The sequence below is a fragment of the Muntiacus reevesi genome, chromosome 9 (genome assembly GCF_963930625.1).
Source record: "Muntiacus reevesi chromosome 9, mMunRee1.1, whole genome shotgun sequence".
NCBI classification, from domain to species: domain Eukaryota; kingdom Metazoa; phylum Chordata; class Mammalia; order Artiodactyla; family Cervidae; genus Muntiacus; species Muntiacus reevesi.
The window spans coordinates 46,690,163-46,806,535 of NC_089257.1; the positions used below are offsets into that span (position 1 = coordinate 46,690,163).

The following is a 116,373-nucleotide window of genomic DNA, read 5'->3' on the forward strand; positions in this document are numbered from 1 at the left end:
TTATTGATATTTCTCCTGGCAATCTTGGTTCCAGCTTGTGCTTCTTCCAGCCCAGCGTTTCTCATGATGTACTCTGCATATAAGTGAAATAAGCAGGGTGACAATATACAGCCTTGAAATTCTCCTTTTGCTATTTGGAACCAGTCTGTTGTTCCATGTCCAGTTCTAACTGTTGCTTCCTGACCTGCATACAGGTTTCTCAAGAGGCAGGTCAGGTGGTCTGGTATTCCCATCTCTTTCAGAATTTTCCACAGTTTATTGTGATCCACACAGTCAAAGGCTTTGGCATAGTCAATAAAGCAGAAACAGATGTTTTTCTGGAACTCTGTTGCTTTTAATGATCCAGCGGATGTTAGCAATTTGATCTCTGGTTCCTCTGCCTTTTCTAAAACCAGCTTGAAGTGTATCCTAATTGGTCTCCCAGCCTCCAGTCATACTGAAGACTTCTATATACACCTCCTTCTAATTCATCCTTCTCACCATCTCCATAGTTCTTTATAAATACACATGTGATGATCCGTCATTATTATGCTTAAAATCCTTAAAATTCACCAACATTTTTATAATGAAACGAATTGTTCCTAGGATGGCCAATTTCAGTTCTTCTCATACCCTAACCATACTAAACTATTTTGTTTCCCCCTACACTATACACTTCTAGTTTCTCTAAGCATAGTCTTTTTTATTCCCCTTAACAATTTAAAATCTAAAAAAACCAGGGTTCAAATCCTGGGTCTGCAATTTACCAACTATGTAAGTTCATGCAAGTTTCTATTTCTCAGCTTCCTCCTCTGTGATGAAGGGACTTGATGTAAAGATAAAAGTGATATTAAGTAAACTTACTGTGGAAGCTTTAAAGCTGGGTATCCTGTGGCAACAACTGAGGCCTCATGTAGGCAAACATTTCCACTTGTAGAACTTTGCAGTTCATTATACTCTTTAGTATTCTTGCAGTTTAAAGTAGGGTATGAGTTATGCAGAATTCTCAGTTAGTTTCCTTTTAATTATCACTTAGGTAAATTATTAGGTTTCCTCCTTTTGCCAGAGAGCAGGGTAAAGAAAGGAATGAACATGTGGTTACTGTCTATTATCTCTTTGTATACAAAGCATCATTTACACCTCAGAGATATCATCAGGATGTATAGAATAGGACAAAGGAACAACCAGTAAGTGTCAGAGCTTAGGTATGAATCCAGGTCCCTATGCTCTAAAATTCCATGTTCTTTTCAATATAGTATAAATTCTCTAAAATATAAAGGTACAAATTATAAATAAGTTAGAAGGAAAAGGAAAAAATGACATATAACATAGAAGGGCAAGAGACTTCAAAAGGATCATAGGAGAAAAATAGTTTAAGACATATATAATCTATGATGAGTTATTAATATTTCTTTGGAATCATTGAAAGGACTAATAAAGTTTTTTTCTCTAAAAAAGCTACATGTGGTACATTGTCTTCAACAATAGGTAGACATTATTATTATTACTAAATTGTTACATCTTTACTCATCTCTCTACAATTCCTACCTCTTATTCCATACCCTGCATATCAAGTTAAAATCTCCATATCACTTAAGAATAAACTAGTGTTTTCTTCTCTCTCTAAGCAAATCTAAGTTCACTTTCCTTTGAAGACATGTGGCATCTTGCATAAATCACTATTAAGCATTAAATACTTTTGTATTTTTCACATGTGTGGAGGACACAGTAAGAACAGTTAACAGTTTATGTCTGTATTTCTGAGGCCTAGTTCTGTGTCTGGACTATAATAGGTATGGGCTGACTGAATAAATGAATGTTTAATTCCAAAATTGTTTCCCTAGCCCTGATCTCTCACTGAAATGTGAGTTCTGTATTTACAGCTGCCTCCAGAACATGTCTGCATAGCTATCAAAGCATATGTCTGGCACCACACTCCCAGACAATCTCCAAATTCTGAAAAGAATTTTCTTGTTACTTATCCTTTTTCTGTGACCTCATCATCTGTTGACACTTTTTTCATTTAATCAGTGAATATTCACAGACTGAATCTTGGTGTAACAATGAACTAGGTGTTGCCCTCTCGGAGCTGTGAGACAGACAAATACACAAATAGCTACAGACTAAAAAGACTGCGCCATGTAGAGGGCTCTGTGTGTGTGTACATGTGCAAGCTCAGTTGTGTCTGACTCTGCGACACTATGGACTATAGCCCACCAGGCTCCTCTGGCCATAGGGTTTCCCAGGCAAGAATACTTGAGGGGGTTGCCATTTCCTCCTGCAGGGGATCTCCCTGACCCAGGGATCAAACCCGCGTCTCCTGTGTCTTCTGCATCGACAGGCGGATTCTTTACCACTGAGCCCCTGGGAAGCCCAGAGTGCTGTACCATGTTTCAGTTCCGCATTTCAATGAAGGCTCTCATAGAGGTGTTCACCCAGTCTCCTAATGCTGCTCATTCTTCCTTGGCAGAATTCTTCTTGTTCAAACCATGGCTTAACTCTCATTTTCATTGCCATTGTCTTTACACACCATTATATAACACTTGGCGGGCTTTCAGGTCTAAAGTAATATTGTGAGAGTCTCCTCAGTGTTCTCATTGCTTCTGGTTCTGCAAATCTGTATGTTCATTGATAAGTACTCAATTTACAGGGGTGTGCAGAACAGAGCCCCTGCCTCAGGGACATTACAGTCTGAAGGAGAGGAGAGATAGTGAGGAAAGAACTACACTAATAAATGTATAATTACAGCTTGATATCCCTACTATGAAGGAAAAGAACATACTGCAAAGAGTCAACTCTTTGCATGAGGTGGCCAAAGTATTGGAGTTTCAGCTTCAACATCAGTCCTTCCAATGAACACCCAGGACTGATCTCCTTTAGGATGGACTGGTTGGATCTCCTTGCAGTTCAAGGGACTCTCAAGAGTCTTCTCCAACACCACAGTTCAAAAGCGTCAATTTTTCAGCGCTCGGCTTTCTTCACTGTCCAACTCTCACACCCATATATGACCACTGGAAAAACCATAGCCTTGACTAGATGGACCTTTGTTGGCAAAGTGATATCTGCTTTTAAATATGCTATCTAGGTTGGTTGTAACTTTCCTACCAAGTAAGCATCTTTTAATTTCATGGCCACAATGGTATTTCCTGTACTTTGTTTCACTTCCTTCTCACGACAGGTACTGGGCATTTTATAGAAGAGAAACTAAGACATGGAATAATTTTCTCCAGGTATTGATATTAGGAATCAATGGAATAAACTAAAGTGGTAGTTTCCTTTTTTTAAAATTGAAGTATAATTGATTTACAATGTTGTGTTAATTTCAGATGTACTGCAAAGTGAATCAGATATTGACAAGATAGATAGATAATGTGTGTATATGGATACATATATGTGTATATATTTATGGGCTTTCCTGGTGACTCAGTGGTAAAGAATCTGCCTGCCAATGCACAAGATGCACGTTTGATCCCTGGGTCGGGAAGATTCCCTGGAGGAGGAAATGGCATCCCACTCTGGTATTCTTGCCTGGGAAATCCCATGGACAGGGGAGCCTGGCAAGCTACAGTCCACGGGGTCACAAAAGTGTTGGACATGACTTAGTGACTAAACAACAACATACATATATATATTCTTTTTCATTACATAGGTTATTACAAGATATTGAATATAGCTCCCTGTGCTATACAGTAGGTTCTTGTTTATTTTATATACAGTAGCATGTATTTGTTAATCTCATACTCCTAATTAATCCCTCCCCCCATATTACTTTTGGTAACCATGTACTGATTTTCTAGATCAGTGAGTCTGTTCCTGTTTTGTAAATGAGTTCATTTGGATCACTTTTATAGATTCCACATATAGGTGATGTCATATGATATTTGTCTTTCTCTGTCTGACTTAACTTCACTTAGCATGATAATCTCTAGATGCATTCATGTTGCTGCAAGTGGCAGTATTTCATTCTTTTTTATAGCTGAGTAATATTCCATTTTGTATATATACCATATCTTCTTTACCCATTCATCTATCAGTGGACACTTAGATTACTTCTATTTCTTGGCTATTATAATTAGTGCTGCTACAAATATTTGGATGCATGTATTTTTTTAAACAGTTTTTGTGTTTTTCAGATATATGCCCAAGAGTGAGATTGCTGGACCATATGGTAGCTCTATATTTAGTTCTTTAAGGAACCTCAATACAGTTCTCCCTAGTGACTGCACTAGCTTACATCCCCAACAGTGCAGGCGGGTTCCTTTCAGGATGGTAGCTTTCTTTTAGTTTAGATATCTTTCCATTTCACTAAAACCACAAAATTTGCTTATGACAAAAATTCACCAGACTTCTTCCTTCTGGAGGTGGAAATTAATTCCCCTTCCTTGCATGTGGGTTAGACTCAGTGACTTGCTTCTGTGCAACAGACCATGAATAGGAAATAGTAATAAGTCATGTTCATATGTCATACACACCCTGGTTTGATGTGATGAGAAGAATGCTTTACTCCTGTCATATAGTCCCCACTGCATTCCCCCAAAAAAGCCTAATCATGAAAAAAACAGCAAACAAACAGTAATTGAGGGTCATTCTGCAAAATACCTTACCAGTTGCTATTCAAAAATGAAAAATAAGGGAATACTGGGAAAACGTCACAGATTGGAAAAAAGTAAGAATATATGATGACTAAATACAACATAGTATTTTGGAATGAATCTTGGTACAGAAGCCTGTGAGTAAAGTAAATTCAGCTAAGGCCTGCAGTTTAGTTAATAGTATTGTACCAATGTTAATTTTTTAGTTCTGACAAATGAACCATGTTCATATAAGATGTTTTACAATTGGATGGGAAAAAATGGATGGAGTATAGAAATAATTATGATTTCTGACTCTAAGTCTAAAATTATTTTAAAACTTAAAGTGTTTTACATAAAAATTCAATCAACATAAAATTATATACAACCAAAAGTAGAATTCCCTCTGTTACCCAAATTCATTGCCTAGAGGCAACTCTTATCAATTTTTTATACTTACAGAAATTTTCTAATAAATAATTTCATTTATATATTTTATATATTTCATTATGTATAATTTCATTTTATATACTGAAGTTTTCTTTATATGAAATACATGCAGTTTACATGGTATAATGTATCATGTTCTCTATCTTGATTTTTTAGATTCAAAAGCATAGTTTCTGCTTTGTCCATTGGTCTTACACGTATGAAGAATTTAGGATATTAGAACCAACTCCAAACACTGTCCATAAAACAGAATCTGTTATTTTAAGTGGTCATTTCAATAAATTGACAAGCAAAGTCCTGAAGATTTTGTAATGGATATTATTGATCTTGTATACCTTGATTTTTTAAGTAAACTTTTTAAACTGCTAAGCATCACAAAACAGAAAGGTCTAGTGCTGGGATTAAACTTAGGTCACTCAGAATCTAAAACTTTTGTGCTTTTCTCTACACAATACCACATTCCTAGAGTATGGTTTTCCTTTCTTGAATTTCATCCTATTGATATCTGACATTCCTTAGTGACCCAAAGGACAGTGGATTCAAAAAGATCAGGTACCCTTGAGGAAGGGCAGGAAGAGAAGCTAAGTTGAGCCCAGAAACACCTGGGGGAAAATACATGTGCCAGCCCTTCATGTGGCCCTGAGGACCAAAGAGGCACCGCTGGGAACAGATCGCCTAAATCAGGGCTAGGAGCACGGCCAACGCATCTAGACTGCTCACTCACACCTGACACAGAAGGCTGCAGTGACCTGCCTTCAGGTCCAGTCACTAATGGCTCATCCAAGAAAGGGAGTAGGACCTCCCTAATTCTTTTTCTGGTTCTTCTGACAGCAGAGCCAGAGGTCACCGAACTCTCAGGAGCCTGCATGAAGCACATGTATCAGGTAGAGCTGAACAAGGCAGACCTTCCTATTGGGCACAGGTAAGGTTCCTGTCCGGTGTCGAGTCAACCCAGGCCCCTCTCGAGGTTCAGGTGCTCAGCTAGACAAGGTTTGGCAGGATTTGGTGAGCATCTAATTCTATTCCTATTCCATACCTAGAAGACATCATCAATCTCTCTGGGCCATAGCTTCTCCTTTCTATGGCATGAATGAGATGTGATACTGCAAGAAGATTGAGATTACCCAGAGATTTGTATGTGTGTGTCTCTGTGGTTTTTTTTTTTTTTAACTTCCAATTCTGTCCTCTAAAGTTTTCTGGGTCAGAAAAATCTCCCTCTCTGCAGGTTTTGACAAAACGTATACCTCCTCCAAGTCTTAACTGTCCTCTATTGTTGCAGAAGTTCTGGAGTGACTGGCAAGGAGACTGCAGCCCGGCCATGGGCCAAGTTCTGCTGTGTCCCCCACCTCAAGTCAGGCTGTATCTCTTCTTCCCAGTAGTTTACAGAAGTTCTGGTGCCAAAGGCTGACACTTAAATGTTTAGGTTGGGTTCATTTTACACACTTTGTCAAAAACCTGTGTTGTTTTTGTTGTCAATTTTTCTGATTATGGTTTTAAGTGCAGGTTCAGTCATTTCCATGTAATTTCCATATATTTACAAAGTCTCTCAACCTCAAAATTATGTATCTGCATTAAAATTCTGCATTCATCTCTAGTATGGAGAGCATAATGATGGCATTTAAATCACAGTTGTGAGAAGAAAATGAGAGAATGAATGTAAAGCATAAAGCATAAATCTATTACATTTTTAGTAAATATTGCAGCGTCATCATGATCATCATCATTTTCATTTTTAATGTTATTACTATCATATAATAAATGTAGCTCATTGTAGAAAATTTAGTAATCCATAAAAATAGAAACAAGAAATCACCTTTTTACAGCACTTGGAAATAGATCACTTTAAAATTCTGATTACAACCTTTCAGCCTTTTTGTACAAGAAATGTATTTACAAAATTAGAAATTTAGCATATATGGGCACTTTTGGCATCTTATTTTTCCATTAATATTATACTGTGATTGCTGCATTACACTATTAAACATTCTTCAAAATTATTTAAATCATTGCCTGATTTTCCTTAAATTCATGCTTTATAAGTGAACCTTTCTTTCGTCTATCTATTAATGATCATTTTCAAAGTATCACTATACTGGTCAGCACTGAACAGACACATAAAATCATTGCCTCCAATTCTTCTACCAGAGGAGTTCTTGAATCAAAATGTATGAACATTATAGGATCCTCACACAGCTTGTGACAAACTGAGGCTAACTTGCATAGCCTCAAGCAGAATAAGATATTGCTTACTAACCAGCCCTTACTAGCCCTGAGTATTATACTTTTCAGTATTTCAAATTGATGAAGAAATTAAGTTTCTATCTTAATTTTTAACTTTATTACTACAAAAATAGAGTAATTTTCACATGCTTACAGGCCATTGGAACTTTTTGGTGAAATAAATCTTTGTGTCTTGTATTTTTCTTTTGAGGAGATTATGTCATTTTAAAAGGGATTTCTGTAGCTTACTATAAATTAGGTAGCCAAACACTTTTATTATTTGTTGCCATTATTACAAATATTTTCCCAGCTTGTCATTAAGTTTTCCCTTTTGTTTATGGGTTGTTTTGTGTTATAAGTGTCTCGTCTTAATATTATTCAAGTATTTGTTCTTCAAATTAAAAAAATACCTTTTCACTGTGGATAATGTAAAAAATATAAAATGTGAAGAAGAAATTTAAAACTCTTGGAATTGTACCACTAAATTGTTAATGAAGAAACAGAACTGAAAGCTTTCTATATGTATTATGTAATACATATATAAATTTTCTATTTAAAATAAATGTTTTATATTAAATATACTATCTTGTAGCACACTTTATCAACTTAGCAAAAACTTATTGAATATTTTCTCATGTCATTTGTTATTCTTATAACATACATTTTAATTACATCATAGTATTCATAATATAGATGTGCAGATGTAACAATTTATTTCCCAAGCTATTTTTATATCATTAGATTGTCCTTTATCATTTATTTGTTCTAATTACACTATTATAATTAAAGCTGAGAGGAGCATCCTGGTATATAAAATTTGCAGATAATCTTAATCTAAAATTGTAGATATGAAGTTGCTAGTTCAAAGAATCTCTGATACGTAGTGTAAAATCAACTTATTGTTTGGACCTATAGTGTCTGAATGTTTATATTTCACATTTACCCAAAATAAATACCATGTTTAAAATTTTTTAAGAAAAAATGATCTCCTTTAAAAAATTGTACTTAATTTTTGTTGCCTTTGAACTGTTTTTCTTTTCTGGCATTTGATTTCTGATGATGTGAACTGAGTGATTATTGATTTCCCTAGTTTTCCCTTGGGTAATTTGTAGCAATATGTTGACATTTATCTTGTACACATTGTCTCCTTAAAATTTATTTTTCAATTTCTGTGTTCAGCTATTAGTGTTTAAAATTATTTTATTTTTATCTGTTAAAATCAATGAATATTTTCTGTTTTGGATTCTGCTTTAGAATACATGCTGAGAAAGAACTTCAGAAAGCTAAAGTAAATAGTTACCTATATTTTCTTCAATTCAGCTAAAGCTTCATATTTACATTTAAATCAATTTTCATGTTGGGTATATTTTATTGTGTTATTTAATGTAAGAAAGTAACATTTATTTTCCCCTCAAGTTGCCCCAGAGATGTTTATATATGCATTGGTCCAGGGATTCATTCTATTTCAGTTATGTGCCTAGAGTGATAGTCTTCAGAGCATGCACAAATAACCATAATAAAATATTGTAATACCATGAGGAAATATAATATTATATGGTAATATTATAACATGTTTAAACACCTGTCGATGCATATGAGTCCCACCTTTAAGAATTTTTTGTTTCTTTGATGTGTACTATCTAGGGTTTTTAGTTATAATTAGTGGGGAGGAAAAGAAAAAGCCTGCCTACTCAATCTTATAGACACAGAACTTCCTGATTTATCTTTTTCCTTTGCAATTGGGCCAGAGTTTTTGTTTGGTTGCAGTTTACAGAATTTGTTTTAATTTGTTGTTCTGTTTTAACATTTGCTAGGTTGGTTAGTGAATAAAATTATTCCCCATCCTCAAAAATTAAAAAAAATTCATATAAAGACATATGGCTGTGTGAATCTTTTAAAACTTGTTTGCATTTAGGGATGCTTTCAGTTCAAAAAGTCATGTCTCCTTTTAGTTCAGAGATGTTTATTTTTCTCTGGTACTTCTTCGAATATTCTATTTTTTTCTCCTTTGTTACATATTCTGGAATGCCTATTAAATTGATTTTATTTACTGTATTTTACTTCATTATTCTTCTTATTATTTTTGTCTCTTTATTATATTTTCTCAGTAATTTAGATATAAATTCTCTTGTGTTCTAATTCAGTAATTCAGTTTTCTTAAGTTTCTCACCCTGGACTCTATGATCTTTTAATTTTATTATCATGATTTCCCTCCAGGTAGTCTTTTCTAACTATATCCTTGTATCTCTTTTACTTTGTGTCAACTTTGGTTTTTACTACTCCTAATAATGTTTTATTTCTGTTAGTAGATGTGTGTTGTTCTTACTATAGTTCTCCATCCACATCTAATTCCCTTTCATTTATCCCAGTCTCTTGGCCCACATCATTTTCCAACTTTATCTCATAATGTCTCCATTAGAATTTAGTACTTTAGATTACCTTGATAGCAAGAAGAGAACCTCTTGATAACCAGATGCAAATTAGAAGCAAATAATGTAAAATGAGGATCCAGTTGAGTCTGGACACCTTGATGTTAGTGGTATTGATTCTCTTCTATCTTCAGTATGATTTGGCAAAAATTCCAATTGTAATTCTCATAACCATTAATGAAATAATCCCCAGATCAAGTCAAAACTGTTCAATGCAGCATGGTTTAATAGAAATCAGAGTACTTCAGAATCCAACAGATGTGGTTTAGACTCCAGATTTGCCACTTTAATTGCTATTTATTAACTTCTCTGAGGTCAGTTTCCTCACCTGTAAAATGCACATGTATAAGGATAAAGCACATGCTTATGTTAATACATACTAGCTCCTCATTCACCTCCCAAATTCTAACCAGGCAAAAAAGATTTATGAAGAGGAGAAAATTAATTAGATGCATTATCTGCATCATAATCATAAAGATATTTCTAAACTTATGGTAAATTCACATGTATGTGTTTTTTAATGAAATCATGAACATTTTGCTTGTTTCTCAAAAGTTTATGTGTTTTTAGGACTATCACACCTCCCAAAATGGACCCTTTGGTGGTTCCTTCAGGGTTGCATTGTTCTGATTAGGCATAAACTTTCCCTATATGTCAACGTGCAAATAGAAAGATATCAACTCTTCTGAAACCTGACCCAGGGCCATTTCAGAGCTGATGCTGTGGCCCTTCTGCCTTGTGCTTTTATTCTCAGATAACACAAGATAATTTCCCTTGCAACTGAGATCCTGATCTTGCTTCTTTCCCTGACACTAAGAAGGATTCTGAAAAACAAATCCAGAATCTGACTCTTCCAATAAAGAATCTCTGTGACTGCAGCTGGGGGTTCATTCTTATCTTTGTGGCTAAAGGAAACTGGACAAGAGTAAGTGAGTTTATCCTCATGAGTTTCTCTTCCTTACCTACTGAAATACAGTCATTACTCTTCCTGACATTTCTGTTCATCTACCTGGTCACTCTGCTGGGAAACAGCCTCATCATTCTGGTTACCTTGGCTGACCCCATGCTGCACAGCCCCATGTACTTCTTCCTCAGGAACTTGTCCTTCTTAGAGATTGGCTTAAACCTGGTCATTGTGCCCAAGATGCTGAGGACCCTGATTGCCCAGGACACAACCAGCTCCTTTCTTGGCTGTGCCACTCAGATGTATTTCTCCTTCTTCTTTGGGGTTTCTGAATGCTCCCTCCTGGCCACCATGGCCTATGACCGCTATGTAGCCATCTGCAGTCCCTTGCACTACCCAGTCATCATGAATCCAAGGACACGTGCCAAACTGGCAGCTGTCTCCTGGTTTCCAGGCATTCCCATGGCTACTGTGCAGACCACGTGGCTCTTCAGCTTTCCATTCTGTGGCATCAACAAGGTGAACCACTTCTGTGACAGCCCGCCTGTGCTGAGGCTGGTCTGTGCAGACACAGCACTGTTTGAGATCTATGCCATCCTTGGAACCATTCTGGTTGTCATGATACCCGGTTTGCTGATCCTGTGTTCCTACACTCGTATCGCTGTTGCCATCCTAAAGATTCCATTGGCAAAGGGAAAGCATAAAGCCTTCTCTACCTGCTCCTCTCTCCTGCTCGTCGTCTCCCTTTTCTATGTATCTTTAAGCCTCGTCTACTTCCGCGCTAAGTCCAATAATTCTCCTGAGAGCAAGAAAGTGCTATCACTGTCCTACACTGTTGTAACTCCCATGTTGAACCCCATCATCTACAGCCTGAGAAATAATGAGGTGAAGAATGCCCTTGGTCGGACCTTCCACAAGGCCCTAGGCCTTAGAAACTGCATCCCATAAGCATTAACAAAGAATACTAAAGTTTATCAAATAAGGAACAGTTTGATATTTAGAATAGCTCTGCCTATCTCTATAGTGATGAAACCCACCTCTGAAGTGACTATTGGAAAACTCAGTGAAGAGAAACCATCACAGAGGTGGTTTAGACCTATCACCACCACCTGGAAAATTCCTCTGCTTGTCCAGCATAGACTACGTTCTTTTCTTATTGTCAATTTAACACTTCTGTGGCCAAATAATCCCAGATATTCACATTCCTCTTTCCATACTGTTAACAGTATGAAACTGCTTATAATCCTAGCATGGGAACACACATAATAAAAAAGGGCAAAACCCATTGAAAATCACCATGTCAGTCTGTCTTCCTTGGGGTGAATCTGACTCCATTCATCAGATAGGAAACTCTACTAGTCCTCCCCAGGTGCATAACTCTCCTTACCGATTTATGTTTGTTTTCATGTCCCTGAGGGAGTGTTAGTTCTTTTCGGCTCACTGGTTGAAGTCTGGACCTGGGAAAGTGGATCAATAATTTCCATACCTACACCTTTATAATGCTAGTAACCTCTTTATTCCTCATTCTATTTATCCCAGGAAGAATGACCTGAGCTTCTATTGGCTCTCTAGATGGGGTGTCAGTGGTTATTTCTTTAAAGGTCGTTTTTAATCATTAATTTTGTTTAGGTTCTTAACCTTGTTGAAGTAATATTATAAATTTCAATCATGATGCTAGTTTCATCAAAGGTCCAGCTAACTCCAGCATAGCTCTTCTGTAACAAAAGAGTCCCCATTATTTTTATAACTTCATAGTATTTTATTTTGTAGATATGCCATAATTTATTAGATGAGTCTTCTACAATTACAAAGAATAGTTTTATGTGTAAACCTTTTAATATTTTTGCCAGTGTACTTGACATGTGGAAATCTGGAAGTTGGATTTATTGGCCAATGTGTAAGTATATAGTGTTTCTATATTGGCAAATGTCTCTCCAAACTTACTGTAACATTTTGCACTCCCAACAGAAATTTATGAGGGTTCTTTTCTCCCCAGAGTCACAACAATACTTGTCACCAATCATTTAGAATTTAGCTTATGTAATAGGTGAAAAAAATCATAATTAAATATTAACTTGAGTGAATAAATTTTGAAGAATACAGAGGGAATACATGAGTAAGTCAGAGGAAAGATATCCATTTCATTTAGACTTCCAAATTCATGGTTTAGATGATTTGCAGTTGGTGATGTCTTGGTACTCTATTTTCTCCACTTGAAAGCTTCTTTGACCTTCATTTTAACCAGATCCATTTTATATTTCAAGGTCTACTACAACTCCTCAAGCAGCTAAATTACTCTTTCCTCAGTCAGTTCAGTTGCTTAGTCATGTCCAACTCCTTGCGACCTCATGGACTGCAGCACATCAGTCCTCCCTGTCCATCACTAACTCCTGGAGCTTGCTCAAACTCATGCCCATCGAGTTGGTGATGCCATCCAACCATCTCATCCTCTGTCATCCCCTTCCCCTCCTGCCTTCAATCTTTCCCATCATCAGGGTCTTTTCCAATGAGTCAGTTCTTTGCATTAAGTGACCAAAGTATTAGAGCTTTGGCTTCAACATCAGTCCTTCCAATGAATATTCAGTACAGATTTCCTTTACAGTTGATTAGCTTGATCTCCTTGCAGTCCAAAGGATGCTCAAGAGTCTTCTCCAACACTGTAGTTCAAAAGCATCAATTTTTCAATGCTCAGCTTTCTTTATGGTCCAACTCTCACAGCCATACATGACTACTGTAAAATCCATAGCTTTGACTAGACGGACTGTGTTGACAAAGTAATGTCTCTGCTTTTTAATATGCTGTCTCGGTCGGTCATAACTTTTTTCCCAAGGAGCAAGTGTCTTATAATTTCATGGCTGTAGTCACCATCTGCAGTGATTTTGGAGCCCAAGAAAATAAAGTTTGTCACTGTTTCCATTGTTTTCCCATCTATATGCCATGAAGGGATGGGACCAGTTCATGAAACCATGATCTTCATTTTTTGAATGTTGAGTGTTAAGCCAGCTTTTTCACTCTCCTCTTCACTTTCATCAAGAGGCTCTTTAGTTCCTCTTTGCTTTCTGCCATAAGGATGGTGTCATCTGCATATCTGAGGTTATTGATATTTCTCCCAGCAATCTTGATTCCAGCTTGTGCTTGCATCTATTTTAAGTTTGTCAATGGACAAATTAAATTCTGTGTATACTATACTATATTTATTTTTATGTTTGCCTTCCCCCAATGTTCCTATAACTCTTTGAAAATGAATTCTGCACAAGTGTTTCTGTTTTAGTACAACAAAGGCATTCCTGAAAACTTTTTGTTCTGCAAAACTCACATTAAAATACCATGGAGAAATAGGGTTAAGGCAGGCTTCTCAACTCAATGGACACGAGTTTGAATAAGCTCCGGAAGCTGGTGACAGACAGGGAAGCCTGGCATACTGCAGTCCATGGTGTCACAAAGAGTCAGACATGACTGAGCGACTCAACTGAACTGAACTGAGGCTTCTCCAAATGTATGCAACTTTGAAGCTAGAGGTGGAAAATGAGGGAGAAGATTGGTATTTTAAATATGCCTTGTGGAAAAAGTCAAACATGTACATGCACGCATTGTGCCAGATGTGAAACAAACAATAATAAACAAGTCAGATGTGGCTACCTCTTTCATTAAGAAACATGAAGTCAAAAGTCTATTCCAGAAGCACTGTAAGGAATGCCTAGATATGCATTAGTCTGTTTGGGTTAAGCCATAATCAGTTGGAGGAACTTTTATCTCAAACATGGACATCATCTTATCCCTTCAATTTCAATTCCTATTCCAGAAGGGTTAAAGATTTTGAGATGGTAGCCTTTTCATCTTAACCAGTAGTTAATAGCCTCCCCTACTGAGAGCATCCTAAACAAACTGCTTATGGTTTTCATTAATATTCTCCAGTTTGCTTAGACAATGACTATGGAATTATCCTCTTCATGCCTCTTCTGAACTCTCCTGAGCCCAGGTCAGAAAAAAGTGCTAAAAACCAAGCCCAATAAGAATCAAAGTGAAAGGAAATGTAACAGAATACTAGTATGGAGGAAATTAAATCACGACCTTGAAGATACCTGCACTCCCATGTTCATTGCAACACTTTTCACAATAGCCAATACATGGAAACCAGCTAAGTGTCCATCAACACATGAATGGATAAAGAAAACTGGTATATGTATACATATATGCAATGCAATATTAATCAGCTGTTGAAAAAAAAAGGAAATCTTGTTACTTGTGACATCATGAATGGAACTTGACAGCATTATGCTAAGTGAGATAATTCAGACTGAAAAAGACAAATATTGTATGATTTCACTTATATGTGGAATCTGAAAATACCGAACTCAAAGAAACAGAGATAAGAATGATGGTTGCCAGGACCTGGGTATGTTGAGGTTGGTCAAGCTGTACAAACTCAGTTTTAAATAATTACGTTCTGGGGGTCAAATGTACTGCATAGTTACTCTAGTTAACAATACTGTGTTATATACTTGAAAGTTGCTAAGAGAGAAGATCTTAAATGTTTTCACCATACACACATAAACATACAGCTAATTATGTGAAGTAATGGGCCTCTTAACTAACTCTATTATACTCATTTCACAATATACACATGCATCAAATCATCACATTATACACCTTAAACTTACACAATGTTCTATGTCAATTATGTCTCAATGAATCTGGAAAAAAAATAAAGAATACTGGTATGCTCCTCTAGTCTCTGTCTGGTGGAAACCTTGGAGAATAGACAGAGCACTTAGTTTTGTTCCTTTTCTCTTGTAGCCTCACAAGTGCAGGAGAAGGTGAAGCTGCAGCAAAAACCTTCCTCCAAAGAAGGTTTCATGCAGAATCTTCATGAGATTTTGTACTCTTGGGAACCCCTCAAATCTCATACCTGTCAGAAAGTGATTTCTCCTGAAGAAGAGGAAGTATTGGGGGAAGTCACTTCCTTATGGTAAACAGCAGGAACCAGGGAGCCCTGAGACCCAGGCTGGAATCCTCTAGAGTGAACGGCACAGGCCCAGCCCAGAGCTTCTCTGGAGTGACTAACGCTGCCCAGCTCAGACTGATTTACAGCTGCTGGCCTGTCGTAGCTACCCGCAGTGTCCGAGACACCGGGACAAAGCTTCTTTGAGAATGTGACAAGCCAAACCCGACTTCACCAGCAGTGTGGACCAGGACAAGCGCAAGCAGAGTGTCTTTGGAATGACTGGTACAGATGCAGTACAGGACTTTTCTGAAGTGGCTTGCACAGACATCACCACAATTTAGAACTCCCCTGATGTCACCCATTCAGACATAATCCAAAGCTGTTCTAGAGCGACTGGCACAAACCAGGGCTTCTCTTCAATGTGCAACAGGCAAAACTCACTCACAGGAGGTAAGTGAAGGATGAGAAGGCAGGGCACAAACTTGAAATCTCCTGTAAAGAGGATGATGGCTCACCATCAAGAAAGGTGTCCTTTTTGGCACATATCTTAGATAAGAAAGGTGATCAGAAATCTCAAGTAAAACACATGGGTTTTTATAGAATTTGACAAAGAAGTAGGACAAAGGGAATCTGCTAAAGAATAGGTAACAGTGATAAAATGTGTATTGTGCTTTAGATTGTTCAAAGTGTTTGCATATGAATTATCTCATTTCATACCCACAACCACCCTGTCAGGTGGGTAGGGTATTTATAATAACTGACATTTTATGATTGGAAAGAAACATAACTCAAAAAATGTCAGGTCAGTAGCTTTGTGTCTCATATCTAAAACAAATAATAACTGGAACTTTAGCTCTCCCCAGATCCTTGCCATGATAACTTTGTGGTCTCAAACTACCACTTATGTGGTAGTTTTGCAAAGTTCTCTTAGGTGTGTTAACTAGTTCTTCCTTGTTGAAGCAAAACATAGACTCTCCAAGATGGCATCCCTAAAAGGAGACAATCTGGATAGAGACATAGCTGGTCACACAGCCTCAACTGACAGGAACAGGATTTCAAGTTTCCCCATAATGTCCCCTTCCCCTAGGAAAGGGCCTCTCTTCCCCTCTATCACCCCTTTTTACTTACAGGGAGAAAACAATATTAAAAACAGAAGAGAAAGGTGAAAGAGAAAGAGAATGAAGTCTAGGTCAAAAGAAAGAAAGTTATGACCAACCTAGACAGCATATTAAAAAGCAGAGATGTTACTTTGTCAACAAAAGTACGTCTAGTCAAGGCTATGGTTTTTCCAGTGGTCATGTATGGATGTGAGATTTGGACTATAAAGAAAGCTGAGCATTGAAGAATTGATGCTCTTGAACTGTGGTGTTGGGAAAGACTCTTGAGAATTTCTTGGACTGCAAGGAGATCCAACCAGTCGATCCTAAAGGACATCATTCCTGGGTGTTCATTGGTAGGGCTGATTTTGAAGCTGAAACTCCAATACTTTGGCTACCTGATGTGAAGGGCTGACTCATGTGAAAAGACCCTGATGCTGGGAAAGATTGAGGGCAGGAGGAGAAGTGGACAACCAGGATAAGATGGCTGGATGGCATCACTGACTCCATGGACATGGGTTTGGGTGAACTCCGGGAGTTGGTGATGGACAGGGAGGCCTGACATGCTGTAGTTCATAAGGTCGCAACGAGTTGGACACGACTGAGTGACTGAACTGAACTGAACTGATAAAGAAAGATCAAGGAAATGACGGACTACATGACTGAAAACTGTGGGAGGGAGGCAGACACAAAGCCAGGACTCCTGCTTTCATATTGTGCTTCGTGCAGCCCCAGGGTCCTAAGAAGAGGCATGAGGGCGCCATTTCAGTGGCCAGGAGAAAAGTGAAAGCCAAGCAAATGGGTCTTTTAGCCCTGGTCCCTGCCCTAGTTCATCCTCATTCAACTCAAGTCTAGAGAGTTCTGAAAGACTTGGTTTGATAGAAAAGGGACGGAACTCCTCTGCTTTAAAAGTCAGAAAAACTACTGTTATGCATATGTAAGTTCCCTCAGCTTCATTAACTAACTGTTCAGAAATTCTTTTCGATAGCTTCTGAATTTGCAGCCCGAGAACATTTTCTTTTCTGGACTCTTGTCACATACTATCTAGTGTCTAAGTAGTGTCATCAGGAAATTCTCAAACTGTTTGCAGCAGTATTCGTCTGGTTTCGACTGTCATACAACTTGGGCAAACCTCATTGAATTGCTTTCTATATGCCTAACACTGCTTTACCAAAAGTTTGGATTTAGAGGCTTCTTGTAACTATAGAAACTGTAGTGTATATTTTTATATATGTATATATATATTATATATATTTTTATACATGTATATATAAATTATTTAATGGGCTTCTCTGGTAGCTCAGCTGGTAAAGAATCCACCTGCAATGCAGGAGACCCTTGTTCAAATCCTGGGACAGGAAGATCCGCTGGAGAAGGGATAGGCTACCCACTCCAGTATTCTTGGGCTTCTCTGGTGGCTCAGCTGGTAAAGAGTCTGCCTGCAGAGTGGAAGACCTGGGTTCAATCTCTGGGTTGGAAAGATCCCCTGGAGAAGGGAATGGTTACCCACTCCAATATTCTTGCCTGGAGAATTCCACGGAGAGAGGAGCCTGGAGGACTACAGTCCATGGAGTTACAAAGAGTCAGACACGACTAACACACATATTATATATAATATCAATAATAATAATGACTAATAATTCAAATGTTTTATAATTTTACATTTATTTCCATATCTCTTCAGTTCAGTTCAGTTGCTCAGTTGTGTCACTCTTCACGACCCCATGGACTGCAGCACACCAAGTTTCCTTGTCCATCACCAACTCCCAGAGCTTGCTCAAACTCATGTCCATTGAGTCGGTGACACCATCCAACCATCTCACCTGCTGTCGTCCCCTTCTCTTCCCGCCTTCAATCCTTCCCAGCATTAGGGTCTTTTCCAGTGAGTCAGTTCTTCTCACCACGTGACTAACGTACAGCGCTTCAGCTTCAGCATCAGTCCTTCCAATGAATATTCAGGACTGATTACCTTTACACTTGACTGGTTTGATCTCCTTGCAGTCAAAGAAACTCTCGAGTCGCCTCCAACACCACAGTTCAAAAGCATCTTTCTTTATGGTCCAAACTCACATCCTTACATGACTACTGGAAAAACCATAGCTTTGACTAGACAGACCTTTGTTGGCAAAGTAATGTCTCTGCTTTTTAATATACTGTCTAGGTTGGTCATAGATTTTCTTCCAAGGAGCAAGCCTCTTATACAATTTCATGACTGCAGTCACCATCTGCAGTGATTTTGGAGTCCAAGAAAATAAAGTCTATCATTGTTTCCATTCTTTTCCCATCTATGTGCCAGGAAGTGATGGGGCTGGATGCCATGATCTTCATTTTTTGAATGTTGAGTTTTAAGCCAGTTTTTTCACTCTCTTCTTTCATTTCCATCAAGAGGCTCTTTAGTTTCTCTTTGCCTTCTGTCATAAGGGTGGTGTCATCTGTATATCTGAGGCTATTGATATTTCTCCTGGCAGTGTCGATTCTATCATATGCTTCATCCAGCCTGGCATTTCGTATGATGTACTATCCATGTAAGTTAAATAAGCAGAGTGACAATATACAGCCTTTATGTACTCCTTTCCCAATTTGGAACCAGTCCGTTGTTCCATGTCTGGTTCTAACTGTTGCTTCTTGACCTGTATATAGATTTCTCAGGAGGCAGGTAAGGTGGCCTGTATTCCTGTCTCTTTAAGAATTTTCCACAGTTTTCTGTGATCCACACAGTCAAACACTTTTGTGTAGTCAGTATGGCAAAAGGAGACGTTTCTCTGGAACTCTCTTGCTTTTTCTATCCAATGGATGTTGGAAATTTCATCTCTGATTCCTCTGCCTTTTCTAAATCCAGCTTGAACACCTGGAAGTTCTTGGTCCACATACTATTGAAGACTGACTTGGAGAATTTTGAGCATTACTTTGCTAGTGTGTGAGATGAGTGCAATTGTTCAGTGGTTTGAACTTTCTTTGGCATTGCCTTTCTTTGGGATTGGAATGAAAACTGACCTTTTCCAGTCCTGTGGCCACTGCTGAGTTTTCCAAATTTGCTGGCATATTGAGTGCAGCACCTTAACAACATCATCTTTCAGAATTTGAAATAGCTCAACTCAAATTCCATCACCTCCACTGGCTTTGTTTGTAGTAATGCTTTCTAAGGTCCATTTGACTTCACTTTCCAGGATGTCTGGCTCTAGGTGAGTGATCACACCCGCACACCATATCTCTTACCAGCTAATAATTTAAAACATTGTTAAAAGGATTCTTACAAATACCAAAAAAGATAGTGATGAGTTTAATCCATCATTGAATCCCTGAGAATTTCATGACAGAGGGCTCCATTAACTTTTTAAGTTATTAGTGCACATGGACATGTTCAGTTGCTCAGTCTTTGGACTCTTTGCAAACTTATGGACTGTAGACTGCCAGGCTCCTCTGTTCACGGGATTCTCCAGGCAAGAACACTGGAGTGGGTTGCCATTCCCTTATCCAGGGGATCTTCCCAACCTAGGAGTTAAACCCAGGTCTCCCCATTGCAGGCAGATTCTTTACCATCTTAGCCACCAGGTGACCCCAAGATATTAAGCCAATTAATTGATGGCACTAAGATAAATGCTAACTACTCATTCAGCAAACATTTAATGTTACTTTGTGGGTACTAGATAATGAAATGTGGATATAGTGATGGATACATTTTGGTTTGTGGCTTAAAGAAGTGTACAATTTGCAGGCAAGGACACATATAATTGTGACCAAAGCCATTAATATACTAAGAGTATTTTAAAATCCTGGAGGAACACAGGGAAAGAGTAATTAGTTACATCCAGTTAGGTGTGGGAATGATCAGAAAAGGTTTTATTAGGAACTTGGCATTCAACTTCGGGTTAAAAAAAAAGTATTTATACGGTTTACCTGTGTTTCACCCTAGGCATTTGATGAACTTTTTATGAGACCTTTGTTACTATTTTAAAGAGATGCATTCCATTTGAGAGTACATATAACTATGTTTATTTATACCCAACCATGCCCAAAATGATTTAAAGTCGCTGATAAAAATATAAAGTAGCTTTGCTATTTGTTTAAAGAGTAGAGATTAAAAATTAGTTTCCAACCATTTGGAAATAAGCCTTAAATTACGTGCCCCAGAGTCTTGGCTCTGTCTTAAGAAATATTTTGATTAAATATGTGAGTGAATCAGACTTTTATAGCACACTAAGTAATGCAATGCTGTTATAATGGAGTAAAACTTTAAAAGTGTCTTCTCAGTACACAGCAAAAATAAAAGTAAACAAAACAAATATTACTTGGAAGATAAAATCTAATCTATCAGCTAGGAAACATACACACACACACAGGCCTTATATAACTATTGGTTCACCTAGAGATCCAATAGTATCATCAACCTGCTTTGAAAAAAGTTAAACTTTAGGCTACATTAATTAAGCACTTAGAGTTAAGAACTCTGCTATTGGCAAAAGATACAATGGCGAATGAATGCATTTGTCCTCATGATGTTAATAATTATATAACATAAATAGATGCACATATACACAATTTTAAAGATGCTCTAATAGCAGCTTACATCAAGTGTTAAAAGAGTAAAAGAATAATCCCTTGATCTGTCCAAGGGAGGACAGGGAAACTTCACACAGAAAATGATGTTTCCACTGAGACTTGAAAAATTAGCAGAAAGTTATACATAGTGGCAGGAAGAGTTTCCCAGAGTAGAGAGCCACAGGCAGAAAGGCAAGGAGAGGTGAGAGAAAACCATGTGTGCACAGAACAGAAAGTATTTTGGTGTGATTAGAGCATCAGCTCTGTAGGGGTTTCAAACTGGAAAAATAAGCAGAAATCAGAGAAAAAGACCTTTTAAGAATTTTACTTATTCCAAGAACAGTAAGGAGTGACTGAAAGATAGTTAGCAGGTAAATAACTTTGTTCGAGCTGCTGTCAGATCACATACAAGCCAAGAATGGATCGAAGAGAATGAGATAGAGTCGGGTTCCTTTAAGAGTCTAGGCCGGGGAAATAAGAGCCAGAACCTAAAGCCATGGTGATAGAGATGGAGAAGGTGATGTTGAATCAGTGTTTAGGAAGAAAAATAATCAAGTTTGGGGGATGAATGAAGAATTTTTAACCCAGTTCCTGGGGACACAGCCAGGTGGCATCATTTCCTGAAATGAGGTAGATGAAAGTGGGGAGGAGAGGGTGGTGAGGTTGGGCAGGAGGAAGATATGACTCACTAGTCTTTACATCTAAGGCTGTACTGTTGCTGTATGCAGTCTTTTGTGTCTAAATTCCTTATGAATGTGGCTCACTGTGCCTACACACTGCCATATAAGTATTTCCCTAATTATTTTCATATTTTCTTCATTCTTCAATTAATAACAAATTACTGGGTATCTGCCTTGCAAGGTGATGGGATAAAAAGTTGAATAACACAATTTCTGCTCTCAAGGAATCTACCCCATAGACTATGAGATGGAGACATATATTCAGGATTATTCTAAGATAAGGACAGTGAAAGAGGTATTTCAGGTCTGCAGTGATGCTAACGCCTTAAAATATTCTGCCCTTCTAGAAGTAATCTTGCTTCTTTTCTCCTTTGCTACCATCCTATGCCAAATGCTCCAGCTTAGTATCACCTGTGAGTTCAAATTCATTTCCATTCTCAGAGAGGGGGTGAAAGTGCCACCTAACAGGCAAGCCCATGGTTTGGAGTCAGATGCCAACACTTGCTGGCTGCCTAACTTTAGGAAAATTACTCCCTTCTCTGGGCCTCAGATTCCTCGGACGTAAAGTGAAACTAGTAATAGTTCATACATCTTCTGGTAGTTGTGAAAAAACCATAACACTTGCAAAACACTCATAGTACTGTCTAGTATTGACTTGGTGCCCAATAAATGTTCATTTTTACTATGAAAATAAATAATATTTCAAAAAAGTTTCTATAAAGTAAGTGATGCCCAGCTTGAGAGTTTTTAAATGAATAGGAATCAGGAAAAAAGTTTTTAAAAGTTTAAAAAAGTTTTAAAACTCTTTCTCCCTATTTTTGCTCTTTACCTCCCTCTTTGTTTCACCACCTTGACTTCATGTCTTGCACCAGTACCTTACGCAAAAATCATCTTCTCAGTGAGACCTTCTGTGGCACACCCCACAGCCTAAATCCTGTCTTCTCCACTGCTTTATTCTTCTCATCATCTAACATAATAAACATTCTATTCACATAACTTAATATAACACACATTTCCTGTTAGAAAGCGAGTTATATGAGCGTGGAGATTTTTGTTTGCTTTCTTTTATTAGTATATTATTTTTCAATATCTAGAGCAATCTCTGGCACACTAAAGATAATCAATATTTATTTAATAAATTATTTTTTTCTCTTAGCGATTGAAAATAAAAGGCTAGTAATTTGGGGCAATAGATTATATAAGAAGTAGATTTAAGAGGTAGATCTAGCTTGAAATCATTATAATTATAATGAATAGCATTCACTGAGTGTGTGTTATAGGCCAGTCACCATGCTACGTGCTTTAGATTTATTCCTTCATTTAAATTTGTAGCCATCAAAAAAACTTTCAGTGTTCCAATTTTGAAGTTTAATTATTGATACAACGGTGAAACCGTCTGATTCTTTTTCACAGGATTTAACACTATTAGTCACACTTGCACACTTGATTTGGTCTTTATTAATGTGTAAAATTTGTTTCATGTTTCCTGAGAGTCAAGACACAAGATGACCAGTAGAAGCTAATGAAAGGGTTCCTACATAACATACCTGGATGCTCCCTACGGTCTGACAGTATTTTAAGTCTATGTTCTCTTTGTCTGATCACATATAGCCACATGCAGGGTATTTAGTCCTGTGATTAAGATAAGCCACAGGTCCTATATTATTCATCTTGTTTAAACTACAATTGTCTGAGTTTAGAAATGATTACTCCAGTATACTGAACTCTTCCCAAGTATGAGCTGCTCCAAATTGAGACACATTCAGGTTTCCTCCTGAGGGATCATTGGTAATGGTAACTCACTTTCCTTGACATTCTCCTTCCCTCTTTCATTTTGCAGAAAACATGCCCTCACCACCTTTCTGTACATTAAGACCCTTCTCTTCAGAAATGGTTGGCCTGGCTTCTATTTTGGCACTACTGACTGTTGAAGAGAGATAGGATAGAAGCACAAAAATGAAGCTGTGACTTTGGCCATCCTTTATTGAGTAAAGAAAAGTCAGGACATGTATAGATATACATGATATGCCTCAGTTCAGTCTGAAAAAAAAATTGTTGATATTCTTAGAAAAAAAAAAGTGAATCCCATAGTCAGACTTGTTTTTAGCATTGGAAAGTATAGCTGTTTAGGCTTCAACAATAATAACAAGAGGATGAAGAAAGAGGCCATGAGAATTTCCCTTTCTAAGGGTGTAATAGAGTCTAAATAGCATATGGAGACTGCCACCTTCCTGGAGTGTGACTGTCCAATGAAATCCTGAGCAGAGGAATGATGTGGGGAAACTGGACAGTTGTCAGTGAGTTTGTTCTTGTGAGCTTCTCATCCCTGTCCTCTCAGCTACAAGCTCTGTTGTTTCTCCTTTTTTTGACCATTTACCTTGTTTCCCTGATGGGAAATGTCCTCATAATCCTGGTTACTACAGCTGACTCTGCCCTCCAAAGTCCTATGAACTTCTTCCTCAGGAACTTGTCTTTCCTGGAGATAGGTTTCAACTTGGTTATTGTGCCCAAGATGCTGGGGACCCTGATCATCCAGGACACAACCATCTCCTTCCTTGGCTGTGCTACCCAGATGTACTTCTTCTTCTTCGGAGCTGCTGAGTGCTGCCTCCTGGCCACCATGGCGTATGACCGCTACGTGGCCATCTGTGACCCTTTGCGCTATCCAGTCATCATGGGTCGCAGGGCCTGTGGCCAGCTGGCAGCTGCCTCCTGGTTCTCAGGATTCCCAGTGGCTACTGTGCAAACCACGTGGATTTTCAGCTTCCCTTTTTGTGGCCCCAACAGGGTGAACCACTTCTTCTGTGACAGCCCCCCTGTCATCGCACTGGTCTGTGCTGATACCTCTCTGTTTGAACTTGAAGCTCTAACAGCTACTGTCCTATTCATCCTCTTCCCGTTCTTGTTGATCCTGGGATCCTATGTCCGCATCCTCTCCACTATCTTCAGGATGCCCTCAGCCGAGGGGAAGCGCAAGGCCTTCTCCACCTGCTCCTCCCTCCTGCTGGTTGTCTCGCTCTTCTACAGCACTGCCATCCTCACATACTTTCGACCCCAGTCCAGCAACTCTCCTGAGAGCAAGAAGCTGTTGTCACTCTCCTATACCGTGCTGACTCCCATGTTGAACCCCATCATCTACAGCTTGAGGAAGAGTGAAGTAAAGGCCGCACTAAGGCGGGCCCTCCGCAGGACCCTGGGCTTTCAGAAACTATGATTGACTTAGATGGAAACTGAGGGGATGGAACACATAGACAAAGGAAAGAAAAGCAAGTTCCTCAAATACATCTTTGGTCTCTATTCTTTCCAAGAGCCACAGTATACACACTGGGACTTTGGACTTTCCACTGGGATCCATTAATGAATGAAAGAACATGAGTGATGCAATAAAGAACTTCAGTAGGCCCAGTATTCTCTGGGTCTGGGGTACCGATGTCTCTGAGGATGCTATATTAGTTTACACAGATTAGCAGTCTGATGGTTGACAACTTCATTACTTTTTGTCATTTCTTTTTTGCTTTAATTTTCTTGAACTTCTTCATGTCATTTTATAATTTTATGCTTTGTTTTCTTCTGTATGTCCAAAAACTCCACCAGTAACTTTCAAAGATCTTTCTGTTTAGGAGATAAATTAATGATAATTGTGATAATAAATAGTAGAGTTTGCTTAATTCTTTCATTCACTTTTTTTTCAAAACCTTTGGGTTTAGAATCTAACTTTCAAAAATTTAAGAACTCAAAATGTCAACAAATTTTTATTCAGCATATGTCAGACCTTATTTAGACCCTGAAGACACATGGGTGAATAAAACAAATTTCTTGCCTCATGGAATTTTTATTTTAGTGAGAAAGAGAGAAAATAAAATGGTGCTTTAAATCCTCCATTTGCTTGTAAAGTACCCATGTTTAGAAGGGTATGATTTGAGGACTTCCTCTGCTACCATAATTTGTCTGTGCCTCATTTGGGGAAAACTGATTCACTACATGGAAAACTGCCTTAATCTCAAACTATCCACCTTGGATATGGGAGTTACTTGACAGAAAGGGTGTAAAAGAATCTGAAGTTAAGTAGATGTTGACAGATTATGGAAACTACTCTGAATAATCCAAAGAATTTTTGTTTCTAGATTTTTGGGGGGGTAACATCATTATGATTGGATGGCATCAACTGTTCTTCATAAGCTTGCAGATCCCTCAACAAATTTTGCTGCCCCTTTATGACTTTGTCAGTGACATATTTCAATTCTAGACTCTTGGCAAAGAGGAGACTTGGGACATGGGCACCGTAGCTTTGTGGAAAGTATTGATAAGAATTTATTGATAATTCATTGATATATTTATTGATATAAAATGGAAGTGTTTCTTGGGTGATTTTTTAAATAAAGACCAACCAGAAGGAAGCAGAGCATCCTTCCTAATACTCCATGAATTATTGTCCTTCTTCTTCTACAGAGGAAGTGCTGGGTAAAGGATGGCACGTGGGTCCACAGACAAGTACCAAGGATGAAAGTTACCATATTCCAATCTTGCAGAGGCACCTACTCAGCCAGTCTTAGAAGTAGACAACCAGGAGGTTCTTGGTGTCAGTGGAAAACTCCAAACCTGCATGGGAAATTCCTTGTGGCTACTTTCCTCAGAGCACCCTTCACATCCTTGTTCCTCAGACTGTAGATGAGGGGATTAAGCATGGGGGTCACCATTGCATAGAACACAGATACCAGCTTTTCCTGTTCTTTGTAAGACTTTGGTGTCATGTAGGTGACAATTGCTGACCCATAAAAAAGGATGACCACCATGAGATGGGAGCCACAGGTTGAGAATGCCTTGAGCTTGCCCTCAGCTGACCTCATCCTGACCACAGTCACTATGATGCGGCCATAGGATACCAGGATTAGAGAAACCGGTATGAGGAGAATCACAATCCCCATGAGGAAAATGACCATCTCTGAAGTGTGGGTGTCTGTGGATGCCAGGATCAACATTGCAGGGGCCTCACAAAAGAAATGAGCAATATTATTGCTGCCTTGATAGGGCAGTCTTAGTGTGAAGGTGGTGTCCACCACAGACACCAGAATGCCACTGGCCCATGATCCTGCAGCCAGCTGGATGCACACCGTACAAGTCATGGTGCTAGGGTAATGCAGAGGCTTGCAGATAGCCACCTGTCGATCACAGGCCATCACCGCCAACAGGGCACACTGTGTACCCCCGAAAACGAGGAATAGTAGAAGCTGAGCTGCACAGCGTGTGAATGAAATCACTTTCCTTCTGGAGAGCAGGTGGGCTAGGGCTTGAGGAACGATATTGGTAGAGAAACAGAGGTCAGCCAGAGATAGATTGCAGAGAAAAAAATACATGGGTGTGTGAAGCCGAGAGTCAGCCTGAATAAGGAACATGAGAAGCAGATTTCCAAGCACGGTGGCCAGGTAGACACCCAGGAATAAGGTGAAAAGCAGCTTTTGGGTGCGTTGGTCACCAGAGAGTCCCAGAAGGAGGAATTCTGTCACCTGCGTCTGATTTGTCTGTCTCATGGTTTTATCAGTGTGAAGTCACTGTACAGTATATGTAGGTGGGTATAGCCTATAAGATTATACAATTCAGAGCTGGAAGGCTTAGAAATTGCCCCCAATCATACCAACCATTTTAAGAATCCCCTTTATTAGGCTGTTAGTAGATGACTATGCTGCTCTTTTGGAATGTTTTCAATGTTGCAAAACTTAATACTTCAGAAGATGGTGCATTCAATTCTAGTGTCATCTGACAAGCATATGGTAGATCAAAAGAATCATCTTCATCATCTTCTCTATCTGAACATCATACTTCTAATGATAAAAACAATAGATTGAATTCACCTGTAAAGTCATGGAATTTAATTTCTCTTTATTATCAGCAAAAACATTTGAGTCATATTTTGCTGTTGTGATACCTCCCTCATCTCATGATGGTGTAGATATTTTTTTTTAGTTTTTCAAACATACAAATCTTCCTATTGTTTCTTCCCTGGAAAAAAAAAAAGTCACTCACCAAGGTATAAGAAAAAGAACCAAAATACCTTGTAGAATTGATATTTTTCCCTCGGACAAAATAATCTATTTTGAAAGAGCTAGGAAACCAAGGGATAACTCTGCATGTGCTATAGTATTTCTGACAATCCTGTCCCCCACTTCAACTGGAGCTCCTGAATAAAAATCTTAGCCATCAGTGAACTTCCAAACACCATTATAACGTAATATCCATTTTAAGTCAGCACCCTGTCTGGTTTTGTTCAGACTAAACAGCACTCATCCACCACTTCCAGCCCATCATCTCTCGCCTATTATTGCATTATCATGTCTTGCATTGTATTTCTACATTCTCAGAGACTAAAAACTCCTTTGATAACTGTGTCTATGTGTTTTTCATTTATGTGTTCTTTAAAAGACATAGCATAGAACTCTATTCAATAAATTATGTTTCATAAAATAAATAAAAATGGTTTGACCACATAGTTTTTAGTCGACTTGTTTAGAAAGCCTAGAGAGACTTGCAATAATGTGGGAACAATAATAAATTTTTTTGTGGAGCTGTTGCAAAATAGAAAGGAAAGAAATTTACTTAAGACTAAAGTTTAGAACCCTATGCAAGTTTTGGGCTACCAGTTCTTTTTGTGTTTGGTAAAGGTGATTCAAAGTATTTTAAAAAATATATCACATTAAAAATAAATTGAAAAATACGTACATCAAATAGAATACATAAGATTACCAATGAAACAGTTACCAATATAGTTTTGGGGAAAAAAACTATGTGACATAATAATACGTGTGGCTCTTTAATACATTAAAACTTAGGCAGATCTAATAATCACCTAAGTTTCAAAATGATGAGTTTAAATATGATTTTGAGGTAACTTCAACAACTTGAATATTTTAAAATACTTCTAATTTCTGTTGGTGATAAAGTCATGGATACTGCTACATCCAAACAGGAAAGAAATTTCAGTTAAACACAAAAAGTAGCATTTATATCTAAATTGAAGAACCCTCATGGAATTGAAGAATTGCAAGTTAGGAAGTTGTGGGCTAAAGGAATTCCCAGGAGTTTTCTCAAAAAGTCACAATTACTTTCTATGTTTTCAGATAATGGAATCTTAGGTTCCTGGATGGTTCTCGATGGGTCAATATGATGAAAGATTTCAATTCAACATTGAAATAATAAATGAACAAATAAAACATTAATAAGAACAATCTCATCTCTGCTTGATGGTCGTTTATGGCTTCCTTATCGGCCCCAAGTCACTTTTCTAGCTATTTTTCCTGCCGCATACCCAGGACACACTGCATTTTTAAACCTCATTGGTTTTTGCTCAACCTAGTCCCTCTATTAACAGGTAAGCCTGCTACACAGAGACAGCATTGTTTTCCTTGAGCATTCAACACTGTTGCAATATTCAATTACCTGATTTGTGAGCAAATATTATTGGCCAAGCACATGCTTATTAAAGGCAATACAGATAGAAAACCAAAACCCAGAGGCCCTCAGATAGGAGGGACCAAACTATAGTCGCGTTTCATCCCTAGGGCTGTTCAGTTCAGTTCAGTTCAGTCGCTCAGTCGTGTCCGACTCTTTGCAACCCCATGAATCGCAGAACGCAAGGCCTCCCTCTCCATCACCAACTCCCGGAATTTACTCAAACTCATGTCCATCGAGTCGGTGATGCCATCCAGCCATCTCATCCTCTGTCGTCCCCTTCTGCTCCTGCCCCCAATCCCTCCCAACATCAGGGTCTTTTCCATAGTCGTCCCTAGAACATCATAGATTCACAGCATATCGTGGTTTAATGAATGAAAGTACTGGGCCAAGTGATTCTGTATCACCTAACAATTACTTACATCAAACTGATATAGAATTGCTTCTAAAGGGATATAGAGTCTGTTGTCAAAATAGCTGACATAAAAATAAATTTTGAGAACACAAGCTATGTTAAGATAGATACTTTTAGAATTGTTTCCCATTTAGTGTAAGTTATTACTTCATAGGTTCTTAGTCTCCAGGATATAGTTCAGTTTGGGTCCTTTAGACTAATTTCTCTGCCACACATCATTCCCAGAATAGAAACTAGTGCAACTGTATCAATCATGTGACTAGATCTCAGGGAAAATTAAATGGTAAGCAAATATCTATCTGTTTTGATGCAAAGAGGTAGATAGCATAGAATTAAACACTTGTTGCAAAGTTCAAAGTGATGCCTACAATCAGTGGTTAACTTATTGAATGGGCAGTCACAGGATATTGGTAATTTCTATGACTTCTTCACCTGCTATAGATTTTTCAAGATCCCATTGGGAAAAAATATCTTGGATCATTTTCTTTACTGACCCACACCTTTTCCCCACTCCCCACCCCCAGCCACTCCCAACAAAACACACACACACACACACACACACACACACACACACAGATACACACATTCTCAAACTAGTCTATCCTAGATACATAAGTGTACTTATAACATCATAACTCTTAATGAATTATATTGAAATTATTTTCTTTCTCTGAAACTGTAAGATGTTCAAGGGCAGGGACCTCAACTGAATCATCCTTATTTAGAGTAAATAAGATAAATCCTGGTATAGAAATAATTACCGCACCCTTTTGGAATTGATTTGACCTGAGCCAAAGAAGCAGGAGTCAGAGATGAGTGTGAACTGTCAAATGGTAGCAGCTCTCATGGACCCTGGGAGTGCAGCATTAGAGGGCTACACTCTGACCTTTCTTGATTTGTTTTTAAAAGCATATTATTCTCCCATGCAAGCATGGAGAAGAAAATGTTCCCCCAGGTGACTGCAAATCTGCCCCTAGGGTCAGGAAGCCTTTGTAAGAAAGTGATGTTTATTGTCAATCTTTCTCTTGTGTTATTTTGCCTTTTCCTCAGATTCGACATAAGATGGTAGGTTCAATTCTCTAAAAATGACATGTGTTACTGGATGTGGAACAGGATGATAGGGTCACAGAGCCAGCCATTGTCTAATCTGACATTTCTTTTAGGAAGAGGATACTGAGGAAATCCATAGGAACCAACAACAACAACAAAAAAAAAAAAATACTAATTTTCTGAGCCCAAGATCTTTTGGGCTCAAAATCACCTAGTCCCTACTTCCCATACCTGTTTACTCTCTTCCAAGCCCAGCTCCACAGAAGCATGAGAAGTGTAAGAATCCCCATGGAAGTTCTGCTTATGTTTCCATCAGGTGAGAACCACAATTTCTCGTCACAAAGAATTTGACATTGTAATTGTGGTTTGATAAGGTAAATTCACTGTGGAAAAAACCTTGCCTAGATCTATGCCAGAAGATTTAGCAGTAAGAATCAGACTGTTGGGACAAAATTATTAATAGTTGAGTTTTAAAAATCAAATCTATGCAGAGATTTAAACCAGTTCACTCCCAATATATGCCAAGTTATCCCGTTTGTTCAACTCATACCTTCTCTTTTCCTCCCTCTAACAATCATATCAGCATTTTTTCATACAGTGGAGAAAAAAAAGATCAAATTAGCATATTAAAGCCAGTAAAAACATCTCACTGTTGAGGGGGAAATTGCTACAGGTGTATTGATTGCAGAACTAGAAGAGCAGAGACTGGGATATTGTGTTATCAAGTTAAATTGCTCAGTAAAATCTCTGAAGTCAAGATCAAGGACAAAGCAGAAAAGGGAATCCCCACATCTCCTGTGTCTTCCTGCTCTATCCAAAGTTCTTATTGATCAGGGGGCACGCTGTGCAACAATAGTTCCTTTTAAATGAGCTAAACACCAGGATACCAGGAGCAGCCTCTGGAGCCGCTGAAATGCTCAGGAGAATTTGAACCATTAGGGTGGTACCAGTTCTTCTAACATGTCTTCTCTTTGGAGAAGTGTTTTATTTTGCAATTAAGTATTGTTTTCTGGAGAAAAAATTATCAGGTTGCAACCCCAGGTCTATCACATAGTCTGTGTATGATTTTGAGGAATTTTATAATTTGCAGAATGCAAATGTAGTATGCCTCAGAAAATAACTAGATCCTCTAATTATTAACATTTAACAACACTTTCTTCATTTACACACAAAGTATTTTAATAATTTAATGGTAAGCTATAGACGTGATGCCCAGAATATGTAAAGAACTTCTACAAATTGATTAGAAAAGTCAGGAAATTCCAGTTTTTAAAAAGGGTAAAAGACTTGAATATGTGCTTGCAATATAGAAAATAGTTGATAAGCACAGGAACAGCATAATTGGCCACCAGAGTGTATAAATTTAAACCATAGTGAAATAGCACTAACCCCTCATCAAAATCCATAAAATGACTGAAGATGTGGAAAAATTTTTATTGCTGATGGGAGCATAAATTGGTACAATGAATTTAAAAAGTCCATCAGGAAGTATCTTTGAAAACTAGCCTAAGCATGTGTCTTCTCTCCAACAACCTAGTAAATTTTTTCCTGAATATATACCATGTAGAGATGCATGTTTATATTTATTGCAAGATATGCACAAGGATGTCATAAGTCTATTCATAATAGCCACAGATGGAAGCAATATTAATTTCTACAGACAACAGAAAAGATATACTGTGGTACAATCAAGCACTGGAATATTATTAAATACTTTTAAAAGAAAGAACTACTGCTATATACAACCACACAGATGAAACTCACAGCATGATGTTCAGTAAAAGAAGCCAGACATACAAAGAAGCATGTACTGCATGGTTCCATTTATTTGAAGCACAAGAACAGGAAAACCTAACTTTTGCTTTTAGAATCTCAAATAATGGTTACTGTTGAAGGAGCGTTGACTAGGCACATTTTGATATCTGTGAATGTTCTGCATTCTGACCTACATAATTGTTATGCAGGTGTACACATACGTAAAAACTTCTTGAACTGTACTTAAGATTGGTTCACATTACTGTGTGTAAGTAACACCTCATTAAAAGAAAGAGAGGTGAGAGAGAGGAGAGAGACAGGAGAGGAGAAATGAAGTGATGGATTTAATTAAAGCTGCTGGGGGCAGAGGTGTGAAGTAGCAGAGGACATCCAAATCCAAAAGAGGAGATCTATGAAATAGACAACAAAATGTAAACATGATAAGATTATCAAAATCCCAAACTGGTTCTTTGTAAAGATGACTAAGATAGTCAAATTTCTGTCCAAAATTATTTTTAAGAGTGAAACAGTAAAATAGAGGATCCCAAAGGGCCATTCCGCCAAAGAAATATAAAAGAAAAAATGGCAAATACTGTCTGAAAGAAAACCCTTATCTAGACTCTGGAAAATACCAAAAGCTTACAATAAACAGTTGCAGGTTTAATCAAGAAAAAGACAACTGGAATCCAATTAGGACACCTTTGTGCTGTTTTAATCAAGAAACTGAAAAGGACAACCTGTAGAATAAGAGAAAATATTTGCAAACCATATAGCTGATGACAGTTTAGTATCCATAATGTATAAAGAACTCATTCATCTTAAGACAAAAACAACCTAATTTTAAAGTGGACTAAATAAATAAAGTTAAAATGCACAAAGCACTTAAAAGGCATGTCTCCAAAGAAAATGGCTAAGAAGAATATGAAAAATGCTCAACACCATTAGGCATTTGGGAAATGGAATTTAAAACCACAATGAGCTATCACTTGACACTCACTAGGATAACTATAATAATAACAAAAGACACAAAGGAAGGAAGATAAGAACAAGGATTGGTGAAGATGTGGAGAAATTGGAACCCTCATGCATTGCTGTTGGGAATGTAAATTTGTGCAGCTGTTGTGAAAAAGTTTGGCAGGTCCTCAGTAAGTTAAGTATAGAACTACCATACGCCTCAGCAATTTCACTCCTTGGTAAACACCAAAGAGAACTAAAAACAAGAACTCAAACAAATACTTGTGCATAAATACTCATAGCAGCACTGGTCAAAATACCCTGAAGTTAGAGACAACCCAAATGTCCACCAACTGAGAACTGAAGAAGCAAAATGTGTTATATCCATAGAAGGGAATTAAGTACTGATATTTGTGACAACATGGAAGGACTCTGAAAACACGCCCAAATGTCCACCAACTGAGGACGGAAGAAGCAAAATGTGTTATATCCATAGAAGGGAATTAAGTACTGATATTTGCGACAACATGGAAGGACTTTGAAAACATGCATGGAAGGACTCTGAAAACACGCATACGGCTCTAAATACCCTTATCAGCCTATGGTTTGCAAATATTCTTTCCCATTCTGTGACAGATCCATTTAGGGGAAAGAACTAAGAAGCCCCTATCCCACTCCTTATATCAAAATAAATTCTGGATGGAGCAAGATATAAATGTAAGCAAAAATATGAAAATCTTAGAAGAAAGAAATTAATAATTTTATAAAGTATATGATTTAAAATATAAATAGAGGCCTTTTAAATATTAAAGACTGATTGGCTAAATTATAAAAACACATGTGATATAAAAATCCATAAAGTAGGTCAACCAACAAAATGGAAAAATACTTATTTCTGAGAGGAAATTGAAGAGTCAATTTTTCAAAATATTCAAGGGTCTTACAAAGCAGTTAAAGAAACTCAGGGTTTCCCTGGTGGCTTAGCAGTAAAGAATCCTCCTGCCTATGCAGGAGATACAGTTTCAATCCCTGGGTCAGGAAGAGCCCCTGGAGAAGGAAATGGCAATCCTCTCCAGTATTCTTGCCTGAGAAATCCCATGGACAGAGGAGCCTGGCAGGCTACAGTCCATGGGGTTGCAAAAGAGTCGGACAGTAGTTACTGATTTAACAACAGAAAGAAAGTTGACAACCTAATAAGAGAAAATGAGTAAACAGTCCCTTTACAGAAAGGGATGAATAAACATATAAAATTATGCTCATCCTCAAATATAATTGAAGATTATATAATAAAATAACAGTGAGGGTTTTTTCCCTAATGAATTAGCATAATTGAAGAGCATGACAATACCAACTGTAAGGAAAGATATAATTAAATAGGAACTTGAATGCAATTTTGATGAAAGTATAAATTAATGCAACTGACAATATTTGTTAATATTTTAAAGGAATATACTTTTCGACCCAGCAATTAACCCTCAGGAAACTTACTCATCAAATATATTTGAAAAGGACACAATGATATGTGTTCAAAATTATTCATCATAGCACTGTGTTGATATCTAAAGATTGGATATAGCCCAGAAGTCCATTAACGTGAATATAGTTAAGTAGATCACGGCATATTTATGTCACAAAACAAAATCCATTTATTTTTAATGAGTTACATTTATATGTTCTATGAAACCTCAACTAAACCGCTAATAATGTCTAAGTCAAACCACAAAACCAGTAAAACTACAGAATTCAAATTAATAGCATTTCCTTAATGTGACAGATGATGTCTTGCTGAAGCGAAATTGCCACTTGAACTATGATTGGAGAACTAACAGCTTCAGGACATTTTCTTGAATCTTATATGCCTATACTATCCTTTGATAGCTTGATTCTTCCATCATTTCACCATGCATTGCTTGGCCTTTAGATGATATGTAATCCTCATTTAGAAATATTTACTTTTTTTTTCATTAGCTTGAGAGAATTGTAGCAGTAGTTCCATTTTCACATAGTCAAACCAGTCTTAATAGTTTAAGAAACAAAGCTAAAGTTTCACTCTACAAAACTGTCTTTTGATTGTAAATTTTCTCCACAAAAGAAAAGCTTGACTTTGTGTTCAGTAAAAATATACAATTTTAATATAACAGCACACCCTGTTCTCATGTGATATCAGACAGCACTAACCAAATTAAACTCTACCACTTAAGGTGATCACACGGCACCTAAACAACCATAAATTGAAACGAAAATGCAAGCCCTTCAACCAAGCTGCATAACTCAATTAGAAAGCTGGCATCTGCATAATCCAGTATCTGCTCATTTTCATTTCTATTTAATTATCATACAAGTGAAGATACAATTTTTGATGACTTATGAACCTCTGAGCCTATATGTGCTGACATTATTTGAATAACATTATAAGATTTAGAAGAGAGATGATTATGATTTGAAGGCTTTAGTCTGTGATTTCAAATATAACATGAGATGACCTAGGGTGTCTCAAAGGATGGAAAGTATTAAGATAATAAGGTAAAAAGGTTGAGGGTTCTTGAACTCCAGGGATTGCCCTGTTTACATCACTTTCAGGACCTCACCTTTAAATATTCCCTGGAAGGAAAATCATCTGTTCAGAACTGGGACATAAGAGAATGGGAATTTGTACCTTGAATTAAGTAAAGCAGGGAAGCTTGGGTTGGAGTAAAACTCACAGGATGACTCAAGTGCAGACTTTGAGAGGTATTGTTTAAGCGCCTACATACAACTGGTGATGTTCTTCAAGAATGGCTATGCAGGCTATAGGACTCACTCCCTCTGGCACTTGATCCTCATTTCCTTTTCCAATGACTCCTCAGCCTTTTTCTATTTTCTCTCTGCTCTCAGGTAAGAGTAGGAAAATCTCTGATTGACCTCAGTCTACAGATCTGCAATATAGGTTGGGGACTGGGTTGTGGGCATGGTGTTGGGAAAATGAGCTTTGTCACTCTTACCCATTAATGTTTTTCTTGCTAGACTCCCGAAGGCAATTCTATTTCCAGTCTTCTCGTCCAGAATCCCAGCCCCAAATCCTCTTCCAAAATTTCTCCTTCTGGGATGAAGTTGTTTCCAGAAAGGTCACATGACTTCTCTCTTGCTGTTAACAAACAACTATGTTTTATTCTCCCCTGACCTCTGCTATCAACCCTTTGGTATTCACTGTTCCCCCAGCTTGCATTTTTTTCTACTGTCTCCTCTTGAATAGGCAGGGAGCGGGAAGAATACTGGGAATCTTGCTTTGAGGAGCCTCTTCAAGAGTTTCTTGTCTGTGAACATGCTCTGGGTGTAGGAGACGTGAAGGAGCCTGATTGTATGATACACTGTTCTGGGAATGCTAGTACTGCCGCCTCCAATCCCCTTGATGAGTCAGAGCAGATGGAGGAAAGCTACAGTCAGCGCTGTCCTTCCAGTAGGAGGAGGACTCTAGCCTCCACTGCTGGGTCATCACACGTATGCCTCATATTCCAATAATCTTCTCATACGAGTCAGGCACGGTGACTTCCTATATGACGCAGCCTCGGTCAGTATCCAGTTGGCCCAATACTTACTCTGTGACTCCTTTTGTTATGGTAAAGATTTGGGGGCTATGAGAGTAAGTATATAGGAATACAAAATACTCATGTGAGTATGTCTGTGATGTGTAGCTGTCTGTGTGTTTGTGTGAAATATTGCTTGTGAAGTTGACTGAGCAGGTACGCATAGCATCATTATCTGTGTATGACAAGAAGTCATTCCCAAATTTGCAGTTGTGTGTACATAAGATTAATTCACTAAGAGAAGATATCTGGAAAGACCATACTGGTTATGATGTTATTAGGGCCTCCGAGGTATAAAAGGTTCATTGCCTGTCTTTTTTGTTTGAGAAAACAGCCAGACTTACAGATCTCCTCCTGTGGCCCCTTCCTCCTTCTGCTTTTCTCCACATCTCTGGCTTCCTGTCCTCTATGCTCAGCCTCCCCTCCCTACTTTCTTCTAATTTATATTCTCACTAATATTTTTCCCATCCATTTCTGCTTCCTCATTTTCTATCTGTATTTAAGAGAATTATTTAGTCAAATTGACAAAGTTATATGAAAATTTAGAGTGTAAAAGAATAATTTTCCCTGACCTTCCTTGGGATATAAATGATACTACATTTCATCTTATTTGGCTCTTTTTTTCACTCATTTATTACTCTCTTTTTCTGCTTGGAGATTAAACGAAATTCTTCCCCAACCCACATATATACACACACATATGTTAAATGTACAAATCCCACCTTAGATAGATAACCATTCTTCGTATATACTGTACAGTTTCTACCTGAATTCTTAGTTTTGCTGTGTGTTGTTTATCAATGTGATAAGGGTATTATTTAAAGGGTTCATTGAGATACACACACATACATGTTATTCTGCAGCCTACTTTTTTGATGCAACAGTGTCAGACATCTTCCTATGGAAAATATAGATCTACTTACATTTTAATGGTTTATTGCATCATCATCATCACCCTAATGGTAGGCAGTCATTTCTTTAATGTAGTTGCCAGACATTGAGCAAACTATTTTCCATTAAGTTCTTCATTTAATCTTTATAATCATACAGTGAATTTGTGCTATGTCCATTCTACATTAAGAAACTGTCACACGCAAGCAAGAGATACGTAAATTGTCCAGGGATATGGAGTTAAGAAATGAGGGGAAAAGGATCCAACTTATCTCTATGTGACTCAGACATCTTTACTCTTACCTGTTTCTCTGTGCTTTATTGATTACATTAAATAGTAAATCTAGAATTTATTTAACATTATCACCCATTGTTAGACTTTAAGTGCTTTTTTTCTTCTGGAAACAATTCTATATGTGAATATCATTTGAGACAAGGATTTTGAATATCTATAATGACTTCCAAAATATAAAGACCTAAAATTAGCATTGTTCAGAAAAAAGATAAGCCTATTTTAGAATTTTGTAATATTTTGAGATTACCTTCCAGAGAGATTTTGGTAAATGCACATGCTACATACTTCAAATCTGTTTGCCCCACTCTCCAATATACATTGGGTGGCTTCAATCTATTTTCACCTTTGCTAATCTTCTTATACAGGATTATATTCTGAGTTGGCTATTGTCCAACATCTGAAAAATGATTACTATATATTTTGTTTTACATTTGCTTCCAGCAAGATGGCTAGTTCGAAACCACTTATTTTATCAAGACTGAAAGTAGAAGCAGTAAAATGACTTTAGTTTAAAGCATCCTCAGTTAAATACTAAGATTTTCCTATTTTCATATTTTTTCCTATATTGTAACTATGTGGCCTTTTAAAGAACAACTTTAAAGCATCATAGTAATAGAAAAGAAGAAAAATAAGTCACCCAAAATTTCAGTACCTGGTGTAAACTGCTCTCAACATTTTGGAAAATTTTGTTCAATATTTTCTACACATTTTGAATGTGTGTGTGTGTGTGTGTGTGTGTGACTCTTTTGAAACCACATGTTCTGTAATGCACCAGGATCCTCTGCCCATGGAATTTTCCAGCCAAGAACATTGGAGTGGGTTGCCATTTCCTACTCCAGGGGATCTTCCCCACCCAGAGATGGAACTTGCATCTCCTGCATTGGCAGGCGAATTCTTTTCCATTAGCACCACCTGGAAGATATTCTTTCTCTCTCTCACACCAATGGAAGATTATTGTCCTCATTATCATTATTGATAATCATTATTTGTAGGGTATAGAAGAAATGGGGCTCAGATAACACCTGGACAAGAAAATGGAAAAAAGAAAATGACAGACTTGACTTTGAAGCTGAGCCTGCTGAGAACAGGTAAGTTATTCCCTGTGGAATTTCAAAAATAACTGGAAAAGGAAATATTTCTTTGAATAACTACAAGAACTATGCTATACAGTACATCTCTAGGACTCATCTTGTGTAACTGAAATTTTGTATCATTTGACTAATATTTCCCCATTTCCTCCTCCCCAAAGCCCCTGGCAACTCTCTGCTTCTATGAGTTTGATTATTTTATACTCCTCATATAAGTGATATTATGTATTTGGACTTCTGTGTCTGGCTTATTTCACTTAGCATAAAGTCTTCTCAGTTTATCCATGTCAACACAAATAGCAGGATTTCCTTCTTTTTAAGGGTGAATAATGTTCCACTGTGTGTATATCCAACATTTTCTTTAACCATTTTTTAATGAGATATACTTGATTTATGATATTATATTAGCTTCAGGTGTACAACACAGTGATTCAGTGTTTTAATATATAGATTATACTCTAAATTTACTATAAAATGTTGACTATACTCTCTGTACTGTAAAATATATCCATGTAGCTTACTTACTTTATGCACAGTATTTGGTTCCTCTTAATCTCCTACTTCTTCCCTCTGTCTTTCTCCCCTTCGGTGACCACGAGTTTGTTCTCAAGAACTGCGAGTCTATTTCTGTTTTGTTATATTCCTTCATTTGTCTTATTTCTTGGATTCCACATATAAGTGAAGTCATACAGTATTTGTCTTTCTCTGACATATTTCACTTGATACCGTCTAGGTCCATCCATCTTGTTGCAAATGGCAGAATTTCATTATTTTTAAGGCTGAGTAATCTTCCTCTGTGTGTATATACTACATCTTCTTTATCCATTCATTTGTGTTGACGGATGTTAAGATTTGTTCTATATATTGATAAATTATGCTGCTATGAACATCAGAGTGCACTTATCTTTTCAAATTAGTGTTTTTGTTTTCTTTGGATATATACCCAGGAGTAAAATTGCTGGATTATAGGATAGTTCTATTTTCAGTTTTTTGAGAAACTTTCATGATGTTTTCCATAATACCTGCTACAATTTACATTCCCACAAACAGTGTTGAAGTGTTCCCTTTTCTCTACATTTTTACCAACGCATATTATATCTGTTTTTTTAATAATAGCCATCCTAACAAGGATGAGGTAGTCATTGTGGTTTTGACCTACATTTCGATGTAGATCAGTGATGTTGAGCACTTTTTCAGGTACCTGTTGGCCATTTGTATGTCTTCTTGGAAAAATGTCTTTTCAGTTCTTTAGTCCATATTTTAATTGTGTTATTTGCTCTTTTGACATTGTGTGTATGATTTGCTTATATACTTTAAACATGAACTTTTTATGGTAGATGGATTGCAAATATTTTCTCCCATTCCATAGGTTACCTTTTCATTTTGTTAAGTGTTTGCTTTGGAATGTAGAGGCCTTTGGATGTAGTTTCTTTCACCTGTCTGCTTTTGCCTTCATTGCTTGTGCTTTTACTGTCATATCCAGGAATCATCACCATAACTAATGTCCAGAAGTTTTCCCCCATACTTTCCTCCAGGAGTTAAGTCTTTATTTTGAGTTAATTTTTATATTGTGTGAGATACGGGTCCAATTTAATTCCTTGGTGTGTGAATATCCAGTTTTCCCAACACCATTTATTGAAGAGACTATCCTTTCCCCATTATATATTCTTGGCATCTTATTAACCATATATGTGGGGGTTTATTTTGGGCTCTCATTATGTCTGAATGTTTGCTTTTAAGCATTATTTCACTATATGATATGAGAATGTATTTTCTTGTGAATATTTTCTGAAATTTAGAATATTTATTTAGAATGGACTCCTAGAGTTGGATTTAGAAATTGTGATAATGTTTGGGGGTTGTTAGAAGATTTTAGGCTTCAGTTCAGTTCAGTTCAGTCACCCCGTCCTTTTTTCTTTTATTTACTTATTTTTTAAAAATTTTTTAACATTGAACAGAGATCATTCTGTCATTTTTGAGACTGCATCCAAGTACTGCATTTCAGACTCTTTTGTTGACCATGATGGCTACTCCATTTCTTCTAAGTTATTCCTGCCCACAGTAGTACATATAATGGTCATCTGAGTTAAATTCACCCATTCCTGTCCATTTTAGTTCACTGATTCCTAGGATGTCGACATTCACTCTTGCCATCTCCTGTTTGACCACTTCCAATTTGTCTTGATTCATGGACCTAACATTCCAGGTTCCTATGCAATATTGCTCTTTACAGCATCGAACCTTGCTTCCATCACCAGTCACCTCCACAACTGGGTATTGTTTTGCTTTGGCACCATCCCTTCATTCTATCTGGAGTTATTTCTCCACTGATCTCCAGTAGCATATTGGGCACCTACAGACCTGGGGAGTTCCTCTTTCAGTATCCTATCATTTTGCCTTTTCATATTGTTCATGGGGTTCTCAAGGCAAGAATACTGAAGTGGTTTGCCATTCCCTTCTCCAGTGGACCACATTCTGTCAGACCTCTTCACCATGACCTGTCCGTCTTGGGTGGCCCCACACGGCAGGGCTTAGTTTCATTGAGTTAGACAGACTGTGGTCCTGTGATCAGATTGGCTAGTTTTCTGTGATTATGGTTTCAGTGTGTCTGCCCTCTGATGCCCTCTCACAACACCTACCGTCTTACTTGGGTTTCTCTTACCTCGGACCTGGGGTATGTCTTTACAGCTGCTCCAGCAAAGCGCAGCCACTGCTCCTTGCCTTGGATGTGGGGTTGCTCCTCTCAGCCACCTTAGGAGGTCTTATATTAGACTTAGGAGGTCTTAATACTACTCTCTTCCTAATCATTCCTCCCCTTAGAATTCTACAAAAGAAACATGAAATAATGAAAACTAAGATGCCACTTTTTATTAATCAGGCTAGTCTCTAAAGCCACTGAAGTTCAGAGCTCTGAGGAGCATGGATTGGGCTACCTGGTCTAGTCTAAAGTTCTTTTAAAGTTCCCTTATGGCTTAAATCCATATTGTATCATTGTATTACTCTGACTGGTGACATGATACAAAAGAACAAAGTGATGATGAGTACACCAAGGAACTAGTTAAAAATGAAAGAATAGAGCAAGTAAAGTTCTAAAGCGTGACCTTGTTCAAGGTCCAGTAAGGGACCATAACAGTCCATTCTCAGGAAGAAGAGAAGAAAGAGAAGTGAGCATGCCCTTTTAAAGCACAATAACTCTACCTAGTAGTAAACATGGACCAATCAACAGCCTCATGTTACAAATCAGATTTTTACTCCTCCTGGGGAGAAAGGACTGGTAAAAAATAGTTTCTTCCTTATCCATACTACTGAGAACCAGTCAAAGCATATGAGCATTTGAGTCATTTAATGTATATGACAAAACTGTTTCTCAGAGATACTATACTAACTTTCCTACTTACATTGGACAAAATTGACTTTTCTCTGCATTTTCATTATACATTATAGAGCTAATGAATTCTGCCATTTATTAATTGGGTGATTTAACCTCTTTGTGCCTCAGTTTTCTCATCTGAAAAATAAGACAGTGTCTACTTCAAGACGTTATCAGGACAATAGGATCATATAAAACCCTTAAAGTAATGCCTGATATGTGTTAAATGCTCAATAAAATACTTGTTATTATTTTTTGTTGTGACTTTTGCTATTAAAACCTCAGCTAATTTCCCAGGTAAAAGCTGTATCTCTCATTGTTGTAATTGTACTTAGTCATAAAAATATTGAATTTTTTTTTCTTGCAGTTAGTAGCTATTTGCCTTTTTTTCTTTGTAAATAGTCTGTTCATGTCCTTGGCCCATTATTTCTTAGACTCAACAATTTTCATAGTGTTTGATATAGAATCATAATGTAATAAAGTATTTTAAGTTTTGTCTGATATCTCCCTCAAATATTTTTCTCAGTTTGTAGTTTATCTTTAAAATTTATTCATGATGCTATTATCTCACTGAAGTCTTTCAATTTATGTTGTAAATTTGACACTTTTCCTTCAAGGTGTTTTAGAAGGCTTTTGTGATTTTCAAGTCTAATCCTAATCATATATCAGAACTTTAACCTATTTTTCCTTTTTTGTGTTGTTTTAGTTTTACTATTATATTCTTTAATCTGAACAGAATTGTCCTTAGTATTGATGTGCTAAGGCTATATTTTTAAACCCAAGAAAAGTTTGCTGTTTTTTAAGAGGTCAAATTAAATTTGATGCCTGAAAACTGTTTCATGTTTTTCAAGCATGTGTTATAATTTAACATGCAGTGTTTTGAACAGTTAGTGGTACAGTTTTTACACACGGTGATAATCCTAACAGTATACACAGTCATTTCCTAATAATCTGTGTATAGCCATTCAGTAAAGTTCACATAAATTGTTAATATCTTCATAGCAGAACATATAAAACCCAAGAAGGTTTTAACAACATCATATTTTATCTGTAAATAAGTGGCACTGGGAGATTTGGGGAAAAATAGAGTGGATTTAAATTGTAGCCAACTATAAGAATAAATTCTACTTAGTATCAATTAGAATAAGCTGGAGAGCAGAAAGCTAGAAATATCCAATTAACTTTTAAATTGAGCTTTAAATGAGCCTCTTCTACAGGTTGTGCTTTTAAGTCAGTCCAACTCTTTGCAATCCCATGGATAATAGCCTGTCAGGCTCCTTCTGTCCATGGGATTTCCCAGGCAAGAATACTGGGCTGGGTTGCCATTTCCTTCTCCAGGGGATCGTCCCCACCCAGGGATTGAAACTGTGTCTCCTGCATGGCAGGCAGATTCTTTACCACTGAGCTACCTGGGAAGCCCAATAGCATAAACCCAAAGTTTGTTATTTTTGTTTGTGCCAAACAGGGAAACAAGCATAAACGTCAATGTGAGAAGAAAACCACACTTCTGTGGCAGAATTTATCTTCCTTGGCCTTTCACAGGACTCACAGACCCAGATCCTGCTGTTTATTCTTTTTCTCCTCATTTATCTGTTAACTGTGCTTGGAAACCTGCTTATCATCATCCTCATCTTCACGGATTCTCAACTTCACACGCCATGTACTTTTTTCTCGGAAACCTCTCTTTTGCAGATCTCTGTTTCTCTACCAGCATTGTCCCTCAAGTGTTGGTCCACTTCCTGGTGAAGAAGAAAACTATTTCTTTCGTGGGCTGCATGACACAGGTCATTGTCTTCCTTCTGGTCGGGGGCGCAGAATGCGCTCTGCGGGCAGCGATGTCCTATGGCCGGTCTGTGGCGGTCTGCAAGCCCCTGCACTACCCCACCATCAGGACCAGCAAGTGTGTTTCCAGCTGACCATGGGGTCCTGGGCCAGTGGTGCAGTAGTGGCTCTGGTAGATACCACCTTTACTTTCCAACTCCCTCATCAAGGACAGAACATTATCAATCACTACTTTTGTGAACCCCCTGCCCTCCTGAAGCTGGTTTCAGCAGGTACTTACAGAACAGAAATGGCCATCTTTGCAATGGGTGTGGTCATCCTCCTGGCTCCCGTCTCCCTGATCCTGGTCTCCTACGGGAATATCATCTCCACTGTGATCCAGATGCAGGCTGGGGAGGGGCGGCTCAAGGCTTTTTCTACCTGTGGCTCCCACCTCATTGTTGTTGTCCTCTTCTATGGATCAGGAATATTCACCTACATGCGGCCAAATTCCAAGACCATAAAAAAGCAGGATAAAATGATATCTGTGTTCTATACAGTGGTGACTCCAATGCTGAGTCCCATAATTTACAGCCTGAGAAACAAGGATGTCAAAGGAGCTCTCAGGAAACTGGCTGGAAGAAAGTCCTTTTCTCAGAGATGGTGACTTTTAGGTCTGACTTTTGGAGACATGGTAACATCCTTAAAAGAAGAGCAGAATTTCAGTCAGCAGTTATGAATTAGGTCATTTCAGGAAGAAGGATAAAAGTAAGGGACACATTTCAGAAACTGTGCCTATAAACATAGAGAAGAAATAGAGAATGAAAAGTTAGGTTACTTCTTGGTTATGAAAAGGATTAAGTGCTATTTTGAAGGCACTTTTGGTTAATCAGTTAACAGGGACATGTTTGAAGCATAGTCACTGTTGAATCTAAGAGGTTTAAACTGGATTATCCTGAGATAACATCTAATATGAGTTGAATACATTATTTTATCATCAAAGACATTTCAAGTTTGGATGTCCCAGACAGAAACCTGGGAAAAGTCTGATCTAAACAATAAACATGTTTGGAAGAGTCTTTACTACTAGGATCATTCATGGCCCACAGCATTCCAGTTGTAAAAAGGTTCCAGAGGCAACACTACTTCCTAGCTCATGATGTTCTTTTCTGAAAGCTCCGGAAAATTTTTTATTTCATTGCCCCAAAGTTCATCTATCACAGATTATCAGAGTAAAAAGGGAATTCAGTCATCTAATCCAAACATATGTCTGAGGCTTAAACTACTCTATAATATTTCTATTAGTTGTCCATCATTTGTCTAAACAAGAATGATATAGCTAGCTCCCTATGCTCTAGGATCATTCCCTTTCATATATAGACAGTTTTTAACTATTAGAAAGATCTTCCTTCAGTTTTCCTATATTTTCAACCAACTCTCACTAGTTTTACTCCTAGAATAATTTCTCATTATCTTTCTATACTAAAACTCACTGAAGTCAGTTTCTGTATCTACCCAAATTCATTTCTCACAGTCAATCACCTGCTTGTTCTTTTAAAATTCCTTTATCTAACATTCTTTGGTACCCTACATTCATTCAGATCACCTTCCTTTGAATGATCCCAGTTTACCCAATGAATATTTCTTCTGAAAGTAAAATAGAATTAGAATTTTAGAAATTGGAGTTTACAAACTCTGGGCTGGTACCTCCATAAGCTTAACTGTCTCTATATCTCACCGTGGCTCATCTTCTCTAGAATGGTCAATTCTAGAATCCACTTCAGGTTCTCATTAAGTCTTAATCCAAATAAACTGGCTGACAACTGCTTGGCTCTTTTACCCAAACTTTAATCAGTTGCACATTTAGAGGAGATTCCATGGTCACCATTCCACAGTTACCACAAACATGGGTCAGGAACAACATGCCTCAGATTGATTTTGCAGTAGAGTATCTCCCCAGTGAGGAGATATCTAGTAGCTAAAGTTCTTATTTCTTTCATTCATGTATCCATGCAATCATTTTAAAACCATTTATTGAGCTCTTATTTCATTTTATCTTATCCAACTCTGTGTGTATCCAATACACCCAAAGAAATGACTGACACATGACGTGTTTTCATACACATTTTTGCATTTGTTACTATCCTTTTAAAATTGCTAGAACTGCACTACAATAGACAAACTCTAATTGGAGAATAAGGATCAGAGAAAACCCCTATTCAAGCTTGTGATAATTGAGGTGATATAGAAAAGGACAAAAATTAATAGTTGAAGTTTGTCATTTGGTTGCCAGTAATGATCCAGATGAAATCTAATTCAGTGACTGAAGGGAAAAAAAAACAGAAAATGTACACAGAAAATGCAGACACTAATTTGGAGAAGTTTTGCCATGAAGGCGAAGGAAGAAACAAAATATGACTGTGAAAGTGGGATTGTGGGCTTTTAATTTTCCTTTTTTGTTTCCTTTTATTTATTTATTTTCTTTAGATTTCTAGTCCCCTTCCCTTTTCCATCAGACTTTAACCCTTTACTCACTGCCACTTTCCCTAACACACTGCTCTTTTTAAAGCTCTTAGTTACTATAATTTTCACACAGGAAGAAATATTCAGATACTTTGCATTCTCATAATTATTTGATCTTCATTCCTTCAATGATTTCAACCGTGGTCATATCTTAAATATTGTCGTTGCCAATAGTTGTCATCCCCACTTTCCAAATTGCGAAACCACAGAATCCTGAGGAAATAAAATGACTGCTGCTTTAAGGCACTAAGTTTTGAGATGGTTTGTTATGCAGCAATGGATCACTAACTCTCGGAGAGAATCATGCTCCCTCCCATTCAAATATATGTCTGTGGGGATCTTTCACATTATCAATGAAACCCACTACCTCTCCTGCTATGGAGGGAGACGGGGATAAAGGACCAAGAAGCTTTTAAAGAATTATAATAAAGATGATGTATCAGTCAGAGTTTTTAGTAGCAAGTAATAGAAACTATGTATGATTTAAGCCGAAAAGAAAAAATACTGAATAATATTAATTCCTACCTTCAGCCAGAACCACAGGTCTAATTCACTTATCACAGAATGGATCAGAGTCCCATGCACAGAGGAGCCTGGTGGGCTACAGTCCACAGGGTCACAGAGTCAGACACGACTGCTGTAACTTTGCACGCACGCATGCGCGCACAGGTCAGTGAGGACATCACTGCCATTCAGCACTAGGGGGCGCAGCTTACACAGTCAATACCGTCTTCAGGCTGGCGCAGCACTTCGCTGAATCTGGAAATTGGAATAGCGCGGCTTCCTCTACCGCTGATAGAAAAAAAGAAATTGCTGACAAACAAGCTCAACCAAGTGCTCAAGGTGAACATAAATAGTGTTAAATCCCGTTGACAGTATGTTCCCTTGAGATGATGTGATGGAAACATCACTTTATGATCGGAAGATCTTCACACCCATAACTTCAGTCTAATCAGGAGAAAATTATCAGACAAATTCTCATACATGGGCTTCCTGTAAAACGTATAACCTTTACTCCTCAAAACTTTAAAGGTCCTCAGAAACAAATCTGAGAGACTGTAACAGCCAGGAGGAGCCCAAGCAGACATGACAACTTAATGTAATATGGTACCCTGAGTAGATTCCTGGATCAGAAAAAAAGGATAAAAAAGAAAACTTAAGGAAATCCAAGCAAAGTGTAAAGTTTAGTTAATAATAAGGTATCAGTCTTATATTCTTAATTGTAGCAGATGTGCCATAATAATGTAAATAACAACAATGGACTGTGGACAGTGACTGAAGTCATGAAATTAAAAGACTCTTGATCCTTGGAAGAAAAGCTATGACAAACCTAGACAGCATATAAAAAAAGCAGAGACATCACTTTGCCGACAAAGATCCATAGAGTCAAAGCTATGATTTTTCCGGTAGTCATCTACGGATATGAGAGTTGGACCATAAAGAAGCCTGAGCACCAAAGAATTGATGCTTCCGTACTGTGGTACTGAAGACTCTTGAGAGTCCCTTGGACAGCAAGGAGATCCAACCAGTCAATCCTAAAGGAAATCAACCCTGAATATTCACTGAAAGGACTGATGCTGAAGTTTAAACTCCAATACTTTGGCCACCTGATGTGAAGGGCCAATTCATTGGAAAAGACCCTAACGGCTGGGAAAGATTGAGGGTAGGAGGAGATTGGGTTGAAGGAGGATGAGATGGTTGGATGGCATCACTGACTCAGTGGACATGAGTTTGAGCAAAGGCTGGGAGATAGTGAAAAACAGGATAGCCCTGCATGTTGCTGCAGTCCATGGGTCACAAAGAGTTGGTCGCAACTGAACAAAAACAAGGTCAATAATGGGAAAAGTTTATGGGGAAGTATCTGGGAAATCGTTTTACTATCAGTTCAGTTCATTCACTGTTATGTCTGACTTTACGACCCCATGGACTGCAGCACGCCAGGTTTCCCTGTCCATCACCAACTCCCAGAGCCTACGCAAACTCCTGTCCATCGAGTTGGTGATGCCATCCAACCATTTAATCCTCTGTCATCCCCTTCTCCTCCCACCTTCAATCATTTCCAGCACCAGGGTCTTTTCAAATGAGTCAGTTCTTCCCAGCAAGTGGCCAAAGTATTGGAGTTTCAGCTTTAGCATCAGTCCTTCCAATGAATATTCAGGACTGACTGCCTCTAGGATGGACTGGCTGGATCTCCTTGCAGTTCAAGGGACTCTTTAGAGTCTTCTCCAACACCACAGTTCAAAAGCATCAATTCTTCAACACTCAGCTTTCTTTATGGTCCAACTCTCATATCCATACATGACTACTGGAAAAAACATAGCCTTGCCTAGATGGACCTTTGTTGGCAAAGTAATGTCTCTACTTTTTAATATGCTGTCTAGGCTGGTCATAACTTTCCTTCCAAGGAGTAAGCATTTTTTAATTTCATGGCTGCAGTCACTATCTGCATTGATTTTGGAGCCCAAAAATATAAAGTCTGACACTGTTTCCATTGATTCCCCATCTATTTGCCATGAAGTGATCGAATGATCTTTGTTTTCTGAATGTTGAGTTTTAAGCCAACTTTTTCACTCTCCTCTTTCACTTTCATCAAGAGGTTCTTTAGTTCTTCACTTTCTGCCTTAAGGGTGGTGTCATCTGCATATCTGAGGTTATTGATATTTCTCCCAGCAAACTTGATTCCAGCGTGTGCTTCATCTAGTCCAGCATTTCTCATGATGTACTCTGCACATAAGTTAAATAAGCAGGGTGACAACATACAGCCTTGACATACTCCTTTTCTTATTTGGAACCAGTCTGTTGTTCCATGTCCAGTTCTAAGTGTTGCTTCTTGACCTGCGCACATTTCTCAGGAGGCAGGTCAGGTGGTCTGTTATTCCCATCTCTTTCAGAATTTTCCACAGTTTATTGTGATCCACACAGTCAAAGGCTTTGGCATAGTCAATACAGCAGAAATAGATGTTTTTCTGGAACTCTCTGGCTTTTTCAATGATCCAGCTGATGTTGGCAATTTGATCTCTGGTTCCTCTGCCTTTTCTAAATTCTGCTTGAACGTCTGGAAGTTTATGGTTCACGAACGCTGTACTATAGCTTCTCATTTTTTTGTTAACTCTAAAACTGACCTGAAAAATATAGTCTGTTTTTTAAAAAGCAAAGGAACCAATGCTCTTGCTTTTTCAAGTCAATTCAGTTCAGTTGCTGAGTCATGTCTGACTCTTGGTGACCCCATGAATCGCAGCACACCAGGCCTCCCTGTCCATCACCAACTCCCAGAGTTTACTCAAATTCATGTCCATCGAGTCGGTGATGCCATCCAGCCATCTCATCCTCTGTCGTCCCCTTCTCCTCCTGCCCCCAATCCCTCCCAGCATCAGGGTCTTTTCCAGTGAGTCAACTCTTCACATGAGGTGGCCAAAGTATTGCAGTTTCAACTTCAGCATTAGTCCTTCCAACGAACACCCAGGACTGATCTCCTTTAAGATGGACTGATTGGATCTCCTTGCAGTCCAAGAGACTCTCAAGAGTCTTCTCCAACACCACAGTTCAAAAGCATCAATTCTTCGGCACTCAGTTTTCTTCAAAGTCCAACTCTCACCTTCATACATGACCACTGGAAAAACCATAGCCTTGACTAGATGAACCTTTGTTGGCCAAGTAATGCCTCTGCTTTTTAATATGCTATCTAGGTTGGTCATAACTTTCCTTCCAAGGAGTAAGTGTCTTTTAATCTCATGGCTGCAATCACCATCTACAGTGATTTTGGAGCCCCCAAAAATAAAGTCCACTGTTTCCCCATCTATTTTCCATGAAGTGATGGGACCAGATGTCATGATTTTAGTTTTATGAATGTTGAGCTTTAAGCCAACTTTTTAACTCTCCTCTTTCACTTTCATCAAAAGGCTTTTTAGTTCCTCTTCACGCTCTGCCATAATGGTGGTGTCATCTGCATATCTGAGGTTATTGATATTTCTCCTGTCAGTCTTGGTTATAGCTTGTGCTTCTTCCAGCCCAGCGTTTCTCGTGATGTACTCTGCATGTAAGTGAAATAAGCAGAGTGACAATATACAGCCTTGAGGTACTCCTTCCCTATTTGAAATCAGTCTGTTGTTCCATCTCCAGTTCTAACTGTTGCTTCCTGGCCTGCATATAGGTTTCTCAAGAGGCAGGGCAAAGTCTAGACTGGGTGTATCTAATTGGTTAAGTCCTAACTTCAGTGCAGACAAAGGCAGTTAATATCAGATGTATTCAATTTCTATGGATAGAGATAGGCTCTAACTCTCCACAACACTCAACAGAAGACAGTAGTTATAGAAGTGAAAGTGAAAGTGAAAGTGAAATTCGCTCAGTCGTGTCTGACTCTTTGAGGCCCCATGGACTGTAGCCTACCAGGATCCTCAGTCCATGGGATTTTCCAGGCAAGAATACTGGAGTGGGTTGCCATTTCGTTCTCCAGGGTATCTTCCTGACCCAGGGATTGAACCCAGGTCTCTCGCATTGTAGGCAGACGCTTTACTGTCTGAGCTACCACGGAAGCCCAAACTATAATTATAGAAAGGTTATTCAAATGATCAGAAGCTTAAAACTAACAAATATCCATGACACATAGCCCATGAAACTAAATCCTACCCCTTCTCATACCTAGAGTATCTACATATTCCTGTCTGCTTTTTTGATTCCAGGAGAAAGGGGAGATGGTTAGGTGGGCAGTGAAAACATGTAAGAAAGATTTCGGTCAGTTTTAGATGTAGATGGAGGAAGCCACAGAAGTTTGACAAGCCTCCCACCTTCCCTATGGGTGGCCCTCGGCTTTAGGCACTAGAGTTGGGCTCAAATCTACAAACTGGGAGGGGCCTGGGAAAGGGGCGGGTCTGGGAGAGGCCCCACCCCCTGGTCAACTGTACAAACTTCCGCCGCGGGTGCTGCTGGGGGCTCCCGCCAAGCCTGGTGAGCAAGCGCAGGTGTGTCGGCCTGCTCCTGGAATTTAAGAGGTACGGAACCGGCGCCGGGGAGTAAGGGTCAAGTGTGACCCACTGCACTTCAGTTCTGGAGTGATTACCGACGCAAGCTCCCTTCCCCGACCGGGCGGGAGACTTGTGCTGCTCCTCTGAACTGGCTCCTGGGTGTGACTGAACTCAGCCCTGGCTGGGAGCAGTAGTTGCAGGCCTCACGCGGCTCAGCGGGCAGTGAGGAGGCGGAGAGTGGAATCGGGAATCCGGCTAGAGGGCATCCACGCGGAGCGCTTGGGCCTCCTCGGCTTGTTTGCAGTTGCCCGGATTCCAGCTCTGCGCTCTGCAATTTCTGCTGGAGGCGCTGGAGGATGGCGCGACCTGATAGGCGTGGAGGCCTGGGCTGTGGAAGGAAGTCAGCGCATGGGAGAGAAGTAAGCAGGATATGGTTGGGAAACAGCAAGGCTAGGTTCCACGTCAGATCCCCTGTCTCCCCTTCAATTCTGCGATGCGGGCGGTCTCCAGGCGCTTACCCTGGTAAATATATCTTGCTCAGCTTGATTTGGAGTGACTCGTGGATTCCAGATCAAGTGTGATTGGATCGATTAACTGGAAAAGAAAATGGAGAAAAGTTCATTGCAACTTGCCTTGCTTTCTCAGTCATTCCTGGCCACGCGCTAAAAGTAGCTTAGTAATTTTATATTTAGTAGTAAATATAATGGGTAATTTATTAATTTCTAATCTGTAAATCCCTATTTTTTGTTGATTTTTCTCACTTTGAGTTGAATGTGTAATTCATCTCATTCCTGTTTGTTTATATATGTAAGGCTTTACCATTGCCTAACAGTAGAACTTGAGCTGTGCTATGTAGATTTTGAAGTGCAGTGTTTGAAGTGTTTTCAATTTGAGTTGTGTTTTAGAAGCAAAAGTTAAATTTCAAAGTAGTTGAGATTGTTTTTTTCTATTTCTACTTGGTGTTAAGATCTAGTCTTCATTCTGATAATAAACGTGGTTTGTACAACTTTTGTTTACTTTTTGTTTATTGAAGAAGTTTTTGGTACCTTAATGAAGTAGTGGCTTTTGTAAGCATTCTCTTTATTCAGATGCTTATTGAGACACTGCTTTAAGCTCCTTTTTCAAGCTAATCTCGGAGGTGAAAGAGTATCCTTACCTCGGGGTATTGCTCACCTATGACGTATTCGATTAAAAACAACCCTTCTTACAGATACTACCTATTCCCCGTAATTAGCGTCTGTTCCAGTTCCTTGATGTTGTAAAATCATTTGAACTGGTGGTCAGCTGGCTATTTAATCTAACTCTCCAAATTCCTGTCACCTGCGCCTTACTGGGAGAAGGCAATGGCACCCCACTCCAGTACTTTTGCCTGGAAAATCCCATGGACGCAGGAGCCTGGTAGGCTGCAGTCCATGGGGTCGCTAAGAGTCGGACACGACTGAGCGACTTCACTTTCACTTTTCACTTTCACGCATTGGAGAAGGAAATGGCACCCCACTCCAGTACTCTTGCCTGGAGAATCCCAGGGACGGCGGAGTCTGGTGGGCTGCCGTCTATGGGATCGCACAGAGTCGGACACGACTGAAGCGACTTAGCAGCAGCAGCAGCAGCGCCTTACTGAGAGCCCTTCCTTCAGAGGTACTGGCTTAGCGCCTTAACTCCTCATCCTGAGCTACACCATCGTCCTTAAAGGTGTCTGTTTAATACTTCAGAGTTTAAACTTCGACAGTTCTTAACTCCATTGCTTGAGTCCACTGCTCCTCCCTTAAACAGAGCACTTAAGCTATTCGCAGTCACGTGGGTACCTTGGTCCGTTTATCATCCATACTGTTCCTCCTTTGAAATCTTTAAGAGCCAGCATGTCATTCTGAACATCTCTAACCTGGCCTCATAGCTCTATAATAATTTATACTGAGTAATTTATTAATTCTTAATCCCTAGTGTATTTTGATACTTTTTCTCTCTTTGAGTTGAATGTGTAGTTCATCTCATCCTTGTTTAATTATATATGTAAAGCTTCACTATTTCCTAACAGTAGAACTTGAGCTGTGCTATATAGATTTTGAAGTGCAGTGTTTGAAGTATTTTTAATTTGAGTTGTGTTTTAGAAGCAAAAGTTAAATTTCAGAGTAGTTGAGATTGTTTTTTCTATTTCTACATGGTGTTAAGAGCTAGTTTTCATTCTGATAATAAATGTAGTTTGTACAACTTTTGTTTACCTTTTGTTTATTGAAGAGTTTTGGTACCTTAATAAGGAGCAGCTTTTTAAAGCATTCTCATAAGTGCTTGAATAGAAATTACATTCTATCTGGTTTTGTATATCAAAGTAAGCATATTCATGTCCTCTGTGCTGTTAATTTTAGTTTTATTTGGTAAGGACTGAAAAAAGTTGTCTTAGTCTCCTATTTATATTAGGCTATTATTGATCACATCTCTTGTTTTCTGAAAGTTTTGCTCTAAATATATTTCACTTATGTGCTTTGATACAGAGAGTAGTCATAATGTCATGAGTTGTGCCTTCGATCATTTAAAAGTTTCCTCCTTGTCTAATGTCATTCATTTGTGCTTTCAATTCAATATATATCTTAATTCAGTTTATCCCTGCTTATTTTATTGTTTACATTTGCTTGTTATTTTTTTAATCATTGCTTTAAGCTTTGGAGTTCTTTTGGATGTCTCTTGAGTTTTTATGTAATTGAGTTAAATTTTTACTGAGTGCATTTATCATTACAATGGATATTCTTGTTTGTTAAATCTACTTTTTTTTTTTTAAATGCTCTCGTGGTTTTTGTTTTTAACATATGATCTGTGAACTGTTTCTTCTTTTGTCTCCTTGTATATTATTAATTCTTAAAGTATCTGGGCCCATAGTTCATTCTTTTGCTGAAACTCAGTGAGTGATACCTCTTCAGCACTTGGAACTTCTTTTTTTTTTTTTTTAAATAAACCCATACATTCCTAAAGTTTGGAGAAGGTTTGTGTTGGGTCTCAGAATTTTTCCTGAGTTGATCCACTTTGCCCTGTGTCCCCATTTAATGGGGATCTTAATGAGTATATAAATAGTTTCAAATATTTCTACAAGACAGTGAAAATATGGTTTAAAGAAACAGCTTAGCAAAGGCCACCACTTAGAATATGCTAGGAGGTGACCAACAGTGAAAGTGGAAACCCATCTGCCTCTGTGACTCTTAAGCTGTTTCAATAGAGCAGGCAGGCCAAGTCAAATAGAAAATAGGGGTTGAGTGAAGGGTTACATGTGAAACAACTATTCATATATCTCCCCAAACTACCAGCCCTCTTTCCACATGCATAGAGAAGCAGTTTAGCTCCAGCACCTTCCTCCCACAAAAGGTTCTTTCCTAAATAAATTGAATAAACCATCTGAGGAGAATGAAGACTTTTAGCTTTGGTGTTGACATTTTTTATAGTAAAATCTTTTCACTCTGTTGTGTAGGGAGCCCATAGCTTGACAGCCAGCTCCTCCTCTCACCCTAAATCTAAGCTTGCCAATGTGTATGTCTCACTGATATTCACATCAGTTCAGTTTAGTTCAGTTGCTCAGTTGTGTCTGACTCTTTGCAACCCCATGGACTGCCACACGCCAGGCCTCGCTGTCCATCACCAACTCCCAGAGTTTACTCAAACTCATGTCCGTTGAGTCAGTGATGCCATCCAACCATCTCATCCTCTTTCATCCCCTTCTCCTCCTGCCTTCAATCTTTCCCAGCATCAGGGTCTTTTCAAATGAGTCAGTTCTTTGCATCAGGTGGCCAAAGTATTGGCCAAAGTATTCAGCTTCAACATCAGTCCTTCCAATGAATATTCAGGACTGATTTCCTTGAGGATTGACTGATTGGATCTCCCTGCAGTCCAAGGGACTCTCAAGAGTCTTCTCCAACACCATAGTTCAAAAGCATCAATTCTTTGGCACTCAGCTTTCTTTATGGTCCAAATCTTTCATCCATACACAACTCTTAGAAAAACCATAGCTTTGATTAGACAGACCTTTGTTGGCAAAGTAATGTCTCTGCTTTTTAATATGCTGTCTAGGTTGGTCATAACTTTCCTTCCAAGGAGCAAGCGTCTTTTAATTTCAAGGCTGCAGTCACCATCTGCAGTGATTTTTGGAGCCCCCCCAAAATAAAATCTGTCATTGTTTCCATTGTTTCCCCATGTATTTGCCGCGAAGTGATGGGACCAGATGCCATGATCTTAGTTTTCTGAATGTTGAGTCTTAAGCCAACTTTTTCACTCTCCTCTTTCACTTTCTTCAAGAGGCTTTTTGATTCTTCTTCATTTTCTGCCATAAGGGTGATGTCATCTGCATATCTGAGGTTATTGATATTTCTTGTGGCAGTCTTGATTCCAGCTTGTGCTTCATCCAGCCCAGAGTTTCTCATGATATACTCTGCATTTAAGTTAAATAAGCAGTGTGACAAGATATTCACATAACTCTTGGTAAGTCTCCCATTCAGGGCAAATACCCCTTAGGAAACCAGCCTACTGATACAGAAGAAGTAGAAATTCATATGACAATCTAGAATAATCAACTTAACACTTCATTCTTAAATATGAGCAGAAAACTGGGGAACACTTGATGTCTAAAAGCCACGATGATTAAAAACCTTGATCACAGAATCAAAGGGAATTTAGGAAACAGGAAAATCTTCAGAGAAATTTGAAATGATATTTTAACTGTGCAAGCACAATGCTATGGGAAGAGAACAATCAGTAAGGAATAAATTTAAAGTTTATAAATTTATGAATTTAAATTTTATAAATTTAAAGTGACTAGTAGAAACATTTTTTGTTAAAAATAAATTCTTCAAAGTCAAGTGAAAGAAATCCCCCATAACTCAAAGAAAAAAACATAAAAGCTTTCATCAGTTTTCAAAAGAAAAAAAAAAACACTTTTCTGGAGTAAATCTGGACATAGAAATTAAGGTAAGGTAGAAAATGGTTGATTTTTTTCATAGAAGTTCTCATGTGCCATTTGATTGTTTTTCCTTTTGCCATGTGCATGGATCACTTTGATTTGAAATTTTTTTCCCTATGATTTTATTTTTTACCATAATTTTTCTCCCTTTTCCTCCATATTTTGGGAGACATTTTTAGACTTTTCTGTCATATCATTGGTTCAATGAAGTGTTACTTCTGCTTTCTGCTGCTTCCAATCAAGATTTTAAGTCTGCTAATCTACTTTGATACTTACTTTTACCTCATTCCTGTTTTACCAACAGGATTTTTAATTCTCTTTGGTTACAATACATCCTTTTGAATCTGTAGACATCAGGCAAGTGTCTTACATTTACAGAAAAGTACAGTTTCCATATACCCAAACCATTTCCTCTATTAGTGACAAATTAGTATGGTACACCTATTTCAATTATTGAGATAATGAAATACTATTTAATTATATTTCAGTTAATGAAATAATATTGATACATTAACTGAAGCCCATACTCTATTCATATTTCTTTAGTTTTTACCTAATATCTTTTTTCCAATCTGTGGTCCCAACCAGGATGCCATATTTTGTTTATTTGTTTTATATCCTTACAGCCCTTGGCTATAACAGTTTCTCAAACTTGCCTTTAATGACTTTACAATTTTGAGGAGTATAGGTCAGGTATGTTAAAGGAAGCCCGTTTTTAGAATTTGTCTGATTATTTTTCTCATGATTAGATTGGAGTTATGGGTTTAGAGAAGGAAGATCACAGAGAGAAAAGTGCTATTTTCACCACATTGTCTCAAGGGAACATACTATCAATGTGACTTACCACTATTGATGTTACCCTTCATCACCTGGTTGAAGTAGCATTTGTGAGGTTTCTCCTGTGTGTGTGTGTGTATGTATGTGGGTGTGTGTTAGTTGCTCAGTCATGTCTGATTGTTTGCAACCCCGGAGACTATAGCCCGCCAGGCTCCTCTGTCCATGGAATTCTCCAGGCAAGAATGGAGAATGGAGTGGGTAGCGATTCCCTTCTCCAGCGGTTTTTCTGACCCAGGGATCGAACACAGGTCGCCTACGTTGCAGGCAGATTCTTTACCATCTGAGCCACCAGGGAAGCCCTTTCTCCACTATAAATGCACTTTTCTTCCTCTCCATAGTGTACTCATTTGGAAGGAAATCACTACAAAGAGCCCACACTCACTGGAGAGTTATGCTGTACCTCCTGAAGGGCTGAGTATGTAAATATTTGGAATTCTTCTCATGGGAGATTTGTGTATTCTTCCACATTTATTGATTGATTCAGTCATGTATATCAGTGTGGCTTAAGGGTATTTATTTTATAGTTTGGGTTATAATCCAGTATTACTTCATTCAGTTGTTCATGCTGCTCCAGCTTTGACCATTGGGAGCTCTCACTTAGCTTCTGTGTGCCTTTGACATGCCCCAGTAAATGTGTCTTGTTTTGTTTCTGAGCATGTCTCTACTTTCTGGCACTTTAAGATGTGCCATGCTCTGAGGCAAGTGCTCAGGCCTGGTGCACTGGGAAGACCCAGAGGAATCCGGTGGTGAGGGAGGTGGAGGGGGGATCGGGATGGGGAATGCATGTAAATCCATGGCTGATTCATGTCAATGTATGACAAAAACCACTACAATATTGTAAAGTAATTAGCCTACAACTAATAAAAATAAATGGAAAAAATTATAATTAAAGAAAAAAAGATGTGCCATGCTCATCTTATATATTTCCTACCCCAGTCCTCAAATCATCCACTTGTCCATGGAATCCTGGTTCCTTTTATTGAAGAATGGTTTTACAAACCAATATCTGGGAGCTAGGTGTTGCTTCTATGCCTACTCTGATGACAGAGCAAGGAAATATATGTGTGTATACTAACTCGTATATATTCATATATCTGTAGATATTTCTGTATGTAACATTCGTTACCTGTATTAAGCGAAACATAAGTTCACACTGACATCTCCAGCTCTAATTCGTTACCACATGGATCGTTTGGCCTCCTTCCCTTGGTTATCTGTAAACTCCCACTCAAACATTGAGAAACCTGGCTCTCACAAACTGCACGCCATTTACTTATTATTCAGTTCCAGCACAAGTGTATATCAGTATCAGAATTGTTCATTTCTGCCTTCATGGAAAATAGCTATCAACTGGAACATGTTTTCTTTTGCCTTTAGTGTTATGGATTCTGCTTATTTCCAAACCCCTTTTTTTCCCCCTGGAATGTCGTATTCTAAAATGTTTCCTTGTCCTCTCTAGCATTTTGTATTTTTCCTTCTATCACACTCTCATTTCAAAGGCCTTCATCTATCCTTCCCCTACTTTGTTTATTAATCCTTACTTGAATGCTGATTGATCTATTCAGGTGGGCATTGCCAGTTAATGAGGTCAGGAAATACGTTTATGCATAAACTTTTGGCCAGATTGTAAGGTATACTTATAGGCAGACGTATCTGTGTTGTGTATGATAGTATATAATAATGTATTGAGAGCTTACTATCTGCCTAGAAGTGAGTTGAGTGTTCTTTTAATCCCTATAATTCAATCAGACAGATTTTGTTACATGCATTTACAGTTGAGAAAACTCAGACTTTGGCTAAATAATTTGCTCAAGTTCATACATGTAGTAACTAGTCCCGTCTGGATTGAACCGCATGTCTCCGACTCCAAAGTGTGTACTCTTAGCCACTATATATTGACTATATCAGGGTTTCTTAGCTTCAGAATTATTGACATTTGGGGCTGGATAGTTATTTTTTATAAGGAGATTAATGTGCACTGCAGGGTGTTTAGAAGCTTCCCTGCTGTAGCCACTAGATGCCTGTAACAGCCCCACTTGTGACAACCAGAACTGTCTCCAGGCATTGCCAGATTTTCTGTGTTGGCAGAATTGCACCTGAGAACCACTGGCCTAGTGGCTTACAATAAACATGACTCCTGAATGGTAAATTGCATCTGGACTGGGAGAACTGTAAACCAGATTGAAAGTTGGATTTGAACTTCTCTGACTGCAGTGACTCTTATAATCAGGCATGCTCTTTTGGGGAGCTCTGACAACTTCACTTGTAGAGTCGTTAGATATTGGTCCTGTGGAAGGAACCTTTCAGTCAAGATGCTTTCTGCCCAACCTACATGGGCCACATTGCCTTGCACTTGAGCTAAACTCTGAAAACTCCCACTGAAGAAAAATTCTAGTTCCTCAGTCCTCTGCTAGCAAGCTTTGTTTTCTGTCTAGTAGCCTTCTTAGTAGCTGGTGCCAAATATGACTTGTGGTAGACTTGTAAGTCTTGAATATTGCCCTGTCGAACATTGCAGACTGGTTCATAGCAAATCCTAACAAATGAAAGCTTTTAATTATTACAGTCTAGGGATATACTTTTTGACCTAGATCTCATTTGTGTCTTTTTTTTCAGTTTCTCAGTTACCTGAATATTGACTGTGTGTCTGAAGCTCCTGGAACTTTTCTCACTGCATATATACATTGTACACAAGTGCTTAGCCCCAGCCTGAGAATTATTGACTCACCACTTCTGGTGAGACAGAATCTTCTGGTAAGACAAATTTGAACTGCAGTGGAAGTTCTGTGGAGGAAGATGAATCCTTTGAGCAAGCTGATGACTATCTCAAAACCTCATAACCTGGCTCATGAACAAAGTGAGGTCCTGAGAGCAAATACGTCTTGGCAGCAGGAAACCATCCCAGTCGTGGAGACAGATGACTGTGAGGCCTCTCGTCAGAAATTCAGGCATTTCCAGTATTTGGAAGTGTCTGGGCCTCGTGAAGCCCTGAGCCAACTTTGGGAACTCAGTCTTCAGTGGCTGAGACCAGAAATTCATACAAAGAAGCAGATTCTAGAATTATTGGTGCTGGAGCAGTTCCTGACAATTCTCCCTGAAGAAGTCAGGACTTGGGTGAATTTACAACATCCGAAGAATAGCAAAGAAGTGGTGAGCCTCATACAGGATGTGATTGATATGCTTGAAGATGAAGGTGAGAATATAGAAAATTGGAGGTAGAATAGTTGACCCTCTCCCATATGAGGAAAAATTATGTTAAAAAATTTTTTTATTTGTATATAGTTGATGTACAATATTATATAACTTGGAGGTTTATGATATGTTGTTGTTTAGTCTCTAAGTTGTATCTGACTCTTTGCAACCCTGTGGACTGCAGCATGCCAGGCTCCCCTGACCGTTACTGTCTCCCTGAGTTTGCTCAAACTATGTCCATTGAGTTGATGATACCATCCAACCATCTCGTTCTCTCTCACTCCCTTCTCTTCCTGTCCTCAGTGTTTCCCAGCATCAGGGTCTTTTCCAGTGAGTCCACTTTTTGCATCAGGTGACCAAAGTATTGGAGCTTCAACTTCAGTATCAGTCCTTCCAATATAGTGATTCACAATTTTATAAGATTATACTCCATTTATAGTCATAAAATATTGGCTGTATTCCTTCTATTGTATAATATATCATTGTAGCTTATTTTATATATAATAGTTTTTACCTATTAATTCTCTACCCCTTTCTTGCCCCTCCCCTATTCCCTCTTCCCACTGGTAACCACTAGTTTGTGAGTCTGTTTCTGTTTTGTTATATTCAGTAGTTTTTTGTATTTTTTAGATTCCACATGTAAGTGATATCATAGAGTGTTTGTCTTCCTCTGTCTGACTTATTTCACTTAGCATAGTAACTTTTTCTGAAGCTGAATGGTATCAAGGAGAACTTTACTATACTAGGGCGGCTGAACTGACAGCTCAGAGATTGAGTAGGGGAGTAAAACAATTTGATTTGCCTTTCAAAACTACTCTGTTGGTTTCATTGTAGAGCAGGGGTCAGCAGACCATGACCACAGGTCAGATATTTTTGGAAATAAATTTTTATTGGAACACAGGTACATCCCATTTGTTCACATTTTGTCTATAGCTGCTTTCCTACTATGACTGGAGTTGATTGGTTGTAGCAGAAACTGTATGGCCTGCAAAGCCTAAATAAAATATTTATAATCTGGATCTTTATAGGAAAAGTTTATCAACATCTGCAATAAAGAATAGCACTGAGAGCTCTGAAAATAGGAAAACCAGTTAGGAACTATTGTAGTAGATCAGGTGTTAGAGAATGAGGAAGTATTGGGAAAACAGGAGTTTAAACCAGAAAGATTTACATATTGTCTGTGAATGGGATAAATGTTCTGCCTTGCATGAATGGGGTGTTAAATAACAGATTTTGTTGAAGGAGAGATGGATATATTAATTATGTGACACATTGAATTTGAGGTCTTTGTGCGACAGCCACAATGAATCATCTAATATGTAATTAACAATATGGCTTTAATGTTGAAGCCATTTTAGTAGAAGTTTAGTAGTTTTTGTTGCTGCTATAACATGTTACCATTAATTTTATTACTTAAAACAATATGAATTATAGTCCTACATGTCTGTAAATTAGTGGGTCTTTTTGCACTAAAATCAAGAAGGAAAAATATGTAAACTTATAGGTATGAACGGAAGTAGAAGAAATACAGATTCTTAGGAAGACCCAGTATTTAAGAGGTGGTATAGATATAACTTATATGCAGAGTACATCATGAGAAACGCTGGGCTGGAAGAAGCACAAGCTAGAATCAAGATTGCCACAAGAAATATCAATAACCTCAGATATGCAGATGACACCACCCTTATGGCAGAGAGTGAAGAGGAACTAAAAAGCCTCTTAATGAAAGTGAAAGAGGAGAGTGGAAAAAGTTGGCTTAAAGCTTAACATTCAGAAAACTAAGATCATGGCATCTGGTCCCATCACCTCATGGGAAATAGATGGGGAGACAATGGAAACACTGTCAGACTTTATTTTTGGGGGCTCCAAAATTACTGCAGATGGTGACTGCAGCCATGAAATTAAAAGACGCTTACTCCTTGGAAGGAAAGTTATGACCAACCTAGATAGCATATTAAAAAGCAAAGACATTACTTTGCCAACAAAGGTCCGTCTAGTCAAGGCTATGGTTTTTCCAGTGGTCACGTATGGATGTGAGAGTTGGACTGTGAAGAAAACTGAGTGCCGAAGAATTGATGCTTTTGAACTGTGGTGTTGGAGAAGACTCTTGAAAGTTCCTTGGACTGCAAGGAGGTCCAACTAGTCCAACCTAAAGGAGATCAGTCCTGGGTGTTCATTGGAAGGACTGATGCTGAAGCTGAAACTCCAGTATTTTGGCCACCTCATGCGAAGAGTTGACTTATTGGAAAAGACCCTGATGCTGGGAGGGATTGGGGGCAGGAGGAGAAAGGGACGACAGAAGATGAGATGGTTGGATGGCATCACCGACTCGATGGGCATGAGTTTGAGTAAACTCTGGGAGTTGGTGATGGACAGGGAGGCCTGGCGTGCTGTGATTCATGGGGTCGCAAATAGTCGGACACGACTAAGCGACTGAACTGAACTGATATACAAAACTCCCTGGAGGAAGAAATGGCAACCCACTCCAGTATTCTTGCCTGTAAAATTCGTGGACAGAGGAGCCTGGTGGGCTACATTCCATGGGAATCAGAGTTGGACATGACCGAGCACACACACATAGCTTTAGCTACCATTATAGAAAATATAGATCTAAGATAGAGGAATGTGTTAAACTTATACCATGGGAATGCCGTTAGTAAAATCTAATTTGTCAGAAACTGCAAGACAATCCAGTTTCTAGAACAAAATTCTAAGGAAGTAGGGAGGGGCATGGAAGAGATATTTAGAGATTAAAAGAAACATGAAAGATTTGTAACTCATCATGTGAGTGTGTGCACCTTATAACAAACACGTGAGGCAATGACTGGATATTTGACTAAGAATTATTAATTAGAAACAGTGATGATATAGGTGTTGAAGTTATATTGTTTTTATCTAAAAAGTAAATAAAATGAAGGACTGAGAAAAATAAGAAAACTCAAAATAAGGTAAGTAGGCTAAAAAGGAGTAATCCAGAAAGTCAAAGAACCAGGCAAGATTGGTGTCTTGAGCTAAGAAAGAAGAAATCTGCAAGAAGGGATTGTTGAACACTGTTGCAACCAAAAAAAAAAGTCTTGTAACAATGAGTACTGAAAATAATTGATTGAAATTGTTGATTAGATCAGTGGTCCAGCATGGGTCTGTCTGGGCTAAAATCAAGGCTTCAGCAGTTCTTGGTTTCTTTTTGGGTCGCATGCTCCCTTTCCCCCATCTTCACACTGGCCATGGTGAACTGGGTCCTTCACGCACTGCCCCCATCTTCACACTGGCCATGGTGAACTGGGTCCTTCACGCACTGCCCCCATCTTCACACTGGCCATGGTGAACTGGGTCCTTCACGCACTGCCCCCATCTTCACACTGGCCATGGTGAACTGGGTCCTTCACGCACTGCCCCCATCTTCACACTGGCCATGGTGAACTGGGTCCTTCACGCACTGCCCCCATCTTCACACTGGCCATGGTGAACTGGGTCCTTCACGCACTGCCCCCATCTTCACACTGGCCATGGTGAACTGGGTCCTTCACGCACTGCCCCCATCTTCACACTGGCCATGGTGAACTGGGTCCTTCACACACTGCCATCTCTCTGACACTCCATTCTGTTGTCACAGTGTGTACTGGCACACATGCAGTTGCTCACACTCATTCTTTCACTTTCTCTGTCTCACTGACCACAGCTGGGGAAGGTTCTCTGCTTTTCAAGAATTACGTGATTTGATTGAGACCACCCAGATAATCCAGAATCATTTCTTCATCTTGAAGATCTTTAATGTGACAGAATCCCTTTTGCCATCTTATCCAAGGGTTTGGGCATAAATATATATCTCAAGGGGCCTATTATTCTCCCTATCACATGGGTTAAAAAAAATATGAAATATGAGGTGAGAATGTGATAATGATTATAGACTATTCCTGAGAAGTTTAGTTGGGAAGGAAATGAGAGGTTGCGGGATAATACAGGACTGGGAAAGGCTTTTGGTTTCTTTTAACATACCGTGGATCCCTGAAGAATCCATTTAAAGGGTCTGCCTTTATTTTTACCTAACTTAGATCTCTCAGGGGGACTTCTCATAGTGGCTCAGATGGTAAAGAATCCGCCTGCAATGCAGGAGACCTGGGTTCAGTCCCTGGGTTGGGAAGATCCCCTGGAGGAGGAAATGGCAATCCACTCCAGGATTCTTGCCTGAATTCTCTCCCATGGACAGAGGAGCCTGGCGGGCTACAGTCCGTGGGGTTGCAAAGAGTTGGACAGGACTGAGTGACTAAGCATACACAGACCTCTTAGGGTTGAGAGGCTACTGACTAGCATTTGTTGAAAACATTTAATGAAAACTGTATTAACTCCTGCCACCTGGGACAGCAAAAAACAGTTGGGACAAACATTTAAACTAAACAAAAAGATTGGGAGGAAAGGTGCTTTAGGGAGTAAGGGATTTGAAAGCTCCTACAAATTCTTAGAGATCTAGGAGGCTGGGTATGTGTTCTGAAAGACCTGAGGATTCCCTGATTCTCACCTCTGTCCAGTCTTCAGGCTCTGCTCAAGCAGAGGTGATAACTATCTGGCTAAGTGTTGAAGGCATTCCCTATGCAGACAGCCCATCTACAATGGCTAGGGAATGGTTTTGAGTTTTTTCCCCCTCCCGCAGTTCAATTCAGTTCAGTTCAGTTCACTCAGTCGTGTCCGACTCTCTGCCACCCCATGGACTGCAGCACGCCAGGCTTCCCTGTCCATCAGGCTTCCTCTCCTTGATTTCAAGCATTTAAGGAAATCTCTGGAATCGCTAGCTAACCACTAGGCTGATGAAACACACTTAGTGGACACAGAAAACAAAGAATATAGGCTTAATAAAATGTTTAAAAAGTTGAAGATTAGCAATATTGATAAAAGTTTAGTTACAATGATCAAGAAAAAAAAAGACTAAAATCACTTAGATTGGGAATAAAGGTAGGGAGATTATTATTAAACTTGCATAAATCAAAGAGGACACTGAAAATTTAGATGAAATAGAAAATTTTTCAAAATGACCCAAACTGACTTTGAACCCATCTAAAACAGCTGAAGAGATTGAATCAGTAATTTTAAAAATGTCAAGCAAGTAAAAAATCTTTTTGAGGAAGTGGGTATGGAGAAAGTATGACTATATCTAAGCAACTGCCAAGACCATAATAGTGGAGAATGGAGAAGGTGACTTTGGTGGGCAAGATCCATTTTAAATTAAAAGGGAGAAAGAATATAGAAGGCTTAAGAATGTATCAATTTATGAATTTTTCTTTGAATGGCATGAGAGTTTCAGAGAATACAATTGTAAAGGTCAGAAAGGAGGTCAGGAGGGAAGAAGAGTTAAGGAAAGGAAATAATACTAAGAGTGATAAAATGGAGGATGGTTGATTTAAGGCTTTTGCATCTTTTCAAGATATATCTTGCATATTTCCAAGAATGATAAGACTAAAAAAACATGTGGTAGTCACTGTCTGGGGAATTATGGGACGGAGGTTTCACAAAGTTTTATAGGCCTGAATAAAGTTCAGTTCAGTCACTCAGTTACGTCCAACTCTTTGCGACCCCATGAACCGTAGCACGCCAGACCTCCCTGTCCATTACCAACTCCCGGAGTCCACCCAAACCCATGTCCATCGAGTTGATGATGCCATCCAACCATCTCATCCTCTGTTGTCCCCTTCTCCTCCTGCCCTCAATCTTTCCCAGCATCAGGGTCTTTTCCAATGAGTCAGCTCTTCGCATCAGGTGGCCAAAGTATTAAGAATTTCAGCTTCAACATTAGTCCTTCCAATGAACAGCCAGGACTGATCTCCTTTAGGATGGACTGGTTGGATCTCCTTGCAATCCAAGGGACTCTCAAGACGAGTCTTCTCCAGCACCACAGTTCAAAAGCATCAATTCTTTGGCGCTCAGCTTTCTTTATAGTCCAACTTTCACATCCATACATGACCACTGGAAAAACCATAGCCTTGACTAGACGGCAAAGTAATGTCTCTGCTTTTTAATATGTTATCTAGGTTGGTCATAACTTTCCTTCCAAGGAGTAAGCGTCTTTTAATTTCATGGCTGCAATCACCAACTGCAGTGATTTTGGAGCTCAAAAACACAAAGTCTGATATTGTTTCCACTGTTTCCCCATCTATTTGCCATGAAGTGACGTGACCAGATGCCATGATCTTAGTTTTCTGAATGTTGAGCTTTAAGCCAATTTTTTCACTTTCCTCTTTCACTTTCATCAAAAGGCTCTTTAGTTCTTCACTTTCTGCCATAAGGGTGGTGTCATCTGCATATCTGAGGTTATTACATTTGTCCCGGCAATCTTGATTCCGGCTTGTGCTTCTTCCAGCCCAGCGTTTCTCATGATGTACTCTGCATATAAGTTAAATAAGCAGGGTGACAATATACAGCCTTGACATACTCCTTTTCCTATTTCGAACCAGTCTGTTGTTCCATGTCCAGTTCGTCTGTTGTTCCATGTCCAGTTCTAACTGTTGCTTCCTGACCTGCATACAGGTTTCTCAAGAGGCAGGTCAGGTGGTCTGGTATTCCCATCTCTTTCAGAATTTTCCACAGTTTATTGTGATCCACACAGTCAAAGGCTTTGGCATAGTCAATAAAGCCGAAATAGATGTTTTTCTGGAACTCTCTTGCTTTTTCGATGATCCATCAGATGTTGGCAATTTGATCTCTGGTTCCTTTGCCTTTTCTAAAATCAACTTGAACATCTGGAAGTTCACGGTTCACGGATTGCTGAAGCCTAGCTTGGAGAATTTTAAACATTATTTTACTAGCATGTGAGATGAGTGCAATTGTGCGGTAGTTTGAGCATTCTTTGGCATTGCCTTTCTTTGGGATTGGAATGAAAACTGACCTTTTCCAGTCCTGTGGACACTGCTGAGTTTTCCATATTTGCTGGCATATTGAGTGCAGCACTTTTACAGCGTCATCTTTTAGGATTTGAAATAACTCAGCTGGAATTTCATCATCTCCACTAAACAGACTATAATCTTATGGCAAAATTCAAATGGCATGTTGTTGAAATTTTGGGTTTTTTTTCCCTCAATTCTGCCTTTATTTACAAAATTGTCTCATAAATATTTCTTGCCTTATTTATGTTTTTTTCTTATTTCACCCTGAATCAATAAGGGTGAAGTCCTTTCAGGCCAGTGCTGGTCCATAGTCTGGCATTTGAGGATTAGTGGTATAACTAATGAATCTTGGAGTAACATTAGAAAGTAGCCCTTGGGTGTATGTCTCACCAAAGGGCTGGAGAACAGAAATGGTTGCTGCAAAGATTTTTATGTCCTGGAAGAGTCATTAAGTCTGTGTGTAGTATACACAAAGCAACTTAGAGGAAAAGGATCCTTGAGCAGAGTAATCCCCAATGTCTTTGAGGAAGTGATTGGTTAGGTAAAATATTCTTAGCTCCCAGTAGAATTAACAGCCTGTGGTGGCTAAGCCTTAGTTAGGATTTAGTTTTGACAAGATTAAAGTTATTATTTTTTTTTATCTGCTATAACCACAGATGAGGCATCAAAGTATTATTTTCCCTCTTCTCTCTGATCCAGTAGTTCTCCACCCCTAGTAGAAAATCAGAATCACTTTTAGACCTTTTTAAAACTATAAGATCTGGGACTTCCCTAAGTGGTCCAGTGGTTTAAACTCCTCGCTTCTACTGCAGAGGCTGTGGTTTCGATCCCTGGTTCAGTGAACTTAAGATCCTGCATGCTGCATGGTGCAGTCAAAAAGTAAATAATAATAATAATAAATAATTAAAAGCTGTGCCCCACCCCTGGAGATTCTGGTTGCTGGTAGAACTTGACATTTTTTTCAAGCTTCTGAAGTAGCATGGTGAAACTGCTATAATTATTAGAAGTTTCTCCAGGGAAAAATGTTTATCCCTTATGTTTTCTTCATCTTTAGGTAAAACCTGCAAGGATTCTGTCCTGCATCAGAAAGGGAGCTTCAAGAAAGAGAAAATGGAAGCTGACTTGATAACAGGCAAATCCCAGGTAAATTAGGATTCCAGTCCTTTATTGAAACATCTTGCCTTTTCTTTTTTGGTCTTTGAACATAAAGGCATGACTGTTATTCTCCCACAGGACACTGGACCCATTTTAGTTGATGATACACTTTTTGGAAAATATTTAATCTTGTATATTTTCTGTGCATCTATGCCCTCAAGATTGTAGATGATAACTGAAACTGTAGGCATAGGGCCTCCCCAGGGAATGTTTAGAATTCAAAGTAAAGAGAACCAAGGGCAGAATCCTGAGCAATGTCAATTAATAGGCAAGAGCAGAAGAAACCACAAAGGATACTGAAATGAAGGGACCAAAGTTGTAGAGGAAAACCAGGACAATATGATGTCACCTTGAAAGCAAAGGATGAGCATTTTCAAGTATATTTCATATTTCAGTTCTTCAAAAGTTCAGGAAAGTACAGCTGAGTAGTGTCTATTCTCTTAGCATCATGGAGGTACATGCATGCATGGGAATAGAAGCCAAATAAATTGTTGAGGGTTGAAGAGAGGAAAAGTGAAGCAGAACACATGTAGACAAACTTATTCACAAAGACTGGCTCTGAGGTAAGGACAGTTTGTGTGATTTGTATTTCAGTGTGATTGATGGTGCCTAGAAGGACAAGGTTAAGAGTGCTGAACAGAGAAGTGCAACAACTAATGGGCCTTTATAATAAGTATTTTTGCAGTGCCTAACATTTCTGAGGGTTGGGAATATAACAGCAAACAAAACAAAACACCTGCCTTTGTGGAGATTATATTCTAGTAGAAGTAGACAGACAAATACAAGCAAATAAGATAATTGCAGATAGTAATAATTATTACAGAGAAAATAAACATAACCCTGTAGACTGATTAGGAAGAATGCTACTTTGTTGGGTAATCAGAAAGAAAAAAAAAAACTACGTATTTAACAGAGTGACACTGGGCTCTGAGACGTGAAGGATGAAGCATTAAAAGATTGCATTTCTCAATTAGAGATGCTCCCTCTTCTGCTAACAGAGCCTACATCTTCATTACAAATTTCCCACAATTCTACCTTAAACTCTTCCTGTTCTGAACTCTTCTTGTGTTATTTGTACTCTATAGTAATTTTTTGTTCTACAGTTATTCTGACTGTTTTTTTCTCTTCAATTAAAATACAAGCTAATCTAGAGTTAGGACAGCTCTTCATTTTCCTTTTGCAGCCCTCACAGAACACCAAGTTGATAGCCCCCTCATGTAACTTGATTTTTTACCACTTAGAACTCCCAACACTGTCCTATCAATTATTTTTGTATATTGTGACCACCTACCCTATTCCTTCCAAATTCATTTCTTCTGTAGTAATACTGATATTTCAGAGACCTTTAATTAAACAGGAACTTAATGTTTTAGGAACCAGTGAAATTCAAAGATGTGGCTGTGGAATTCAGCAAAGAAGAGTGGGGGCAACTGGACCCTGCTGTAAAGACCCTGTACAGGCACGTGATGCTGGAGAACTACAGGAACCTGAATTCCCTGCAGGAAGGAGGTGTCTGTGTGTTTACCTGATCTGCCCTTCAGTGGTCCCCTCATGTGTGCGCGTGTGCTGTCGCTTCAGTCGTGTCCAACCCTTTGCAACCCTATGGACTGTATGTAGCCTGCCAGGCTCTTCTGTTCATGGGGATTCTCCAGGCAAGAACACTGGAGTGAGTTGCCATGCCCTCCTCCAGGGGGTCTTCCTGACCCGGGAATCCAAGCCTCACCTCTCACGTCTCCTGCATTGTTGGGCGGGTTCTTTACCACTAGCACCGCCCGGGAAGCCCAGTAGTCTCTTCATCTTCTGTTAAAAACTACAGGACTGCTGAAGTGGTTGAGGGCATTTGAGTTTGGGTTTAGATTTTCTAATAACTTTTGGGAACAATTGCAGATGTTCTTGCTGAATGTGATTGAAAGTCCTTTCTGATGTAGAGCTAGAAATACACAGGTTCACTGGCTTTAGCAGCTCAGAGACCACTATTTTGGGGTGGAATTCTCTTCCCTATAAAAATGTCTGAAATGTCTTTGTTTCCTTTTCCCCATGAAAAGAGCATCTACTTTCCAAACCAGTTGAGACCTCCAAGTTGGAGAGTAAGAAAGAAAGTTGGATAATGGAGCAAGAAATCCCAAGAACAGCTGTTGTTGGTAAGAATCAGGCAGATCTGAGGCATTTGTAAGAAGCTTCTGTTCATTAAATACACAGATAATGTATGAACCAGTTTGAGTTGGGTTTGAGTTGATAGTCAGGAGGTGACAACAAACCAGCTAAATTTTGAAGAAAAAAAGTCATTGCTTGACTGTTTTTTTCTTATGTGAACAGGTGAAACAGTGGTGTGGGTTAGAAACACAGACGCCTTATTTTTTTTTTAATTGATGTGTAGTTGATTTACAATGTTGTGTTAGTTTCTGCTGTACTGAGAAGTGATGCAATTAGGCATGCATATATATCAAAATATATCCTCAGTATCAAAATTATTATATCTGTTAAGGATTTAGTAAGATGGCCAGATATAAAGTAAAAATATTAGTAGGTTTTCTACATCTTAGAACTAAGTGACTTGAAAATAACAAAATACATGAAAGTGATTTTTTAAAATAGGAGTAAAGAAGTTACATGAAAAATGAGTTGTACAAATGTAAGGAGAACATTTCCCTAATAGGGAAATCCAACCAGGAATTTTGCTGTTCAATAAATACTGCTAGAACAATTATGGTTTTGATCATCTATTACTTCTAACAGATCATCCTAAAACTTAGTGACTTAAAACAGTTATCTTAGTAATTCTCACAGTTTTGTGAGTTGACTTAGGAATTCTTACATTCCATATCATGTTGGCTGAGGATGCAGTGTTCCCACTTGAGTGGGATGGAATGGCCAAGATGACTCATCACATAGCTAGAGGTTGATGCAGGCTGTCATGGGAATTTTGCTGGTGCTGTGGACCAGAATACCAGTACCTGGCTTCCTGAGGCAAGGACTCCTCACAGCACAGAAGCCATACTCTGAGAGGAAACATCCTGAGAGGAATTGGAAGCTGTCAGTCTTCTAAAGGCTAGGCCCAGAAGTAGCCTAGTATTACTTCTACTGCATTTCTGTTGACTAAACAGGGACAGGATCAGCCCAAATTCCTGGGGAAGAAAAAAAAAAAAAAAACACTAAAAAACCCTGCACTTCTCTATGAGGAGCATATCAGAGAACGTGCCATGATTTTGATCTGTTGCAGTTTGTCCTCTGACCACAAATTGACTTCATTTTCCTGGTTAATTACATTTACTGTCTCCTCTGATGTCATCTCATTATGACATCAAGTTTGAAGTCCAGAAACTCATTCTGTGAATTAAGTCCAGGTTTGGAAGAGATTCCTCTCGCTCTGAAAACCTGTGACTTCAAGGAACAAGTTATCTGCTCCCACACATCCAACATACACTGGTGAGGTAGACAGGAAAACTGCAGTCAATATTTCCAGGATATGCCTAGGCTCCACCCTAGGAGATTCTGATTTAATAGTCTGCTTTCTAGCATGGGCATTGTATAGACAAATGAGGATTTTGCCTAGAAATTAGAGTAAAGGAGGACGAATTGATATATACTTGACAAAGCTGGATGTATCAGTGGGAGCTGCTTTGAGGTAAAAGTCATTTCATCAAGTAAAACAGTATTAACTAAGGACAGATTAGATGTAAGGGATGAAGAGCCGTGGTTATTCAAGTTTTCTTTATAAACTCCAGTGTAAATGTTAAACGACCAGTGACTCATTGAACAAAAATGAGGATGTCAAGGGAAGCCGTTTTCACATGGAGGGAGATAGTCTTTCATTTGTTGAGTTTTGGAAGAGGGTAGGGATAGTCAAGTGGAGATATCCTAGAAACTGTGAAACTGCAAAGCTGAAGATCTTACTTAGCTACTGATAAATCACGGAAGATAACAATGTTAGACATATCTGAAATTATGTGGAAAAAGAGAAAGGTCATTTAAATTTAATTTTTTTAAAAATGCTAGAATGCACAGTGTACTGTGTATATATATACACAGAAACTAAGTGAAAAAGGAATTTTGAGAAGGAAGTGAAACTTTATCAAAAGAAATAGAGAAACTAAAGAGAGGTGAAAAGATAAAAACCCAGCGTGAATCAGTACAGGTAAAGTTTTGAGTCCTAAGAAACACATAGAAAAATGTTGGAGCACTTTTAGAATCAGGAGTGATTTTGCGCCCAGAATAAGAATAGTTTCCATGCTATCATATGTTTCAGTTCTTTCTGACTCTGTTAAATACAGGGAATAATTGCTACTGTAAGGATAATAGGGACATTATAATTGCAGGTTTGCTTTCAGATGGTTAAGGTACGGGGCCTATAAATTTAGACATGTTCCTAAAGAAATGATTAAATTGGTATTTTAGAAGGGCTTATTATTTGAAACAGCTTGGGTTAAAAGAGACAAGTTACTGGAGAAAGCAAGATTAGGTATAACTTTCACAGACTAGTTATGAACCAGTGATGGCTTGAAATGTGATATGCCATGCCATCTCAGTATATGTACTGATATTCTGCCAAGTTCCGTGTATTCTCCTTAGTATTCCTGAATAGCTCTCCTCATATTTTATGATCTCCTCATCCTCTTTTTAATATTTTTATCTCATTTATTTCTTCTATAATCCTTGTTTTCTAACCCCACCTCACATTTCAATTCTGTATTTAAAGAACCATAAGATATGTATATACACTTATGTGGCTTAGCATTCCTTTCCTAATTAAGCAATTTTTCTTCCAGTTCATGGAATTTTTTATTTATTTTTAGACAGGGAGAGAATTTCAGAAAATCAGAAATTAGTCCCAAAACAGAGGATTTCTGGAGAAGAATCATCCCATGCAGTGATTATGACAAGACTGACCGAAGGTGGACATTTTCCTTTAGATGTCTGGAACAGTGATGACTGGTTATATCGAAATCAGGAACCCTGGGACATAAATTTGCCACAAGAAGTTTTCATTCCTAATATAGTCTACACTGAGGAGGGAGACTTTGAATATAGTGAAAATAAGGTAAACTCTGATGTTAAGTCAGTTAACTTAGTTTTTGATACACAACAGGGAATTCCTATGAGAAAGGATTCCCCAAAGTGTGATCAGCTTAAAACTAACTTTGAATTTAATTTAGACTCAGTAGGTAAGCAGCATTCAGAATATAATAAGTGTGGAAGTGCCTTGAGCCTGAGTACAGATATTCAGCACCCCAAAAGTCATACCATAGTGAATTTCTATAAATGTTATCAGTGTGGAAAGGCCTTCAGCCGCAGTTCATCCCTCATTCGACATCAGATCATTCACACAGGAGAGAAACCCTATAAATGCAGTGAATGTGGAAGATGCTTCAACCGACGTACAAACCTTACTAAACATCAAAAAATTCACGCTGCAACAAAAACCTGGGAAGGCAATCAATGTGGAAAAGCCCTCAGTGAGAATGAAGGCAGTAATAAAAATCCAGGACTCCCTTCTGCAGATAATCGCTATGAATGTGTTAAGTGTGGAAAATCCTTCACCCGTAGCTCCTCACTTACTCGACATCAAGTGATTCATACAGGAGAGAAACCATTCAAATGTAAGGACTGTAAGAAAACCTTTAACAGAAGTTCAAACCTGCTTAAACACCAAAAAATTCATACTTGAGAGAAGTCCTATGATAGCAACAATGTGGGATTCCTTCAGTAAGAGTGTAAAACTTATTCAAAGTCCGTGAATTTCTTCTGGAAGGAATCCTGTGAACATAGTAAATGGAAGAAAATATTTGTCAGAGAGTATTCTTTAATTGACATGACTGAATTAATACTGGAGGTAAACTGGATGGAAATCTGAGGGAGCTTTTCCAGGTTTCATAAGAAGCCATAAAGGTTTGGAACTAAACACAGCAACATGGTAGTGTTTGTCATTATTCTGATGTCCATTTACCACCATCTCTCCCTGGTTCATAAATGAAACCTATGGAATACTTACATTCACCTGATCTATTGATGAAGTAAATATTAGGGTGGAGCCAAGCAATACCCTTGGAGTTGACATTTATTAAAACTCAAACTTTCAGTCCTTATAAGAAGGTCACAACAACCAGGAGCTCATGAAAATATAGAAGGACACTTTTAAGAACTGACTCTGAATTAATGCAAAGACCACAGAGACCGCCAGTTACTCCACCCGTGGTGATGTCCTTGGGTGTCCTGGTGCTGAGTGGGGACTGGAACTGGAAGAGTATTATCAGCTGCAGTGGTGGGTAGATATGTTGTTAATCTACATGTATTCTCAATATCTGCATTTGTTAAAGTACTCTGGGTTCTAGGCTTGGAGACATCCATAACCCTAAGGCTGTCATTTATCCCAAACATTAAAAGGTCAATGGAGTCCTCATACTCTGTGTACCAGAACTGCCTCTTTCTTCTGTAAGCTGCCTCGGGATCCCAGAGGATTCTTGAGCCAAGATGCTTATGTTAGTTTGTCCCCAAAGAAACACACTGGAGACATGCCCAATGAATGTTGATGGTGGCTTTTGTCAGGGTTCATTCCTTATCCAAACGCAGAAAATGTATTCTGGAGTGAACCCCTCCCTACAATGAGTTAATAAATGTGAAAAATTATTCTGTGTTCATTTGTTCATCCTTTACACCACAAGCCATTAAATTAAGACAAATCCCTACAGAAGTAATTGATAGGATTCTCTACAAATTGTCTTTTATTTATATGAATTTCCCAAACAAAAGCAAAATGCTCCAAACATAAGAAATTCTTGAGGTACATAGTTCAGTCATTCATCAAAGCAATGACACGTTTAATATAATGGATTATGACATTCTCATTTTAGGCATTCTGAGTCTAATAGTTTACCTTTTTTATAAGCTATTTTCTTTTGGGTAATTGAAAGATAAAAGTATGATTTTCATTTTTTATCTTTTTTTCTCAGGAGCTATTTGGGCCTAAGTAAAATGCTTATTTTTTCTCCTAGATCTCTAAGCTTTCCAAAAAATAAAAGATATGTATACTATTTACTAAGTTAAACATACTTAGCTCCAAAGAAAATCATAGATTTAGTAAGTTAATTTAGATATACTACATACATCCCACTTCCCTCAAAAAAATACCTTGAACAAATGGGAATATGTTTCCAGATGAGAAGATTATTGTAGAGATGTTGAATCTCCCCACATTAAACTATTAAATTTTAATTAAACATTTCATTGGGAAGATTGCTTTCACAAAGTGATATAAGGTTTATTTTGTAGAAGTAACAAGTTAAAATAACTATGAACCTTTTTATTGAAGAGGGGTGATAATAGGAACCTTAGTAACATAGTATGGTACTAACCTAAGAATTGAAATCTCTGGAACAGAACTGTAACTAGACCTAGATGTTTGTAAGAATTTAGTATATCATAAATTATCACATTGGTGTGGAAAAAAACTAGTTAATATTGCATTTATATCATGCAGGTACATTCATTAGATGAATTTATAATGTAGGTTGATATTTATTAAAAGCAAAAATTAAAAGTTGAACATCAGTGAAAACTGGTCTAAAAAGTGAACTGTCAATTCATGAAAAAAGGATAACCAATAAACATGGGAAATACTGTTTTTACTAGTAATAAAAACATAGCATTTGGTGCTCATAACATATGAAAGGAATAATAAAGCTTAATTTTAACAGGACTGTCAAGAAATGGCAACTATAACCATTGGCATAATGGTTAGCCAAATGGCAACTAATAACCACTAACAACAGTGTAAATAATTATTACCTTTCTGGAGAGCCAGTTTGACAATGTGTATGAAGAACCTTTAAAAAGAATACATTGAAGGGAACAGGTCAGGAGTTAAGGATTCAGGAACCTCAAGAATTCATGACTTTCCCTAGAGGGCAGGCAGCACAGGATCACAATCTACAACAGAAAAGCACAGAAGAGTTGCAGAAAGGACCAGGCATCCAGCCTATAAAGTAAGGGGGTAATTGCAGAGCTCAACCTGAGAGAGCGAAAAACAAGTATGATTCAAGACCCACCCGACTCAGCAACAGCAGCAGGAGCAGCAGCAACAATCAGTGAGGGACTAGGTCAGAGATGAGCTGGGGGAAGCACATCACTCAGACTCTCTGATATCTACTTAAATATAACAGTAGTCACTTAAATATTTGTCCATCTGCTTCATATTTAGGGAGCTGTGATCAAGTTTTCATTGGCACAGATTCCTCTGGATCCGAACACTGATAACTCCTACCTTCCCATAACTTAACTGCAGTAATTATGATCCTTTTATATGATTACCATTAAGATCAAGAAACCCATTTCCATTGCAGCAGTTTTCACTATCATCTCCAGCCTAGACAGACACTGCAAAACTCTTCAGGAATGTCTTTGCACCTTTTTCAAAACATCTCTTATCTTTGGAGAAGAGAGTAATAATACATTCCATCACCCTGTACCTCTGAACACTGTTCCCTATGGTATTTGAGAAGTTATTAGAAGTAGGCCCAGTTTGATTCCAGGTTTTAATTATCCAGTTTAACAGAATAGGTTGTTTTCTTGTGTTTAAAGCAACACATTAAACTCCAGGCCCCAGATATTTGCACCCATGACAGTGAATTCAACCCAAATGTTTAATTTACATTTGGTCCATCTTAGAATCTACTCCCACATTTTCTTTTGTGGCTCTTGCTAATACAGAGATCTTGCAGTTTTTACAGTGCTAACAGGTATCTCCTCTAGGAGCAGGGAATGCTCTCATTTTTTCTGTCACTGCTAAATTGAGATCTAAGTCTTATTATGGGCCTGGAGCCAGTGACAGTGGTGGGGGTGAGTACTGGAGAGGCTTGGTATCAGCTTGTGAGGCAAATGTTCCAGGTGTAGTCGGGGATAAACTTGAATGGAGTGGAGGTATGACATGCTCAAATAAGTAGATAAGGGATACTGTTTCATTGAAGAGAGATTCTGAGGAATGGGGGGGCCGTGTTAACCTCATCGGTTTCTACCCAAGTGCCTGTCCATTGTTCTTCACCAGTTTTCTTAACCATATCTCATACCAAGTTTTGAATTTAATTGGTGCTGCAATTCTGCAACCATTTCAATCAGAGTGGGGTTCAGTCCTTAGTCATATTTGCCTTGCAATTGTTGAAAGTCAGAACTACTTCAAAATTTCCAGGGTCCTTCTGGTGAATCCTCTTCTGGTTTTCTGAATTGTATGCTTACACCTCTTGGTTGCTTTTGTTCTCTGTGTTTATTCTCTAAGGTGACAGAAAATCCAGATGGCTCCACATCTTTAAAATCATTATTTTCACCATAGCAACTGAATGCCATGGCCACTTGATCTCTCAACACCTTGCCCTCACCTGCACTTTTATTCACTTCTACCACTAGTGATAATTGGAGAAATCTCTATGCCCTAAAATTATTTCCACCCCCAGCAAGGAGGTTATCTCTGTGCTGCTCCTAGCAGCCCAATGAACCCCATTTAAAGGATCTATTCTGTATGTCCACATTGGTCCCAGTAAATATTTCAGTCTGGGTCCTAGCAGGAAACAGATTCTAATTTTAGAAAAATTTGATGACAGCTTGACAATATAGGACTATTTAGGAGGTATGGACAGAGTTTAGGGAAACCCCAAGAAATAGGGAAGTATTCCAGGCGTAGTAACAAGGGGACATCTTATCAATAGACCTGCCTGAAGAGGCAAGAGGAAGGAGAAGCTAGAAGGAGGTCATGTGAAGGCGGCACTTTGGTAAGAAATGTGACTTCAGATCTAGAAAAGTAGCCTGTCAAAACCAACCCTCCAGTCTGTCAAGGCTCCCCATTGGTCAAGCCTAGTCAAAGCCGGAGTGCTAGGGGAGCCTATTGATAGAGTCCATTTAGGTCAGTCTTCTCATGTTAGAGAAGAATAAAGAGTGGATTTAGAAAGGCAAACGGAAGACATCCTGGCAATGGACAGGATCCAAAATGATCTGATGAGAGAATTTTAGTGGACCTCAGTCTTTCTGGATATATCTGTGATATATATAGGGTGTCCAGATCTCCTTGGGCTGGCTTCTGTACCCAGTTAGATTATCTGTAGCATAAATAGAAGTGTTTTTGTTTGTTTTTGAGATGCAGTTGACATATAACAGCTTCAGGTGTAGAACATGATGGTTCATTATTTGTATATATTGTGATGACCACAAGAAGACTAGTTAACATTTGTCACTGCACGTAGCAAATTTTTTTTCTAATAATGAGAATTTTTAAAATTTACTCTTAGCAACTTTGAGATACACAATACAGTATTGTTAACTATAGTCTGTCCATAGTATACATTATATCCCCAAGACTTATTTATATTATAACTGGAAGTTTGTGCCTTTTAACCACATTCATTCATTTCATCCATTTCCCACTCCATGACTCCAGATGACCACCAATCTGTTCTCTGTATCTGTGAGTTTGTGGAGTTTTGTTATTGTTTAGGGGTGGTTAATTTTTTTTTTAAGATTCCATATATGAGTGAGATCATACAGTATTTGTCTTTCTGTGTCTAACCTATTTGCCTTATCATAATGCCATCAAGACTTCCCAGGTGGTGCTAGTGGTAAAGAACCCCTCTGCCATACAGTTGATATAAGAGACATAGGTTCAGTCTCTGGGTTGGGAAGATCTCCTGGAGAAGGAAATGGCAACCTGCTCCAATATTCTTGCCTGGAAAATTCCATGGATAGAGAAGCCTGGTAGGCTACAGTCAAAAGGGTTGCAAAGAGTCGGACACAACTGAGTGCTCACAATGCCATCAAGATCCATCTGTGTGGTTGCAGATGGCAAGATTTCCTTCTTTATAGCTGAATAATATTCCATTGTGTATAAATATACATACCACATTGGACACTTAGGTTGCTTCCATGCCTAGGCTATTGTCATTAAAGCTGCTGTGAATATGGGAGTGCAGGTATCTTTCTGATTTAGTGTGTTGTTTTGTTTTTTGGCTAAATACCCAGAAGTGGAATTGCTGAATCATACAGTAATTCTATTTGTAATTTTTTGAGGAACCTCCATACTGTTATCCAACAGTAATGACTGTACCTATTTACATTCCCACCAGCAGTGCACAAGTGCTCCCTTTTGTCCACATCCTTGCTAATATTTGTTATTTCTTGTCATTTAGCCATTCTAATAGATGTGAGGTGGTATCTCATTGTGGTTTTGAGCACATCTCCTTGATAATTAGTGATGTTAAACACCTTTTCATGTACCTTTTAGCCATCCATTTCTCATCTTTGAAAAAACATCTGTTCTGATTCTCTGCCTGTTTTTTCATTAGATTGTCTGTTTTTTGCTACTGAGTTGTGTTTATGTATTTTTGATATTAACCCCTTATCAGATATACTTTCTTGTTTTTTTTACAGTTATTGTCTCCCATTGGGTAGGTCACCTTTTCATTTTGTTGATGGTTTCCTTGGCTGGGCAGAAGCTTTTTAGTTTGATATAGTCTCATTTCTGCTTTTACTGCCTTTGTTTCTAGTGTCAGATCCAAAAAATCATCTTTAAATAAGTCAGATAAAACTGTGAGATGCTTAAAGTATACATCCTGGTGATTTGCTACCTATACATTGTGAAAGGATTCCTCCCATCTAGTTAATTAACACATCATCTCCAGGCCAGCCAAACTGCTTGAAGGTGTTGTCAATACTGGCTCTGTACTGATGATTCCACTAACATATACTAGTACTTTTTTCAAGATTATGTGTTTGTTTGAATTTTTTAAAAAAGTATTTCTATTGTTCACACTAAATTATGACTGGATTATGAACAGTGGTCCCGATATCTTCATGAGTGGGTGTGACAGTTGCTCAGTCATGTCTGACTCTTTGCGACCCCATGGGCTATACAGTCGATGGAATTCTCCAGGCCAGAATACTGGAGTAGGTAACCTTTCCCTTCTCCAGGGGATCTTCCCAACCTAGGGATTAAACCCAGGTCTCCCACATTGCAGGCAGATTCTTTACCAGCTGAGCCACAGGGAAGTCCGATTATCTTCATAGATGTGATCTTTAAAGTTAGTAATTTACCAATAGTAGTTGTGCTCTGTCAATTTTCTTTAAGAACTCTCTGATATCCAAGTTGATTTCTCTTGCTCTTATTACTTCATTTTGATGCTGTAATGGCTGAAATAGGTTATTTCTTAAAAGAAAGATCTACTTTTGTTTGTCATAAATAACTAGGTTACCAGTCTAGCAAGTGAAGAAAATCATGAGATATCACTTACTAAATATATCTGATAATGAGTTTAGTAACTAAAAAAAGTTTCTGAAAAAAATATGTAGGATTTGTATTTTGATACTCCCCTTTCAATGAAAATTTTTATAAAACACCTACATCTCCTAATATAGCCTTAAGAGATGGAAAGTCAAACTTCTAGGTTTTAATTCTTAATTTGCCACTTCGTTGTTGACTGAGCCAGTTCAATTGCTCAGTCATGTCCAACTCTTTGTGACCCCATGGACTGGAGCACACCAAGCTTCCCTGTCCTTCACTACATCCCGGAGTTTGTGCAAACTCATATCCTTTGAGTCGGTGATGCCATCCAACCATCTCGTCCTCTATTGTCTTCTTTTCCTCCTGCCTTCAGTCTTTCCCAGCATCAGAGTCTTTTCCAATGAGTTGGCTCTTCGCATCAGGTGACGAAAGTATTAGAACTTCTTGTCCCATAAACAGTTGCTTAACTTGGTATTCTAATTTTTATTTGAGAAGGGATAGTGGGTCCACATTTTGATTGTTATACAGCTCAAATGGAATAATATATTATGTAAGTACAGGAATTGCAAATGAAATGCAGATATATGATTTTTAGCAGTGTTTGACTCACTGTAAATGCTAAAAAATCACAGCCATTATAGATGTTAATCATTGACCAAAGAGGCAATAGCCTGGCTCAGAAATTGTTTAACAGTCAACCCTCTAAAATATCAAATGCAATAAACAATAAATTCTAGCTCCAGGGATGAAGGATTCCTCAACTTATGCATTTCAATTTTCTAAGAGTGAAATTTATTTTTCTCTGGGAGAACCTTTAGCCCTAGAATTCATCACTGATACAGCAATTCACTTTTGACAGGGATAGATCCCACTCTGGCCTCACAATTTACTTTAGTATATTTTCAGCTGTGAAATGGTTTATTTTTTTTTTTCAGAAGGAGAGAGGCTTACCTTTACTTTTCCTATCCATCACTGAACTAGAAAAGGAAGGTAACAACTCTTGGAGACCTATTCAGAGATGAATATCAACTGTGGAAAAATCCATTCAAAAATCCTGTGCCTGTGGCAGTACTCTCAATAAAGTGTGTCTATGTTTACACATGTGAATGCAGGCTTACCAAGGATAGCAGATGCTGACTAGATCAAAGAAATTATTTTGAAAACAAGAAAAACCAGCAGAAGCTAACACATGGGAGCATACTCATCTGTTGTCTGACAAGTTGGAAAGTGGGCATTGATAAGGATCTGCCCAGGTGGACGACAGCAGGAAAGCAAAGGGGCCTTTTGCCCACTGGAAGATAAAACCAGATATTGGTCTAATACTAAAATACAGGCATACCTTGGAGATACTGTGGGTTCGGTTTCAGACCACCTCAATAAAGCAAAAATTGTGGTAAAGCAAGTCATTTGAGTTTTTATTTTTTGGTTTCTCAGTTCATACAGAAGTCATGTTTATACTGTACTATAGTCTATTAAGTGTACAACAGCATTATTTATTAAAAAAAAAAAAGTACATAACCTTAATTTAAAAATACTCTATTGCTAAAAAATGCTAACCATCATCTGACAATGCAGGGTTGCCACAAACCTTCAATTTGTAAACAATTTTAAAAAAAACCCAAACCTCAACATCTGTGAAGAACAGTTAAGGGAGGTATGCCTGTATGTACCTCACAGAGGAAACCATAACTAAAAAGGACAAGAGATAAAAGGGTTGAGGGAAGAAAAGGAAGAGGCTATTAGATTAAACTTTCCAGAATAACAGAATTTTCCTTCGTGGATACAAAATGGTAACATCTCAAGTGGTTTTGATTTCTGAATGAAAATGTGTAATCCCTTGGAATTTAAAAAATCTAGATCAATATTCTGCAGCAGCTACTATTTGATTCTTTGATCCTAAAATAATTCCTTCATGTTCACTTATTCAGTAGATAATAAAGCTGACATGAGGACGACCTGCACAGTGATTTGCTTGATGCTGTTTTAGTTTTATTTCTTCTCAACTGCATTATGAATATAAAAAATGCTGTAGTTTAGAGAGGAGGGGAGTTTTTAAGTCAGGCTTCTCTTGCTGTGACTCAGTTTTCATATAAAAGGAACTGGAGATACAGGCTTCCTTGGTGGCTCAGACAATAAAGAATCTGCCTGCAATGCAGGAGACCTGGGTTCAATCTCTGGGTGGGGAAGATCCCCTGGAGAAAAGAATGGCTTTCCACTGCAGTATTCTTGCCTGGAGAATTCCATGGACAGAGGAGCCTGGTGGCCTGTGGGGTCACAAAGAGTCAGATATGACTGTGCAACTAACATTTTAACTTTTTGTGGGGCACCTGTAAAGATTTTCATGGATTCTTTGCTCCTAAACCCCAAAATTCTTTTCCTCTCAATGGACTTGAAATCATTCAAAGATGTGAAGTTAATTAAGATGATGTCTCTTCAACAGTATCCACCCCTAAAGCATTTATAGTTTGTCAACACTGTGCTAGAAGTTGGAGACCCTGCAGGAACTCATGATACCTGTATAGGAGGTACTGGACAAATGACGTGAAAGCACAGAATTCCAGAGACCACATTTGGCTAAGTTTAAGCCTCCACCTGGGCTTCCCTGGTGGCTCAGAGGTTAAAGCGTCTGCCTGCAATGCAGGAGACCTGGGTTCGATCCCTGGGTCGGGAAGATCCCCTAGAGAAGGAACTGGCAACCCACTCCAGTATTCTTGCCTAGAGAATCCCATGGACGGAGGAGCCTGGTGGGCTACAGTCCACGGGGTTACAAACAGTCGGACATGACTGAGCGACTTAACGATCTTAACTTAAGCCTTTATCTTGGGGACAAGATCTTTGAGATGACTCTGAAACTGCATTTCAGCATGAAGAAACATCTACTGCCCTGAGCAGTACTGGCTTTTTATACTATCTTTAAACTCATTTTTAGTGACTGTGTTTTCCAGTTTTACTCTGGTGGACATACTAATGAAGTAGAAAATAAATTCATCTTTTATAAAAGGAAACTGCTTCCTATTATCAAAACTCATTGACACCTTCTTGTTGTCATGTCTACTGTATGGCCTCATGACCTCCATGCTTGCTCCTCCTTTGATAGTAGCTGGCTGTATACATCATGTAATTCATTATTCCATTTCTTTACCAAATTATACTTCTGCTTCCTATCTTTTAACCCAATAAATGAATACAGAAAATCATTATAAAAATTACCTAGATTAATAGAAAACTTGATACATGAGCACATTTATGGCAGTTCAATTCATGATGTAAAAATTAAAAATGTAAATCCCTGATAATATAAAGATAATTACATGTTATGATACAGTCACACAATGGAATATGTAGCCATTATTTACACTTTAAGTTTTATATAAAAAAAGTTTATATGAAACTAAGACACCAATAAAAATATAAAAGATACAGAAAAACATGAAGAACATTAAGAACCATAATTCAGCCTATCAAACTCACTGATAACATTTTTGTATATTTCCAATATCTTCTCCATGAAAATATAAATATATATTTATATATAAATAAAGTCTTATCCCATACAGAGTTCTATATATATCTTGTACTTTTTCTCTTAATACCATAAGTATATTCTTATCCTTACAACATTTTTAGAAAATAGAAGTTTTAATGACTGCATAATATTACATCATGTAGATGCATCATAATTTGACCTTTCCCCTATTTTGGGGGGGAGGACAGCATAAAAATATTTTTGTAAATATCTTGGAACATTTATCTGTTTATGTGTTCTAATGTAGTTCAGAATGCTTGGCCCAGACCCACCACTTTTTGGAGAAACCTAATTGAACATCAGTGCTAATCACAATTATATGCCTTATCAGTTCACCCCTGGGTATGTTTGAAAACACCAGAGTTAACATCTGAACAAAGCTAGCCAACCAAAGGCTTACCTACTAGCCTATGGTTTGGCCCAGACTAAAAGACTTGTCAGGAGGTAGTAATTATAAGTTAAGCCAATCATTTCCCCACTACTCAGAAATCTGGAGACCCAGAAAGAAGTTAGAAGTTGGTGGTGGGCAATAAAATTGAAAAAAAAGTATATTCAAGGGTGTGGTGCAATTATAAGCATGCACAGAGTGAGTAAACAGGAAGTCAGTCTGTAGAGGAGTGGATAACCAAAGAGAAACAAAAATAAGTTCTTGAAAGAGTAGCCTCATTGTCTAATGGCTTTCTAGAGCAAGTTCTCATATTTAAGCTTCTGTCCCTGTGGGTTTTGTTGTTTTGTTGAGATTCTGAAACATAATGTTATAAAACACTTTTTTACATGAAATAAATAGAGCTTTGCTCTTTGTGAATAGGATTTCCCTAACAATGGGAAACCCTATTTCCATAGAATATATGCCTAGATATGAAATCACTGTAGAATGAGTAATAACAATTTTAAGGCTTATGATTTGCCACATAGCTTTTCCAAAGTCTATCAATTTACTCTCAACATAAACAGTATATAAGTGTCAATCATTCTCTACTCACTGAAAATAGCTTTTATAATTTATGTTAATTAAAAAAATGGTTTTTCATTGCTTTAAGGGGCTTCCCAGATGGCGCTAATGGTAAAGAATCCACCTGCCAATGCAGGAGACACAAGAGACATGGGTTTGATCTCTGGGTTGGGAAGATCTCCTGGAAAAGGAAATGGCAACCTGCTCTAGTATTCTTGCCTGGAAAATTCCATGGACAGAAGGGCCTGGTGGGCTACAGTCCATGGGGTTGCAAAACGTTGGAGATGACTGAGTGCACACATACACATTGCTTTAATCTGTTGATGTCCTGTGCCATTTTTTAAGCTAGGTATCCATCTCATATTAATTTTATAAATTAAGCTTATAACTACCTTAATCATGGCAAATATTTTCTCTGTTGTTTTAACTCCTGTATGTTCTTAACCTATAGTTTAAAATTTGTTAATGTAGTCAGATTTCTTAATTCCATTTCATCAAAGTTTAAAAAAGTGCATGTGTGTTTTCAACTATATAAAAACACACTTTAAGTAAGTAATTAAGTAAGTAAAGTCACTCAGTCATGTCCGACTATTTGCGACCCCATGGACTGTAGCCTACCAGGCTCCTCTGTCCATGGGATTTTCCAGGTAAGAGTACTGGAATGGGTTGCCATTTCCTTCTCCAGGGAATCTTCCCGACCCAGGGAATGAACACGGGTCTCCAGCATTGCAGACACTTTACCGTCTGAGCCACCAGGGAAGCCCAAAAAACACACATTAGTGAATTATAAATATTTTATGTTTAAAATGGTAGAACCCCCTCTAAAAAAAACGAAAGAGAAATCTTGGTCTAATATTGAATACAAATCAGAAGAAAAGGACGGGGTTAACTTGCGATTTGTTTTTGATGAAGTGGACTTCATGGAACACAGTTTGAAAACTTGTGCTTTAATCAATACATATTAGATGAATATCTATATGATGTTGGTCATGAGATGAAATCCTAATTTTATTTTTCTCCAAAGAGTTAAATAATTTTTCAGCACCACTCACCAAATAATCCTATTCATAAATCTTTTATCATATGTAAAGCATCTAAGCATTGTTATTTACACATATGTAATCCATACACTGGTTTGTTTTTTAGTTATCTAATAATAACTGAGCATTCTAAACATTTTTTTCAAATGTATCATCAAGTTCTCAATATTTTAACATCAGTATATCATTTACCATGTATTTTCTTCCCTAGTGTCTCAGACGGTAAAGAATCTGCCTGCAATGTGGGAGACCCAGGTTTGATTTCTGGACTGGGAAGATCCCCTGGAGAAGGAAATGGCAATCCACTCCAGTATTCTTGCCTGGAGAATCCCATGGACAGAGGAGCCTGGTGGGCTACAGTCCACGGGGTTGCAGAGAGTCAGGCACGACTGAGCGACCAACACACATACATTGTTTACTATATGTTAGGGCAATCTCATTAATCTTTCTTATAATTATCTTTGTTCTTCTCTAATACCTATTTTTCTTAAACTTTTTTTCAGGAAAAAATACTTTTTTCAATTTCAAATCTCATTAGGATTTTGATAAGATCTGAAATAAATCTGTACTTTAACATTCCAAGAAAATTATGACTTCTCTATTCAAGTACCCTTTTATTTTCAATTAAATGTTTTCTCATTATTTTCATTCTACATTTTTTCTATTTGTTCCTTTTAAAGAAAACTTAACATTACAAGGCCTTTCCTTGTGGCTCAGCTGGTAAAGAATCTGCCTGCAATGCAGGAGACCTGGGTTCGATCCCTGGTTTGGGAAGATCCCTTGGAGAAGGGAAAGGCCACCCACTCCAGTATTCTGGCCTGGAGAATTCCATAGACTGTATAGTCCATGGGGTCACAAGAGTCAGACACGACGGAACCACTTTCACTTTCACTTAGTATTACAAACTCTTATTTTGCACCCATAGTATTTTTCTGATTATTTTAAGAATTTAGAAAGCTACTGGTTTTTATATTTTTATCCACCTTAATGGGTTTATAATTAGTTCATTTAAATTAACTTTTAAAACATATTGTAGACATGCCTTTATGTTTGCCTAATAAACATTTGCCCATTCTCTTACATGAATAAGATTAATCAATAAATCAATACTGAGAAGTTGAAAATTGGTCAGTTAACCAGTTTCATTTTGCTATAGTCTTTTAATCACATATATGTAAAATTTTAATTCAATCAAGGGTTTTCAATACTTCTTAAAGGGAGATTTAAGCTATTTTGATAAATCTGATTTGCTCTTATCTTGATCTGTGTTCTCTAATTTTTTAAATCATCTTCATATTGTTTTTTGTTTTCTGCCTTTTATGCTTTAGGGGCTGAATATTCTTTGTTTTTATCTTCCTGTTTTGAAATGTATGTGCTTTCTTTAGTTCTTTTAATTGTAATTTTGAACTCTGTAAAAAAATTTTTAGGCCTTTCTTTCTAGAATTGTTAAATTCAAGAAAATATAATGAATCCATGCTATTTAAAACCAGAAATGTAATATACTTTCTTTTGCTATTCTTCTCTCATCTTGTTGGCAAATTTAGCAAATAAAAACACAGGGTGCTGTTAAGTTTGAATTTCATGTAAGCAAATACTTTCTTAGTATAAGTTCCATGCAATATTTGGGACTTACTTATAAAAAATGATCACTGTATATCTGAAAAGTCAGATATATGATGAAAATTCAGAAAAACCTCATTGAAGGCAGGAGGAGAAGGGGACAACAAAGGATGAGATGATTGGATGGCATCACCGACTGGATGGATCTGAGTTTGAGCAAGCTCTGGGAGTTGGTGTTGGACAGGGAAGCCTGGTGTGCTACAGTCCATGGGGTCACAGAGTCAGACACGACGGAGTGACTGAACTGAATTGAGCTGATCTGAAAAATCAGGTCTAATTGGGTGTCTGAGATTCCTTTATCTGATAATCCTACCATCCCATCCAGTCTTTAACATATAATGTTTTTATACTCAGCATTTCTATATTAAATACTTTCTTGCACAACTATTTTAACATTTTTTAAGTTTTGTAAACAAATTAACAATTCAAAATTAACTGCATGTTTAACTGATTTTAGTGTTTGTTACCCATCCTTTTACATTATGACTTTCACATTCTTGAGATCTGTTTAAGAAAGGTACATATATGTTTTCTGGGTTTTGTTTTTGTTTTTTCTTGCTTATCTGTTACCTATAGATATAAAGACAATTTAGTTGATAAGAAAAAGTTTAGGTGATAACAGATTTTTGATTCTCATAATTCTGAAGGTGATATTACACTGTCTTCTGACATTTACTATTGCAGAGTTCTGTATCCATTCTCCCTCTTAGGTTTTGTAGATAACCAGAATTTTTCCATACTTCCTAGGGTCTAAACGAATGCATAAATGTAGAAAACTGGGTAGGGGAATGGGTGGGAGGGTGTTATGGTAACTTTACAGGATAGCACCCTTGCAAGAAAAGGATGGTTCTTGAGTTTTCTGGTTGAGAGAAATAAATTATCTAAGATATCCTATCTTGGATAAAGGAAAATACAGTGTTTTCTGATTTTTTCTCATAAGCAATTGAAATTTACTGACCCTTTAGTTAATTCTTCCATATTTGAGCTGTCTGGCAATTTTGAGTTACATGTTTTGTGTGTTTTCTTTTTTTCTGTAGCTTCTAAGGGACTTTACAGTTGAGTCAAGATTCTTGCTGTTCATTGAGAGCTAACCAATTTCAATTCAAACCAAAAAACAAGCAAATGTTTTGAAGTCAATAAAAACACAAAGTTGAACATACAGTATGATTTCATGCACATGAAAATGCACAGAAAAAAGACGTAGAGTGAAACAGGATGAGACGTTTTCTTCTTGACTCATTTACATATTTTATAATAACTATGCATATGGGGTTTCCCTGGTGGCTGAGATGGTAGAGAATTAGCCTGCAATGCAGGAGACCTGGGTTCAATCCTTGGGTCAGGAAGATCCCCTGGAGAAGGGAATAGCTACCCACTCTAGTATTCTTGACAGGAGAATTCCATGCACAGTGGAACCTGGCAGGCTACAGTCCATGGGGTTACAAAGAGTCAGACTCAACTGAGCAACTAACACAAACACTACTATACCTAATGTATATGGTAGAAAAAGAAAATACTTTAAAATACTGTCCTAAGCATCTCTTCTTAAAGCAAATGATTCTTAGTAGGAATTAGAAGAAATTTTAAATGTTGCTTGGGATTATTTGGGTTATTTATAGCATTTTTTTCTAGCAGCATTTACTAGGCTTAAATTGAAGCTTTGATTAAAGCTGTTACAACAAAATGAACGGAATTACAAGGTTTCTCTTCTGCAGTTATTGTAAAGATGTGAATTCTGGTTGAATCCCGTGTAATACTCATGGCATTTATAAGTTTTCTCTCCTGTGTGGACTCTCTGATGAATTCGAAGAGCTGAGCTGTGGCTGAAACCCTTACCACACTTAGCACATTGATAAGGCTTCTCTCCTGTGTGGATCCTCTGGTGAATATGAAGATTTGAACTGTGACTAAAGCCCTTTCCACAGTCATCACATTTATAGGGTTTTTCTCCTGTATGGACTCTCTGATGAATGAGAAGATGTGAACGCTGACTGAAACCTTTACCACACTGTTCACATTTATAAGGTTTCTCTCCAGTATGCACTCTTTGATGAGTGTGAAGTTTTGAACTCTTGCTGAAGCCCTTCCCACATTCATGACAAATATAGGGTTTCTCCCCCGTATGGACCCTCTGATGAATGCGAAGATCTGAGCTGTGACTAAAGTCCTTCCCACAGTTGTCACATTTGTATGGCTTCTCTCCTGTATGCACTCTCTGATGGATTTGAAGATTTGAGCGCTGGGTAAAGCCCTTACCACAGTCACCACATTTATAGGACTTTTCTCCTGTGTGGACTAACTGATGAATTCGAAGATTTGAGCTCTGACTGAAGCCTTTACCACATTCATCACACTTATATGGTTTCTCTCCGGTGTGGACTCTCTGATGAACATGAAGTACTGAACTCCGACTAAAACTCTTACCACACTGATCACACTTAAAAGGCTTCTCTCCTATGTGAAGTCTCTGGTGAATGTGAAGCAATGAATTTCTACCGAGGTCCTTATCACACTGCAATTTATAGAGTTTCTCTTCCAGGTGGACTCTTTGATGATGGTGAAGCCTGGGGATCTGACTGAAGCTATTACTACACACGTTACATATATAAGGTACCTCCCCTGGGTGGGCTCTCTGATGAACGTGAACACCGAAGCTCTGACTAAGGTTACTGGCAACTTCGTCACATCTGTACAGCTGCTTACCGGTGTGGATTCTTGGATGTCTGTATAGGTCTGATCTCTGAGGGAAGCATGTGGGGCTGATGGAGCATGGATAGAACTTTTCTCCAAGTTGACTTCTCTTGTGGAGAATACACTGTGAGTTCCAGTAATAAATTTCTTTACATTTTTTACATCCACAGTATTTCTCTTCCATAGAGCCTTTCAGCAGGTCGTTTTGGCATATCTGCCCAATGTACTCTGGAAAGGCTTCCTGTCCTGGGATAGAATGCTGACATATGAGCTTCTGTTCTTTTTCCATAGAGAGATTTTTCCTGGATATGCCAACATGGTATCTGCATCCTTGAAAACCATATGAATCACTCACATAGATTTTTCTACCATCATCTTCAGAGTGTTTTCTTTCTAAGGACTGACAAGGTATATACTTGGTATATTTTAAGTTCCTGGGACTTTTGCTTTCAAAAGTCAGTTCATAGTTCCCATACCCTGCTACTTGTGTGGGGAGTGTTGACCATTCTTGATAGTGAGAAAGGTGTTGCTGCTTTAGGTCTTTGGAATCTATACCTTGAACCATTTCCACACAGTTTTTATTCTCATATATCTGAGTGCTGGCAGTCTTCCAGCCCTGCCAGCAGGAAAGATTTTCATGTTCTAAATATCTGAATCTTTCTTCCTGGGGTTTGCAGCTCTCTTTCCAATTTCCTAAAATATAAGCAGATAATCCAGTGGTAAGCAGATAATCCAGCTCTCTGTTTAAAAATTTCCAAGTATGTCAGTCAACAAGCTCCAGAATTATAGGAATATATGTGTGGGCACAAGTGAGAAAGAAGGGTTATGACTTAGGCTGCTCCATATTTGGGTGTGAAATTCATTTGTTTATTCATTCATAGATATATTCATTTCATTCATTCAATAAATATACCAATTACCTTGGTAAATATACTTACTAAGTACTGTTAGAAATAAAAGAGAAAGTGATTGGCTTCATGGAAATCATCTTAAAGACTGAGATTTAATTAGATTACTCTATTTGGGAAATTATTATAAGAAATAAAATACCTCTTTCTATTTTTTGTTCTAAAATAGTGTAGTAGATTGTGTTAAAAAAAAAAAAAAAAAACTCTGCTTATTTACATCTTTGGGTGTTCCTCTTACACACTGACTCTATAATTTGCTTTGGCCACTGGGACAAAAGTGAGACAAACAGAAATCTGAAAAGTACTTGTACGTTGGGGTTGGTCTCTTTTGCTGGTTTCGATAATCCTGTGATCACCATCACATAAATGAGCCTGGGCTGGCCTCCTTGAAGAAAGACATATGGTCAACTCATGGCCATTATAACATTGATACTGACCAACTGCCAGACATGTGAGTCAGGCTATCCAGTTTTATCTTTAGACCATCTAGCCCCAATCAAGTCACTCCTGATAGAAGATCCATGTAACCAATTGGAATCATGAAACATAAGAAAGTTTTAAGTTACTAAGTTTAGGGTAGTTTGTTATATAGCAAAAGCTAACTTCTACAAAAAGAACATGAAATGAGAACAAATTTAGGACTGCACAAAATTATAGGTGGAAATCTGTGCTTTATGTGTAATCCAGAAAATAGTCACAAATAATAATAATCACAAACACCTATTAATTACATAGCCAAAATGTTTTGGAAGATACCTTGTTTTCCTTATCTGTTATTTTTCATGTTATTTAAGACCCATTTTTGAGAATCTCTTTTACCTCAATACAGCAATCAGATAAAGAACCAAAATACTCAACAAAACAGGTCCCAGGAGAAACTAACCTTATTCCCTAAGAGTTGGGATAACTTTACCTACTAACATGACATTTGTGTAATTCTCCCACATGACCTCTCTGTAGAGCTTTTTCTGAGAAGAATCCAAGAATTTCCACTCCTCCCAAGTAAAAATAACAGTCACATCTTCAAATGTTACTGCCATCTGGTCGAAGATTAGCTTTCTAAGAAGAAGCAATCTAAGAAGATGGACAACAAAAAAAGACATTCAGCATGTAACATAAGTGGTAAACCAAAAAGAAATAACTCTAACAATGAAGAAAGACAAGAAAAGTAAGAAGAGACATAATATAGGTCAACTGGTTAAATAATGTATACAATCACTGAATACCATCACCGTCATAAGAAATATTTATATACCATTTGTCTGCTAACCACTGGGCCAGATAAGTACTTCACATATATCTCAAGTAATCCTCATAGTGATCCTGTGTTGCAGATACTATTATTATCCCCATTTACACATTACTAAATAATGGTTGAAAAAGATTAATTCCCAAGATCATGAACCTGGAGGTATTGCAGCTAGGATCCAGGTCTATACACTTTGAACAAGAACTGTTTGCCAACTATAACAACATCGCTTCATGTTGCTTGTATTATTGCTTTATGATTGGTCATTTTAGACATTATCTATTTACTTCCTACCTCTACTTTTCATCCTCCTATAGCATTATTGCTAATTTTCTGTTTAAATCAATAAGCAGCACTTATATAATTTTGAATATGATTATACACTTCTGGGGGGGGATTACCTGTTTAATTTTTACTTGATAAATTTACTGTCCTCAAATTCTTGATTTGTTTAAAAGGCTTTATATAATCTGTTTTATCAAGTGTCTCATTCCCCTGCCCACCCCCCTTTTGTTTTGGAAAGTCTTATCTTCCTGCTGCAATCAGGGCCTGCTACTCTTTAGTGCTCCATTTTCAAAATCACATGATTCTTCCTCTTTTGTGATTTACTCCATTAATTGGGAGGCACATAACAACATGAGTTCAATCAAGCCTGTGAACATTACACTTTTTAGCCACTGAAAAAAGCAAAGGTGAGAAACAGGTGAGGTTTTCTTCAAAGGAGAATCTCCAAACATAGTTACTAGGAAAGATTCCCAAGAATCATTTTAATCACTGTATACCTTAAGTCTTTCTGTCCCTCACAAGTGGCTGGGTGTAGAATTCTAGAGTGAAAATATTTTTCCTTAAAACTGTTTCACTGTTTTATAAGCTTTAAGTGTTGCCAAGACTAATTAAAAATAAATAAATAAACTGTAATTATTTTGTAGGCAACTTTTTCTTTCCTCTCTGGAAATATTTTAGGGTGGTCTTTAATGGCTGGCCTTCTGCCCCAAATGGTGTATGGATTTGAGCTTCTCCAAAGTTCACAGGGCTCATCAGTTCCTTTCTTGTCTGTATTACTCTGCTGGGTATTCTGGGATGTAACATCTTTAGCTCTAAATGGCTTTTATCACTATTCCTACTGTTGCCATCCAGGTTTTTGTTGAAATTTCTCATTTGCTGATGGCTCTTCAGTTTCATTATTGTAAGTTCATAAATTTCTTGGTTTGTTTTATTATTATGCAGTGCTAGAAAATTGAAGGGATAAATGCATGTATTCTGTCTAAAAATAATTATTTTAGTATAACAGATCATAAGTTGGTTGTGTAACAAACTCATTTGATGACACATTCTTAATTGTAAAGTTCAATTTAAAATGTTCAAAAAATATTAAGAATAAAAGAAATAGATACTTTTAAGGAGATTACAATAAAATGGAAGAAAACTAAACTATCATCATCATAAAACTATAATCATAGCAGCAGCTAAATATTATCTAGCAGTTAGGGGCACTTATGTGAAATAGGCTATGTTATCTCATTTATTATCACAACAATCCAGTAAGATATTATTATCAACACTAAAGGAAAAATTGATGCTTTTGAACTGTGGTGTTGGAGACGACTCTTGAGAGTCCGTTGGGCTGCAAGGAGATCCAACCAGTACATCCTAAAGGAGATCAGTCCTAGGTGTTCATTGGAAGGACTGATGCTGAAGCTGAAACTCCAATATTTTGGCCACCTCATGCGAAGAGTTGACTCATTGCAAAAGACCCTGATGCTGGGAGGGATTGGGGGCAGGAGGAGAAGGGGACGACAGAGGATGAGATGGCTGGATGGCATCACCAACTCGATGGACATGAGTCTGAGTAAACTCCGGGAGTTGGTGATGGACAGGGAGGCCTGGCATGCTGCGATTAATGGGGTCGCGAAGAGTCAGAGTCGGACATGACTGAGCCACTGAACTGAACTGAAAGGAAAGAGGAATCTAAATTTAGCAAGATTAAGTAACTATTACAAGGTCCTGTAGTTACAAAGTAGTGGTTTTTTAACATAGGCCTACTGCTGCTTTACCTCCTAAGCAAAAGTGAGAGAAGTTAAAAACAATTTGTGAAGGGTGGTAAATCAAGATTTCCACATACAGCCATATGATGTTAATATAGGACAAAAGGAAGACATACTGAAATATTCAAGGATTCAAAATATACCACCCAGGTACCATTTTCCAAATAAGCTAAATAAAAATCCATGTCTAAAAAGTGAAACAATCACAAATATGAATTCAACAATGAGAAAATACAGTGCTATTTATTTTTTTAATGTTTATAAATGCTAAAAAATTTTAAAGACAGTAAGTCTACTTAATACATACAAATTGGGATTCTCACAAACTGACAAACTGGTGTTGGTATGAAAAATAAATGAACTCACTGGTCCTTCACTTTTTAAAAAGCACAATATATAAAACCCAGTCTGTTGTTACTGGTTTTGATTGTCATTTTAAGAAAGATTTAAGAATTTATTTTTTAAATATACTAGAGATTAAGAGTCTAGTATCTTTTACTGAAAGTAAGTTCATAAAAATTGTAACAATGCTAAAGTAATATAAGTAAAAATTAAGTCTACCCTCCACAAATAACTTAAGAAATAACCACTATTGTTTTCATTGTGTCCTTTCTGACCTTATTTTCATACATACACCACTAATGTTTTTTTAATAACAAAGACATCATAATTCTGCAGGTTGCTTTTTCAGGTAATGTACAGTATACAACTTCCCATTTTCAGTACATATAGGCCTGTGTTAGTTGTGATTTTTAAGTATGTCCAAAATTATTTGATTTTGTCCAAAAATTATTTGATATGCTTACCTTCAAAAGGTGGAGCCTAATTCCCCACCTCCTTGAATATGGCCTGGTCTTAGGGACTTAGTTCTGATGCATAGAAAAAAATGCACAAGGGGAAGCTATGGTGTGCAGCTTTCAAGACTAGCTCATAAAAGGCACTACATCTTCCTCCATGTGCTTCCCTGATAGCTGAGTTGGTAAAGAATCCACCTACAATGCAGGAGACCCCGGGTCGATTCCTGGATCGGGAAGATTCCCTGGAGAAGAGAAAGGCTACGCACTCCAGTATTCCGGCCTGGAGAATTCCATGGACTGTATAGTCCATGGGGTCGCAGAGTCCGACACGACTGAGCGACTTTCACTTTTCTTCCTCCTTGCTTTTTCCTTGGATCAGTTACTCTGGGAGAAGCTACCTAAAATACCGTGAGAATACTTAGACCACCCTGTGGAGAGGCCCAAGTGGTAAGGAATTGAGACCTTCTGTCCTCAGTAAGAAATGAGGCATCTGCCAACAACCATGTGAGGACCATCTTAAAACTGGATCCTCCGGCCCCAGTGAAGGCGTCCAATGAACTGTAGTCCTGCGGTTGGCTTGACTGCAAGCTCGTGAGAAACCCTGAGCCAGAACCACATGGCTATACTCCCAGATTCCTGACTCAGAAACTGAGTAAGATAATAAATGTTTGTCATTTTTAAAAGCTGCTATGTATAATTGGTTATGCAGAAATAGATGATTAATGCACTGTTGTAAAAGCTGCATAGCATTTCATGTTATAATGTTCTAAAATTTAACTGTTCCCATACTAATGGACATTGAGATTGTTTCCACTTTTCTGACTATCATAATATGGTAGTAAACAACTCTCTTAAATATATCATGGAACACTCACTTGTAATATCTCTAGAAAATACATTTCTAGAAATTAGAACCACAAGGCATGTGTATTTCAGTTTACCAAAAACACTATAAGACTTCCCTTGAAAATACTTTTAAAAATATGTTGAAACACTTTCCTCCACTAGAAAAGTTAAAAGCTCAATACCTACATTCAAAATTAGTAGGTAGAAGTCTATAGAGGAAAAAATGAATTAAATAAAGAATAAGTTAAGATGGCAAGTAAAATTCTTAATAGACAAAAGGATACTAAAATAGTTTTAAAATATAGAGGCATATGGCGTAGAAGAGACATACTCCAAATTACTGAATCCTAAAAGATTAAACATGAAAAGACAGGATAATCTATAACAGAAAATTGTAGACCAAAATAAAGTAGGCTTTGCAATATTAATATTACATGAAGTAAAGTCAAAGGGGAAAGATTACATTAGAGTCATTTAATGAGAAATGAAATGATTGCCCTTTGAGTACCACCAACCAGAATTAAAATTTTGTCAGAATTTCTCCAAGACTTTATACTGGTAATAGCTGAGTATGGAAAATTTCAAACAGTCATGAGTAATAAAGAGGACAATAAAATGAGGTCCCATATAACCAACTCAATAATTACCAACATTTTATCAATCTTGTTTTAATCCTCTGCTTCCCCCATTACTATTATTGTTGTTATTATTATTGGCTGGAGTATTTTAAAGAAAATCCCAAATATAAGGTCATTTCACACATAATTATTTCAGGAATATTCCAATATGTATCTTTCACTAACTGATAGGGACTTTAAAAAATGTAATTGCCTAACAAGATTACTATTATATTACATAATACCATTTAACACTCACTTCAAATTTAATTTTTCTAATGTAAAAGTATTTGTTAGTTGAATTGTCTAAATCAGTATCCAAAAATGGTCAATTTGTATTTGGTTATCGTGTTTCTTAAATCTCTCTTGTTCTGTAAGTCACCTCCTACCTTTTTAAAAAAATTCATTGCACCATTGATTTGTTAAAGAAACCCAGACATTTATCCTGTAAAACAATGGTTTTCAAACTTCATTAAGCATCGGAATCACCTGGAGAACTTGCTAAAACACAGTTACTTGGGCACCTTCCCCAGAGATTCTGATTTATTAGATCCTAGATAGGAGTCAAGATTCATTTGTAATAAATTCCCATGTGATGACAATGCTGCTGTTTCAGGGACCACACTTCTACAGAACATCCACATCAATAATTTGGCTAATTGTTTCCTTGTGGTGGTTTAACTTGTTCTTTATTCCATTCCTGGTACTTGGTTCTTTTATTCCAGAAGCCTGTGAAGACTAAAGCTCTTTTTTTTTTCTGGAAAGAATACCTGTTGTACACTTCCTGTTACAATACTTGAGGGCTGCTAAATTTACTAAGTAGTGGGTTCAGGTGCTTTCAACTTCCGGCCTTCCATTCTAATGCTTCCCATAAATCTTTCACTTTAAGTTTTGGAAGTAAATGATGATCATTTCTTAGATATGTCATGTCATTAAACACTGTAAATTGGTATCCTAATTCTACTATCCCTTGTACACATATAAGCTATAATTCTTCTAAAGAAGTCCCCATCACAAATTTTCTGGTTACCCTGAAATGTAGTCCAATCAAAAAAGTCAGGATAAATATTTATTTCCCAAACTACCCCCTTTAAGAAATTCAATTTGCAAAGTAATTAGATGGCAGATGGGGCAAAGTAACCACCAAATGTGTGACTAGTATGATTTGAATTGTTTTGCTTTTAAGTATTTTTATGAATTCATTGATTTTTACATATTTGATGTGTTTCAATTAAATTGCAGTCATTTTACTTTTAGATATTCAAACCTCCCTTATCTTAGGCTAGTGGGAATTCTTTCAGGTTGGCTTCAAGTTCTTGTGACATGACCATTTCTAGTGTTTGAAAACATCCTTACTTTCTTGCACAAGTGTCCTAGATTCGGTTTTCTTGCTTTTCCGGGACCAACCAAGATTCACCATTTCTCCAAAATGTTTGAAAATCTCAGTTTTTTCTTTTCTATATAAATGAACCTCCGCCACAATATGTAAACTTGATAGCCCTCTTGTCTTCCCATCCATAAACATAGTTATCTCTCTAATAATTAAATTTTTCTTTAAAGGTCCTTTTCAAGAAGATATTAAAATTATTCTCAAGTATTTGAAATTTTGATTCCTTTATAATTTTGTCAGGTTTTGCTGTATATAATTTGAAACACATTCTTAGCTACACATTTTGTTCATGATTAATACATCTAGCCTTTTTCATGGCATTACTTTAGGTAGGTCTCCAGTAAATAGCACAGAGCAAGATCATGTTTTTCATCAACTCTCTATGACTCAGTTTTTTTATAGGTAAGTTTTATCCATGTTCATTTATTGTGATTACTAATATATTTGGACTTATTTCTAAAACCTTACTTATTTTTAAAAATTCTTATTATTCTTTTGCTATAATCCTTATTTTAAAAAAAAAATCTGTTCCTGTCTCTAGTTTTTATTTTTTCATTTCCTCCCATTTTGTCCTCTATGATTTTGATTCCATACATATATTAATAATTTATATTCTTTAGGAGTCAACCTAAATATGCTTTAAACATATACACTTACCTATTTTTCTAGTAAGTCATTTAAGAAAAGAAACAAATCCAAGAAAGGCTGCATGAGACATAATAAGGAAAGATGGATCAAAAGCCTTGGTAAAGTTTATTGTTATCATAAAACAAGTAAAAACAATAAAACAAAATCTAAGAACAAAAAAGGAAAAAGAGAGCACATCTACACCTACCCTACAGTTCTTGACGATACAAGTATTGATGAGTGGGAGATAAGAGAAAAGGGACATGGTGGTGGTGGTTTAATCACTGTCATGTCCGACTCTTTGCGACCCATGGACTTAGCCCGCCAGGCTCCTCTCTCCATGGGATTATTCTCCAGGCAAAAACACTGGAGTGGGCTGCCGTTTCCTTCTCCAAAAGGGACATGAGAGTGTGCCAAAGTACTTGTCTGTTTAGAAAAATGACTTAGATATAAGTTTAAGAAGTCAATAGGAGTAAATAAAAGTCAACATGGGCTTTTAGGGCAATGACCAGAAGAACCATAGTAGAATCTATAAAAAATAAAGCAAGAACAGAAGACAACATGTTTCAAAGGAAAACAGAAAGGAGGAAAGGCATATGATAGCAAAAATAATAGTATAGCTCAATCTCACAGATTAAAAGACACAGATTTGTAGCTTAAAAAAATAAAATTCAATATGTGGATTAGAAGAGATACACTAAAAAGAAAAAACATGGGAATAAAAGGATGGAAAAACATATTTCACACAAATATGAACCAAAAGAAAACTGTAATAATTTCAGCTGAGATAAAATGTATAGCAAAAAATTTGTAACTGTATGGTATACAGTTGGTATGGTATGGTAATAGATGTTAACTAGGCATTGTGGTGATCATTTTACAACATATACAAATGTAGAATCATTATGTGTATACCTGAAACTAATATAATGTTATATGTAAACTATATCACAAAAAAAATTTTATGGCAAAAATACCATAAGAAACAAAAATATAGGTTTTTATATATTAGTAACCCTGGAGAAGGGAACAGGTACCCACTCCAGTATTCTGGCCTCGAGAATTCCACGGACTGTATAGTGCATGGGGTCACAAAGAGCCAGACACAACTGAGTGATTTTCACTTTCACTTTCAAATAAATAGTAAGAAAATATACCAAATAGTTAAATTGCATCCACAAATAAAATTTCAAAATGTATGAAGTAACAATTATCGTAAGATCAAGGAGATATATACACCATTGATGGTAATTATGGATATTAATGCACTCCTCTCAGAAAATGATAGATCAAGCAAAACCAAACTCAACAATATAAAGACTAGACAGTACAATTAATAAGCTAGTTATTTTTATCTGTGTTGAACTCTTTACTTCTGAAACACTAAAAACGTATTTTCATGCACCTACAATACTGTTACAAGATTGGCCATGTAGTGGTCCATTAAAGAAATCTAAACTCCAAAGGATTAATATAATGCAAAATACATTCTTTACATAGAATGTAATAAAATTAGGAACTATTAACAATAAAAAACCAAGAAACATATTAAATAGTCCTTAAACTTAAAAGGAAAATATAATGATAAGAAAAATTTGAATTTAATAATAATAATTACATATCAAACTTTTCAAGATCCAAATAAAAAAGTACTTAAAGGAAATAAGAATGGCTGCATATAATCAACCTAAGCATTCAACTCAGAAACTTAGAAAACAGAAACTCTCCTGCTTTAAAAAAAAATAAACAAACTTCAGAAATGGAGAATAAAGCTGAGAGTCAAAGGTGCAAATACATAAAGTCAAAAGATACTCTTAAAAATTTAAGAAGTCAGTTCTCTATGTCTATTCCTCCACTGCTACCTTGCTTTGTTATGGACATGGGGAGGGGAGGAGAGGGTGAGATGTATGGAAAGAGTAACATGGAAGCTTACATTACCATATGGAAAATAGAGAGCCAACGGGAATTTGCTGTCTGGCTCAGGAAACAAACAGGGCCTCTGTATCAACCTAGAGGGGTGGGGTGGGGACGGAGGTGGGAGGGAGGTTCAAAAGGGAGGGGCTATATGTATACCTATGGGTGATTCATGCTGAGGTTTGACAGAAAACAAAATTCTGTAAAGCAATTATCCTTCAATTAAATAAATTTTTAAAAATTTAAGAAGTCAGATCTCTGCAAGTCTGATTTTCTTAAAAAGATGATTACAGACAAAATACAAGACAAAATGAGGAAATAACCACAGATATAAGTTTTTAAATAAGACAAGGGCATCATGAACTGTCTGCAAATACACTTGAACATCTATATAAAAGGACAAATTCCTAGTAAAGTACACAATGCCAATATAAAATGCTAAAATGGATTTTAAGAGTAATATAAAATTATAGACCAGTAAATATTAAGGAAACTGAAATGGCAGCCAAGGTTCTTTCTCTCATCCCCAAAATCACAGGCCCAAAGAGTTTTATAGTTGAGTTCTAGCAAATGTTTAAATAAACATTTGATCAAATGTTTGATTAAATCCTTAATTAATTACTATTAAAACAATCAAATTATTTTAGAAAATAGAAAGTGAAAATTACTGACTCATTATATGGCCAGTTGTAATCTTGATTACAAAACCTGATAAGAACAATACAAAAGAATAAAACTATAGGCCCATTTTTAAGTTTGATAAATATATAGAAAGTCCTAAATAGATATTAGCTAACTTAACTCAGAAATGTATGAAAACTGTGCATCATGATAAAGCATAATTTATAACAGGGATGGAGAAGAGTTCAACATGAAAAATTAACATATTTCACTCTAGTAATAGACTACAGAAGAAAACCATGATTATCTCAACTGATGCAGAAAAATTGTGTACTAAAGATAATAATTTTTACCACCTATGTAAGTCCTAAAAAAACTTTTAGCTAACTAGAAATAAAAAGAAACTATCTAAATTCATATAATCTTTATGCTATATATATATATATATGATATATATATAATCAAATAATCAAATAATAAGCTTAATGGAGAAATTTTATATGTATTCCTTTTATGATGGTACAAGATAAGGATACATACCATCACCACTGCTTTCAAAATAGTACTAAGGGTTCTGACAAATATTAGAAGAAAAGTAAAAGAAATAAGCATAAGGATTAGAAGAAAAAACATAAAATGTCATTATCTGCATATGTTATGGTCATTTACCTAGGAAAACAAAAGTATATGGATAAACCATAAATTAATGAGCAAGCTCAGCAAAATTACCAGATAAAGCAAAAGCATCACAATAGCAGCAATCAATTACCAGGAAATAAGATATCATTCACAACAGCCCAATAAAAATACTATCTTATAAAAGTTTTATCTTTGATGACAACTTTCAGATTCCAATGAGGTAGTAAAAAGATTATCCGAATAAAAGAAGAAGCATGCCTGCATGTTCTTTAAATTCATATGCCTCCAGTCAAATTTCTAGCTGGATTTTTTGAGGAATATACTTTTCCCCCTAAAATTTATAGGGAGGGAAAATAAGTCCATAAAGACTTAAGTAAACCAAGAACACTTGTCTTCCCAAATATCAACATATCACCAATGACAGCAGTAAAATCAGAATAGGCCAGTAAAATGGAATTGAGGGTTCACAGAATAAGGAATGTACTTGTTTATATATGAAAGCTTATTAACAATAAAAATGGTATTAAAAATAAAAAAAGAATGGATTATTTATAGTAGATAGTGGTGAAACTGATTAACTATGAGAAAAAATAAAGTTTGATTCCAACTTGATAGCATATACAATGAGAACACTAGATGGATTAAACATTTAAATGTTAAAGGGAAAGTTACAAAGTCAGTAAAAGAAAGTGTTGGAATTGAAAAACATTTACCATTGTTAAATGAATCCAAGGGCCAGTTCTTTGTGAGAAAAATATTAACAAGAAAATATATCAATCCCTGAACTAAAAAAAAGAAGAAAGGGTGGGCACAAACAAAAAAGTTAGAAATGAGATTGGTGAAAAAACAATAGATAAAAGTTTAAAATAACTGAACATTAGGTAGGCACTTTCCATAATTCTTTAGAAAATAAATCTGAAAATCTGGTTGGGTTTATCTTCTCCTTGAAAACCTTTTGATACGACCCCCCCCAAAAGGGAAAAACAATGAACAGATCAGATATTTTGAAACAGATTGGTTAAGTTATCAAAGACATGTGACTTTCACAATAACAATCCAAAAGTTTCCTTAAATAAATTCTTTCAAATTTTCAAAGAGCAGATTATCTGATTCTATTAAATTATTCCAAGGCGTATAAAAAATTATCAAAATTTTAAGAAACTCAAGAAAAGAGATGGCAAAAGTCAGAAAACTATAGATTTATATTACTAATGAATACTGACAAACTTCAGAAGTAAATAAAGTAAAATATAAGGTCAATAAATTCAGCAATACCTGTATTTATAATCTACTGCCACATAACTAGTTACTTCAAAATTAAGTTGCTTAAAACAGTGATTATTATCTTTCATGGATTAAGTGGCTTAAAACAGTGATTATTATCTTTCATGGTTTCTGTAGGTCAGATATTCAACAGTGGCTTGGCTGGGCAGTTCTGACTTGGACCTCTCATGAGATTCTGTGGAGTTGTCAGCTAGCTCTGCAGTCATCTATAGGCTTGACTGGGCTGAAGGATTCATTCCCAGGGTGGCTCACTCATATGGCTGGCAGGTTGGCTATATTAGTTTCTTTCTACTTGGTCCTTTCTTGTGGCCTGAGCTACCTTTCAACATGGTGGCAAGTTTCTTGACAGAGATGGGCATGCAAAAGTTGCATCCTTTTAACGACTTAGCATGGGAAGTCACATAGCATCACTTCTGCTGTTGTGGTTTTCTCCATTGAGTTCTCCATTGTTCAGTGTTCTCCAATTGTTCTCCAATGTTGTTCTCCATTGGCTGAGACAAACACTCACCCCAGCCAGATTTGAGAGGAGGGATCATAGATCCCACCTTTTGGTCAGAAGCGTGAAAGTCACATTGTAGAAAGAGCATGAAGGATAGGATAAATTATAGGTATGCCCATCTTTGGAAAAGATAATCTGCTACAGTATGAAAGTATATTATAGCATGATGAAATGGTGGCTCATTCCAAAAGAGCAAAGGAAGGTTCATAAGAGGAAATCTATTAGTTATAAGCCATAATCATAATGTCAAATAAGAAAAGCCATATAATTATTTTAATCAATGCCCAAAAGGTATCTCTTAAAGTTCAACATTGGTCCTTCATTTAAAGCTACAAACAAAGCAAGTTACCAAAACAAAGACATGCAAAAACAGGTCAAATCCAAAGGTAAAATAATAAAGGCATTCCCATTAAAATTGGAAACAAGGATACTACAAATTCACTATTTTACAGCCATTAATATGAAAGCATTTGCTAATGCACGCAGATTATCTGTAGAGGGTGTGCTTGTTTTTTCTGGGAAGTCCAAGAAAATCAACTGAAAATTATGAGCAATTGTAAGGGAGTTCAACATCCCAGAAATTCCAGTACAAGGTTTGTATCCTAAAGAAACTTACATATGAATACCAGAGGATATGTGTAAGAGCATTTAGAGTATGACTGCTATAGTAGCAAAAACACTGGAAATAATCCAGAAGGCACAATTTATGTTGGATAAATAAGCTGTTTTTTATACTGTGAAATAGTACACAGCAGTGAAAATAAATTACAGCTACATGAATCAACATGGTTGCACTGTAAAAATCTAATGCTATGCTAAAGTAGCCATTCACAAAATATATACAGTGATTCCATTCAATGTTAAAAATAGGCAAAACTAAACAATTTTGTTTAGCGATACAGATATAGATAGTTAAAACTACACACACACACAAAAGCTAGGGAATGCCAAACACAACATTTAAGGTATCAGTTGCCTCTCTAGGAGAAGGAAGAGTGAAGTTTCGGGCTTATCAGGGGGCTTTTAAAAGTATTTGCTGAGCTATATGGTGGGTACCCATGCTATCATTGTATTTTAAATTGCACATATATGTTTCCATATATTCTTTGTATTTTTTTCTCACACAAAAATAAATACCTGATAGGTTTAAGAGTTAAATTTTAAAAATACTTGAAACCATAAGAAATTGAGGAAAATAAAAGTAATTATGTATTAGACTTGGGATGAAGAACTTTCAAAGCATAAAATTATACATATAAATAAAAAGAAATAAGATTCACTTTATGCAAATTTAAATTATATAAACAAAGTCCTTAAAAGTAAAAGACAAATAATAACTTAGAGTAACGCTTATAGCATACAACAAATGGTTGCTTTATTTTACATACAAAGTACACTTTTTATCATATGGGAAAAAAATAGGAAAAAAGGTAATGTATGTCCAGTTGTTTTATCAAAGAAGGAATGCAAATGATCAAGAAGTATATGTTTAAAATGATCAATCTTAATAAAGACTGAAAAGATGCAATTCAAAGCTAAAATTTAAAAATAATATTCAATGCTGGTAAAGGTTCAGCAACACAAGATCTTTCATTATATGGTTGTACCAGTTAGTTTATGCAATATTTCTAAAAAAGAACTTAAGTTTCTCAAAAGTCTAAAACATGTTTGTATTCTTTGACTCTATTATCTTACGTCCTAGAACATATCTTGAGGAAATAGAAATACACTTAATAAATTATAAGAATATTTATTAGAAGTTGCTTATAATAGCAAAATATTGGGAAATACTTAAGTTTTTCCCAATAAAAGAAAATTTAAATAAAGCGTGGTATACACTTGGAATGAAAGATTATATAGCCATTAAAACTCACGCTACCAAAACATACTTGGAAAAATGTCCACTTCATATGTTAAATGAAAAAATGAAATATATAACAGCCATTCACATATTCAACAGCTATTCATTGAGTGCTTACTATATGCCAGGCATTATTCTAGATACTGGGAACATTCTCTGCCCTCATGGCGCCTATCTATCATGATTCGGATTTTTTAACATATACTAATCTTTCCATGTGCGTGTGTGCTAAGTTGCTTCAGTTGTGTCTATTTGTGACCCTATGGACTGAGCCCGCCAAACTCCTCTGTCCATGGGATTCTCCTGGCAAGAATACTGGAACAGTTTGCCATTTACCCCTCCAGGGGATCATCCTGACCCAGGGATCAAAACTGCGGTTCCTGCAGCTCCTGCATTTCAGGTGGATTCTTTACCGCTGAGCCACCAGGGAAGCCCCTCATATTCTGCCGGAGACTAAATGATGGTCTTCCTGCTGGAATATCTTCCAATTCATAATAATAATTCAAATTTGAGTACCTGCTTCTGTCTTTTACTTAAAATTGCCACTCATTCCAGCACTGTTTAACATATGGTAACTTTAGAAATTTTTGTTAACCTCATGTGATTTATGTGCCCAAGGTTAAGGAAATACATTCTGACATTTATCTCAGGGTATCAAACACAGTATCAAGTATATAGTAGACTTGAATGACTGGCTGGCTGAATGAGTAAATGTCAAGAAAAGACCCTGAGCAGGAGGCAGGGGCTTGCTGCATAGGAGGCTTGAAAGCTTCCCAGGCAAATGAGGAACATGTTCTTTTCAGTCTGGTCCATCCATCCCTGTTGCCACTTCTACTACTCCTGCTATCCATGAAGTCAGGGGCATTTTATAAATAAGAGAAGACAATCCTACTCACCCAGGATCAGACTGTGAGGGAAAGAGTGATCATTCTTTCCTCCTTTGTGCTCCTTTTTTAGGGAAGGGTGGAGTGTTGAGAAGGCTGAGCTGAGAGAGAAGAGAGGAGGAATGAAAGACTGGCATGACCTGAAATTCCCAAACTCACTACAATCCCCATGCATTAAGATTTGAGTGTGACCCCCAAAACTCCCAGAAAGATGTCAGAAAGAGCCCAAGAACATTTCTGTGCCCTTTTAAAGACCAGAAAGGAGACTTACATGAATTTGCACTCAGGACCTCATTTCTGAACATCTAGAAAAAGTACAGTTCTACCCTGGGCATGGAAACATAGAACTTGATCTCAAAGTTTAGTCTCTCCAGGAATACAAATGCTTTCCATGTAATTTAACCTCTCTGAGCATCAAAATTTTCCTAGTTTATTATTAACAAGAAAAATAAAAACAATTGGAATAACAGCAACACACTTAAAAAGCTTCTTTCTAAAAGCATTTTTAAAATTTTGTTCAGTCAGTAAAGTAGAAAGGTTAATTCCATCACCCTCTCCCACCCCACTTCTTACAACATAAATACTGGATTTATTATTAGATCGGAGTACAGAATCTTAGCAGAAGATCCCAGATCTAGGATTTCTACGACGTGATCATAATCCCACCAACCACTTGTAGAACTCTGAAAAAGACCAAACTTCTAGACCTCCTAGGACCTCACTTTCCTCACCTGTAAAATGGGGGCATTAGTCTTTGCCACTCTGGTCCTCCCTTGCTGATCACAGGTCCCTGGAGAAAATGATAAACAGCTAAGAGCCCTCTTTCTCTAGAGAGAAAACGGATTCATGGTGTTCCAGGAGCAGGACAGGTTTGCACTGCCCCCTACACACCAAGGGCCGCCAGAGTTTGTACGTCTGAAGCTCCGGGTTCAGATGTACAAACTGTTCTTGCAGAGCAGGATCCACAGGGCCTCTGCTCCTGCGGCGGAGACACAGGCGGCCTCTGTTCCGCATCCAGACCTCCGTCCCAGCACCTTCCAGCCCCGAGCACCCCGGCCCGAGGATCCAAGTTGCCTCTGCCTCCTCTCTCCGTCCCCTTCAGTTTTAACGTGGGGAGGGCGGTTGGGAAGGACCCACCTACACTGGAGTCCGAGATTTCTAAGCCTGAGCGGCTTCTCGACACCTGGCCCTCTCTTCTGCCGCAGCTCTTCTCGTCCTTGTCTGCTTCTGGTTTGGTGCTCCCGAGAGTCCGCGTCACTTACGGAGCCTCTGGAGAGGACCAGGGACCAACTCAAACACTCCGTCCAAACAACGTCTGCCACCCTGCTTGACCAAAACCACAGCCTCAGGCCTCGGACCGGACACTCAGAGCGTTCCCATGGAGACGGGAGGGGGCGGGGCAGGAAAGGAGCGCGCCGGAGGACGTGGCTCCTGATTGGCCAGAAAGATCGGGGGGTGGGGCGGCCTGGTCTTAAACCACCAGTGTTCTAGGGCGGGAGGACCGTGCACTGCTGAATGCACTTTGAACCGAGGATGCGCTTGAGCCATCTAAGATATTACTAACGTTAATGGACAATTCTAGGTTTTTTTAGGACCCTTGGGAAGGGTGCTGGGCTGGGGATTCTGGGAAACAGTCACCCTGGAGGGCGAGGGGGTGGTAGGGCCTGCTGTCCGCGCATTCAGCGAAATGGGCACCCCACTAGCTCTGGTTGTAGCATCCTCCCCAAATTCGAGTCACAGAGCCGCGAAGAGGGCTTTCCAATTTTCGGTTTATGGTTGCCAGGACCCGCTTCTTTCCTGTTAACTCGTTGGTCGGGTTGGGCTTTTCTCCCTCTTCTCCTGCTAAGTCTTAGGCTTCTCTGAATTCATCTTGTTTTCTCACCTGGATTCAGTCATTTTAGTCCCTCAGTCGTGTCCGATTCTTTCCGACCCCATGGACTCCAGCACGCCAGGCTTCCCTGTCCATCACCAACTCCTGGAACCTGCTCAGACTCATGTTCTTCGACTCGGTGATGCCATCCATTCAACCATATCATCTTCTGTCCTCCCTTTTCCCTCCTGCCTTCAATCTTTCTCAGCATCATGGTCTTGTCCAGTGAGTCAGTTTTTTGCATCAGGTGGCCAAAGTATTGTAATTTCAGCTTCAGCATCAGTCCTTCCAATGAATATTCAGGACTGATTTCCTTTAGGATTGACTTGTTTGACCTCCTTGCATCCAAGGGACTCTCAAGAGTCTTCTCCAACAGTGTGGAGATTCCTTTAAAAACTGGAAATAGAACTGCCATAGGACCCAGCACTCCCCCTGCTGGGCATACACAACGAGGAAGCCAGAATTGAAAGAGACAGGTGTACCCCAGTCTTCACTGCAGCACTGTTTAAATAGCTAAGAAATGGAAGCAACCTAGATGTCTATTGGCAAATGAATGGATAAGAAAGCTGTGGTACATATACACAGTGGAATATTACTCAGATATTAAAAAGAATGCATTTGAATCAGTTCTAATGAGATGGATGAACCTGGAGCCTATCACACAGAGTGAAGTAAGTCAGAAAGAAAAACACCAATACAGTATATTAATGCATATATATGGAATTTAGAAAGATGGTAATGATGACCCTATATGCAAGACAGCAAAAGAGACACAGATACAAAGAACAGACTGTTGGACTCTATGGACGAAGGCGAGGGTGGGATGATTTGAGAGAATAGCACTGAAACACGTTTATTACCATATGTGAAAGAGATCACCAATCCATGATCGATGCATGAGTCAGGATGCTCAGGGCCAGTGTTCTGGGATGACCCTGAGGAATGGGATAGGGAGGGAGGTGGGAGGGGCTTCCGGATGGGGGACACATGTACACCTGTGGCTGATTCGTGTCAGTGTATGGCTAAAGTCACTATAATATTGTAAAGTAATTAGCCTCCAATTAAAATAAATTAATAACTTAAAAAAAAAGTCTTCTCCAACACCACAGGTCAAAAGTATCAATTCCTTGGTGCTCAGCTTTCATTATAGTCCAACTCTCACATCCATACATGACTAACTGGAAAAACCATAGCTTTGACTAAACGGACTTTTGTTGGCGAAGTAATGTCTCTGCTTTTTAATATGCTGTCTAGTTTGGTCATAACTTTTCTTCCAAGGAGCAAGTGTCTTTTAATTTCATGGCTGTAGTCACCATCTGCAGTGATTTTGGATCCCCCCAAAATAAAGACTCTTGCTGTTTCCATTGTTTCCCCATTTATTTGCCATGAAGTGATGGAACTGGATGCCATGATCTTAGTTTTTATTGAATGTTGAGTTTTAAGCCAACTTTTTCACGCTCCTCTCTCACTTTCATCAAAAGCCTCTTTAGTTCTTCTTCACTTCCTGCCATAATGGTGGTGTCATATGCATATCTGAGGTTATTGATATTTCTACTGGCAATCTTGATTCCAGTTTGTGCTTCATCCAGTCCAGCATTTCTCATAATGTACTCTGCATAGAAGTTAAATAAGCAGGGTGACAATATACAACCTTGACATACTCCTTTCCCGATTTGGAACCAGTCTGTTGTTTCATGTCCAGTTTGAACTGTTGCTACTTGACCTGCATACAGATTTCTCAGGAGGCTGGTCAGGTGGTCTGGTATTCCCATCTCTTGACAAATTTTCCGCAGTTTGTTGTGATCCACACAGTCAAAGGCTTTGGCATAATCAATAAAGCAGAAGTAGATGTTTTTCTGGAACTCTCTTGCTTTTTCGAGGATCCAGCAGATGTTTGGCAATTTGATCTCTGGTTCCTCTGCCTTTTCCAAATCCACCTTGACCATCTGGAAGTTCACAGTTCACATATTGTTGAAGCCTGGCTTGGAGAATTTTGAGCATTACTTTGCTAGTGTGTGAGATGAGTGCAATTGTGCATTCTTTGGCATTGCCTTTCTTTGGATTGGAATGAAAATTGACCTTTTTGAGTCCTGTGGCCACTGCTGAGTTTTCCAAATTACTGTGGGCGAGAATCCCTTCGAAGAAATGGAGTAGCCAACATAGTTTAAAAAAAAAAAAGAGTCTGAAATGCAGTACTTGGATGCAATCTCAAAAATGGCAGAATGATATCTGTTCATTTGCAAGGCAAACCATTCAATATCACAGTAATCCAAGTTTATGTCCCGGCCAGTAATGCTGAAGAAGCTGAAGTTGAACAGTTCTAGAAATACCTATAAGAACTTCTAGAACTAACACCCAAAAAAGATGTCCTTTTCATTATAGGGGACTGGAATGCAAAAGTAGGAAGTCAAGAAATACCTGGAATAGCAGGAAAATTTGACCTTGGAGTACAGAATGAAGCAGGGCAAAGGCTAAGAGTTTTGCCAAGAGAATGCACTGGTCATAGCAAACACCCTCTTCCAACAACACAAGAGAAGACTCTACATGTGGACATCACCAGATGGTCAACACCGAAATCTGATTGATTATACTCTTCGCAGTCAAAGATGGAGAAGCTCTATACAGTCAGCAAAAACAAAACTGGGAGCTGACTGTGGCTTAGATTATGAACTCCTTATTGCCAAATTCAGACTTAAATTGAAGAAAGTAGGGAAAACCACCAGACCATTCAGGTATGACCTAAAGCAAATCCCTTACGATTATACAGTGGAAGTGACAAATAGATTCAAGGGATTAGATCTGATAGAGTGTCTGAAGAACTATGGATGGAGGTTTGTGATATTGTACAGGAGGCTGTGATCAAAACCATGCCCAAGAAAAAGAAATGCAAAAAGGCAAAATGTGTGTCTGAGGAGGTCTTACAAATAGCTGAGAAAAGAAGAGAAGAGAAAAGCAAAGGAGAAAATGAAAGATATACCCATTTGAATGCAGAGTTCCAGAGAATATCAAGGAGAAATAAGAAAGCCTTCCTCAGCAATCAATGCAAAGAAATAGAGGAAAACAACAGAATGGGAAAGGCTAGTGAATTCTTCAAGAAAGTTAGAGATACCAAGGGAACTTTTCATGCAAAGATGGGCACAATAAAGGACAGAAATGGTATGGACCCAACAGAAGCAGAAGATATTAAGAAGAGGTGGCAAGAATACACAAAAGAACTATACAAAAAAGATCTTCATGACCCAGATAATCGCGATGGTGTGATCACTCACCTACAGCCAGGCATAAAGCTTGTGTATTTATGTAAAATCAAATATGGCCAGATATTTGTAAATTAAGTAAAAATGCAGATGTCTAATTCATTTTTACTAATGTACAGTTCTGGGACCCTCAGTTTCTAAAACTTTGTTTCTTTAACAGTTTCCTTTTTAAATTTTTCATGAAATAAATATTCTATTTCATTTTATGAGCATGTTAGAAATGGTTTCAGAATCAAAACTTCTAACATACATAGCTTCTCTTAAGATGTATGGACTTGCGAATATAATATTTAGCACATTACTTGGATAACTTTTATATAGCCAATACATATAGTAAGCTGGAGTCAAACCAAGAGAGTGTACTTCGTTTTCTCTCACCCTCACACTATTGGTTATCCTTTTGAATTAATTTTTATATGAATCTTTACAATTTAGGACTCTAATTTCTGAATGTGATTGACTTTGTTGGATCCATCTTGCTAACCAGCATGGCTGAACCCTTAGTATCAATTGCCTAGAGTGTATATTTACTTAATGACAATGAGTGCTGTCTCCTACTTTGCCAATAAGGTTTAAAACTCTCCATGCAGATTCCAGCTGGAGAAATACTACCTTAAATGAGGTTATGGACAATTCTAGAATCTCCCAAATCTTGCTGCTGTGTCAACCAGAAAAGGTCTTTAGAATGGTTAATCCTGAGAAAAAGGAAGCCATCCTAAAGGGACACACATTTGCCCCCTTTTTTTTTTCCACATTTGCCCTTTTAATCTAAGGTCTCACATCCAAGAATTAGACAATTCTAATTCCTGAAACTGCTAGATTTATTAGGGTGGAAGTCAACTTTGAAAGACCAAGGCCATATTCATATAAGAACAGTTCTAGTCATGTGGGATTTGGATGAAATTGCACTATCTATATATCAACATGGAGTCATGGTGACCATGATGTTTGATGTAACTCAAATGTTCCTCATATCTATCAGCCAGGCTCTTGCTGGAGGGGCTCCCTAGCTGCTCCAACACCAGCATATCTTATCTGTATGGCCCATGCTCTTTCTGCAAATGTTACTTTAGCAGAGTGTCTTCCCTTTCCACCCTAAGAGAAATAGGACCCTCACTATCCACCCCCACCAGCACTAGGTCCCTTACCTCATTGTTTTTCTCCTTAGCGAAGATTACATATAATATATTACAATCCTGATATATCTCTACTTCTTCAATAGACTAAGCTCCATGGGAGGGGTGGGAGTCAGGGGGATGGGAGCAAAATTTGGATATTTTATTCCCTTCAAGAGAAGGCCAAGAAAACTATGAGCCAGGAAACAGATGCTCAAAAATTACAGGAATTATTGGATGGATGAACAAAGGGACGTGGTTTATTAGGAAATAGCCAGTCTAGGAAAGGTCAGATGAACTAGGGCCCAAACTCTCTCTTCCCCAGGTTATTGACTATCTGGAAAGAAAGGAGGCTGTGTGCTCCAAGGTGTGGTGCACACAGAGGATCCTATAAGGAACATTGTATCTTTTCCTAGCAGCAGTGTGTGGTGAAGCTGTTCGGAGACTCAGGCGGGGAGCGGGAGGATGAGAGCAGCCCCTTGCTCACTGAACTAACGGGAAGACTCTCTGGGCCGGCCTCGAGGGTCCAACCGCCCCGGGCGGTCCACGCTGCCCTTCGCGCGCTTTTGCAACACTCGCAGCTCCGGAGGGAGTTTTAGTGTAAGGATCTAAGAAAGTTTCCCTTTCGTGTTAGAGGGTACCCGTTCTCTTTTTCTTTCTCTCTTTGGTTCGCGATTTTCAGCGCTGGAATTGAATCTTCTCTTCGCCTCCAATACCCACCGTGTGACGCAAGGTTATAGAATGATCCTCCTCTTCTCTGCGTGTGTTTTGCCCACTCTAAAATACAAAGTTACATCCCGTGAGAGTCTTGCCAGAACCCGCATTCTGTGAGGAAGACAAGGAAGGGCAGGCCGACCCCAGCCCGAGGCCCAGGAGGGGAGCTGCTAGGACCCCAGGGTGGAGAACGCAGCCGGCTGGAGGGCGCGGCAGACGGACGAGCCGGCGGGAGAGGCCACTTCCCAGCTTCCAGTCCGCCGCACCTGGGGAGGCGGGGAGCCGGGGACCGGGCGCGCACGTGGTAAGGAGTCCAGTTCGGTCGAAGCCCTAGTGTGGCGTCTACCTCGAGTGCAACGCCCGCCTCTTAACGCTCCTGACGTCAGGTGGTATGGTTTCCCCGCTTTCGTGCATCCTAGTGGATTCAGGCACTCCTCTCGCCTCTCTGTCCCCGCAGGTGTTTATCCTTCAATCCCGGATTCTTCCCTCCACCTGGGCTCCGCCTTTATTCCTCCACCCCGTGCAGCCTCCCCCGACCCGCTCTCACCGCACCGAAGACAAAACTGTCAGCTCTGCGGTCTCTGGGCTCCTCGCTGAAGTTCTTTTTCCCCCTGTAAGTAGCAAAGTTCTAAAAAGAATAGCGCGTATTTGCTCACTGCATCAGTCACCGCTACCCCCATAGTACTGAGACTTTATCACTCGCACTCCTTCCCTAGCGGAGACCTAAAATTGCTTTCTTCACAGAGGTTTTCCTTGAACTCCCACTCGCCAAATTCAAGTTCAGGTATTCATTTCTTTGTCTTTTTTAGCATTTGACAAATTGATATTTCCTCTCACCTTTCAATTTTTTTCACTTATTGAAGTAATGTAATCGGATTAAAGAAAGTTGTCACAAATTGTCCTAAGCCTAAAACACAACCGTAGTTGATACTTTGGTGTATTTGGTTTTTTTTAAATGCAGGGGTTTCAGTTCTTTGGTGGTAATCTTTATACTCCTACCATTTGCTTTTAACCATGCACGTGTTGCATATTGCTGTATGAAGAGATCATTTTAATAGCTGAAAAAGTGTTTCATTTTTTATGCATTCATTTCATTAATCATCTTTAAATTCTAATTAGTTGACAATTATTTATGTTATGCACAGAAAATTATTCTGTTATGCCCAAAACCTTCTTTTCTGTATTTGTAGTTCTTTTCATTGGTTAATTTCCCAGAGAAAGGTTACTGATTGAAAAGTCATGCATGTTTTTGAAGTTCTGCATAGTTGTTAAACATGCAGCTTTCCAAGGGTGTAGCAAGTAACATTTACACTAACAATGTTCCATCCCGTTCTCATTGTCAATTCGGTGTTGTTTTTAAATTTTATTTTTGCCATTTTAATAAGTATGGAGTGGTATCACCTGGTTTGTATTAGTCTGGTATCTGCTTAAATTTGACAATTTTCTGAAATATTTATTATCCATTTTCCCCTCTGTCTGAAGCAGTTATTTGCAATAATTTTATTTCAATTCTTTTCTAATATATTTGTCTTCTTTCTGGTCATAAGAACTAAAATCACTATTTTAGAGGAGACTATAACTCATATAGAAGATAGTATTCAACATAAATGTGCATTTAATGAGTGATAACTGAATGATTACCCATGTAAGCCATCACCAGATTAAGGAATAGAACATTACTATTACTATGCTACACTATATTAACTTATTACCATTACTATAGAGTGACCAAGAGCCCAGAGGATCTTTCCTGATTACAAATTCCTCCCTCCCTGAAGAGATAACAATAAACCAGTTTTTACGGTAGCTACTTCCTTACCACTAGCCCATTTTTTAAATGTGGCTTTAACACTTATTCATGTATCTGTAAACAGTATACCTGTTTAGTTTTTTTAACTTTTTTAGTTTTGATATTTTTTATAAATTGAATTATATGGTATATAATCTTTGGCAGCTTGACTTCTTTCATGGGTTGTGTTTGTGTGATTCATCCTAATGGCATGTAGCTACAGGCCATATATTTTCATTGCTGTCTAGGATTTTGTTGTATGAATTTATTGCAGTTTATTTATTGGTTCTTCTTATATGTTTAAAGGAAGGTTAAAAGATACTCTGGATCTTTTCCAGTGTTTAAGAACTGGCAAACAATGCTGATGTGGCTATTTTTGAATGTCTCTTGGCATATACTTGCACACACACATTTCTGTTAGGTATATTCTGAGGACTGTAATTGCTAAGCCATAGGGTACACATAAATCCAACTAAAAATAACCATTTTTTTT

General features: G+C 37.9%; 5 protein-coding genes across 11 annotated transcripts; 3 read left to right on the top strand and 2 right to left on the bottom strand.

The window, feature by feature from the left end:
* Nucleotides 1-10,541: 10,541 nt before the first annotated feature.
* Nucleotides 10,542-11,501, top strand: LOC136174782 (olfactory receptor 10A5-like). Its single transcript, XM_065944990.1, has one exon. It carries the CDS (start codon nt 10,593-10,595, stop codon nt 11,499-11,501), a length of 909 nt encoding a protein of 302 aa, XP_065801062.1. The 5' UTR covers nt 10,542-10,592.
* Nucleotides 11,502-24,083: 12,582 nt separating this feature from the next.
* Nucleotides 24,084-25,028, top strand: OR10A4 (olfactory receptor family 10 subfamily A member 4). The gene has a single exon (XM_065944933.1). It carries the CDS (start codon nt 24,084-24,086, stop codon nt 25,026-25,028), a length of 945 nt encoding a protein of 314 aa, XP_065801005.1.
* A 1,366-nt stretch (nt 25,029-26,394) lies between these two features.
* On the bottom strand, nt 26,395-27,342 carry OR2D2 (olfactory receptor family 2 subfamily D member 2). The gene has a single exon (XM_065946116.1). It carries the CDS (start codon nt 27,340-27,342, stop codon nt 26,395-26,397), a length of 948 nt encoding a protein of 315 aa, XP_065802188.1.
* A 24,526-nt stretch (nt 27,343-51,868) lies between these two features.
* On the top strand, nt 51,869-75,465 carry ZNF215 (zinc finger protein 215). 3 transcript variants are annotated; one of them, XM_065944415.1, is made up of 6 exons: nt 51,869-51,910; nt 60,270-60,846; nt 68,772-68,860; nt 70,246-70,381; nt 70,918-71,013; nt 73,666-75,465. In XM_065944415.1, exons 2-6 carry the CDS (start codon nt 60,450-60,452, stop codon nt 74,535-74,537), a joined length of 1,590 nt encoding a protein of 529 aa, XP_065800487.1. In that variant the 5' UTR covers nt 51,869-51,910; nt 60,270-60,449; the 3' UTR covers nt 74,538-75,465. The 3 variants fall into 3 exon arrangements, with proteins under 3 accessions (XP_065800487.1, XP_065800486.1, XP_065800488.1); XM_065944414.1 differs by lacking the exon at nt 51,869-51,910 and adding an exon at nt 52,322-52,405; XM_065944416.1 differs by lacking the exons at nt 51,869-51,910; nt 60,270-60,846; nt 68,772-68,860 and having other exon boundaries at nt 70,257-70,538.
* A 7,160-nt stretch (nt 75,466-82,625) lies between these two features.
* ZNF214 (zinc finger protein 214) lies at nt 82,626-108,492 on the bottom strand. Of its 5 annotated transcripts, XR_010664408.1 has the most exons (6): nt 108,273-108,492; nt 107,867-107,925; nt 107,148-107,236; nt 92,776-92,936; nt 86,375-91,647; nt 82,626-83,722 (listed from the first exon to the last, which is right to left on the bottom strand). XR_010664408.1 is itself a non-coding variant. In XM_065944830.1 (5 exons), exons 4-5 carry the CDS (start codon nt 92,900-92,902, stop codon nt 89,957-89,959), a joined length of 1,818 nt encoding a protein of 605 aa, XP_065800902.1. In that variant the 5' UTR covers nt 92,903-92,936; nt 107,148-107,236; nt 107,867-107,925; nt 108,273-108,492; the 3' UTR covers nt 82,626-89,956. The 5 variants fall into 5 exon arrangements, 3 of the variants coding, with proteins under 3 accessions (XP_065800902.1, XP_065800903.1, XP_065800904.1); XM_065944830.1 differs by having other exon boundaries at nt 82,626-91,647; XM_065944831.1 differs by lacking the exons at nt 107,867-107,925; nt 108,273-108,492 and adding an exon at nt 99,464-99,511 and having other exon boundaries at nt 82,626-91,647; nt 107,148-107,168.
* Nucleotides 108,493-116,373: the final 7,881 nt, after the last annotated feature.

What these genes read in the sequence shown, in the direction of transcription:
- ZNF215 (XM_065944415.1), top strand. Translation starts at nt 60,450, where the DNA reads ATGAATCCTTTGAGCAAGCTGATGACTATCTCAAAACCTCATAACCTG. An exon ending in TGATAACAGGCAAATCCCAG is followed by an intron (nt 68,861 to 70,245) that starts GTAAATTAGGAT and finishes TTAATGTTTTAG; the next exon opens with GAACCAGTGAAATTCAAAGA. An exon ending in CCCAAGAACAGCTGTTGTTG is followed by an intron (nt 71,014 to 73,665) that starts GTAAGAATCAGG and finishes ATTTATTTTTAG; the next exon opens with ACAGGGAGAGAATTTCAGAA.
- OR10A4 (XM_065944933.1), top strand. Translation starts at nt 24,084, where the DNA reads ATGATGTGGGGAAACTGGACAGTTGTCAGTGAGTTTGTTCTTGTGAGC.
- OR2D2 (XM_065946116.1), bottom strand. Translation starts at nt 27,342, where the DNA reads ATGAGACAGACAAATCAGACGCAGGTGACAGAATTCCTCCTTCTGGGA.
- ZNF214 (XM_065944830.1), bottom strand. Translation starts at nt 92,902, where the DNA reads ATGGCAGTAACATTTGAAGATGTGACTGTTATTTTTACTTGGGAGGAG. An exon ending in CACAAATGTCATGTTAGTAG is followed by an intron (nt 91,648 to 92,775) that starts GTAAAGTTATCC and finishes CTTATATTTTAG; the next exon opens with GAAATTGGAAAGAGAGCTGC.
- LOC136174782 (XM_065944990.1), top strand. Translation starts at nt 10,593, where the DNA reads ATGAGTTTCTCTTCCTTACCTACTGAAATACAGTCATTACTCTTCCTG.